Genomic DNA, 121,896 nt, shown 5'->3' on the forward strand with positions numbered 1-121,896 from the left:
ACCAGGCGGGTTTCTTCAGCTTCTCGTACCACGCTGGGATTTCCTTCCTGTTGAGGAACCAGCCCAGGAATCCTCCGACGTGGGGCAGGACGGTGAAGCCCACGGTGTAAGCCCACATCCTCCCTCGGGGGCTTCAAATCGCTTTTTTCCTGCTCTAAGTTAAAAACAAAGTCAAACATCACTTTTAAAGGATTATTTTTCCCTCTAATTCCATGTCCCACTTCAGCCCCTAAGGCAGGAAAGGATTTAATGTGTTCAGCCCTCTCTGAAATGGGAATTATTCCTGTCTCCTGATTTTCCCACTCTTTCACTGCAATATTTCTGTGGGGTGGGAGGACTGTGAGGGCTGTCCCCATCCCTGCTCCTGGGGCTGCTCCCCCTCCTCTGCTGCCCTGAGAATGAAAACCCAAACTCCATTCAGAATTCCCCATGATTTTTCACCGCGGATTTCTATTTTAAATTCTATTTTAAAAGAGAAAAATCCTGCAGGAACCCACAGCAGAGGGGGCTCTCCCCTGTGCAGGTGGAGCTGAGGCACAGGGGGAGATTCTGAATTTGTTCCCGGAATTCCTTTTGTATAAAACCAAGGAAAAATTCCTTTAATAATAAAAATATTCCCACACAATGCAGGGTAAGACCAGGACACATCCAGAATTCAGTGTCTGTCCTGCATCTTCCCCTGCAGAGCTCCGAACCTGCCACTCTTCCATCCTCCCCAAATTCCCGTTTCCCTCTGGATCCATCCAGGAATTAAATCCCGATTAACATTCCTCAGGAATGCCAGGCAGGAGCGCAGCTCTGAGCTGTCAGCACTAGCACAAAATGCACCTGGGAAGGTTTGGGATTTCGGGAGGAAGGAGCAGAGCCAGGGAAATGTCCCCGAGCCAGGGAAATGTCCCCGAGCCCGGAGCGCTGCCCAGGGAAACCGGGAATTGAGGATGGGACTGACCCGAACAGCCTCTGCTCGGGATTTCAGGTCACAATTCACACTCTGCTGCACGCTCAGCAATATATAATATAACATAAATTAATTGTTATTATTGTCAGCACACCACAGCGTGTTTGGGAACACGGTGTGAGCTGATTCCCACCCCGGACACCACCTCAACCAACAGCTCCTTCACCTGGCAATTTATGGCACTGTCAAAGCACCCAGGGAACAACTGAAAACTTAAAAACTGAAAAAAAAAAAAAAAAAAAAAAAAAAAAAAAAAAAAGGTTCTGCTTTAAATGTGACCCAGCCCCACCGAGTTTTGCTTCCCACGCACACCATAGGAACAGAAATGGGAAAAGCGGATTTTCCCCAATTTCTTTGCTGCTACAGAGGTGAAAAAGGGTTGAAAATCTTCTTTAGCCTCGCAGCTGGAGCTGCCCGAGCCTTACCTGGGTCAGTGCCTCGCTAGCCTGGCCGAGGGAAGGGCTGGGACATCCAGGACATCCGATCCCCGAGTGCCGCGGTGGCACCGGGGTTTTACCCAAAAAACCCCGAACTGGGCGGTGCGGTGGGGCTGCATCAGATTAAAGCCAGAGCTCCCGCTGCGGACGAGCGCCCGGAGTTTGGGGTGGCGGAGACCCGGGAAAAACCGTCGGGAATTCGGGGTGGTGGAGCCTGGGGACAATGATCAGGAATTTGGGGTGGCGGAGACCCGGGAAAAACCGTCGGGAATTTGAGATGGTGGAGCCTGGGGACAATGATCAGGAATTTGGGGTGGCGGAGACCCGGGAAAAACCGTCGGGAATTCGGGGTGGTGGAGCCTGGGGACAATGATCAGGAATTTGGGGTGGCGGAGACCCGGGAAAAACCATCGGGAATTTGAGATGGTGGAGCCCTGAGGACAACCATCTGGAATTTGGGGTGGTGGAGACTGGGGACAATGATCAGGAATTTGGGGTGGTGGAGCCCCGGGAAAATTGCTGGCAATTTGGGGTGGTGGAACCCCGGGAAAAACCGTCGGGAATTTGGGGTGGTGGAGCCCCGGGAAAATTGCTGGAATTCAGGATGGTGGAGCCCTGGAACAATCACTGGGAATTCGGGATGGTGGAGCCTGGGGACAATCGCTGGGAATTTGGGGTGGTGGAGCCCTGGGGAAAACCATCGGGAATTTGGGATGGTGAAGCCCCGCGGAAAATCGCTGGGAATTTGGGGTGGTGGAGCCCCGGGGACAATCACCCAGAATTTGTCACCTTCAGGGGAGTGCCTGGCACGTTCTGGGGTGTCCCTGGCACACTTCTGGATGTCCCTGTCACCATGTGTCCCTGCCACACTCCCGGGGTGTCACCACCACAATTACAGGGTGTCCCCTCGCAGGGTGTCCCCTCGCAGGGTGTCCCTGCCACACTCCTGCCTGTCCCACCCTCCCGCGCCCCCAGGCGCTCATTAACACCCCACTAATTAACCAGGTGCTTCCCCTGTGCAGCCCTTTGGCCCAAAGGCCCTGGCAGGTGAACGGAGCTGTTCCACGGGTGTGAAATGGCACGGGGAAAAGCCAGAAATCAATTTCCATTAGGGGGCTGTCTGCCAGGGCTGCCAAAATGAAACACTAATTCCCGGCAGTTCTGGGTCATTACCTGGATTTCGTGGAGGCAGGAGCTGGGCTGGCTCCTCACATGCTGGGATTTTTGCTGCTGCCACAGGAATCAGGAAAAATCTCTTTTACTAGGCTCCAAGGAAATTGTTTTGTTTTTTTTTTTTTTTTTTTTCATGGGAGGAGAAAGAAAGGGGAGAAGAAAATGCTGTAAAAACCAGAATTTCAGAATTTTAAAAAGCCAGCCTGAATCCTGCCCTGGCATGGGCTGGTCCAGTGGAATTCCCACTTCCAGTGACAGATGGAGCTCATTAATCACACCCCAGCCACCTGCATCCCCTCCCTGAGCCTGTTGCTATTTGTGACTGGAAATTTGTGTCATGGAACGATGCAGCTCCTAAAAGAGCCTGAATGGTTTCCATCAGAGTCACCCCTGCTGCCTCCACAGCCCCCAGAGCTCAGGCAAAATGCACAAAATTTGACAATTTTCAGCTGGAGGTTTTTCTCCCCCTGGGCATGAGCCCAGTGCTGTGGTTACTGGGTGTTTGGCAGGAGTGTGCCCAGGCTGGTTTGGAATTTAATGTGCTGGAAAAATGAGGAGCTGAGGGACAAATCCCAAGGATCTGTGATGCTGGGAGTGCTGCTGGTGGTGGGGGAATAGAAAAAATAACAGGGGCAGTTCCAGGCATAGAAATTGTGGTTTTGCTGAGATTTGGGGCAAAGAAAGGAGTCACAGAATGGTTGGGGTGGGAAGGGAGCTCACCCAGTGCCCCCCCTGCCATGGCAGGGACACTTCCACCACCCCAGGCTGCTCCAAACCTCATCCAGCCTGGCCTTGGGCACTCACAGAGATCCAGGGGCAGCCACAGCTGCTCTGGGCACCTGTGCCAGGGAACAATTCCTTCCTGGTTCATTCCCATGGAATGCACAGGAAAATGGGCTGAGATTTGCCCCAGCAGGTTCCCATTCCCCCTGGGCTGGAGCTGGGCAGAGCCTCTGTGCCAGCGGCTGCTGGGCAGGGATGGGGCTGAGATTTGGCAGGAGACAGAGAGAGGGAGGCAGAAAGAGCAGGATCAGCTGTGGGGAGTCTTGGGGGGAGCCAGAGGGGTTTGTGTGCCACCAATCCATGCACAAATCCAAGGGATGAGTTTTGTGTCCTTTGGGTTCCTCCTGCCCTGGAGGGTGGAACAGCCCTGGGAACGCTCTGGAAATGTTTTCTCCTGCCTTTCTCCTGCTCCCCTGGATTTACACCTCAATATTTCTGTGTTGGATCACTTCACAGTGACCCAGCTGAGCTGAGGCTGCTCTGCAGTGGGACCAGCTCCATCCCAGCTCCATCCCAGCTCCATCCCAGCTCCATTCCTGCTCCATTCCTGCTCCCATCCCAGCTCCATCCCTGCTCCCATCCCAGCCCCATCCCTGCTCCATCCCAGCTCCATTCCTGCTCCATCCCAGCTCCATTCCTGCTCCATTCCTGCTCCCATCCCTGCTCCATCCCTGCTCCATCCCTCTGCTCCATCCCAGCTCCATCCCAGCTCCATCCCAGCTCCCATCCCTGCTCCATCCCTGCTCCCATCCCAGCTCCATCCCAGCTCCATCCCACGGCTCCATCCCTGCTCCCATCCCAGCTCCATCCCAGCTCCATCCCAGCTCCATCCCTGCTCCCATCCCAGCTCCATCCCTGCTCCATCCCTGCTCCCATCCCTGCTCCCATCCCTGCTCCATCCCTGCTCTCATCCCTGCTCCATCCCAGCTCCATCCCAGCTCCATCCCAGCTCCATCCCAGCTCCATTCCTGCTCCATCCCAGCTCCATCCCGGCTCCATCCCGGCTCCATCCCGGCTCCATCCCTGCTCCATCCCAGCCCCATTCCTGCTCCATCCCTGCTCCATCCCAGCTCCATCCCAGCTCCATCCCAGCCCCATCCCTGCTCCATCCCAGCTCCCATCCCGGCTCCATCCCAGCTCCCATCCCGGCTCCATCCCAGCTCCATCCCTGTTCCCATCCCAGCTCCATCCCGGCTCCATCCCTGCTCCATCCCGGCTCCACCCCACGGCTCAGGGCTCTCCGGGTTTGGAGCCCCGGCTCTGCCGCCTCCCTGCAGACTGCGGGACTCTGGGCTCGCTTACTCGGCGCTGTTTGTTTTCCTCCTCTTGGCAACCCCCGCACGTTGTCCCCGGCGGTGCTCGCTCCGTGCAAGATTAATTGCTCAAATAGAAAGGCCCTGTTAACCTGAATATATTATTGAAAACCAGCATATTTCAATCCGCCCTAGATTTGAAAATAGAGATGCCGGGTCAGCTCTTGGCATAAATCTGCAGAGCTCCTGGAAGGCGACGGAGCTTCCCTGATTTACAGCGGCAATAAAGGCGGGGACGGGGACGGGGACTCGCCTGGCTGCCACCAAGGACGTGCCAGGGGACAGAGGGGACAGGCAGGACCCTCGTGGCCATCCTTGTGACCTGCCAGCCCCGACACTGCGGCAGGAAAAAAAAAAAAAAAAAAAAAAAAAACAACAACCCAAAGCACCACCCTACTTTTATTTTTTAAGCCTTTTTTTTTTTTCTCTTTAGTGATGCTGACATAAAAATCCTGGATCGTATGAAGGGATACAGGAATTTCCAGCTGGGATTTTTCCATGTGGGCTTGAGCCCCTCAGCCTTTCAGACTGGATGTGGAATGATGCAGCGAGCTGGATTTGCAGCTTCTCCCCGCTAGAGGGAATCTTTAAACGGGTGGGTTTTGGGGATGAAAGTTGGGTTTTGGTGTGTTCTGAAAGCTGGGATTGGAAAGGGCTGGAAAGGGAGGGGAAGGAGGATGGAAAGGGATGGAAAGAGACGGAAAGAGGGGATGGAAAGGGGGAGATGGAAAAGCAGGGAAAGAGGGAGATGGAAAGAAATGGAAAGGGAAGGATGGAAAGAGGGCATGAAACGGGGAAATGGAAAGGGAGAGATGGGAAGAGATGGAAAGGGAGGGATGGAAAGAAATGGAAAGGGGAGGATGGAAAGGGGTTGGAGCTGGCTGGAAGGGGATTCAGGGAACAGAGTGGGGCTGGAAGGGTCTGGAGGGACAGCCAGGGGCTGGCAGGAGCTGCCTGGTGCGATAACAGCGGCCCGGGGCTCGCCCTTATCCGCCCGCGGGAGCCGCCCCGGGGCAGCCGGAGGAGAGAATTCCAAGGGACCCGAGAATTCCACGGGCTCCAGCTCCCCTCCGGACCTCAGCCGGCCCCGCAGTTTCACCATTAGCGCCGTGCGGCTGAACCCCGCTAATTTACGGGACAGGAAATGTCGAGTTTCTGCTCCTCTAACCGGTAACACCTGTTCTAACCGGTTATACCGGTTCTAACCTGTAACACCTGTTCTAACCGGTAACACCTGTTCTAACCGGTAACACCTGTTCTAACCGGTAATACCGGTTCTAATCGGTAACACCTGTTCTAACCGGTAATACCGGTTCTAACCTGTAACACCTGTTCTAACCGGTAATACCGGTTCTAACCGGTAATACCTGTTCTAACCTGTAACACCTGTTCTCACCGGTAATACCTGTTCTCACCTGTAATACCGGTTCTAACCGGTAATACCGGCTCTAACCTGTAAAATCTGCTCGCTGGGAGCCTTGAGAGGAGCCTGGAGCCAGGACAGGGACAGAATCTGCCAGTCCCTTCCAGTCCCCCCCAGTTCCCTCCAGTCCCCCCCAGTCCCTTCCAGCGCCCCCAGGATGGGATCAGCACAAACTCTGGGAATTTCAGCCCCAAAATCCTTGGAATTTTAAGACCTTAACCATGGGAATTACTGCCCCAAACCCCCAGGAATTCTGACCCCAAAACTCTGGAAATTTTGGCCTCAAAATCCTGGAATACTCAGCCATGAACCCTTGGAATTCCAGCTCCAAAAACCAGGAAATTTCAGCCCTGAAAATCTGGGAATTCCAGCCCCAAAATCTGGAGATCCAAGCTCCAAATTCCTTGGAATTCCAGCCCCAAAATCTGGGAATTCCAGCCCCAAAATCTGGGGATTCAAGCCCCAAAAATCCTTGGAATTTCAGCCCCAAAATCCTGGAAATTCCTTCCTGGAGGACAGGGATGGGCAGGGACCCGGCTGGAGCAGAAATGGGGAGTGAAAAAAGTGAGAAAGGGACAGAAGGACGGCAGGGAATTCCTGGCAAAGGGAAATAAAGGTTAAAATCCTGCAGGAAAAAAAAGGGATTTATGAAAGGAAAAGGGGTTTGTGGAGAGGGAATTTGGGATTGGGATGACTCGTGCACGGGTCGGGCTCTTCAGGGAGGAGAAAAGTGAATTTATCGCCTGTGCTGAGTCAGGGCTGGTTTTAATCGCTGAGTTTTTGCCTTTAGGGCTGCAATTCCCGGATCCTCCTCCCAGGGTTTTCTCCTCCTGGATTTGCCCTCTGCGATTCCTGGGGCTGCTCAGGGAAATTTTGGGTGTCAAGGATGGAGGAGCTGGCAGCTGAGAGGATGGAAAAAAACCACTGGCTGAGGGAAGGGCTGCTGGAATCTGCTCTCAGAGGATGCTCCAAAGGTTCTGCTGCTTCCAGAGGGGCTGATCCCAGCCCCAGACTCATCCCAGATCTCGGGGGCAGAAAGAAAACACGGGATGGACAGACAGGAAAAATCCCTGGGGAGGAAGGAGGGATGGAGGATTCCAGGCCAGTGAGGGAAACGTGCCTGGCAGGGAAGGATTCTGCTTTAAAAAAAGAAATGATAAAAGCAGGGGGTGTTCTCCCAGCTCCTGCCCACTTTGTGTCCTGGAAATTACCTCGGAAAAGCTTTATTCCTAAAAAACTTGGCAGGGTTGGGGTTTGAAAAAGCTTTATTCCACAAAATTCGGGTATTTTGGGGTTATTCCCACAAAACTTGGGGGTTTGATAAACCTCTATTCCCACAAAACTGGTGTGGTTTGGTTTGAAAAAAAATCTTTATTCCCACAAAACTCGGGTATTTTGGGGTTTGAAAAATCTTTATTCCCACAAAACTTGGGGGGGTTTAGGGTTTGATAAAGCTTTATTCCCACAAAATTTTGGGGTTTTGGAGTTCAGAAAATCTTAATTCCCACGAAACTTGTGTGGTTTGGTTTGAAAAAAATCTTTATTTCCACAAAACTCGGGTATTTTGGGATTTGAAAAAGTTTTTTTCTCCTAAAATTTGGGTGTTTTAGGATTTGAAAGAGCTTTATTCTCACAAAACTTTGGGGTTTTGGAGTTTGGAAAACCTTTATTTCTACAAAACTTTGGGGGTTTAGGATCTGAAAGAGCTTTATTCCTACAAAATTCGAGGGGATTGGAATTTGAAAACCTTTATTCCCATGAAACTTCTGGGTTTTGGGGTGTGACCCAGTTTTAGAGGCACTGGACTCAAATTCCAGATCCTGGCTCTGCTTTGGGTCAATCCCATCTGAACGGCCAAAGGCAAACACTGCACTGACAGCGTGGCCTTAATTATCTTTGGTGGTTTAATTAGGAGCCGGATCTGGGTTTGGGGCAGGGCACAAAGTGGATCAGGGGAGCAGCTGCCTCTTTAATCAGGGCCATTTCTGCTGCCTTTGTGCTCACAGAGGCAGCTCCAGGCGCTGGGAATCCTCTGGAATCCCAGAGATCCCAAACTGGCAGAGCTGGGGCAGGTTATTTATAGCCCCGGGGCCTGGGGGTAAATATTTATTTGGATTCCAATCCTAAATCTGCTCCTGGCGGATTCTGTGGAAAGCCTGAGCCCCCCACTCCTCCTGCAGAGATTTATATCCAGAGGGACTCTTCTCTCTTCTCTCTTCTCTCTTCTCTCTTCTCTCTTCTCTCTTCTCTCTTCTCTCTTCTCTCTTCTCTCTTCTCTCTTCTCTCTCCTCTCTCCTCTCTCCTCTCTCCTCTCTCCTCTCTCTCTTCTCCTCTCTCTTCTCTCTTCTCTCTTCTCTCTTCTCTCTCCTCTCTCCTCTCTCCTCTCTCCTCTCTTCTCTCTCTTCTCTCTCTTCTCTCTTCTCTCTTCTCTCTCTTCTCTCTCTTCTCTCTTCTCTCTTCTCTCTTCTCTCTCTCTTCTCTCTTCTCTCTTCTCTCTTCTCTCTTCTCTCTTCTCTCTTCTCTCTTCTCTCTTCTCTCTTCTCTCTTCTCTCTTCTCTCTTCTCTCTTCTCTCTTCTCTCTTCTCTCTTCTCTCTTCTCTCTTCTCTCTTCTCTCTTCTCTCTTCTCTCTTCTCTCTTCTCTCTTCTCTCTTCTCTCTTCTCTCTTCTCTCTCCTCTCTCCTCTCTCCTCTCTTCTCTCTCCTCCCAGTGCCCCAAACACATTCCTAGGGATTCAATTCACACTGAATGGACTCAGCATTCCCAGGATTTAATTCTGCACAAAATGTGTTCAGAATTTCCAGGGATTCAGAATGGGTTCAGCATTCCCAGAGATTCATTCTGCACAGAATGGGTTCAGCATTCCCAGGGATTCAATCTGCACGGAACAGGTTCAGCATTCCCAGGGTTTAATTCTGTACAGAATTGGTTCAGCATTCCCAGGGATTCAGAACAGGCTCAGCATTCCCAGGGATTCATTCTGCACAGAACAGGTTCAGAATTTCCAGAAATTCATTCTGCACAAAATGGGTTCAGCGTTCCCAGGGTTTAATTCTGCACAGAAAGGGTTCAACATTCCCAGGGATCCATTCTGGGTTCAACATTCCCAGGGATCCATTCCCGGCTCAGCATTCCCAGGGATTCAGAACAGGTTCAGCATTCCCAGGGATCCATTCCCGGCTCAGCATTCCCAGGGATCCATTCTGGGTTCAACATTCCCAGGGATCCATTCTGGTCTCATCATTCCCAGGGATTCAGAACAGGTTCAGCATTCCCAGGGATCCATTCCCGGCTCAGCATTCCCAGGGATTCAGAACAGGCTCAGCATTCCCAGGGATCCATTCTGGTCTCATCATTCCCAGGGATTCAGAACAGGTTCAGCATTCCCAGGGATCCATTCTGGGTTCAGCATTCCCAGGGATCCATTCTGGGTTCAACATTCCCAGGGATCCATTCCCGGCTCAGCATTCCCAGGGATCCATTCCCGGCTCAGCATTCCCAGGGATTCAGAACAGGCTCAGCATTCCCAGGGATTCAGAACAGGCTCAGCATTCCCAGGGATCCATTCTGGGTTCAACATTCCCAGGGATCCATTCCCGGCTCAGCATTCCCAGGGATCCATTCCCGGCTCAGCATTCCCAGGGATTCAGAACAGGCTCAGCATTCCCAGGGATTCAGAACAGGCTCAGCATTCCCAGGGATCCATTCTGGGTTCAACATTCCCAGGGATTCATTCCCGGCTCAGCATTCCCAGGGATCCATTCTGGTCTCAGCATTCCCAGGGATTCAGAACAGGTTCAGCATTCCCAGGGATTCAGAACAGGTTCAGCATTCCCAGGGATCCATTCTGGGTTCAACATTCCCAGGGATTCATTCCCGGCTCAGCATTCCCAGGGATCCATTCTGGTCTCAGCATTCCCAGGGATTCAGAACAGGTTCAGCATTCCCAGGGACCCATTCTGGGTTCAGCATTCCCAGGGATCCATTCTGGGTTCAGCATTCCCAGGGATCCATTCCCGGCTCAGCATTCCCAGGGATCCATTCTGGGTTCAGCATTCCCAGGGACCCATTCTGGGTTCAGCATTCCCAGGGATCCATTCCCGGCTCAGCATTCCCAGGGATCCATTCTGGGTTCAGCATTCCCAGGGATCCATTCCCGGTTCAGCATTCCCAGGGATTCAGAACAGGTTCAGCATTCCCAGGGATCCATTCTGGGTTCAGCATTCCCAGGGATCCATTCCCGGCTCAGCATTCCCAGGGATCCATTCTGGGTTCAGCATTCCCAGGGATCCATTCCCGGCTCAGCATTCCCAGGGATTCAGAACAGGCTCAGCATTCCCAGGGATCCATTCTGGGTTTAGCATTCCCAGGGATCCATTCTGGTCTCAGCATTCCCAGGGATTCAGAACAGGCTCAGCATTCCCAGGGATCCATTCTGGGTTCAGCATTCCCGGGATCCATTCCCGGCTCATCATTCCCAGGGATCCATTCCCGGCTCAGCATTCCCAGGGCTCCGTTCCCGGCTCAGCCCCCGTGGCTCTGTCCCCCCCAGCCGCAATCCCGCCCCTCTGTGCCCTTGTCCCCTCCCGGGCACCCCGAAACCCGAGCCCGGAGCCCCCGGGGCGCTGCTGGCGCTGCCCTGGGGTGGATGGGGTGGGGACAGCCGGGCTGGGGACAGCTCCTGGCACAGGGACAGGGCAGGTGTCCCCCGATGGTGTCTCACCACGGCCCGGGGCCCCACGGGGGCTCCCAAAACTCCCAAAAAAAGTGGGGCAGCAGCGGGGCAGAGCTGGGGGTGCCAGGGGTCCGTGCCAGGGACAGGTCCCAGCTGTCTCTCTGTGGGTTTTCCTGCCTTTCCTGGAGTGTTTCATGGCAGAGAACCCTGCTGCTCCTGCCCTGGGATGCGTTTTTAATTTGTTGTTTCCTGCTTGGGGAAGGTGTGGACACATCAAAGATTCTCAGTTCTGGGCAGTGGAGCAGCTGCTGGGACTGCAGAGTCCCACAGCCTCCTCTCCATCCCAAAAATCTGCTCTGTCCACCCCAAAAACCTCCCGTGTCCACCCCAAAAACCTTCCCTTTCCATCCTTATAATGTTCCCCTCTCCAACCCAACACTTCCCCTCTCCATCCCAAAAATTTCCCTCTCCATCCCCCCATCCTCCCCTCTTCTTTCCACATTTTCTCTTCTTCATCCCCAAAATCTTCCCTCCCAATTTCTCTTTTTTCCATCCCCACATTCTCTCCTCTCTATCCCCAAAATCTCCTGTCTTCCATCCCCACAATTTCCCTTCTCCATCCCCACATCCTCCCCTTTTCCTTCCCACATTTTCTCTTCTTCATCCCCAAAATCTTCCATCCCAATTTCCCCTTTTCCATCTCCTGGAACAAAACTCCTGGAACAAAACTGGAAGCAAACCCTGCACACACAGCCAGGAGATGAGTTTGCACACTGTGTACCATTTTTATTTTGACATAGATATAGATTTATATATATTACATTATTTAAAAACAGATTATTTGTAAAAACAAACGGTTGTGATTTGGATTAGGTTTTTTTTTTGTTTTTTTTTCAGGTCAAAGCCACAAAGGTCCCTCCTTCCCCACCTCATTCTGGGACAACCCTGTGGATTTCCCCTCTGGAAAAAACAAGGTTTGTGTCCTTGTCCCACCCTTAATGTGTCACTTAATGTCCTGCAGGGCTGGGGAGGGGACACCAGGAAAAGGAGCAGAGGTGACAGTGACAGGGAGGGCTCAGAGCTGCCAGCAGCCCTGGGCACCTGGGCTGGCTTAGGCCTGGCTTAGACCTGGTTTAGACCTGGTTTAAATCTGGTTTAGAGGCTCTGACCCTCAGAGAGCTGGGACTGACTCCTCCATCCACGAGGGAAGAGCTGGGAGAGGGTGGGATTAAAAACCATCCTCAAATGGGCTCAGGTGGAGTAAAAAGAGGCTCAGAAGGTGTGAAAATGGCTCATGAGGAGTAAAAACAGAGACAAGAGGAGGAAATAAAAGTCCTTGGGGCTCTCACCCCTTTTCCATGCACCACCCCATCCTCCTGGGTGAATTCATCCTGGATAAATCCTCCTGGATCAATTTCCCTGGATAAATCCTGGAAAAATCCTCCTGGATGAATTCCTCCTGGATCTATTCCTCCAGGGTGAATTCCTTCTGGAGAAATCCTCCTGGATGAATTCCTCCTGGATCTATTCCTCCAGGGTGAATTCCTTCTGGAGAAATCCTCCTGGATGAATTCATCCTGGGTGAATCCCTCCTGGTGAATTCCTCTTGGATCAATTCCTCCTGGATGAATTCCTTCTGGAGAAATCCTCCTGGATAAATTCTCTAGGGTGAATTCACCCCTGGATGAATTCCTCCTGGAAAAATCCCTCCTGATCAATCCCTCCTGGATCTATGCTCCTGGGTGAATTCCTCCTGGATAAATCCTCCTGGGTGAATTCATCCAGGGTGAATTCCTCCTGGAAAAATCCCTCCTGGAAAAATCCCTCCTGGATGAATTCCTCCTGGATAAATCCTCCTGGGTGAATTCCTCCTGCCAGCCCTCCAGGAATTCCCTGGCTCCCAGGAAATCCCCCCAGGCCCCTTTTCCTTCCCATGCAGGGCTGGGGCACAGTCCCAGTTCAGCCCCACATCCCCAATTTAAGTTTTTTTCCCCCCAGAAACCGCTGCCAGGAAGAGCTGAGAGCAGAGGGAGGAGAGGCACTGACACCCTGAGCTTCCTCCCTCTGCAAATCCCCTGAGAAAAACGGATAAAATGCAATTTTTCCTTTGTGCAGCACCTATTGAAAAGTTCTCTCTGTCCTGAACTTCACTGATCCTTTCCCATAAATCTGGAAATAAAAAAAAAAAAATCCTTTATGGCCTCACAGCTGCAAGGGGAAGCTTTAGCTGGGAAATGAGAATTAATGAGCAGCAAAAGCTCTCCCTGATCCATTGGAGCTCCAGGAGTGTGGCTGAAGAAGTGAATTAAAGCTGATTTTTATTTTTTTTCCAAGGACTCTGAAAAATCCTGCTGGACACACAGCCCAAGCAGAGAACCAACAGTAATTTGTTAATTAAGGGGCTGATTAGCAGAAAAAAGGGAAATAAGGACCAGGGCTGGGGCCCATGGTGGCCAAAAGGCTCCATCTGGTGGTGCTTGCACCCAAAAAGGAGCTGGGGATCGTACTGGTTAAACTGGTTAAACTGGTCACAGCACAGGAAAGGCTTGGAACTGGAAATCCCAAGCTGGGAGAAGAGAAAAGGGAATTTAGTGTGGAGAAATGCACCTGCAGGGGGGAAACCAGTCAGAGGGGCTCAGGTGAGACAGGAGGGCCACAAAACCTGAGTTGTGGCCACAAAACTTGAGTTGTGGCCACAAAAACCTGAGCGTGGCCAAGCTGTGCTGCCCTGCTCAGGGCAAACACATGCAAGCAGGAGTGGGAATAATACAGGAAATATTTTAATGTTTTTCTCTTAAGCAGAGCAATGAGGGAAAAGGGATCCTGCAGGAACAGCCAGGAGTAAAAAATGACAAGCTCAGATGTGGGAACAGGCTGAAAAGTTCATTTTTCTGTTAAAAAAAAGAGGCACAGGACAGGAGAAATGTGAGTATTCAAAAATTCAGGCTGGTCCTGTTAAGCCTGGGCAGCTGCAAGGGCAGGACAGGGAATAATTCCCTGAATTCCCTGGTTGGCAAAAATCAAAGGAAAAAAAAAAAAAATCAAAGGAAGGTTTGGGATGGGAGAGAGGAGGTTGCTCCCCTCCTCACCCCAAAATCACTCAAGCATCAGCCAGGAATGGAACCAGGATAAGTTCCCTGCATGGAGCTGCTCCAGTGCCTCCCAGTAAGGGGCAGGGAGCCCAACTGGTGGTGATTCCCAGCTGGGCCAGGAGGGTTTTTTTGGGATGTCCATGGAAAGGCTGCAGGGTTTGGGACAGGGGGAGCTGGAGCAGCTGCTCTGGGATTTCCCAGGGCTGGGATCAAACACGGGGGATGGAGTGTCAGTGGTGGGAGGGGCTCAGGACCCAGCCCTGGCATTGTCACAGTGCCACTGGGCCAGTGTCACAGCCCTCTGCTCCTCCAGAGGAGCCACAGGGCCCAGAGATGCCTCATCCCAAAAATGTCCCATCCCAGAGGTGTCCTCATCCCAGACACATCCCATCTCAGAGATGCTTCATCCCAAAAATGTCCCATCCCAGAGATGACCCCATGCTAGAGATATCTCATCCCAAAAATGTCCAATCACAGAGTTGCCCCTATCCTAGAGATGCCTCATCCCAAAAACATCCCATCCCAGGGATGTACCCATTCCCAAAAATGACCCATCCCAGGGATATCTCCAACCCAAAAATGTCCTATCCCAGGGATGTGTCCATTCCCAAAAATTACTCATCGGAGATGTCTCCATCCCAAAATTGCCCCATCCCAGGGATGTCCCCATCCCAAAAATGTCCCATCACAGAGATGTCCCCATCCCAAAAATGTCCCATCACAGAGATGTCCCCATCCCAAAAATGACCCATCAGAGATGTCTCCGTCCCCAAAAATGCCCCATCCCAGGGATGTCCCCATCCCAAAAATGTCCCATCCCGGGGATATCTCCTTCCCAAAAATGCCCCATCAGAGATGTCCCCATCCCAAAAATGACCCATCCCAGGGATGTGTCCATTCCCAAAAATTACTCATCAGAGATGTTTCCATCCCCAAAATGCCTCATCCCAGGGATATCTCCGTTCCCCAAAATGTCCCATCCCAGGGATGTCCCCTCCCTTTCTCAGCAGCTTTTTGAGGCACCACAGCAGATCCCCCCCCTCTCCCCATTCTCTCCTGGGGGTGCAGAGACCCCAGAGCTCCGCAGGGGGGTGGCGGCCCCGGGGCAGCGCAGTCCGGGCGGGGGGCGCGGCTCAGGAGGCGAGGAGGCGCCGCGCCGCCAGGTGTGCCAGCAGCAGCGCGGCCGCCACCAGCAGGAACTTGATGTAAACCTCATTGTAGCGGCGCAGCGCGGCCCTCTGCGGGGACACGGCGGGGTCAGCGCCCCGCGCCCCAAACCGCGGCCCCCAGAGCACGGCCCACAAACACTGAGCCCAAAACACCGACCCCCAAATACCGACCCCCAAACCGCGGCCCCCAAACCGCGACCCACAACCACCGAGCCCCAAATACCGACCCTTAAACACTGACCCCCAAACACCGACCCCCAAACACCGACCCCCAAACACCGACCCACAAACACTGACCCCCAAACACCGACCCACAAACCACGACCCACAAACACTGAGCCCCAAATACCTAAAATACCTTAAACACCGACCCCCAAACACCGACCCCCAAATACCTAAAATACCTTAAACACTGACCCACAAACACTGACCCCAAAACACTCAGCCCCAAACACCAACCCTTAAACACTGACCCCCAAACACCGCTGAGCCCCAAATACCTAAAATACCTTAAACACCGACCCACAAACACTGACCCACAAACACTGACCCACAAACACCGACCCCCAAACACCGACCCACAAACCACGACCCACAAACACTGAGCCCCAAATACCTAAAATACCTTAAACACCGACCCCCAAACACCGACCCCAAAACACCGACCCCCAAATACCTAAAATACCTTAAACACTGACTGCCAAACACTGACCCCAAAACACTCAGCCCCAAACACCGACCCTTAAACACTGAGCCCCAAACACTCAGCCCCAAACCGCGACCCCCAAACACTCAGCCCCAAACCCTGAGCCCCAAACCTGCCCTTCTGACCACCAAACCCTGACCCCAAACCTGATCCCAAAGCAGCCCCCAGCCCCAAAGCAGCCCCTCTGACCACCAAACCCTGACCCCAAACCTGATCCCAAACCTGCTCTCCCGATGCCAAACCCCATCCCTTGACCCCAAAGCAGCCCCCAGCCCCAAACCATCCCCCAGCCCAGCCCCGCCTGCCCCGCATTGCTCACCCATCCTCCCTGCAGCGCGATCCAGCGCGCGATGCGGTTCCGCAGCATGAACTGGCCCAGCTGGTGCGCGATGCGCCGCAGGAAGCCGCTCACCCCGCGCTGCCACACGTGCATGGCCAGCCGGTAGCCAAAGGCCAGCAGGGCGATCACCCGGCCCCAGTTGATGCCGCTCTCGAACAGGCTGCAACAAAGCCCAGGCAATCCCTCCATCCCTGCCCGGAGCTCCCAGCCCGGGGAGAGCCAGCAGTGCGGGCAACATTGAGGAAACGGCCCCACAAAGGTTAGGTTGGGTATTATGGAAATATTATTTTCATCTGGAAGTTGTCCAGCCCTGGCACAGCTGCCCAGCCTGGGGGATCTTGAGTGATATGATCAGGATTGAAGAAACGGCCCCAAGTTCTACCAGGAAACATTTAGTTTGGATATTTGGGAAAAATCATTTCACTGCAAAGGTTCTCCAGCCCAGGGGATCTTGAGCAATATGATCAGGATTGAAGAAACGGCCCCAAGTTCTACCAGGAAACATTTAGTTTGGATATTTGGGAAAAATCTTTTCACTGCAAAGGTTCTCCAGCCCAGGGGATCTTGAGCAATATGATCAGGATTGAAGAAACGGCCCCAAGTTCTACCAGGAAACATTTAGTTTGGATATAAAGGAAAATCTTTTCACTCCAAAGGTTCTCCAGCCCAGGGGATCTCAAGCAGTGTGGTCAGGACAAGAGGAAATGGCCCCAAATTCTACCAGAGAACATTTAGTTTGGATGTTTGGGAAAAATTTTTTCACTGCAAATGTTGTCCAGCCCAGGGGAATCTCAAGCAATATGATCAGGATTGAGAAAACAGCCCCCAGTTCTACCAGGAAACATTTAGTTTGGATATTTGGGAAAGTCTTTTCACTGGAAGGGTTCTCCAGCCCAGGGGATCTCAAGCAACACGATCAGGACAAGAAGAAACGGCCCCAAGTTCTATCACAAAACATTCAGTTTGAATATTTCGGAAAATCTTTTCACTGGAAGGGTTCTCCAGTCCAGGGGATCTTGAGCAATATGATCAGGATTGAGGAAACAGCCCCAAGTTTAATTTACCTGAGCAGGACAGTGACAGTGACAGGAGTTAATTTAATTTAATTTAATTTAATTTAATTTAATTTACCTGTGAGCATTGCCGCCTCAGCCAGCGCGGCTTCCCGGACAGGGGAGCAGGAAAAGGACAGAAAGGAAGGAGTTAGAGACAAACACTGGAGAAAAGAAGGAATTAGACACAAACACCAAGCAGAGGGCACAGGGACAGGGCTGTCACCACCAGAGGTGCTTGGAGGAGTGACAGGAGCCCAGAGACAGGAGCCCAGAGACAGGAGCCCAGAGACAGGTTTAACTGACCTCCCCTCCCCTTCTCCTGCAGGGACAGCCCCCAGGCCGTGCTGGGGCTTTACCTGGAGGCGATTTTGGTGAAGGTCTCGTAGGCGTTGTCGCGGGTGGGCTGCAGGCTCTCCAGCATGGTGCGGAACTCGGCGTCGTAGCGCCGGTAGATGTCATCACCGATGATGGCCAAGCGCTGCCCCACCTGGCTGCCGGTGCTGCGGGGGGAGCGGAGCCAGGCCCGGCTCAGCAGAGCCAGGCCCAGATCAGCAGAGTGTGTTGGGTTGATGTGGCCAGAAATGTGAATTCTGTCCCAGTGCCCCTGATCTCCTGGCACACATTATCTGCTCATGGGCCATCTTTAAACCAGCTGGGCAATCATCTTTATCTTCCCACAGCCCATCCTCCCTCCAGGAGATATCTCCTGTTCATGGCCACTGAGTCCCAGGGCATGACTGATAAAATTCCATCATCCCACTGGGAGATGCTCCAGCCAGGGGAGGAGCCAAGCCTTTCCTACCCAGATAAAAACTGACATTTGGAACACCAGAGCAGCCTTTGCCACTGGATCCCAGAGGAAAGCCAGACCTTTCCACATCATCCCTGGAGCTTCAGAGGAAACTGCACCTTCTCCAGGAGCACTGCTCCAGCTGAACCACATCTGCCCCTGCAGGAGGATGCAGCCACCATTGAATGGGACTGTGCCAACACCCTGACTGACTGACGGGTGTCAGCTTGGATTCTGACTCTGGCAGGGCTGGGATTGTTCTGTGTAATACTGCATTTCTATTTGAATTTTCCTAGTAAAGAACTGTTATTCCTAATTCCCATATTTTTGCCTGAGAGCCCCTTAATTTCCAAATGATCATAATTTGGCGGGACGGGGTTTTACATTCTCCATTGGAAAGAGAAGCTCCTGCCTTCATTGGCAGACACCTGTCCTCCAAAGCAGGACAGGAGAGTCAGGCCTGGCTATGCTGACTCACTCTGGTGATTTAGGCCCAGCTCAGGGTGAGGATTTACCTGTCCAGGTCCTGCTGGATTTGCTCCATCTCGGGGTCGGGCGGCAGCTCTGCCCCTCGCTCCCGGCGCTCCTGCTGGTAGCGGTGGAAGGCGTAGCTCCTGAACACCTCCTCGGCCTCCTCCGCCACCCGGCCCTCTGCAGGGCACAGGGACAGTGCTCAGCCTCCCCTGCCTCCACCTCACCCCGGGAGCGGCCCTGCCCTCGCTGCCACCCCGAGTCTGTGCTGCCTGTGGGAACGCCAGCCCTCTGCCGCCATTCCGAAAAACACCCGACGTGAATGAGTCCTCACTGAGCTCATTTTGAATCCAGTCATGCTCGGCATTTCAGGAATTCCAGGTCCAGAGGGGGAATGTGGGGAATGTGAGCTGTCTGTGACAGCTCCAGACCCACACGGATGTCCCTACACCCACAGAACCTTCTCCAGACCCACAGGGGTCCCTGCACTCCTGCACTTCTCCACACCCCACACATTTGTCCTTGTCCCCACAGAACCAGCTCCAGACCCACACATGTCCCTGTGCCCACAGAACCAGCTCCAGACCCCCACAACCTTCTCCAGACCCACACTTGTCCCCACTCATCCTTCTCCAGACCCACACTTGTCCCCCCATAACCTTCTCCAGACCCACACTTGTCCCCCCACAACCTTCTCCAGACCCACAGATATCCCACAGAATTCTCCCCAAACCCACACACATCTCTGCACCCTCACAACCTTCTCTAGACCTCCTATCCCCACACAACCCTCTCCAGACCCCACATGTCCCCATAATTTCCATTTCCAGACCCACACGTGTGTCCTGTCCCCTCACAACCTTCTCCAGACCCACACACGTCCCCACAAATTGCTCTCCAGACCCACACATTTGTCCCTGTCCCCACAGAACCATCTCCAGACCCACACAGATGTCCCTGTCCCCACAGCCTCAGGGACACAGTCAGTGTCCCCCCTGCAGCAGGATTCTGGTTCCAGCTGCTCCAGAAGCACCTGGAGAGGGTCAGTGGCTCCCACAGCCCCACTGAGGGACCCCACAGGGACACTCTTTGTGTGGGGACAGGAGTGGTGGGGCAGGGTCAGAGCTCAGCTTCCACAGGGCACCCAGACACCTCCAGGAACGGGATGTCCAGGAGAGGGGGATCCTGCAGGACTGTGGGTTTGGGGGATCTCCCCATCCTTGGGGGACAGCACACACATAAATCCGGAATCTGCATTTCCAACCTGAGATCTTCCTGCCCAGGGCTGGGAAATGAGGGCACAGCTGTGCTGGCAGTGCTGCCCCATAAACCCCAAAATCCCAAAAATCCCACTAAATCCTCCTCAGGGTTTTCTGGCTGGTCCCACCTCCCTGTCCCGTGCTGCAGAGCTGAAGGGAAAGGACAGCCCCTGTCACTTTTTCCAGGGGTTGTTTTTTGTTTTCAGGCACGGGTTTGTTTGGTGGCAAACAAATCCTTCCCCTTCTGGGAACTGGGAGCTGGTGAGCTCCAGGGAGAGCCAGAAAACGAAACCAACTGAGTCAGAGTTTCAGGGAGAGGAGTGCAAACACTCGGCCAGACAGAAGAGGAAATCTGTGCACAAAAATAATCCCTGGGCTGGGTTACCCCAGGAACTATTTTTAGTAACACCTGGACAGGAGGACACCCCCCACTCACACAGGTGCTACCCCAGCACCCAGTGGGATTGTGCTGGGATCTCTCCCACTCAAGGATCTGGATCAGGGTTTGACTGGTGGTTCCTACATCCATAACAGTGATTCCATGAAGGATCCAAGGGTGATCAGGGTGAGCACTGCCCTGTGCTTCCTGCTGGAGAGCAGAAATTCCAGAAGGGGAAGGACACCTGCCATGCCTGAGGAATCTGCACAGCACAAAACCTTCCCCTCCCTCTGCTCTTGAGGAGCAGCATCCCCAAAGTGCCTCCCTGCAGAGCTGGGCTGTGAGGCAGGAGCTGATCCCTCAGAAAGGGAGATTTTTCTGCTCCAGGTCCTGAACTGCCCCCAGGAAAGCTGCTGTGATTCTGGTGTTGAGTTCCTGTTCCATCACACACTGCCAGGAGGAGGCAGCTCCAGATTCCAGAGGTGGAATTCCTCCTGCCTCTCCATGAGTTTTGGGAAGCAGAGAGATGCTGGGACTGCTGCCAAGTGTGTAAGAAAACAGGAACTGGGACGGTGACCCAGCGTGCTCAGAGCTGATTTCTTACTGGTTTTCACACCAGCATCTCACTGGCCTCTACAGGAAATCAGCAAACAGCTGCTCCTGTTGTGGATCTTTGTACCTCCTGGACTCTGGCATGGCAAGGATGGGATATTTTCCTTCCAGTGCCCCCACAGGGAGAGAGCCCAGAGCAGAAATCCCAGTGTGAGGGCAGAGCCCTGAGCTGGCTGAGCTCCCCCAGCCCCATCCCCACGCTGACAGAGCTGACTCGGCTGATTTACCCTCCCCACCTGCCCAGCAGCTCCAGGAGTCACATTTCATCCTGCTGGGAGCTGAGGGTTTTCCCCAGTTCCTGTGGCCCCGCTCCAGTTTCGCCCATTGAGCAGGGCTGGGCTGGGCTGGGCTCACATGGGACACAGTGACCCTGCCCTGCCGGCACCTGGTGTCACCCCCAGGCCACCCAGACTGCCTGAGATCTGTTTTCCTCTGTCATTTAAACCCCAAACCCCTCCTGTTTTCTTGTTCTCAGGAAGGAAATACACCACAGCAGGCAGCTCCCAGCACTTTGTTCTCCCTGTACTTTCCAATCCCACCTTGCTGCCCACCCTGACACTATCCTTGATTATTTTGGATGGAAAAGAACCTTAAAGCTCCCCCAGTTCCACCTCCCACCAGAGCAGGATGCTCCAGGCCCCTGGGAGCCCCAGAACCACTGAGAACCTCCCAGCTCAATTCATTACCGAGCTGATTTGTTATCCCAGCCCTGCAAAAAGCCCTGGGGACAGGAAATCCCATCTTGCCAAAGCAATGGATAAAAAAAATCCAGGTTTGAAGCTGCTCCCTCCCCGGAGCACCCCAGAACATTTTACCTGAGCTGAGCCTGCGCCTGCGGCTCCCCCGGCGCTCCTCCAGCTGTGGAGGGTCCCCCTCATTCCCCGAGGCCATGGCAGAGATTTGGGAGTGGCAGCTTCACCTGGAAGGGTGATGGAGATGATGGAGATGATGATGTGGTCCCTCACAGCCCCAGGAATCCCCTGTGGCAGAGCCCACTGCTCAATAAAGGTGTTTTTATCTGGCCACGGCAGGCTCCTCCCATGCTGGCTCACTCATTCTGTACCCACAAAATGCTCTGCACCGGGTCCACTCCCACCTCCCTGCATTCCCCCTCTTGGAGGATCTCGTCATTTGCCACAAAAAGAGACCCCACACCCCACACCTCACATGCTGAGATCAACTTCCTTCCTGTTTTTGCTCCATCCTGTTCTGAGAGAGGTGTGGGCTGCACCAGCTCTCATCACCCCGGACCACAGAGCTTCCTAAAAGGCTGAAAAAAAAAATTCCAGCACCTCTGTAACCCCCTGGGTGCAACCACACCAAGCTGCCATGGCAAGACCACCATGAGATGAGTCCTGATTTCCTCCAGGACTCAAATTTCCTCTAATTCCCCTTTGTAATGTAATGTTATGTAATGTAATGTAATGTAATGTAATGTAATGTAATGTAATGTAATTCTTTACATTTTCCCTCTCAGAAAATCAGAAAATTAAATGAGCACTAAACACAAAGCTCATATTTCCCCTGAAGTTCACAGGTATCCTAAACCTGCAGTTCAGGGCTCATCAGGGCTCCTTCACCCCAGGGGTTTGGGAATGAGACCATGAAGTTCCTGCCAGGATTAATGGGATCAGGGCAGCTCCTTGCTGCTGTCTGACATTCCAGCCCCACAGGTCTGAGCTGGGGCTGTCCTGAGCTCAGGGATGAGACACAATTCCTGACATTAAATTGCATGCTGGACAAAAAGAAAGGGATAAATGAACACCCACGGCTATGGGAGAAGTGCACAATGTGGTTCATGCTCATGGCTTCACACTGGAGATTGTTCAGAAGGAAAAACCAATGTGGGGCAGGAAGTACAGCCTGTTTTCCCTGGGATGGGGCCTGGAAGTGAAAAGTGCCTCAGAAAATCAGGTCCTGGCACAGCTGCACTCAGGGCCTGAGGCTGGTGAGCAGGATGGAAATGCTGCTTCTTCCTACATTCTGAAGAGGGAAGGACAGGATTTCCCCCTTCCTGCCCAAACTCAAACATCCCCATCCAAGGCAGAGCTGAGAAGGCAGTGAGATCATCAGCTGGGACCAGGGGTCAATCCCTGGGGAGAGCAGCTGGCCACTCACCCAGAGCTGCTGGCCACTCACCCAGAGCTGCTCCAGAGCTGCCTCTCCTGGCTCTCAGAATCACAGAATTCCCAGCCCTGGTATGGTGTCCATCCCCTGGGATGTGCAGATCCCTGGGATTGTCCATCCCCTGAGATTGTCCATCCCCTGGGATGGTGCAGATCCCCTAGGATGGTGCAGATCTCCCAGATTCCATCCCCTGGGATGGTGTCCGTCCTCTGGGATGTGCAGATCCCTGGGATTGTCCATCCTCTGGGATTGTCCATCCCCTGGTATGGTGTCCATCCTCTGGGATGTGCAGATCCCTGGGATTGTCCATCCTCTGGGATTGTCCATCCCCTGGGACTGTCCATCCCCTGGCAGGGTGTCCATCCCCTCCTCCACTGAGGAGCCTCCTGTGCTTCCCCCTCTGCCACCCCACCCATGGCTGAGCCCACCTGCACTGGGAGCAGCTCCTTGGAGCTGTGGGAACTGGGAGCAGGGGGAGTTTCCTCTGTACCCCACAGTGGCACAGGGTGCTGGGGGGGTGTGGGTGCACCCAGCAAAGAGCTCAAGGAGCCTCTGGAGCTTTTCCAGCTGGCCTGTGGGGCAGCAGGGCTGTGTCCCACGGTGGCCCAGGGCTGACAGGGACTTTTCCTGCCCGGAACGAGCGAGGGCTGTCAGGAGTGAGCACTTCCTGGAGTGAGGGCTGTGCAGCACAGGAACCCAGAGGCAGATGACTCATGACTTTCAACTTGGATTTCATTTTCAGCACTGTAGGAACTTTTGTTTTCGGTTTCCTTTTGGGCCCTGGCACACTCAGGACGCTGCAGCCCTGTCACTGCTGTCCCCAAATGCCCATGTGGGCTCCCAAAAGAGCTCACTGCCCATCTCTGCAGGGCTCAGAGTGCCTCAGACCATCCTGCCCAGGCTCCAGAGCTGCTGTCTGTGCTCCTCCTGCTTCCCTTTGTTATGGGAACACCGTGCTGGAGAACAGGGCAGGGTGGGAAGGAGGAGATGACACCCACAGACAGCCCAGGGCTGCAGAAAATGAAAATCCTCCAAGATTTGAGTCAGGGCTCAAGGGAGGCTGTCAGGGAACTTGCAGGGTCTGATTCACCCTACAAGGGTCTTGTGGGAGGCTGCAAGGGGTTAAAAGCAGCAGCCAGAACTTTGGATGAGATTTAGCTGCACCTCCAAGGTGGAACAGGGCTCTGACCTTTATCAGCAGCACCTGAAATGCCAGAATGAACCTTCCTGGAACCCCCCAGCCCTCCCCAGACAAACAAACACAACTGCTCCTCATTTCCCCCTCTTTCCATCTCCTCCTCTCAGAGGTCTCAGACACATTTCCTGCCTGTCTTTAAGTCACACTCATCACTTCTCCCAATTTTTCTCCAAAGCAAAGTTCCTGAGCCCTGGTTCAGGGAAGATGGTGGGAAGGGAAGCAGATCCATGAGGATCCACAGGAGCAGCTGCAATCCCTAAATCTAGGCCCAGCCAGAGGGCTCTGGAAGGAATGTGCTGTGAGTGCCAGGAAATGGATGGAGCATCCCCTGGGATGAGATTTTGGCAGCTCTGGTGTGTGGCAGTGACTCCACGAGGCCGTGCAGGGCAGAGATCCCTCCTGGGACAGAATCCTGCAGGATTCCTGATCCCATCCCTGCCTGGGACAGAGATCCTGCAGGATTCATTATCCCATCCCTGCCTGATCCCACCCAGGACAGAGATCCTGCAGGATTCATTATCCCATCCCTACCTGGGACAGAGATCCCACAGGATTCCTGATCCCATCCCCACCTGATCCCACCCAGGACAGAGATCCTGCAGGATTCATTATCCCATCCCTGCCTGATCCCACCCAGGACAGAGATCTCACAGGATTCCTGATTCCACCCAGGACAGAGATCCCACAGGATTCCTGATCCCATCCCTGCCTGATCCCAGGACAGAGATCCCACAGGATTCATTATCCCATCCCTATTGGGACAGAGATCCCACAGGATTCCTGATCCCATCCCTGCCCGGCCAGATCGGAGCCAGGGCCGCTCCTCCCCCTGCCCCAGGGCAGGACTTTGCCCAGTTTGGGGTTTGCCCACCCAGCACGGCCCCAGGGTGGGCAAACGACCCCCAGCCTGCCCGTGGCCGGTGTCACCCGCTCCTCTCTGGGGACAGCTGTGCCCGGTGTCCCCTCGGGCCCCGCCGAGTGATGCCGCGGGCAGCTGTCACCGCGCGAAAACGCAACTGGAGAAAGCTCGGTTAAACGCGGGGAAATTCCCTTTTTGGGGCAGCTAAATTCCTTTTTTTTTTTGGCGCGGCGACCCGCCCGGAGCGGGACTCCAGTCTTGACGCGGGGGATTTCCTGCACTTTGAGGACCTTTGTCGTTGTCACCCACCCGGAGAACGGGGATAACCCATCCCAGGGGATTTTGGGGAGGGGGAAACGGGGCCACTCACCGCGTCCCGGCGGGGAGCAGCGGGTCGGAGCTATCGCATCCCTGCCGGGATCCGCTCCATCCCTCGGGCCGCTCCCTTCCTGCGCAAAGGAAACGCGCGGGGCCGCGGAGAGGGAGGGAAAAGAAGAAGAAGGAAAGAAGAAAAAAAAAAAAAAAAAAAAAAAAAAAAAATCAAATAGAAACCCAACCCCGCTGACCATAGATAGACGCGGGCGCGGAGCCGCGCAGGACTCAGCTCCCTCTAGAGGCACCAACCCCGGCGCGGAGCAGCGGGGGATTTTTGGGGGGTTCTGGGGGAGGTGAAGCATCGCCCGGTCGTTGTCACCCCCGCACCCTCCTTGCGGGGCTCTCCCGGAGAGCTCCGGCTCCTCCAGCGGATCGCGGAGCTTTTCCTTACGGCTGCACTTTAAATTCTCCCTCTGCCTGCTTCCCGGCGGAGAGCCGCGTTAAAAAAAAACTATTTGAGAGTTGCTGGTTCCTGGGACGGAACTTGTGTGGATCCAGCAGAAAAAAAAAAAAAAAAAAAAAAAAAAAAAAAAAAAAAAAAAAAATTAAAAAATAAAAAAGTTACGGGTGGTAGAGGGGGCTCCCACCGAGCGCCTTTGGGAATTGGAAATCGCTGAGATTTGGGGAAATCCCAGCAGCTCCAGGAGAGCGCGAGGTAAATTCAGCCCTGGAGGGTTCAGCAATCTGGCCCAGCTGCTTTTCCTCTCCTCGCTCCTTGGGACGCTGCCAGGGGCGCTGCTGGGTCTGGAAAATGCCAGATAAGCAGAGCTTTGGGGCTGGGCAGACGCCTGGCTGCTGATTATCGCATCACTTGTCTGCCCGGTGGCAGGGCCGCGCTCAGGGCCCCAGGGACCTGCCCCGCACCAGGGATTCGGGAATTCGTGGCTTACGGGCTGAGCTTGTCCAGGGAAAAGCGGCCCCGGGCCCCAGAGGGTCCTGCTCTGGAGATTTGGGCTGCTGGGCACGCCCTGCTGAGGGTGGGGCTGCACTGGAGGGGAAAAGCAGCTGCTGGAGGGTGAAAAAAGGGATTTTCACAGTGGCTGTGAGGAGAGGTCAGAGCTGGCTTCAGGGAAGGAAGATCATCATTGTCCTGGTGTGAAGGACAGGTGTCTGCCAATGAAGGCAGGAGCTTCTCTTTGAGATGGAGAATGGAAACCCCCTCCCTCCAAATTATTATCATTTGGAAATTAAGGGGCTCTCAGGCAAAGATATGGGAATTAGGAAGAACAGTTCTTTACTAGGAAAATTCAAATAGAAATGCAGTATTACACAGAACAATCCCAGCCCTGCCAGAGTCAGAATCCAAGCTGACACCCGTCAGTCAGTCAGGGTGTTGGCACAGTCCCATTCAATGGTGGCTGCATCCTCCTGCAGGGGCAGATGTGGTTCAGCTGGAGCAGTGCTCCTGGAGAAGGTGCAGTTTCCTCTGAAGCTCCAGGGATGATGTGGAAAGGTCTGGCTTTCCTCTGGGATCCAGTGGAAAGAAGGTGCCTTGGTGTCCAAAATCTCAGTTTTTATCTGGGTAGGAAAGGCTTGGCTCCTCCCCTGGCTGGAGCATCTCCCAGTGGGATGATGGAATTTTATCAGTCATGCCCTGGGACTCAGTGGCCATGAACAGGAGATATCTCCTGGAGGGAGGATGGGCTGTGGGAAGATAAAGATGATTGCCCAGCTGGTTTAAAGATGGCCCATGAGCAGATAATGTGTGCCAGGAGATCAGGGGCACTGTGACAGAATCCACATTTCTGGTCACATCAACCCAACACAATCATAGAAACAGGAATCAGCTCATGGGGGCTGTGGGAAGGAGCTGCCCTGCTCCCACAGAGAAGTCCTGAGTGGGGGTCGAGGTCCCACACCAGTTTTAATTCCTGGGGTGGGTTTTGGGGGTGAATGGGGCTGACTCTGGTGGTGCACAGGCAGGCTGAGCCTTCACATCCACCTGGGCTCTTCCCGGCTGTCCCTCCCCCCCAGCTCAGATTTGGCATCCCTGGGGAGAGCTGCAATCACAAATCCCATCTCAACCACTTCCCTTCCACCTCGAGTGTCTGCACAGCACCTCCGTGCTCTGGCTGTGGAAAACCAGCTGGGAAAGAGGCACTGAGCAGCCAATTCCTGAGTAATTCCTCGGTGTGAACCACCTCTGCCACAGGCAGCTCTTTTTGTGGTGCATCGATGCAGAAATTTCCAGCTGGAAACCAGAATTCCTCTAAAAACGACTCTGACAGGGCTCCTGCTGCTCCCATCGGGCAGCAAAAGGTGTGGAAAATGAATTGTGTGGGATTGTTGGGCAATTGTGAGTGCAGAGATTGTGGGGACTGAGCTGTGGGGGCTCCCCGTGTCTGCCAGAGGCTGCTGGAGATCCCAGTAAAATGGGAAACTCTTGGAAAGGACCAGCTCTGTATGGGAATGGCCAGTAAAAACATCAAGGGCTGATGGTGGAAATTGTCAGGAAAATGAATCCACAAACTCCAGAGGCTGATGTCCAAAAATGAGGCAGAGGAATCCTTTTTGCTTTATTGGAATAAAGGGAGAGGCCATGGGGCATTCCCCTGGGATCTCTTAAATTTTTGGAGGATGAAGCCTCCCTTTTTATCCTGATTTCCCTCTCTCCTTCCCCATGGGCTGAGGCACTTGAGAGGCACAGACTTCCCAAACACCTGATACCTGAGATTCCCCTCTAATGTACAATCCTCCCTTTTAATGTTTAATTCTTATACAATTCATGTTTTTTTCCCCATTGCTTCATCTTCCAATTTTCCAATATCCATCTTCCAATATCCAATTTCATTTATCAGCAAACCTGCAGTTTGTTTGTAAAGGCGAATCTCTTTTTTTTTCCATTCATCAATCAGTGGAATCCATCCCGTTGTTTCTTTTATCTCTTAGCGCTGGTTTTATCTACCAGCAGATCCACAGCTCGTTTGTAAAGACAAATCCGACATTCCTCTCGGAAGGAAACATCCAGGAGATGCTGGAGGAGCTCTGGGAGTCCTGGGTGCAGCTCCTCCGAGCAGCCAGCCCGAGCTGCTGCAGAGCCCTGGGGGTGTGGAATCAACAATTCCCAGCTGGTTCTGCCTCCCTGGCTTTGTGATCACTGCTGCTGCTGTGCGATGTTCCCAGCTTTCAGCAGCTCCTTAGGCTGAAATAAATAAAATTAAATTTAAAAAAAAAAAAAAAAAAAAAAAAAAAAAAGAATTTATTTGCGGGTGGAAATGTGCGGCAGCTGTGGGGATGGAGCCGCTGGATTCGGGATCCTCGTGGATTCAGAACTCGCTTGGTGGTGCCAAAATCTGTGCTGAGGGGTGGGGAAAGTGCTGGGAAAAGGGATTTGAGCTCAGCTGAGCATCCCCAGCCCTCCCGAGGTGAGAACAGGGCAGGGGATGGGAATGGGGGGGCGCAGCTGCAAGGGGGGAGAATCTCGGGGTTGAGCAGCCAGGGGGACACGGCACTTTTAGATGAGGGGGTTTGAGGGTAAAAAAATCATTCTGCACCCCAGCAGCTCCCGAGGCACGGCTGAGCCTGGGGAAAGTCCTGGGCTCAGCAGAGCTGAGGGGCTGCGGGGTGAGGGAGGGTGACAGAGTCGGGACAGGAACCCAGTGCCACGATGGAGGAGGTTTCATCTGCTCCCTTTGGCTGCTGGAGGAGCTTCCCTGAGCCTTCCTGAGCATCCCTGAGCATCCCTGAGCTTTTCTGAGCCTTCCTGAGCATTCCTGAACATCCCTGAGCCTCCCTGAGCCTCTCTGAGCATCCCTGAACATCCCTGAGCCTCCCTGAGCATCCCTGGGCCTCCCTGAGCCTTCCTGAGCATCCCTGAGCATCCCTGAGCCTCCCTGAGCTTTCCTGAGCATCCCTGAACATCCCTGAGCCTCACTGAGCCTCCCTGAGCATCCCTGAGCATCCCTGAGCCTCACTGAGCCTCCCTGAACATCTCTGAGCCTCTCTGAGCATCCCTGAACATCCCTGAGCCTTCCTGAACATCCCTGAGCATCCCTGAACATCCCTGAGCATCCCTGAGCCTTCCTGAACATCCCTGAGCCTCCCTGAGCCTTCCTGAGCATCCCTGAACATCCCTGAGCCTCCCTGAGCATCCCTGAACAACCCTGAGCCTCCCTGAGCCTCCCTGAGCCTTCCTGAGCATCCCTGAGCCTCCCTGAGCCTCCCTGAACATCCCTGAGCCTCCCTGAGCATCCCTGAACATTCCTGAACATTCCTGAGCCTCCTTGAGCCTCCCTGAGCATCCCTGAACATCCCTGAGCCTCCCTGAGCTTGGGGTGCTGCTGCTCAGCAGTGAGCAGCCCTTGGCTTTTGGGGCCAGCTTTTTTTGCCCCAGTTTGCCATCAGTGCCAGGGGACATCTGCTCCTTGCCGCAGAGAATTCCAGCAGCTCTGGGTGATAAAATGGCACAGCCGGGGTGGGGGCAGAGGGAAAGGTTTGGGTTTTTTTTTCCCAGCTCAGCTGCTGGTCTCAGTTACACCAGAACCAAGCTGTTGTACAGAGACACTTTGTCAGCACTGACATCATCCCTTCCCGATTTTTTTTTTTATTCCCACTGCAGGCTCAAGCCCTGGGAAGTGCGATGGGAAGGGAGGGAGGGGGAGTCGCTTCTGAGCGGGGCTGCTGATGGCCCTGCCCGGCCCTGCCGTGTGCTGCCGGCCAGGAGCGAGCCAGGAGACAAGGAAACTGCCGGGGGAGGGCTAGACAGGATTTTAGTAGGAAGAGGGTGGGCAATTCCTGGAACGGGGTGCCCAGAGAAGCTCCTGGATCCCTGGAATTGCCCAAAGCCGGGTTGGAGCAGCCTGGGACAGCGGGAGGCGTCCCTGCCCGTGGCACTGGGTGAGCTTTGACAATCCGAGGGTTCTGAATCCTCTGAACCATTCCGTGGTTCTGAATCTCCTCGGAGCACCAGGTGGCACTGTCCGACTTCCCACCGAGCCGAGCTGAGCCGGGCTGACCCGGCTGGGAGAGGCGACCCCGCGGGGACAGCGGGGACAGCGAGGGAGCGGCTCGGAGGGGTTTTCCGGGGGATTTTGGGTGGCTGGATTCACCTCCTGCACCCGCTGCAAATCGCAAGATCGGAAAAACCCCACCCAGCAAACCCCTGCTGCGGGTCAGGTTTGTCCCCTCTGGGGGTCCCAGGGAGGACAGGACACCTTTGCCGTGGTGCCACCTGTGTCCCCATGCCGGGGCTGTCACCCTGAGGTGTCACCCTGAGCGCAGAACTCGAGGTTTGGGCAAAGCAAAGCTCCTCACACGCAGCAGAGAAACCCCCCAGACCCAGGCCTGGCTCCTGTCACAGCTCCTGGAGCCAGCTGGGCATCCATCACTCTGTGTTTGGTGGCCCAGAGCTGTGTTTGGTGTCTAGAGCTGTGTTTGGTGGTCCAGAGCTGTATTTGGTGGCCCAGAGCAGTGTTTGGTGTCTAGAGCTGTGTTTGGTGGTCCAGAGCCGTGTTTGGGAGTCCAGAGCTGGAGCTGGGGAGGGGGCTCTGTGCCCTCCTGGAGCTGGGGAGGGGGCTCTGTGCCCGGCTGGAGCTGGGGAGGGGGCTCTGTGCCCGGCTGCAGTCGGGCAGGGGTCTCTGTGTCCCTCTCCCCTCATCTCCTCCTGCCCGCACCAGCCGCGCTCTGGTCTCCAGCCGCCGCATCCATTTGGGGAGCCCCCCAAAACCATCGGGAAGCGGAGCCCGGGGGTCTCGGGGGGTTTCACCGAGAGATTCTCCCCCCGTGCCCCGCTCCTGGCTCGGCAGTGCGTGGGCAGGGCAGGCTCGGGGCGCTTTTGGAGAGCGCTCCCGGAGTTCCGGGGGTGTTTCTCGGCGTGACCCCCCCAACCCGCGGCGCACAGAGGCTCCTTTCAGCCGCGGCTGTCTGCGCTGAGCAGATCCCCCTTCGCTGATCAAAGCGGGGACGCGCCTGGCGCGGCTCCCGGAGCCGCTGGGAACCGCTGGGAACCGCTGGGAACCGCTGGGAACCGCTGGTGTCCGGCTTGTCCCGGCAGCAGAACGGGCTGGAGGGCGGCGGGGGGCCAGCACTGGGGATCCCTGGGGTACCGGGGTGCCAAAACTGGGCATCCTTGGGGTATCGGGGTGCCAAAACTGGGCATCCCTGGGGTACCGGGGTGCCAAAACTGGGCATCTCTGGGGTGCCAGCACTGGGCATCCCTGGGGTATCGCGGTGCCGGTACTGGGCATCCCTGGGGTGTCAAAACTTGGCATCCCTGGGGTACCGGGATGCCGGTACTGGGCATCCCTGGGGTACCGGGGTGCCGGTACTGGGCATCCCTGGGGTGCCCATGTGCCCCGTGCCCGCTGTGGGGCTGGGAGCGCTGCCGGGGGTGGCAGTGGCACAGGGACACGGTGCCAGCCGGTGCCAGCCCTGAGGCGCGTCCCTCCCTCCCTCCCTGCCCAGATCCAGCCCCCGGGAGAGGCGGGAGCGGCTCCCGACCTTCCAGCCGCTCCCGGAGCTCGGTGCCGCCGCCTCGCTCCCCGCACCGCCGCCGCCCGCGGTTCGGCTCGGCCCCAGGTGCTGCTCAGGTCCAGCTCTTGTCTCTTCTTTTCCCTCGGCTTAATGAAAATACCGCGTTTTCCTTGTTGCTTTCCCATTCCTGGGGAAGGACCCTTGAGTCTCCCCCCACCTTGACTGCCACAGCCTGGATTTTTTTTTTCTTTTTTTATTTTTTTTTTCTTAGATGAGGCGTTTAGTGTGACTAAAACGTTCTCACGTCTCCCTCTTGATTATTCCCTTTCCCTTATTAAACTGTTCTGTGTTGAATTATTTTTCCTCCTTTCCCAACCCTTCCACCCTCCAGCTTTTTTATTATTTATCCTCTGTGGCTTTTGAGGGCTTTATTCATTAATTTCATGGTGAGAAGAGGCTTCTGTCCCTCCCACACCGCAAAAAGGATCAGTGGGATCAGTGTGGCTGGGGGTGATCTCCATCCCATGGGGTCAAAGCCTTGCAGAGGTTTGGGACAGGGGTTGGCTCCTGTCCCCGTGGGCTGGAGAATCTGTGGCTGCCTCATCCCTGGACGGGTTTGGAGCAACCTGGGATAGGGGAAGGTGTCCCACCCATGGCAGGGGGCAGAACAAGAGTTTAGGGTCCCTCCTGATCCAAACCTTTCTGAGACGCCCGTTCATTTTCTATGAGGTGCAGGAATGTCCCGTCCCCAATTCCCCATCCCGGCCGTGCCCTGCTGGTCACAGCTCTGGTGACCTCGGAGCATTCACGGGCCGGAGGAGCCGCTGGCAGCGCGGCCCCTGCTAATCTGGGAATTGTATGCCAGGAAATGCACACCCAGCCCAGCCGAGCTGCCGGGACAAAGCCGCGCTCAGCGCTCCCCGGGCTTCCCCCCGAGCGCCCCAGGGCGGCTTTGGAGCGCTCCCAGGGCTTTGCCTGGCCCCTCCCCGGGGTTGGGCACCTGCTCCAGGTGCGGGGACAGCGGCTGCTGACGCCGTGAGCTGCTGGGTGCTCTGCCAGCCGCTCCCTGGGGAATGTCACAGAACGGGGATGTAGCGCCCGAACCGCCCCGGGCAGCCTGACACCGGGGCTGGGAGAGAGACGCACGCCCTGGGTGTTTAATCTGGACCCTGACAGTGGCACATTCATCATCGTTTTCCTGCTGGTGTGGTTCAGCAGCAGCCCCTTCCCAGGTACCAAAACTCCCCGTCCTTGACACATCCTCGGGAGCCTTGAGCTCCAAATAGACTCCAGCGCTGTGCAAAGCCGCCCGAGATTTCCCGAAGCCGAGGGCTGGAGAGAGCGTGGGGGTTGTTGTTAGAGCCCAGCCTGTGCCGGGGCAAGTGTCAAACACCACGGAGGTGCCGGGAGGACGGGTCTGACCCTCTGAGTCACTGCAGGGCAGCTCCTTTCGGGGTTCTGGGCACCCCTGAGGGAACAGGCAGTGTTATCTGCCGAGAGAGGAGCCTGGCAGGGATTTTCCGCGGTCCCAGGAGACACCTGGGCTGTGCCCTCCGAGGTCACACTTGTCACCCTGCTCGTGCCACATCCTGCTGGCCGCAGCAGAGCAGGGGGAGCTGCTCAGGGACCGTGGATGGTGGAACAGCCTCCTCCAGCCTCGCTGGCTTTTCCCTGTGCCCATGGAAATCCAGGATGCAGCACTGGAGAGCTCTCCCAGACACGGAGATGGCTCCATCCCTTGCTCTTCCTGCACCTCCAGCAGCTCCACAAATCCCCACTCGTGGCCTCCCCCATGCAGGATGCTGCAGCAGCATGGAGGGATGGAATAATGTCCAGGATGAGATTCATGGGGTCCATGAAGCTGCTGTAAAGTTGAATTACAAATGTGAGCCACTCAGATATTCCAGTGATCCGAGCCAGCAGAGGAGAATATTTTAAATGAAATATTCATGGGGATCCTCAGCCTGTGAGAGCGATAGAGCTCTGCTGCCTTCTGTGGACTCACACTAATTTATTTTTTATTATGACCCATTTGTAGGATGATGGGGCCAGGAGGCTCCAGGCGGTCGCCTCCAGCTTCAGATCCCAGTTTTGGTTGGTTTTTTTTCAGGTGCTCTAAAAGCACAGAACAGCTCCACGATCTGTGCCCCAAATTCCAAACCACTAAGGATGTAGCCTGGTATTTCTGACACACCAAACCTGGGCTCTGACACAGGCAGCAGCTCCTCCCTACCCTGGCAGTTCAGACAGGACTCAGGGTCCCCTCTGTGCCACTGGCACTGTCTTGGGGTCCCCTCTGTGCCACTGGCACTGCCCTGGGGTCACAGGGTCCTCTCAGTGTCACTGGAACTGCCCTGGGGTCACAGGGTCCTCTCTGTGCCACCGGCACCACTCTGGGGTCCCCTCAGTGTCACTGGCACTGCCCTGGGGTCACAGGGTCTCCTCAGTGCCACTGGCACTGCCCTGGGGTCCCCTGAGTGCCACTGGCACTGCCCTGGGGTCACAGGGTCCCCTCTGTGCCACTGGCACCACTCTGGGGTCACAGGGTCCCCTCAGTGCCACTGGCACTGCCCTGGGGTCACAGGGTCCCCTCAGTGCCACTGGCACTGCCCTGGGGTCCCCTCAGTGTCACAGGCACTGCCCTGGGGTCACAGGGTCCCCTCTGTGCCACTGGCACTGCCCTGGCTGAGGAAGGCACCATCACCAAAGCAACAAAGGGCACTCACAGCCCCGGAGCAGATGGGAGAAATATTTGCCAAACAAAGGCTCTATTTTCAAGGAAATCCTCTGACTTTCTGCTGGAGAACAGAAATGATTCAAGCTCTGGCGCAGGGGCCGAGGAGCCGTGGGTAGGAATTCTCCTGTCATGGGCTGAGCGGCTCTGCTGGGAGCTGGGGCTGCTTTTCCAGGCAGATATCATTCCTGCTTCACATTTGGGAGTGACTTGAGCCCCTCTGTGGACTCCAGATGCACCTATTCCATCCCCGGAAGTGTTCCAGGGGAGGCTGGAGCAAGCTGGACTGGTGGAAGGTGTCCTGGCCCATGGCAGAGGATGGAATTGGATTTTAAGGTCTGTCCAACCTCTCCTAGGATATTCCCATGGATGGGCCATCCCCAGCCCTGCTCAGCACAGCAAACAGTGCTGCTGGGATGTGAAATACACTGCAACATAACCTGTAATTCTTAAAATAAAGCGTTTATGCGGTTCCCTTTTTCCTTTCCCAGCTGTAAATCCCGCCCGGCTCTGGCGCTTCCCCCTCCGCCCGTGCCTGTCCTGGTTTATGGCATCGTCACAAGCTCGCGATTGATTCACGGTGTCAACAGAGTCGCTGCCAGCCCGCGCTGTCCCTCGGTCCCCTGTCCCGGCCGCGGTGACTCAGACAAACATGACTAACTCTTCCCTGAGCAGCAAACAGCGATCCCGGGCTTTGTCCGGCGCCTCGCTCCGCGCTGCTGGCGGCTGCCGGAGATCCGCCCTGGCACCGTGACTCACCCCGGGGAGCTGATGTCTGTCTGTCCCGGGGAGATGATGTCTGTCTGTCCCGGGGAGGTGATGTCCATCCCGGGGAGGTGATGTCCATCCCGGGAAAGAGATGTCCATCCCGGGGAGGAGATGTCTGTCTGTCCCGGGGAGGTGATGTCCATCCCGGGGAAGAGATGTCCATCCCGGGGAGGAGATGTCTGTCTGTCCCGGGGAGGTGATGTCCATCCCGGGGAGGAGATGTCTGTCTGTCCCGGGGAGGTGATGTCCATCCCGGGGAAGAGATGTCCATCCCGGGGAGGAGATGTCTGTCTGTCCCGGGGAGGTGATGTCGGTCCCGGGACTCACCCCGGGGAGGTGATGTCCATCCCGGGGAGGAGATGTCTGTCTGTCCCGGGGAGGTGATGTCCCTGCCGGGACTCACCCCGAGGAGGTAATGTCCATCCCAGGGAGGTGATGTCTGCACCGGGACTCACCCCGGGGAGGTGATGTCTGTCTGTCCCGGGGAAGTGATGTCCATCCCGAGGAGGTGATGTCCCTCCCGGGACTCACCCCGGGAAGGTGATGTCTGTCCCGGGGAGGTGATGTCCCTCCCGGGACTCACCCCGGGAAGGTGATGTCCGTCCCGGTGCGGGGTCGGCTCTCCTGCGCTCCCCCATCGCACCCCGCAGGGTGCAGAAGCTGTGCTGGGGCTGCTGAAATCACATCCCGGGCCGGGAACTGCCCGTCCTCCCCGGGCTGCTTGGGTTGTTTCCTCCCCAGAGGGGTTTGGATGTGCTGAGAGGGTTTGTCTGCCTCTGCTGGGGTTTGTACTCGGCTTGTCCTCAAGCTCCAGCACCGTGCTTGGGAATGAGGATTTTCCTCACCTGGGTTTGGGAGTGAGGATTTCCTTCACCTGGATTTGGGAATGAGGATTTTCCTCACCTGGGTTTGGGAGTGAGGATTTCCTTCACCTGGATTTGGGAATGAGGATTTTCCTCACCTGGGTTTGGGAGTGAGGATTTCCTTCACCTGGATTTGGGAATGAGGATTTTCCTCACCTGGGTTTGGGAGTGAGGATTTCCTTCACCTGGATTTGGGAATGAGGATTTTCCTCACCTGGGTTTGGGAGTGAGGATTTTCCTTCACCTGGATTTGGGAATGAGGATTCCCCTCCTCTGGATTTGGGAATGAGGATTCCGCTCACCTGGAAGGGACAGCCATCCTCCAGGATTTCCCTCACCTGGGCTTGGGAGTAGGAATTTCCTTCACCTGGGTTTGGGATTGAGGATTTTCCTCCCCTAGGCTTGGGACTGAGGATTTTCCTCACCTGGCTTTGGGAGTGAGGATTCCTCTCCCCTGGGAGGAACAGCCACCCCCTGAGGGTGGAAACGTGTCTGACGAGGCTTTGTTGTGCCCAATTTGAGGTGATGGAAGATGTTCATAGAAACAATAATATGGAAGGAATTCCTGCTCTGAGGGGAGGCTGTGGCACAGGTGCCCAGAGCAGCTGTGGTGGATCCCTGGCAGTGCCCAAGGCCCGGCTGGATGGGGCTTGGAGCACCTGGGACAGCGGAAGGTGTCCCTGCCGTGGCAGGGTGTGGAATGGGATGGGCTTTAAGATCCTCCCAGCCCAGCCCAGCCCTGATCCTGTAGCAGCAGGATGTGCAGGGTGCCCAGGGCACTGCTGGCCGTGCTGGGATGGGTCCAGCAGGGCACAGGGTCCAGCAGGGCACAGGGTCCCGTCCAGCTTTGCCCTGAGCATCTCTGGTGCCATCCCAGCTGTGCTCCACCCTGGCCCTTTGCTGGCACTGTCACCTGCAGCAGCCCAGGCAGGGTGTGCTGCAAGGGGAGCAGCCTCTGCCTGTCCCCCCACACCTTGGGGACATCCCAGAGTGACAGAGCTGGTGGCTGGCCCTGCCAAGGAGGCAGCAGGCCCTGGGCCACTCTCTCCCCAGGCTGACACTCAGCAGGAAGGAAGGCATGTGGTTTGCTCAGTGAGGGCTGTAATTAGGCTGATTGGCACTGACTTGCCTCAAAACTCCAGGGAGGAGGGGAAAAACTGCAGCTCAGCCATTTTGTGTGGGATTTTACTGGGAGAAACGGAGCCAGGGCAGGGCTGGCTGTGTCCCTCCTCTCGGTGACATTCCTGTGAGCAGAGCAGGCACTCCTTTCAGAGCAGACCACCCCCAAGATGAGCTTCACTCTTGTACCCCCTGCTCCAAATCTGCCTGGCACAGCATCCCCAAAGCCCAGCTGGGGCTGGGATGGAGCTGAGCTGCCCTGGTGCTGGCAGGGCAGCGTGGGCTGCGTGCCAGGCTGGAGCTGGAGCACATTTCCTGCCCAGCTCTGATAAGATGTGCTTTCATTCACGGCTGTGTGCTGACCACAGGCCACATAAGAGGGCTGGCATGGCCCACTTGGGAGCAGAGGAAACGTGGCTTGGCCTGGCAGTGCCTCTGCAAGGAGCTGCTGCTGCAGGGGCTGTGCTGGAGCATTTTGGGTTTCTCCAGGGCTTGGGCACGCTGTGGGATTGAATTCCAGCTCTGCTTGGAAAATCTGGAATCCCAGATTGGTTTGGGTAGGGAGGGACCTCAAAGTTCATCCCACGCCATGGGAAACCTTCCACTCTTCCAGGCTGCTCCAAGCCCTGCCCAGCACTGGTGGGACCAGTCTGGGTCCTGCCCTGATGTGCAGGAGAAGGGTGATAAAGGAGATTATTCCTGGGAGTGAAGTTGTGTGGGGTTGAGCAGCCGTCAGTGCTGCTCCCACCCAGGCAAAAAAGCAGCAGGCTTGGGGCACAGCTGTGGAGGATTTGGGGATTTTGGAGGTGGCTGCACGCAGGTGACACCAGCCAGGAGGGCTGGGCAGTGCAAAAACCTCGTGGGGAATGAGGGAAGGGATGGGGAATTAGGGAGGGGATGGGAAATGAGGGAAAGAATGGGGGATGAGGGAAAGGATGGGAAACAAGGGAAGGGATGGGTGGGATGGGGAATGAGGGGAGGGATGGGCAATGAGGGGAGGGATGGGGAATGAGGGAAGGGAAATGAGGGAAGGGATGGGGAATGAGGGGATGGGGTATGAGGAGAGGGATGGGAAATGAGGGAAAGGATGGGCAATAAGGAGAAAGACGGGAAACGAGGAAAGGATGGGAGGGATGGTGGATGAGGGGAGGGATGGGAATGAGGGGAAGGATGGGGAATGAGGGAAGGGATGGGGAATGAGGATCACGGCTCTTCCCTCGCCCATCCTGCCCTCCTGGCCCGGCCTGAGGGTACAGCTGGCAGCCCCATCCCCTGCTCCACCCCCCAATTAACCCATGTTTGCTTATTAGGGAAGTCACAAGCCTGTGCAAACACTTCCATTTGCTCCCGATAAAGCCCAGGGATAAGAACCCCTGCCCGTGGGGTGTGGCCGAGCCCCGCAGGCTCCTCCCCGGGGGCTGTGGCGAGCGGGGGGCTCCCGAGGGCCACCTGCCGAGACCCGAGCATCCCTGGTGTCACAGCCAGCGCCGTGTCACCCGCTGGCTGTCCCCAACCCCCGCCGTTTGTCCCAAACTTGGCCCGGTGTCGCTAACGGCAACTGCTAATTGTTCTCGCGCTCTGTACTATATTTAATCCCCCACTATTATTTTTTCCCCTTTTAATCATAAAAAGCCTAAATTTCCCTCAGGGAAGGTTATTGGCTCGAGTGTGGAAATATACCTGTGCCTTGCATGGCGCTGGGCCACCGGGGCTTTGGCTGTATTTTTAAATCCAAGTACAAAGTGTCTTCGTTTAACCCTTCCCAGGAGGGAGAGTGGGAGGAAAGGAGTGTGTGTGGGGGGTGAGCTATTTCCTTTTTCTCAGCTCCTGCTCGGAGCAGGATGGGTTTGGATGGATGAACAGCAAGAAATGTGGGATTTGAGGGATTTACCCCCAATTCCTCCGGCAGTTCCTTCGGTTTTCCCTCTCCCAGAGTCACGCCAAGCTTTGCCTCTTTCCCAAATTTCCTCCTGGGAGTGCGGGGGGGGCTCAGGTGCCCCGAGGTAACCCCACCTTTGAGGATGTGGGCCAAAGTCACTCAGTGCGAGCTATTTCGGGGAGCGCTGGCAGCGCCGCCGCCGGAGCCGCCCGGGCACAGCTGGGACGGCCAGGAGGGAGCTGCCCCCGTCTCCTCCGCTAATGAAACCGCCCCGGGGGGCTCAGCCCTTCCCCCGCAGACCTTGGGGCGCCTTTCAAGCGGCTGCCGCAAGGGGAGGTTTGGGTTTGCGGCTCGGAGAGGGCTTGGGGGCTCATCCTCATCCCCGTGCCGAGATTTTGTTCGGTGCTCTGAAATCCTCACTCAGAAGGAGAAATGGGATTGAAACAAGCCTTTTTTTTTTTTTTTTTTTTTTTTTTTTTTCGGCCTGGGGTCAGCCCTGCTTTCATCCATCCCAGCCCTGACGTTGTTTTCTCGGCTGGGAGGACGAGCAGCAGCGTGAAAAGCTCCGCACGGGCTTTGTGCTGGGTCTGGGGGCAGCAGCGGGGTCAGGCAGGCCCAGAGCCAGCAGGGTGAGGGGACAATTCCCCTGCTGGCCCCAGAACCCCCACCCTGTGCCTGACCCTCCGCTGAGCCCCCTCTCCCTGTGCCCAGCACAAGGGACCGAGTGTCTCCCTCCCTCCTCCTCCAACAAAGACAGACACAGTTATTTTTCTCCTTCTTCCAAGTGGTTTCACCCTTGAGTTGCCGGCCTTGATTTGGGATTCCTGAGGGGACCAGAAGCCCCAGGGGGGGTCCTGGCAGCGTGCTGGAATTTGGGCACCACCTGCCCTCCCCATCCAGCACACCTGCTCCATCCCCTCGGTTTGCTCCCAAGGCTTCTGGAAAATCTCGAGGGAGCTTTGGGGGTGAAGATACAGCCGGTTCTGGGATCCAACCCCATCCCAGCGCCGGGAACGAGCCCTGCCAGGCTCCCCGTGCCGAGGATGGGCAGGTGAGGGGAGCTTTGCCAAGGGAGCATCCCGCGGGCAGGGCGGGGGCCCGGGGCAGGGAGGGGACCCTGCAGCTCCTTCAAAGCAGCAATTTCAGCATGAGAAAGGAATGTGGCTCCCGGGCCTGCCAGGGATGGGATGGGATGGGATGGAGGCTGTGCCGCAGGAGCAGCCATGGTTTCTGCTGGCCTGACTCCTCGCAGCCGCTTCCTCTCCGGGAGGCAGAAACTCCCAGTTTTTATTTATCACACGGCTTAAAGTAGGGGCGAAGGAAGGAAATGTTCTTAATTTAAACTCCTCTGTCTCCCCGGGGCCCGGGCCAGCGCTGGCCCGGCGAGGTGGCCACCAGGAGCATCCCCGTGGCCAGGGCTCCTCCTCACCTGTGCACTGCTGGCAGCTCCCCACGGGCTCTGAGCCCACGCGCGGAGTGTCCCCGCACCCGGGAGCACCCGAGGGACAGAGTGGGGACACGCAGGGTGGGCAGGGGGTGGCTCATTGTGGGCACAGCCACGCCCAGGGCACCTGAGAGCCACTGAGCCCCAGGGAAAATCCGGGTTTTCTGCCTTGAGGCCACCTGCTCGTGCTCTGCTGGTGTGGGACAAACCTTGGTGGGGGTCCCTGTTTGTGTCCCCCACAAGGACAGAGCTGTCACCATTCCCGGGGTCCCTGTTTGTGTCCCCACAAGGACAGAGCTGTCACCATTCCCGGGGTCCCTGTTTGTGCCCCCACAAGGACAGAGCTGTCACCAATCCCGGGGTCTGTGCCCCCACAAGGACAGAGCTGTCACCATTCCCGGGGTCCCTGTTTGTGCCCCCACACGGACAGAGCTGTCACCATTCTCGGGGTCCCTGTCTGTGCCCCCACAAGGACAGAGCTGTCACCATTCCCGGGGTCTGTGCCCCCACAAGGACAGAGCTGTCACCAATCCCGGGGTCTGTGCCCCCACAAGGACAGAGCTGTCACCATTCCGGGGTCCCTGTCTGTGCCCCCCACAAGGACAGAGCTGTCACCAATCCCGGGGTCCCTGTTTGTGCCCCCACAAGGACAGAGCTGTCACCAATCCCGGGGTCCCTGTTTGTGTCCCCACAAGGACAGAGCTGTCACCGATCCCGGGGTCTGTGTCCCCACAAGGACAGCACTCTCCTGTCCTGGCTGGAGGATGGGAAGGGTTTCATCCCTCCCACCTCCCTCCAGCTCTGATCTGGGGATGCTGTGTCACCATTCCCAGGGTTCTCAGTGGGCAGAGCCACACCCCTGGAATATTTTGTGTTCCTCACCCTCAGCTGAGCTGGGACATTCAGCCCTGGGTGCTGTCACCACCCCATGGTGCCATGGGTGGGATGGAGCTCCAGAGGCTCCATCCTGCTCTTCTCCATCCTCATGAGTGGCAGAAGCCAGGCCAGGTTCCTGTTTGTTCAGTGCCACGGTTTTTGCACACAATAAAAGGTATTTTTATTTTGTTTTTTTGCACTCCCAGAGGGTTTTCCTTGCCCAGCCATGCCCAGTGAGGCTGGTGGCACTGGCATGGCACAGCCACAGTGCCCCTGAGCTGGGACATCACTCGTGTCTATGCTCAGAGCAGCAGATCTGGGCATGAAGTTTTGGTCTTTGGTTCCTTGGGGCTTTCCTTGAGCTCCTGTTGTGAAACATTCATTTGCTTCTAAAAGCAGTTAGTTGTTTTTGGGTTTTTTTTTTTCCCTCATGATCTTCTCTTTCCCCCCTCTGTTGCCCTGAGATAAAGGCTGCTAAATTTGTCCTGTGCTGAAAACGCAGCTAATCCTGATGGACCTGAATTCGCATCTCCCCCCCAGAGGAATTGCACTAATTTTTTTTCCCTTTGTTCTGCCAGGGGACCTGTCCGTTTCCTAGTGGAGAGAAAAAAAAAACATCACTATTTAGGGCAAGGTTTATATTCCTGAAACCTGTGTTTGTTTGCAAGAAAAGAGGACAGGAGGGAAATAAATGAAAAAAGCATCATGCTGCTTTTTTTTTTTTTTTCCTCCCGATATTGCTTTTACAGCAGGAGAGTTTTAATTAAAGTGAAGAACTGGGTCGCTTGTGCTGTCCAGAAGATGCTCTGAGGACGTGGTCCTTTCCCACCAGTGTTCATTTGGGAGCCCAGAGCAGCTGGGCCAGCCTGGAGGTGTGAAAAGCTCCTTCAAGGAGCGCAGGGTGGGCTCTGGAGGAGCGGGTGGGGGTCTCTCCTTCCTGCCCACAGCTGCTGGCGGTGATGGAGGGGTTGGATGTGACATTTTGTGCCGCTCCCAGGGCCAGGCAGGGTTTGGCTCCGGGACAGGAGGGGACGGCGCTGGTGAGAGGCAAAGCAGGTGCGGGCTGGGAGCGGCAGGAGCCACCTGGGCTTCAGGAAGCCGCAAGCGCTCGCCTGGGGCAGAAAAATCCACCCAGAGGCGCCTTGGCCTCGGCTGGGGCCGAGGGGACACGGACAGGGACGGGGAGCTGTCACCTGAGGAGGGGGACAGGGAAGGAGTCCCGGCAGTGCCCGATGGCTGCGGGCCGTGGGTGGGGGGCTCCCCGCGACCCCCCGAGCTCTGAGTGCCGCTCCAAGCGGTGCGCGACCCCCGGGCTGGGGGCTCCGAGAGGGGCTGGGGGGCTTCGTGCCGGGGGCCGGGGGTCTCGGAGCCGAGTCGGGGAGCGGAGCCGGGGCTGCCCGCGGGTACCGGGGCCCCCCCCGGCGGGAGGCGGTGCTGGGGTGGGGCCTCTCGCCGTCCCCCCCCGTCCCGGGCGGCCCCGGGTCCCCTCCCCGCACGCTGCTGCCGGCGCGACTTCCTGATCCCTCTGCATTGGCCGCAGGTAGCGCGGCGGTGCGGGACGGGGCACGGACAGACGGACAGAGCCCATGCGGACCCTTCGCTGAGCTTCATCCCCCGCCCCCTCCCTCCTCCTCCTCCTCCTCTTCTTCCTCCTCCCTCCCTGCCCGGCTCCCTTCCTGCCCCGCACATGTAAAACTTGTGCGCGCTCCGCTCCCGTCCCGCTGCCGGTGCTGCCGGCGGCAGGAGCCGGGCTGGGACCGTCCCCCCGCGGGGCAGAGACCCCCCTCCGGCCCCCCGGAGCAGCGACCCCCCGGCTCCGCTGGCCCATGCTGGATTTCGGCCCGGGAAGGTGACTGACTGCAGGAGGAAGCGGCGCCGCGCCGGGTCAGGGTAACCATGAATGAGATGTCGAGTTTCCTGCACATCGGGGACATCGTCTCCCTGTACGCCGAGGGCTCCGTCAATGGCTTCATCAGCACCTTGGGGTGAGCCAGGGGGGCTCCCGGCGGTGATTCTGGGATGGACGGGACGGGACGGGGGCGCTGAGCCGGAGTGCGGTGGGAAAAGGAGCAGGGAAGCTCCGGGTGCTGCGGCGGGGATGGAGAGAGGTGCTGGACATGGGGACAGGGTGTCCCCAGGTGTGTCCCCAGCTGTGTCCCCGAGCTCGCCCCCGGCTCCAGCCGCTGTCAAGGGCGGGATGTGGCCCTGGAGGGACCCTCAGCTCTCCTTCCCCTGGCCAGAAGCTGCTTCGCCCCAGTGAGGGGCTGGGGGTGAAACGGGTTTGGGCAGCGTGCGGGCTCGGTGGGATGAGGACGGGGACACGCGAGGGTGACAGCTCGGGGCCCCCCGGTCAGTCGGTGCTGCCAGCCCAGGCTGCAGGCTGCTGGCCCTGCACACGCAGTGCTGGCTCCCGCTGTCCCCTCAGTGTCCCACACACCCGATGGCCAGCGGGAATCTCTGCAAGGTCACCAAGCCGCGGCTACCAAGGGCTGTCAGGGGCTGGGGGACAGGGCAGTGCCAGCTCCGGGCAGCTCCCTGGGCAGGGGGATCTCTGCCTGACCTGGGCGACCTGTCCCGTGTCACTCCTGTGTCCGTGCAAGCCAACGGTGGCACTGCCAGGCCAGCGCTGCCCTCTGCATCCTCCAGCCTGCTCCCACCGGCAATGCCTGCCCGCTGGCACGGGGACAGGTGGGTGACAGGGAGGTGACAGCCTCCCTGGGGCACGGGTGGGTTTTTCCTTACCCTGCCTCAGGACCCCAAAGCGCGCCCGCAGCCCCGGGCAGGGGGGATGTGGGGCCGTGCCAGCGCTCCTGCCCCACGCTGCTGCGTGTAGGAGAGGCTGAGCTCAGGCAGGAATGCTGACTTGGATGGGATTCCTGGGGCAGGAGCTGCCGCTCTATAATCTGCGCTGAATGCACTTGCTCCCACATGCCTGTGCCCGAGCCGAGCCGCACAGAGCTGCGCCCACACGCGTTCCTCACCCGCCGTGGGCACGTGTGGCCGCTGGGCTGCTGCCCACCGGGGCTCCCTCCACCTGGCTGCCCAGAAATGGGGTGCAGAGGGGTGCCTGAAGTGCCCGTGAGTACAGCCACAGCAGCTCCTGCAGGTGCAGCCTGTCTGTGCCATCCCCGCGGGTGGTTTTGCAGAGGTCTCCTTGCAGCTGTCCCAGTGCAGGGGATGCTGAGCACTCCTGCAGCCTCCTGGAAACGGGGTCTGCAGGAGGCTCTGCAGGTCCCCAGTGCTGGTTGTTGTCCCCAGAACACATCCCAGTGGCTCAATTAGAAACGTGTGCCTTTTTCAGAGCTCTGATCTCTTTGCAGATCATCCCCCTTTTTGCCAGGTGTTTTTCCAGACTTCCTCAGAAGCCCCCGAAGAGCAGGAGCCGCTTCTCCTGGCCCAGCACATCCTCTGCTGGGCAGCCCCACTTTCCCAGGCTTCTGCTCGCTGCAGGTTCTTTCCCCCCCTCCCTCCTAAAATTGTTTTCCCTGGTGCCTTGCGACCTGGGAGACCCAACCACACCTTAAATCACTCCTGTGATAAGCGACCAGGTGACTCACCGAGAGTGCTCTCCTGCCACAGGGACCTTCCTCAGCTCATTTGCAAGGCAAACAGCTCTGCCGGCCCACGCGGGCTCCCTGCGGAAGAGTTCCTGACATCCTTCCTTGTGCAGGGCGCTGTGGGATCGCCTGGGGTCTGCTTGGGATTCTCCCTTTATGGGGTGACACGGAGTGTTGATCACCAGTGTCGCATTAAGGGTGGCTGCTGTCACATCCCTCTGGAGCATCCCTGGGGGGCTCCGGGGTGTGGGGTGGAGGTGGAGGGAGCCCTGCAGCCCCACCTGCGGCTCCTCTGCTCCCCGGATCAGGGCACGAACCTTCCCTTTCACCCCCTCTCTGCAGCGGGCGTGAGCAGGAAAAACATCCCGGGCCGGGCGTGGAGCTGGGCTCGGTGGGAATGTCGAGCCAAGATACCCAAACCGGCTGAAATGCTCGAGTCAGCCCAAAGCCGTGCCCTGGGAAGGGCTCAGAGCTGGTCACAGCGGCCTGGGAGTGACCCTTGGGGGGCTGGGGCACGGGATGGGCAGGTTGGAATGGTTTTGGGGACACGGGAAGTTGCCCAGGAGGATTTTGTGCTGTTCCATCCCCGCCAGGCTCCTAAAACCCTTCAGGGGCTCAGAAAGGACACTCGCAGAGGGGAAGGGTCGGTGACAAACCCAGCTGGGTGCCGGGCGGCTGTTCCAGGTGAAATAACACCTGTACCTGTGGTTGCAGGTGGATTTCGGGGTGGAGCAGCTCGGGGAGATGCAGTTGGTTAAAGGGTAACTCCAGCTCCGCCGGGTCAGGATGAACCCGGCCCTGCCAGGGGAGGAAGAGGAGGAGGAGTCGGAGTCCGAGCCCTCCTGGCACCGGGACAGCACCAAAAAGCTGCATTTTTGTGGCTGCCCCGCTCACTTTCCCCTCTCCTCCCTGGGGCAGCGCCCACCCTGCGGGTGCCAGAGGGGCTGATCTGAGCTCTCATCACCCTCCTCTTCCTCCTCCTCCTCCCTTTCCTCACCTCGGGGATCGCTGGGCTCTGTGTTGGGGCTCTCCCGGCCCTGGTGGGGTTCCCTTCTCCCAGAGCCCTCCTTGAACCCCGGCGTGCCCCAGCTCCCCTTGGCACCGTCTGTGCCACATCTGGGGGAGGTTTTTGCCCTGCTCAGCCGGCTCCAGCTGGGGCTCATCCCCGGGGAGGGGTCGGGAGGGTCCGACTGCCCCGGATTTTGCAGCTCTGGCAGAGCTCCTGCTGCCCTGACCTCGGGGAAGGCTCTGCCTCGCACGAGTCCGAGCGCGCTGGCCCCGGGCCAGGGAATCACTTTGTGCTCGGCGTTTGGAAGCCCCAGGAAGCCCCGCTGGAAGCTCGGCGAGGACTCCGGGGCTAAGAGCCAGCCAGATGCTCGCCCGCGCCTTGAGGGGCTCATCAGTGCTGGATCCCGCCCCTCCTGCTCCAGAGGAGGGGGGAATTTGGGATGGCAAAATGACATTCCGTGGGTGCATCCCTCTCCTGCCTCGCTCAGGACCCTCCTCCCGGTGCTCGGACACCGCTTTCCCATTAAAAGGTGCCCCCACACATCCCCGCTGCTCTTTAGGGAGCTCCCCTGGCCCATCCCACTGCGGGAATTCCGGTTTTTAGCGGGAGCGTGGCCCGGCCCCAGCAGCCTCCCAGGTGACTCATGTCCACTCTGTCAGAATCCTTATTTTTTTATTATTATTTTCAGCGATTTTTTAACTGAGGAAAGTTCGCCCAGAGTATCAGTTTAATAAAAAGAACGCTTCGCGTTCCTGCCGAGCGTGTAATCCTGGGATTAAAGACGCTGAAAGTGCCCTGAGATCGTTAACTAATTAAGATTTCCAGGCTGCCAGGTCACTGTCTCTAATCCTGCCCTGTGCAGCAGGAGAGGCTCCCGTGCTGTTTTCTTCAGTGCTGAAAATAAACCCCACAGGTCAGGCACTTCCTCCAGCAACAGGAGTGAAGGATTTTGGGGTTTAAAGTGCACAGATGAATGAATGGATGGAGTCCTTCTGCCTCCATGGTGGGAGCTGGGGATGTGCTGAGGGTCGGGGTTTCACTCCTGGTGAAACTTGGTGTCCTCAGCCCTCGGTGGTTTTTGCACCCAGGCACATCCCAAGGGTTTGTTCTGCCCTGACCCCATTAAAATAGCAGAACAGAAACCAAAACTGCCCCCGAGTGACACCAGGGCTGGCCTGGGGCTCTGCATGTCCCCTGTGCTGCTGCAGCCGCTCTGCTTTTCCCCTTTCCCTCTTCCCCTGCCCTCCCAAGGCTTCGTGCCCTGCAGGGATTTGGGAATGTCCCAGGCTACTTTCCTGCTGTCATGACCCAAGGAAAAGGAGTTTGGACAGCCCCAAACCCCCTCCGCTGCTGCCCGCGGGCATTTGGAAATCCAGGGCAGCCCTGCCTGGCCGCAGCTCGCGGCTTTGGGGTTTTTCCAACCTTCCAGGTCTTTGCTAATTATTTCGAAGCTTCTGCTGCCACCAGGCAAATTGCTTTTCTGCCTTGATGTGAAATCTGAGGCTGTTCTTCCCGTGATGAGCACAGGGCTGTCAGAGCCCGCTGCCAGCCCACGCCTCCTCCCCGAGGACACGGCAGCGCCGGGGTCCCGGGGTCCCCATCCATCAGCAGCCAGGCCAAATTCCTCTCTGCCGAGCGAGAGGAATCCTCCCCTCCCTCTCCAGAGGGAAGGAGGCTGGATCTGCTCGCGGGGTGGATCTGCCTGACTTTTATCCCTTTACAGAACAGCGCGTCCATCCCCAGCGATTTTCGGGTCGTTTGGTTTGTTGGGGACACCGAGAGTCGCTCGGGGGTGGCGGGGACAGCGCAGGCTCCGCTTTGGCTTTATCGCACCTCGCTGCTCCCGGCCAGTCCTGTCCCCTGTCCCACGATGCTTCCTCCCTCCGGGAGGCACATTGGCAGATGGGGACACGCTCCCCGCTCGCTCCGAGCTCCTCCTGCCTTCCCGGGGCTGGGAAAGCGGGCGGGCGGGTCCAGCCTGTCCTGCTGGAGCAGCCGGTTCCCCCGGGAGCCTCGCAGGAGCTCCCAGCGCACGGAGCCCCTCGGGCCGTGCGCGCCCCTCTGTGCTCTGGGCAGATCCCCCTGCCGGGCTCTGCTTGGCTGCTCTCGGTAACTCTGAAAAACAACGTCCCGTCCATCCCAAAATCAGCCCCCAGCTGATCAGGTCCCCAGCCCCAAGCCCGAGGGATTTTGCTCAACGCTGGGAAAACAGAGGTGGGCAGGGAGGAGACACGGAGCCTTGATCTGATGGGCAGAGCCTGCAGCTCCGATCAGATAATAATTAATAACTGGGTTGGGGGGCCCTGCCACCTCCATCCTCAGCTCCTGCACCTTCCCTGTCCCTGTGGGAAGAGTTCCCAGCCGGAGGAGAGCTGGGGAATGCAAGCTGAACTCCTCCCGTTTTTGGTGGATTAAGGATGCAATAACAGCTCTGTGTGCCAGGAGGGAGCTGGGCAGGGCAGGGTCCCCTCTGGCACAAGTGACAGAGCAAAGGGCCCGGAGTAATGGCCACAAACCTTCCCTGGTCCTTCACTGCTGCACAAACCCTGGGGAGCAGCGTGGAAAACACCCAGGGAAGCGGTGGGAGCCGAGGGAAGGGGTGCTCAGCTCCTGACAAATATTTACAGGTGGGAAACAGGAGGTGCAGCTGTGGATTTGTCACTCGGGGCGTTCATTCCTGCCGCCATCCCGCTGTTCCTGACCCTGCTTTTTGTCCCCTCAGGCTGGTGGACGATCGGTGCGTGGTGGAGCCGGCGGCTGGAGACCTGGACAACCCCCCCAAGAAATTCCGAGGTGAGATGGGGCAGCTCCGTCACTCTGGGAGCGGCTTTGGGGTCAATCCTGGCCCTGAGCATCCACAGCAGGGATGGGACAGGGGCACAGCTCTGCCCTGGGAAGGGCTGGCGTGTTCCTGACCGCCCAGGATGCTCCACACTCAGGGAAGGGTCGATCCCAGCAGGATTTCAGTGTCTGGATCACACAACCAGGGCGTGGAGAGCTGGGAAATCTCCCCAGACCTGTGGCTGTGCTGTTGGATTTGGGGTTGGTTTAGGGCAGCTGCTCCTTTCATTCCCCCTGTGGTCGTTTTACATCTTCTTTTAAATAAGAGTTTTAAATATCAGTTCCCCACTCTGCCTTGTGCCTCCACCTTTTTCTCAGGGTGATTTTAACAGCACCCATTCCTTCTTTCCCCCCACACCCCAAAATATCTCAAGATATTTCCCACTCTCGGGATCCCACCAAGCACTAACCTGGCTCTCCATGGGACTTACTGCCGTTAATTTATTCATGAGTCTAATTAACGACCCGTCCAGCATCTCCAGCGCTCCCCAGCCCTGCTCAGCTCCATTCCCAGATTTCTGGGATGAGCAGCCTGCCCGGCCGTGTGCGTGTGGCTTCAATCTCTTTTCCAGCCGCAGGTTTTTGGGCTCAGCCCTGCTCGCTGCTCTCGCTATCAGGATATCCAGGCGTTTGTTTTAATGGCCGGAAAGGTAGAGCTCTCCCCGCTCGATAGCCATCGCCTGCAGCGAGGTGGAAACAAGGGCTGGGGCTGCAGGGGATTTTCATGCGCTGTCGCCGTCCCCACATCCTGTGGCCGGACCCTGCCCTATCCTGAGGCGCACACGGGTCGTGCCGGGGCTTCCCGCTGGGAAAACAGGACCCTCCTGCCGAGGTCAGCTCCGAAAAGTTCTTTGGAAATGCCACAACCCACCTGGGAGCTGCTCGGAGAGACGCTCCACACCTCGCAGTTATTTGCTTTTTTTTTTTTTTTTTTCCAGCCCAGTTCAGGCATGTCAGGAAAACCTTCCATCCTGCCAGCAGGACCCACAGCTCTGCCACTGCTGTCCCAAAAAGAGTCACCTGGAGATTTTGCCCCCCAGGCCACTCTGGATGGGAAGTTTTTCCCCCAAAGCCTCTCTAGACAGGAAGTTTTGCCTCCAAAGTCACTTTTTTGGGTTTTGCCTCCCAAAGCCACTTTGGATGGGAATTTTTGCCCCCCCAAAGCCTCTCTGGATAGGAAGGTTTGCCCTCAAAGTCTCAAGGATAGGAAGTTTTGCTCCCAGGCCTCTCTGGATGGGAATTTTTGTCCCCAAAGCCACTCTGAGTCCTGGCAGGTCAGCCCCGAGCTGCTCCCTCTGGGCAGTGCTGGTGCAGGAGCTTCCTTCACCTTCCCTCTTTCCCACCCCAATCCACATTTCACAAATCTGGCAGCTCTTCAGCCCAAATGCCAAAATCTCGGCCTGCCAATCCAAGCTGTGCCGCCAATTTTCTGCACACAAGCCCTGCCATGCCTCAGTTTCCCTCCTTGCAAAGCCAGGCTCAGGGCACGCTCAAAGCCAGGCTTTGCACTCACTGTGGATTTTTATTCTTTTTTTACCTCCCCCTGGTTCCCCCTTCCCACCAGCAGCTTCTGCAGCATTTCCCATTAATTAATATTTAATGGAGAGGTGCTGGGGCAGGGGAGCATGGCTGCTTGGCACGGGCTGTGCCATGGGCAAACTGAGCTGTGCCATGGGCAACCGAGCTGTGCCATGGGCAAACCGGGCTGTGCCATGGGCAAACTGAGCTGTGCCATTGGCAATCCGGGCTGTGCCATGGGCAAACCGGGCTGTGCCATGGGCAAACTGAGCTGTGCCATGGGCAAAAAGGGCAGTGCCATGGGCAACCGAGCTGTGCCATCTCAAACCGGGCTGTGCCATGGGCAAACCAGGCTGTGCCATGGGCAAACTGAGCTGTGCCATGGGCAAACCGGGCTGTGCCATGGGCAAACTGAGCTGTGCCATGGGCAAACCAGGCTGTGCCATGGGCAAACCAGGCTGTGCCATGGGCAAACCGAGCTGTGCCATGGGGAAACTGAGCTGTGCCATGGGGAATCTGAGCTGTGCCATGGGCAAACTGAGCTGTGCCATGGGCAAACCGGGCTGTGCCATGGGCAAACTGAGCTGTGCCATCTCAAACCGGGCTGTGCCATGGGCAAACTGAGCTGTGCCATGGGGAATCTGAGCTGTGCCATGGGCAAACTGAGCTGTGCCATGGGCAAACCGGGCTGTGCCATGGGGAAACCGGGCTGTGCCATCGCAAACCGGGCTGTGAAAGGAGATGTGAAACCTGGCAGTGCCCCAGGGCCCGGCCGGTGAGAACCGCGCTCGGCGCTGCCCCAGCGGCACTCCCAGGTAAATAAATACGAGCTCGCCAGCGCCTCGGGCCCGCGGCCAGCCAGGGAAGGGATTTTTTTTTATTATTTTTTTTTTTTTATTTTCTTTTTTGTGTCTGAACTTTCTGGGCTGCTATTTCAGGCATAATTAGGGCGATTCAGGCTGCAGAGCCCTTCCTGCACGGGAAGGGGGTTGGGAGATGTGAGAGCCTCGTTGTCTGCAGACATCTGCTCTGCTGCTCCGGCTCCCCGAGCCTGGCCGGGGATGTCTGCACTTCCCGCCCACCATCCTGGGGGAAAACAGGCGGGTCAGGCCGAGCTGCAGCGCAGGGGGAGCTCGGAGGAGCTGGGATGCATCTTGTGCATCCTTTAGGATCTCGAAATAGAGCTGCTGACACGGAGATTTCGGGAGCACGCAGGGCTGGTGGTGCAGGTGACGGAGGGAGGGATGTGTGTGTCCCCATGGCACGGCCACCACAGGTCCCTCCCACACCGTCTGCAGGCTCAGGGTGTCCCGTGGGTGACAAGGGACGTGGAGGTGGCTGGTGGTGTCCCAGCCTCCCTCCTGCCGGGATCCTCTCCTCCTGTGGTGCAGCTGGGCTCCATCAGAGCTCTGCTCCCCCCTGGAGCTTCCCTTCCCGAGCAGCACAGCCATTTCCGATGGGAACGCTTCTAGCCACGAGTCCAAGACGTGCAGTCATTCCTGGACTCGTTATTTACCCTGATTTACAGCCATGTGATGTGACCCCACCAGTCCCCGCCGTGTCTCCCTCGCCGATGGGGGACCTGGTCTGTAGGAGAGGGCACGATGGTCAGGACAAACTCAGGCACTCTCTGTACTCTGGTCTTGAAACCTGTGGTTTATTGCACAGAGTAAAAAGGGCCCTGCAGCAGATCAGAGCAGGCAGAGAGAGAGTGAGGGGTAGAAGGAGTTCTGAGAGGGAAGAGAGTGGGAAGAGAGGGAAGAGCACGATTTTCCCATTTACAATACAATAAATCTTCTTCTATATTGAATATTCTAATTTCCACTACCCAATCTAATACCAGATACAAATCTATAGCATTGACATACAGCCTATAAGAATCATTACATTACCATCATGTGTTGTACTTTAAACCCTAAAAATTATTATTTGGACCTCTTCTGCCAAGCTAGCAGGGTCTTCTCTGACCTTTGAGCCATTGTTCTATTGAGAGGGGATTACTTTTGGCCAGCCATCCTATTGTCTTCTAGTTATTTAGTAGCTAAGGTTTGGTACCTCAGAGATGGCTTTCATTTCAATCTCACTCACGGTTTCCATATTCTCTTTTGCTAGGCAATCATATTTCTAAGGTTTTCCTGATTCATCCTTCCCAGCACTGCTCCGTTCCAGGAGTGTCCCTGCCCCGTGGGGACGCTGGGGACACCCTGCAGCCTCAGCAGGCTCTGCTCTGCTCTGTCCCCAGACTGCCTCTTCAAGGTGTGTCCCATGAACCGCTACTCTGCCCAGAAGCAGTACTGGAAGGCCAAGCAAACCAAGCAGGACAAGGACAAGATTGCGGACGTGGTGCTGCTGCAGAAGCTCCAGGTGAGGCCCAGAGCTGGGTGGGTGATGGCATCCAGCCCTCTGGTGACGCTGGTTTGGGATAAAAAGGGATTTCCAGCTGTGCTCTCCCCCTTGTCCCCTGCCCAGCCGTTGCTGTGTCACCCTCCCCGTGCTTCTTGTGCTGAGGTGCTGTGGGCCAGGAGCTCTGGGAGCACAGCCCTGCACACCAGGGCTCCCCAGGACACCCCAGGGCACCCCTCAGCAGCTCAGAACACCCTTCAGCACTTCAGGACACCCCAAAACACCCCAGGACACCCTTCAGCATTTCAGGGCACCCCAGGACATCCTTCAGCACCTCAGGACACCCCAGGACACTGCAAAAAAACACCCCAGGACACCCCTCAGCACCCCAGGGCACCCCTCAGCACCCCTCAGCAGCTCAGGACACCGTTCAGCACTTCAGGACACCCCAGGACACCTTTCAGCATTTCAGGACACCCCAAAACACCCCAGGACATCCTTCAGCATTTCAGGACACCCCAAGACAGCCCTCAGCACGCCGGGATACCCCAGAGCACCCCGGGACACCCCTCATCACCCCGGCACACCCCTCATTACCCCAGGACACCCCAGAGCACCCCGGGACACCCCAGGGCACCCCAGGACACCCCAGAGCACCCCGGGACACCTCTCATCACCCCGGCACACCCCTCATTACCCCAGGACACCCCAGAGCACCCCGGGACACCCCTCATCACCCCAGAGCACCCCAGGACACCCCTCATCACCCCGGCACACCCCTCATTACCCCAGGACACCCCTCAGCACCCCGGGACACCCCTCATCACCCCAGGACACCCCTCATCACCCCGGCACACCCCTCATTACCCCAGGACACCCCTCATCACCCCAGGACACCCCTCAGCACCCCGGGACACCCCTCAGCACCCCAGGACACCCCTCAGCACCCCGGCACACCCCTCATTACCCCGGGACACCCCAGAGCACCCCAGGACACCCCTCATCACCCCAGGACACCCATGCAGGGGCAGCCCTGCTCCCAGGCCGAGCTCCAAAGGGCTGGGGAGGGGAAAGGCTCCCGTTGGCTTCCCCCAGCCTTGGCCAGGGCCCACATCAAACATTGCACAACGGCCTGAGGCAGCTGGCGAGGCCCCGCCGATGATTCACAGCACCGGGGCTGGGGAGAGACTTCACTGAAAATCATCTCATGGGGCCCTGAGCCAGCCCAGCCCCGGCACCCAGCTCTGCTCAGCCAGGACAGGGGCAGTGCCCGCTGCCAGGCCCAGCCCTGTGTGGTCACTGCCACACAGAACCCACATTTCCCATTTTTTCCCCATTTTTTTCCCATTTTTTTTTTCCATTTTCATGCTCCCTTAGCCAGGCTGTAACGTCACAGCTGTGCTGGCCACGAGTGGACCCAGAGCTCATTTCTGAGCCTGATTGATTGCACCTTGGTTTGGGCTTGTCTTAGGGAGATTCTGCCATTTCCTCACTCCTTTCTGCTGCTCCTGCTGTTCCCCTTCACGGCCAGAGCTCAGCCCAGCCCTGCCAGGCTCCAGCCTGAGAGCATCTCCCAGCCCATGGAGTTGATCTCCTGAGGCAGGAGCAGCCAGGTCTGGAGTGGACAAGCCCTGCCCACCGTGGTTGTGTCAGGAAAATGAATCCACAAACTCCAGAGGTTGATGTCCAAAAAGGAGGCAGAGGAGTCGTTTTTGCTTTATTTGAATAAAGGGAGAGGCCATGGGGCATTCCCCTGGGATCTATCAGATTTTTGGAGGATGCAGCCTCCTTTTTATCCTGATTTCCCTCTCTCTTTCCCTATGGGCTGAGGCACTTGAGAGGCACAGACTTCCCAGAACACCTGATACCTGAGATTCCCCTCTAATGTACAACCCTCCATTTTCCTTTTTAATTCTTATAGAATTCATAGTTTTTCCTCATTGTTTCTTCTGATATGCAATTTCATTTATCAGCAAACCTGCAGTTTGTTTATAAAGGCAAATACCTTTTTTTTCCATTCATCAATCAGTGGAATCCATCCTATTGTTTCTTTTATCTCTTAGTGCTGGTTTTATCTACCAGCAGATCTACAGCTTGTTCGTAAAGACAAATCCTTCAGATATGGGAATTAGGAATAACAGTTCTTTACTAGGAAAATTCAAATAGAAATACAGTATTACACAGAACAATCCCAGCCCTGCCAGAGTCAGAATCCAAGCTGACACCCATCAGTCAGTCAGGGTGTTGGCACAGTCCCATTCAATGGTGGCTGCATCCTCCTGCAGGGGCAGATGTGGTTCAGCTGGAGCAGTGCTCCTGGAGAAGGTGCAGTTTCCTCTGAAGCTCCAGGGATGATGTGGAAAGGTCTGGCTTTCCTCTGGGATCCAGTGGCAAAGGCTGCTCTGGTGTTCCAAATCTCAGTTTTTATCTGGGTAGGAAAGGCTTGGCTCCTCCCAATTCCTCTGCCCTCAGGTGAAAGGGGTGAAAGGGATGAAAGGGGTGAAGGGGTGAGAGCAAGATGGGAAAGGGCAGAGGCTCTCCCAGCTCCATCCCTCGCTGTTCCCATCCCGATTTTGGGGGAGCCCTGGGCTGGATCTGCCGGGGCTGTGCCCAGCCTGGCGCTCGCTCGCCGTTCCCAGATGTGCCGTGGGAACAAGTTCCTGCCTCGCTGACATGTGTCAGCATCTCATCACTGCCAGAGCCAGCACATGGAAAATCTCTGTGGTTTTGGAGATGGGCTGCTGGGCTCCACTCCTGGGGACACATCCTGCAGCAGCAGGTCCCTGCCTGCTCCATCTCTGGGCACGGCACTGCTGGCACGCTGCCTTTGGCTCCTTTTGGTGCTGCTGAGAGCCCTCAGCCCCCACAGCCCCTGTTTTGGGTGTTTTACCCCACTCCCAGCCTGAGCCCAGCCCTCATTCAGTGTTACCCCAAATCCTGCTGTCCTGGGGGAATTTTGGTGTGTTTTTTTCCCTGTGGAACTCTTGGGTGCTCGCTGTTGTGGCCCTGGGGGACAGAGGGATGCTGACCCTGACCCCAAACCCTTCCCATCCTTCCCAAAGCCAAGGCTGTGAGTGACCCTGCTGGGATTAGCTCCTGGGGAGGGAGGAGGGTGCTGCTGCACACTCAGCTCTTCTCCTTTTGGAGCAGCACGCGGCCCAGATGGAGCAGAAGCAGAACGAGACCGAGAACAAGAAGGTGCACGGGGACGTGGTGAAGTACGGGAGCGTCATCCAGGTACAGATCCAGCACACCTGGGAAGGGGCTGGTGCTCTCTGGGGGAGCCTTGGGGGCTCAGCTCTCCCACCCTTGGCTCCTCCAGCTGCTGCACATGAAGAGCAACAAGTACCTGACGGTGAACAAGCGGCTGCCGGCGCTGCTGGAGAAAAACGCCATGCGCGTCACGCTGGATGCCACCGGCAACGAGGGCTCCTGGCTCTTCATCCAGCCCTTCTGGAAGCTCAGGAGCAACGGGGATAACGTGAGTGTGGGGCCCAGGAGTCCCTGAAGGGCTCTGTGCCTGGCACTCGGTCTCATCCTCGCTCCTCTTCTCCCGTTTTGCTCCCCAGGTAGTCGTGGGAGACAAAGTGATCCTGAACCCCGTGAACGCCGGGCAGCCGCTGCACGCCAGCAACTACGAGCTGGCTGACAATGCTGGCTGCAAGGAGGTACAGGAGGGCTTGGCTTTCCTCCTCCTTCTTTCCTTTTTTTACCCCTTTGTTCTGGGGTCGTGACCGCGCTCTCTCGCTCTGTAGGTGAACTCGGTCAATTGTAACACCAGCTGGAAAATCAACCTGTTCATGCAGTTCTGCGACCACATGGAGGAAGTGCTGAAGGGGGTAAGGGAGGAGGTTTGGCTGTGCAGGACCCGGGGGGACAGGACGTGTGAGCAGCCACCTGGCTCTGTGACAAGGGCAAACGAGAGGCCCTGCCCTGAGGGCTGCAATTCCTGGGAGAATTCGTCACCTGGAGAACAGCACAGTGAGGCAGAGTGGGATATTTTAGGATCTGCTGGCACAAATTGCCGACCTCAGGGTGTTAAATTAACTTTTGGGGACAATCCCAGGCCCACGCAGTGCCAGCAGTGGCTGCTTGTTTGGGGACAGTTCCACTGCTCAGCCCTGCAGCAGGGTGGCTGCTGCCTGGGAAAGGAACTTTCCCTGCTGAGCTATTGTTCGTGCTCCAGGAAGCAGCTGGATGGATGTGGATTGTTAGGATCTTACAGCCCTTCATCCCCAGGCTCTGTGCTTCTCCCAGCTCCCCACATCCTCCTTCCCGGGGTGTTAATGCCCTAATCCCGTCGGGGAGTTGAGCCTCTGCCTGCTGCAGGGGTGGAAAGGGATGGATTCAGTCCTGGGGGTGGAAGCAGAGGGGTCACTGCATGGATGAGGGCAGTGGTGGCAGTGCAGGGTGCCTGTGCCCTGTTCCCTGGGCTCAGAGCAGTGTTTGTGCTGCCTGGGGCAGGTTTTGGCAGAGCTCAGGGAGGTTGGATGGGAAGAGGTGACAGTTCTTGTCCCACAGTCCTGCCATGCAGCTGGGAGCTGTGTCCAGGAGGAATCCTGTCAACTCTGCAGCATGAGGTGTCACAAAAGGAGATGGATGCATTGCAGGAGAGCCTGGAGAAATTTCTCCACTGACTGAGTGGTTAAACATAGGAACAGGCTCCCCAGGAAAGTCACCATCCCTGGAAGTGTTCAAAAATGAGCAGACAGACTTCAGGACATGCTTTAGCGGGCATAGTGACGAAAGATTGGATTTAACCATCTTGGAGGCCTTTTCCAGCCTGAAAGACTCCAGGATTCTTTGACCTTGCCCCTCACCCCGTGTCCCTGTGGTGCAGGGGGACGTGGTGAGGCTGTTCCACGCCGAGCAGGAGAAGTTCCTCACCTGTGACGAGTACAAGGGCAAGCTGCACGTCTTCCTCCGCACCACCCTGCGCCAGTCGGCCACCTCGGCCACCAGCTCCAACGCCCTGTGGGAGGTGGAGGTGAGCAGGGAGGCTGTGGAGGGGGTGTTTGGGGGCGTTCCTGTGCCGTGGCTGAGCCCTCTCTCCCCTGCCTCCCACAGGTGGTTCACCACGACCCGTGCCGAGGGGGCGCCGGCCACTGGAATGGCTTGTACCGCTTCAAGCACCTCGCCACGGGCAACTACCTGGCAGCCGAGGTGAGGGGGTGGCTCAGGGGTGCAGGGACGTGCCCTGGGGCTGTGGCACCCCTTGCAAAGGCAGTGCCCCCCTCGGGCAGGGAGCGTTTCCTCCGGTCTGCTCTGGGAGCCCCTGCGACTCCTCCTTGTTTGCAAATGACACCTGACCACCGTCATCATTTACCTGGTTTAGGACCAAACTTTCCCCCTGGAGCCCCCCAGTGAAGGGGTTCACCTGCTCAGACGGCTGGTTTGGCTCTTTTTCTGGCCCAGGGGGATGGGAGGGGGTGGCTGGGGCGTTTCTGTGCTCACCCCATGCCCAGGGACTGACTGGTTCAGCCTGGGAGTGGGACGTGACTCATCCTGCTGTCCTCACCGGCAGAGGGTGGGGGAAAACATGGGTCTGGAAGCAGCATCTGCCAGGTTTTTCTTCTCCCTTTTAAGGCCAGATTGAGGCATCCTGATAGAATTGGTGCTCTGGGGTACTGGGGTGTGTTTGGTACTGCCAGGACCTGGGCTGTGCTTGGCTGCCAGGGCAGCAGGGACATCCTGGGGATGCTCCCCAGCTGGAGAAAATACCCAAGGGCAATCCCCAGGGCCCTTCCATCACTGTAGGATGGAAAAACAGCAAACCCTGGGGCTCTGAAATGGGTGCTTTAAACCCAAAGTCGCTTGGTTGACACCTGAACAGGAAAGAAGATCTGGGACTGAGCCCATCCTGGGCTGGTGCTGCTCACTGGGAGCTCAGCCTGGAGCCTCCAGGGGGTTCTTGCTGCCACACAGAGCCCAGGTCTGCTCCCCTGGGCTCCCCCAGGGCTGGGACACCGTGCACTGGGCGCAGGTCACACCCTCCAGCCCCACCTGGGCAGGTTTCCTCTCCATGCTGTGCTCAGGGAAGGCAGGAGTAGGGATCACACACCATCCATCCATCCATCCATGCATCCATCCATCCATCCATCCATCCATCCATCCATCCATCCGTCCATCCATCCCCAGGGCTTTGGAGGGACCGAGCGGGAGGACTGACAGCTGCTTTTCATCTCCCTCTTTAACTTTTCAGGAAAACCCAAGTTATAAAGGAGACGTGGCTGAGCCCAAAGCAGCGCCCACGGTGAGCAGAACCGCTGCTGCCGCTGCCCCAACCACGCCAGCTCTCAGCCTGAAAGCAGGGAAACGCCCCAAACCAGAGCCCCCTGAGGGGTCTGCAGCTCAGTTTGTCCCACTGTGCCAGCACAGCATCCCCCACCCGCACTTAGAGCAGCGTCCCACCTGTGAGAGGACCCTGCCAAAACCATCGGAGGGTCCCAGTGCATGTTGGCTCCCCAGCCACGGGGAAACGCTTGGTAGATGAGAGAGCTGGATGTTCAGGGGGGTTTTTCAGTGCTGTTGGTGAGGTTTGGTCAGGGGGGGTCTCGTAGCTCAGGTGCATCCACGCCGCTTGTGCTCCGCTCAAGCTCAGCCCCGGCAAAGCTTTGCTGTGTCCCCACGCTGGGGACCCCCGAGCCGGGCTCAGAGACCCCTCCCCACCGTGCAGGGGGGCAGCAGCCGTGCCAGCCGCAGGAACACCGGGGAGAAGATCAAGTACCGGCTGGTGGCCGTGCCCCACGGCAACGACATCGCCTCCCTCTTCGAGCTGGACCCCACCACGCTGCAGAAAACAGATTCCTTCGTGCCACGGTACAGCTGGGGCTCAGGGGAGGCTGAGTGCTGCGGGAGGGCGGTGTCCCCATGGGGGTCACTCACCAGGACACCCTGCTGCTGGCAGGAACTCCTACGTGAGGCTGCGCCACCTCTGCACCAACACCTGGATCCAGAGCACCAACGTGCCCATCGACATCGACGAGGAGCGGCCCATCCGCCTCATGGTACAGCTCCCTCCTCTCCCCCTGGGCTTATTGCCTGTTCCCCGAGAGCTCTTTGGGTGCTCCTGACCTCCCAGCACCCTGATGGTGACTGGAACCCTGGTGGTTCAGGGACTGAAACACCCTGGATGATCCAAAGGGGTGGGCAGACACCAGTCAGAGCCCACCCCAGGCACCCAGAGCCCACCCCAGTAATCCAGAGCCCACCCCAGTCACCCAGAGCCCATCCCAGTCACCCAGAGCCCACCCCAGGCACCCAGAGCCCACCCCAGGCACCCAGAGCCCACCCCAGTCACCCAGAGCCCACCCCAGTCACCCAGAGCCCACCCCAGTCACCCAGAGCCCATCCCAGTCACCCAGAGCCCACCCCAGGCACCCAGAGCCCATTCCAGTAATCCAGAGCTCATCCCAGGCACCCAGAGCCCACCCCAGGCACCCAGAGCCCATCCCAGTAATCCAGAGCCCATCCCAGGCACCCAGAGCCCATCCCAGTCAGCCAGAGTTCACCCAGTCAGTCAGAGCCCACCCCAGTCAGTCAGAGCCCACCCCAGTCAGTCAGAGCCCACCCCAGTCACCCAGAGCCCATCCCAGTCACCCAGAGCCCATCCCAGTCACCCAGAGCCCACCCCAGTCACCCAGAGCCCACCCCAGTCACCCAGAGCCCATCCCAGTCACACAGAGCCCACCCCAGTCAGCCAGAGCCCACTCTAGTCACCCAGAGCCCATCCCAGTAATCCAGAGCCCACTCTAGTCACCCAGAGCCCACCCCAGTCAGCCAGAGCCCACTCTAGTCACCCAGAGCCCACCCCAGTCTCCCAGAGCCCACCCCAGTCACCCAGAGCCCATCCCAGTCTCCCAGAGCCCACCCCAGTCTCCCAGAGCCCACCCCAGCCCCTCTGATGGGGACAAACTGGGTCACTGATGTCAGCAGGAGTGGTGGCAGATGTTGGGGACACACCTGGCATGGCCCTGTCTCTGTTGCTTCCCAGCTGGGCACGTGCCCCACCAAAGAGGACAAAGAGGCTTTTGCCATCGTCTCTGTGCCTGTGTCTGAGATCCGGGACCTGGACTTTGCCAACGACGCCAGCTCCATGCTGGCCAACGTGGTGGAGAAGATGAACGAGGGTTTCCTCAGCCAGAACGACCGGAGGTAAAGAAGCCCCTGGGAGATGGGGCCGTGCTGGGCTCCTCCTGGGGCTCCCCAGCAGGATGAGGCCCCTGCCTGGTGCTGGTGCCACCCACAACCCCAATCCACGCCGGCTTCTCCCAGGAGCCTGGCGAGGAAACCAGATAACGGCTCTGGCCCCTCCTAGAAAAATATCCCAGAAAAATATCCTAGAAAAATATCCTAGAAAAATATCCGAGGAGCTGGGAGATGGCCCCACGATAGGGGCAGCTGCCTTAGTCACTGTATTATTTTTAGGTGGGTGGGTTCCTGGTGCTTCCTGAGCAAACACAGATCCCTGCGGGACAGAGCGAGCGGCTGCCGCCCTGCCAGCCTGGCCCACACGGGCCCCACGGGGGTGCCCACAGGGGCAGAGGTGCTAAATGCAGAATCCCTGGTGTAAGCCACATGCAAAGCCCCCCAGATATTCCCCCTGACAGGTATAGGAGCCATAGGGGCTGCAAACCCAGGTATTGATGCCCAGCAGGGAGAGCAGGATCAGCCAGCAGCTCCCCTGGCAGGTTTCTGAGGCTCTTTGCTCCCCAAAACCCACCAGCATCACTGCAGGGACCTGAGTCTGGGCAGGTGAGCAGCCCCCAGTCTGCTCACCCCATGTCCCCTGGCAGGTTTGTGATCCAGCTGCTGGAGGACTTGGTGTTTTTTGTCAGCGACGTCCCCAACAATGGCCAGAACGTGCTGGACATCGTGGTGACCAAACCCAACCGGGAGCGGCAGAAGCTGATGCGGGAGCAGAACATCCTGAAGCAGGTGGGTGGCCCTGGGGCCCTGCATCCCAGCAAGGGATGTGGAGACCTGGAGATGTCCTGTCCTGCTCACTTTAGGGGCAGAGGGATGGAAAACCCCACGGGGGATGGTCTCAAGGTCATGCCATGATGTCCAGCCACGCTCAGGAGGCTGGTGTGGAGCAGGACACAGCCCTGATCTCTTTTTTGGGCAGATCTTTGGGATCCTGAAGGCCCCTTTCAAGGACAAGGGCGGGGAAGGTCCCCTGGTGAGGCTGGAAGAGCTGTCGGACCAGAAGAACGCTCCCTACCAGTACATGTTCCGCCTGTGCTACCGCGTGCTCCGGCACTCCCAGGAGGATTACCGCAAGAACCAGGTGCCGGGGGGCACGTCCCCGTCCCCGAGGAGCCCCGGGGGGACAGGGGGACACCGCTCACAGCCCCTCTGTGCCCGCTGCAGGAGCACATCGCCAAGCAGTTCGGGATGATGCAGTCCCAGATCGGCTACGACATCCTGGCCGAGGACACCATCACGGCCCTGCTGCACAACAACCGCAAGCTGCTGGAGAAGCACATCACCAAGACCGAGGTGGAGACCTTCGTCAGCCTGGTGCGCAAGAACCGCGAGCCACGGTGCGTGTGGGGGCTCGTCCTGCTTTGGAGGACGGGTGTCTGCCAATAAAGGCAGGAGCTTCTCTTTGAAATGGAGAATGTAAACCCCCTCCCTCCAAATTATTATCATTTGGAAATTAAGGGGCTCTCAGGCAGAGATATGGGAATTAGGAATAACAGTTCTTTACTAGGAAAATTCAAATAGAAATGCAGCATTACACAGAACAATCCCAACCCCTGCCAGAGTCAGAATCCAAGCTGACACCCGTCAGTCAGTCAGGGTGTTGGCACAGTCCCATTCAATGGTGGCTGCATCCTCCTGCAGGGGCAGATGTGGTTCAGCTGGAGCAGTGCTCCTGGAGAAGGTGCAGTTTCCTCTGAAGCTCCAGGGGTGATGTGGAAAGGTCTGGCTTTCCTCTGGGATCCAGTGGCAAAGGCTGCTCTGCTGTTCCAAATGTCAGTTTTTCTCTGGGTAGGAAAGGCTTGGCTCCTCCCCTGGCTGGAGCATCTCCCAGTGGGATGATGGAATTTTATCAGTCATGCCCTGGGACTCAATGGCCATTAACAGGAGATATCTCCTGGAGGGAGGATGGGCTGTGGGAAGATAAAGATGATTGCCCAGCTGGTTTAAAGATGGCCCATGAGCAGATAATGTGTGCCAGGAGATCAGGGTCACTGCTCCACCTGGTTTAACAGATGGGGACAGAATTCACATTTCTGGCCACATCAACCCAACACAGGGCTCTGGGGGGCGGGAAGAGAAGGGGGAGCCCTGGGGAACCCCCCTCTCACAGCAGAGCTGCCTCTCCCCGGCAGGTTTCTGGATTATCTCTCGGATCTCTGCGTGTCCAACCACATCGCCATCCCCGTCACCCAGGAGCTGATCTGCAAGTGTGTGCTGGACTCTAAAAACAGCGACATCCTCATCAAAACCGAGTGAGTGGCTGAGGGAGAGGTTTTCCACATATCAGGGTGTCAGGCACCCACCAGAGCTGCTCACTCTGCAGCTGGACAGAGAAAATTTATTGAAGGGTTCATGGGTTGGGATAAGAACCAGGAGAAATTGCTCATCAAATACAATCACAGGTGAAATGGGCTGTAGTTAGGGATATTAATTAAGTTTATTCTTAACTGAATCAGAGCAGGATAATGAGCAGTTAAATTAAACCCTTATAAACACCTCCTCCCCACCCTACAAGAAACCCACTACAGGGTGGGCCTGGTCCCACTGAAGCTCTGTCACTCCTCGAGGTGCAGCCCCTCCACCCATGGAGCATCTCCAGATTTCCCCTTTCCCATCACAGGCTGAGGCCAGTGAAGGAGATGTCCCAGACCCACGAGTACCTGAGCATCGAGTACTCGGAGGAGGAGGTCTGGCTCACCTGGACGGACAAGAACAACGACCACCACGAGAAAAGCATCCGGCAGCTGGCACAGGAGGCCCGGGCTGGCAATGCCCACGACGAGAACGTCCTCAGCTACTACAGGTGATGCTCCTGTGGCAGCTCCTGCCCAGGTGAGGCTGTGAGGGTTGCACGGCCTCACTGCCTTTCCCCCTCACCCCCGGGCAGGTACCAGCTGAAGCTCTTTGCCCGCATGTGCCTGGACCGCCAGTACTTGGCCATCAAGGAGATCTCCCAGCAGCTGGGGGTGGACCTGATCTTCCTGTGCATGGCAGATGAGATGCTGCCCTTCGACCTGCGCGCCTCCTTCTGCCACCTCATGCTGCACGTGCACGTGGACAGGGACCCCCAGGAGCTGGTGATGCCCGTGAAGTTTGCACGGCTCTGGACAGAGATCCCCACAGCCATCACCATCAAAGAGTGAGACACGCCGGGGCTGGGGTGGCTTTTGGGGGACAGGGGGTGGAAGATGCCGTGGCAGGGGAGTGCTTGTGCAGACCTGGGTAGTTCTGAGCCCTCAAAAGAAAATGGGCTCCATCTGCCGCAGCATGTCTTGGTTTGAAGGACAGGGGTCTGCCAATAAAGGCAGGAGCTTCTCTTTGAAATGGAGAATGTAAACCCCCTCCCTCCAAATTATTATCATTTGGAAGTTAAGGGGCTCTTAGGCAAAGATATGGGAATTAGGAATAACAGTTCTTTACTAGGAAAATTCAAATAGAAATGCAGTATTACAAAGAACAATCTCAACCCTGCCAGAGTCAGAATCCAAGCTGACACCCGTCAGTCAGTCAGGGTGTTGGCACAGTCCCATTCAATGGTGGCTGCATCCTCCTGCAGGGGCAGATGTGGTTCAGCTGGAGCAGTGCTCCTGGAGAAGGTGCAGTTTCCTCTGAAGCTCCAGGGATGATGTGGAAAGGTCTGGCTTTCCTCTGGAATCCAGTGGCAAAGGCTGCTCTGCTGTTCCAAATCTCAGTTTTTCTCTGGGTAGGAAAGGCTTGGCTCCTCCCCTGGCTGGAGCATCTCCCAGTGGGATGATGGAATTTTATCAGTCATGCCCTGGGACTCAGTGGCCATGAACAGGAGATATCTCCTGGAGGGAGGATGGGCTGTGGGAAGATAAAGATGATTGCCCAGCTGGTTTAAAGATGGCCCATGAGCAGATAATATGTGCTATGGAGATAAGGATCACTACCCCACCAGTTTTAACAGATGGTGACAGAATACACATTTTCTGGCCACATCAACCCCACACACAGCATCAGTGCTGGTCATGGTGGCTCAGGAGCCGCCTGGACAGCGCTCCTGCCAGCGGGGTGTGAGGACACTCACTGTCCCCAGCTCACCCCGACGTGTCCCCCTGCAGCTACGACTCCAACCTCAACGCCTCACGTGACGACAAGAAGAACAAGTTTGCCAGCACCATGGAGTTCGTGGAGGACTATCTCAACAACGTGGTGAGCGAGGCCGTGCCCTTCGCCAACGAGGAGAAGAACAAGCTCACCTTCGAGGTGCGGGCGCCGCGGTGCCACCGGCACCTTGCGGGGTGTGACACGGCCTGGGTGCTGCTGTCCCCGCAATGTCACTGTCCCCCACCACGGACTCTGCTCAGCCCCCACCACGGCGAGGTCTGGAGCTGCCTTGTCCTCCCCCAGGTCGTCAGCCTGGCCCACAACCTCATCTACTTCGGCTTCTACAGCTTCAGCGAGCTGCTGCGCCTGACACGGACCCTGCTGGGCATCATCGACTGCGTGCAGAACCCGCAGCTGATGATGCAGGCGGTCTACAATGACGAGGTGACAGGTGAGTCCCTGTTCATGGCCAGGGAGGTGCTTTCCATGGCCTGCCCAGGGCTTTCCATGGCCTGCCCAGGGCTTTCCATGGTCTGTCCAGAGCTTTCCATGGCCTGCCCAGTGCTATCCATGGTCTGCCCACTGCTTTCCATGGTCTGTCCAGAGCTTTCAATTGTCTGCCCAGTGCTTTCCATGGTCTGCCCAGTGCTTTCCATGGCTTGCCCAGTGTTTTCCAGTCCTGGTGGCAAGAAAACCAGACACTGGCTTGCTGCTGTGGCTGGGTGTGCTGCAGGACATAGGGTGGTGAGCCCTTGGCCATGCTAGAAGAAATACTTGGTGCCTTCTGCTCATTCTCTGATTAAATCTAGAGCATATTCCTGTCCTAGTGGGTCCTTCCTTGCTCCTCTGCCACCTCCCTCTCTGCCCACACTAACTGTGGTGAATCCACAGGGAAGAACGTGCGGAGGTCGATCCAGGGCGTGGGGCAGATGATGTCCACCATGGTGCTGAGCAGGAAGCAGTCCATCTTCAGCACCCCCAGCCTCAGCACCGGCTCTGCCCCGGAGCAAGTGGACAGAGGGAGGAGCATTGAGAACGAGAACATTGTGGTGATGGAGACCAAGCTGAAGATCCTGGAGATCTTGCAGGTTGGAGCCGATGGAGTGGTGGGATCTGTGGGATGGGGGTGTGTAATGGAATTTTCTCAAGCAGGGCCACAGTTGGTGTGGAGAGGGCACTCAGTCACTTCTGGTTTCTCCTTCCCTGCTGCTCCCAGTTCATCCTGAACGTGCGGCTGGACTACAGGATCTCCTACCTGCTGTCTGTCTTCAAGAAGGAGTTTGTGGAGGTTTACCCCATGCAGGACAGCGCGGCCGACGGGACAGCTCCAGCCTTTGACTCCACAAGTAACTCTCCCACTTTGCTCCTGGTACACCCCCAGCTCAGCAAACCCCAGGGGCCGGGACACAGGTGGCAGAGGTGGCATCTACAGCAGGAGTGACATCTCAGAAGTGACATCTCCAGCAGCTGCTGCTGGCAGGGGGGCAGGGAGGGATGGAGTTTGTGTTTTGGTGGGAACAGGATCAGGGAGCTGGGTTGGTTCCTGTGGGTTCCTGCCAAGACAAAGTGCTGGCATTGTCCACCCTTGTCACTCCCTTCCTCTCCCTGCAGCTGCAGCCATGAACCTGGACCGGATCGGGGAACACGCCGAGGCCATGTTCGGTGTGGGGTGAGTCCCTGCCCCCCATAGCTCCCCTTCCCCTCCTGCCCATCCCACCCAGCCTGGAGCTGCAGGTGATGAGGAGGCTGCGGCTCTAAAGGCTCTAAAGCTGCCCCCATCAGCCCCTGAGCTCCTGCTAATGCCTCCATCCCACCCCAGGAAGTCCAGCAGCATGCTGGAGGTGGATGACGAGGGAGGGAGGATGTTCCTGCGGGTGCTGATCCACCTGACCATGCACGACTACCCCCCGCTCATCTCCGGCTCCCTGCAGCTCCTCTTCAAGCACTTCAGCCAGAGGCAGGAGGTGCTGCACACCTTCAAACAGGTGAGGCCGAGGGCACCTGGAGCACCCCACGCCTGGCTGTGGGTGGGAGGCGTGGGGTGGAGCCTGGACCATTCCATGGGAGGGAGAGCTGGGAGTGGGGTTTGTGCCCCGAACTGGAAACCCCTGGGGATGTCACTGCAGGTCCAGCTCCTGATCTCAGCCCAGGATGTGGAGAACTACAAGGTGATCAAGTCAGAGCTGGACAAACTCCGCACGATGGTGGAGAAATCGGAGCTCTGGGTGGACAAGAAGGGCAGCACCAAAGGGGAGAGCACAGGGGAGGGCAACAAGAAGGAGAAGAAGGAGGTGAGAGCCCTGAGCAAGACGCTGGGATCCAGGGTGGGAAGGGAGTGGGAGGCAGGGGGGCTGCTCACTTTAACCCAACACCTGATGTCTCTCGATGGGGAGGCTCCAGGAGGGTCCTGTGGGGTGTGGCTGGAGGGGCACAGTGTGACCCCAGTGCTGTTGTGTCCCCTGCAGCACGGTGCTGACGAGGAGGTCATTGCTCCTGGAGAGAAGAGCAGCGAGAACTACCAGATAGTGAAGGGGGTGAGTGAGACCAAACCCCAGTGCACCAGCAGGAAGGAAGGGGGTGAAATCCTGGGGGGATTTCCAAGTTCTCCTGTGCTTCAATAAAAACAAATCCAAGCCTGGCTTGCTCCTGCCAGCTCAGCATGGGGAAAAGCTGTTGCATCCTTTACTGGGTGGGTGACAGCTACGAGGGCTCTGCATGGTGCAGCAGGGATGATCCCCAGGGTTTGTGAGCAAAGCAGGAACACCCAGGATTACAGAGGGAACATCAGGAATGCAAACCAGCCCCAGTGCTGGTGACCATCCTGAGTGTCTCCAGGCTCAGCCCCTGCCCGCCCTGGTCCCTCTGTCCCCAGATCCTGGAGCGGCTCAACAAGATGTGCGGGGTGGGGGAGCAGGTGCGCAAGAAGCAGCAGCGCCTGCTGAAGAACATGGACGCCCACAAAGTGATGCTGGACCTGCTGCAGATCCCCTATGAGAAGGTGAATGGACAGAAACCAACTGATCCTGAGCACCCAGGGCAAGGGGGCACATGGGGACAGCCCTGAGTGTGCTCCTGCCACTGCCATCCCGCTCAGCTCCGCGTGTTTCTCCTCTGTCCCCTCCTCAGGGGGATGCCAAGATGATGGAGATCCTCAAGTTCACCCACCAGTTCCTGCAGAAGTTTTGTGCTGGCAACCAGGAGAACCAGGCCCTGCTGCACAAACACCTCAACCTGTTCCTGACCCCGGGGGTGAGGAGAGGAGACGCAGGGGCAGCAGCACAGGGAGGGAATTCAGCACCGCTCCTGGGGCTGAGAGCACGGGATGGAAAAGCCAGGAGGAGACACCAGGAGTTGGGGACAGTTCCTGCAGCCCCCTGAGCTCACTCTGCCCCTTGTCCCCAGCTGCTGGAGGCAGAGACGATGCAGCACATCTTCCTCAACAACTACCAGCTGTGCTCGGAGATCAACGAGACGGTGCCGCAGCACTTCATCCACTGCGTGGCCACCCACGGCCGCCACGTCCAGTACCTCGACTTCCTGCACACCATCATCAAGGCCGAGGGCAAGTACGTCAAGAAGTGCCAGGACATGATCATGACTGAGGTGAGGACATCTCCTGTGGGGCAGGAGTGGGGGGAAGCAGGACAAGGCTCTCGGAACCTGCTTTTGGCTTTTTCCTTGAGAAGAGCCTTCCAGCCGTGCTGGATCCTCCCTGGGACCAGCCAGCCCCAGTGCTGGTGGCCATCTTGAGTGGCCATCAGCCATCTCCAGTGGCTCAATGCAAGGTCCAAGAGCCAGTTTGGGAGTCCCAAAATTTTTGATTGTGCTGCAAATGCCTGATTTTCCCTGTAAACACAAATCCCTGTGCCCCTTCCCTGCCACTGCTCACCCACCACTGCAGAGGGGACACCATTGGCCTTGGAGGTTCTGACCCTCCTTTTTCAGAGTGGTGACCATTGAGCACTGAGCACTGACCCTTCCCTGCAGCTCACCAACGCTGGGGACGACGTGGTGGTTTTCTACAACGACAAGGCTTCGCTGGCCACCCTGCTGGAGATGATGACAGCAGCCAGGGATGGGGTGGAGGAGAACAGCCCCCTGATGTACCACATCTCCCTGGTGGACCTGCTGGCTGCCTGCGCCGAGGGCAAGAACGTCTACACCGAGATCAAGTGCACGTCCCTGCTGCCCCTGGAGGACGTGGTGCGCGTGGTGACACACGAGGACTGCATCACAGAGGTACGGGGTGGCGGCCAGGAGGGCATGGGGCTCTGCAGGGATTGTCCCCTGACGCTGTCCCTGCCTCTTCCCCCCTCCCCGCCAGGTGAAGATGGCCTATGTGAACTTTGTCAACCACTGCTACGTGGACACAGAGGTGGAGATGAAGGAGATTTACACCAGCAACCACATCTGGACCCTCTTTGAGAACTTCACCCTGGACATGGCCCAGGTGCATGGGGAGGGTTGGGTGGGAGAGACACAGGGTGATGTCACCAAGGCTCCCTTGAAGCCTTCTGCAGGGCATGGATACACGTGGGACCCCACACAGCTGCCACACTCAGGGCTGAGGAGTGGCCAGGGCTCTCTGGTGTGACCACAGGAGCTGTGTCACCACCCACGTCCCTCAGCTCAGTGTGGTGCCAGCAGCCTCTGAGCTCAGCCTGGTGCCATCAGCGTCCTCCCTGCCCTCACAGATGTGCAAGAAGCGGGAGAAGCGCCTGCCGGACGCCACGCTGGAGAAGTACGTGCTGACAGTGGTGCTGGACACCATCAACGCCTTCTTCAGCTCGCCCTTCTCGGAGAACAGCACCTCGCTGCAGGTCACAGGGGCTGGGGGAGGACAGCTGCTCAGCCAAAACACGGCTTGGATGCGTGTGCTGACACTGCTGTCCCCTGCAGACCCACCAGACCATCGTGGTGCAGCTGCTCCAGTCCACCATGAGGCTGCTGGAGTGCCCCTGGCTGCAGCAGCAGCACAAGAGCTCGGTGGAGTCCTGCATCCGCACGCTGGCCATGGTCGGTAAGGAGCCACTAACGGGGACAGGGGGAGGGGGACAGAGCCACCCCGGCAGCCAGCAGGACACCCTGTCCCTCCTGAGGGGGCGGCAGGACACCACGGTGAGGGGCTGCCAGCTGGGGATGGGGACATTCAGCTCTGTGCTTCCTTGTGAGCTTCATCTCAGCACACCCAGGATAAGGTGGGGATAACCAGAGCCTGGGCTTGGCTGGGAGCTCCCCGGGGTGTCCCTGCCCGGACACAAAGCCAACAGTGACGGTGGTTTTCCCTGGGCAGGACTTTGCCCTCGGTGTGCCTGACTCAGGCTGTTAGCACTGAGTCACCGTGGAAAGCATTGCTGGTGGCTGGGCTCTGGGTGGGGATTTCCCTTTGGAATTCCAGGCAGGCTGCTTGCAGCTTCCCCAACCCAAAACCAGCACTGGGGCTTGTTTCCACCCTGTGTGGGGCTGTGGCTGCTGGGATGTGTGGGAACACTCCACCCCTACTGGCCTGCAGGAGTTTACTCGTGCATTTACCCCAAATCTCTGCTGCAAATGAGGTGAAGGGTGGTGAAGGGGTGCCCAGGTAGGATGGTGGGACCCAGCTGGATGCTGGCTGTCCCAGCCCTGTGGAGGTTCTTTGGACCTCCAGTGCTCTAGGCACAACTCTGGAGCTCTTAGGCTCCTGCTTCATTGGGTTATCTTAAATAAGCAAAGCAGCTAATAGTTAAAAAGGCTATTTATTACAAAGCACATCTTATTACAAGCACATCAGTCTCAACAGTACACAGACAAGCAATAGCAAAAAGCAATGGCAAAGGCAGTGGCGGTAGCAAAGCAAAAACCTGGCAAAGAGCAAATGGATAAAAGCCCTGGCAAAAGCCAATGGCTAAAAACAACAGCTCTCCCAATACAGGGAGTATATAGTCCTTATATAGGACTTTTCCAACAAGCTGAGATGCAAACTCAGACCACCACTCCTTAAAATATTAGAATTCCAGTTTCTTAGCACACCAGGTTACGTATAGAACTACGCATACAATCTATCTTGTTCTATCTAAGAAATGTAAGCAATATTCTTACTATAGCTCTATCATGTCTAAGTCCTGTCTACAGCTGTGGGCCTGGAGCCTCTATTGAAGATATCAGTGTGTTTCAACCTTCACTAGAACACTCACTGCTACTTGGCATTTGAAACCTTTCACTCTCTAAAAGCATTAGAACTCACTCTAAAATTACTGACTGACTTCTGCTAAAATGTCTACTTTATGTGTGAGTGGCTTAACACACTTCAATCCATCCACAGACTTCAATTCAATCCCTGCACTCTGATTTCTCTCTGAAGAATTCAGAGAGACCCCAGACTCACTGACTCCAACACAACCCCATGCCCATGTTCACAGCCAAGAGCCGCTCCATCGCGCTGCCCATGGACCTGGACGCCCACGTGAGCTCCCTGCTCAACAGCAGCTCCACCAGCACGGTGCAGAGGAACACCTCCAGCTACAAGGCGGCCACACGAACCTTCCCCCGCGTGTCCACCACCCCCAACCAGTGGGACTACAAGAACATCATCGAGAAGCTGCAGGTGCGGGGCAGGGCGTGGCGGGCGGGGGCTGGCGTGGCAGAGTCCCTCTGCCGTGTGTCCCCTGGCTCTGAAGGGGGGTGCTGTGGCTTGCAGGACATCATCAACGCCCTGGAGGATCGCCTGAAGCCGCTGGTGGAGGCGGAGCTGTCTGTGCTGGTGGATGTCCTGCACCGGCCGGAGCTGCTGTTCATGGAGGGGACGGAGGCGTTCCAGCGATGCGAGAGCGGGGGGTTCCTGTCCAAGTGAGCCTGGTTTGGGGGTGCTAGGGAGGGGTTGGGACCCTCATCCCGTGTGCCTGCAGGCTGGCTCCCTCAGGGATCCCTCCCACGTGTGACAATGGCTTTGCTGTGCCAGGCTGGTGCAGCACACCAAGGACCTGATGGAGACGGAGGAGAAGCTCTGCATCAAGGTGCTGAGGACGCTGCAGCAGATGCTGGTGAAGAGGAACAAGTATGGAGAGAGGGTGAGCACTGTGACCTGTGCCCATGTGGGCCCTGCTCCCGGGCTGGCAGAGCCCACCCTGGGCACCCAGGGGTGCTCAGCCAGTTCTGCCCTGGCCCTGGCCTTGGCAGGGGACACTGGTGACATTTGTTTGCCTTGGCAGGGCAACCTGCTGCGGAAAATGCTCATGAACAATTATCTGCAGAACAAGAGGTCCAGCTCCAAGGGGGAGATGGGGGATGCTGCTGGGGGAGGTGAGTGCCCCTCTCCTGCCCCTTCCCCACAAATCCTCCCAAGCAGTGATGGGACCGGGTCTGTGGCTGGTTGCCATGTCCCCACCTCCACGGGAGCAGAGGTTTGGGGAGGTGAAGGGATGGCTCTGAGATGCCCTGGCAGTGGTGGAGCAGTGCTAACACAGCATCATACCCCTGGTGTCCTCACGCAGGCCAGGACCAGGACTGGTCAGCCATTGCAGCTGTCCAGTGCCGGCTGGACCGCGAAGGGGCCACCAAGCTGGTGGCTGACCTCATCATGAACACCAAGAACGAGAAGATCTTCCAGGAGAGCATCCTGCTGGCCATCCGCCTGCTGGACGGTGGCAACACCGAGATCCAGGTGCTGGGGAGGGTTTGGGCTGCCAGGGGTTGCTGTGGGCAGTGTGAGGGTCTGCTTCTCAGCCCTGGGCAGTGGGTTTGGCCAAAATATCTCTTGTTTGTGCTGAAATCTGATGATTTGAGTTTCCCAGCCCCATGGCTGGATGAAGGGCTGGAGGCTGCAGGAGGGGCAGGTAGTTCCAGGTTGTTTCTAGAGTTCTGCTGATGCCCTCTGCCGGGAATTCCTAAAATGGCTCGGGGCTGCAGCTCTTGTGGGGCAGCTCCATCCCAAACCCTTTCTCACTGGGAAGCTGAAAAATGGTGTGTGCAAAAGCCAGGTTATCCTGGGCAGTGTCTGGAGTGCCAAGGCTGCTGCTCGGAGGGACAGGCAGGGACATTTTGGACGCCGTGGTGGTGACCTGAACGAGCGTTTTTTTCCACCAGAAATCCTTTTACAACCTCATGACGAGCGACAAGAAGTCCGAGAAGTTCTTCAAGGTTCTGCATGACCGGATGAAGAAGGCGCAGCAGGAGACCAAGTCCACGGTGTCGGTGAACATGAGCGACATCGGGAACAAGCCCCGCGAGGACAAGGACGAGCCAGACCCTGGCACCAAAGGTAGGGGCAGTGTCCCTTTGTCCCCTCAGCAGGGCTGGGTGACAGCTGAGCTGATGAGGGCACAATTCCCTCCAGGACGAGGGGACACCTTCCTGCTGCCCGGCACCCCCACGCGGTACCCGATGGCCGTGGGGTTCAGGAAGGGCCACGAGCCCGGGGAGCAGGGCCAGAACAACGAGATGGGGGTGACGGTGCTGATCATGGAGCCCATCCTGCGCTTCCTGCAGCTGCTCTGCGAGAACCACAACCGCGACCTGCAGGTCGGTGCTGGGGCTCTGGGGGTCAGCTGTGGGGTAGGGCTTGGGGAAGGGATGGGGTCTGCCCCAGTTTGGCCCCAAAATGCTGTGGTGCCGTCAGCACTGTGCCTCAGTTTCCCCGTGTGCAGTGCATCGTGCCTTGTGGATAACTTATGGGAGGAGTTCATGGCTGTGGGACTGAGGTTACAGAGGCAGTTCCAGCCCAAATGTCCCTCAGACTGCAGCTGGAGGGGTGTGGGGAGAGAGAGATCAGGACCCCATCCCTGGGCTCTGCTCCACAGAACTTCCTGCGGTGCCAGAACAACAAAACCAACTACAACCTGGTGTGTGAGACGCTGCAGTTCCTGGACATCATGTGTGGCAGCACCACAGGCGGGCTGGGGCTGCTCGGCCTCTACATCAACGAGTACAACGTGGCTCTCATCACCCAGACCCTGGAGACCCTGACCGAGTACTGCCAGGGGCCCTGCCACGAGAACCAGGTCTGGCCTCATGCCCCCAACCTCATCACGGACCAGGGGAGGTTTTGGGGGGGATGTAGGGAGAGCAGGGATGGGTTTTGGGTTCAGAGCGTGAGCAGGAGCAGAATGGGGGCAGCAGAGGTCACGGGGCTCCTGCACAGGTCACCAGCTGCTGCAAAATGTGGTGATGCAGATATGGGGTAAATAATTCAGTGGTGTGAATGGGGCCCTTTGCAGGGAGAGGGGAGGTCTGGGGGCCCCTGGAGGCAGGGCAGTGTTTAAGGGTGAAGCTGGGAGCACTGGCAGGATCTGTGGGATAACCCTTTGCCCAACTCCCCCCAGAGCTGCATCGTGACCCACGAGTCCAACGGGATCGACATCATCACAGCCCTGATCCTAAACGACATCAGCCCCCTCTGCAAGTACCGCATGGACCTGGTCCTGCAGCTCAAGGTGCACAGAGGGCTGGGCTGGGGTGGAGGGGACGTGTCTGTGTGTCACTGTGTGTCACTGTGTGTCACTGTGTCACTGCAAGGACTCACTGGCTGGGTCGTGGGGTCTGTGGTCATTGTAGAGGGGACCCTGCCTGTGTGGGCACACAGGGCTGGGTGCAGGAACAAAGGACTTTTGGACAGCAAAATAATATGATTATGTAGAAGTTGATTTATTATTTATTTTAATTTTATTTATACATTTTAAAACTACTGTTTACATGATTACGTATTTTTTGATTGGTTTTTTTATTACGTATTTTGTATTACATATTATGTTTTGATTACGTATTTTTTGATTTGCTTTTATTTTGTTGACGTGCCTTGTATGAGTTTTGCAGGTAAAATGATTGGTTGTAGTTCAGTGCATTAATGCTTACTTTTATTTTGGTTTTTTTTTTTTTATTTTGGTATTGTGTTTTTTAGCTTTTTCTTTTTTTAATTTAGCCCAATTCATGCTTTAGCAACTTTGAAGAGTTTTAGAAAGTTTGATAGACTGCAGAAAAACTCTTAAAAATGGCTCATTCAGTGTACTTGCTATAAACAATAAGTTTAAACTGAGAAATGTAGAAAAAGTTAAATATATAGAAAAACAGCTAAATATATTTTGGCTGGTGCACTTGCTACAGCTGGGGCATCTCCACCACACTCAGATATCTCTGGCACCGGGAGGTTGGTGAGGGCACAGGGTAATTCTGCCCACCCCAAAGCCCTGGGTGCTGGCAGGGCACAGCTCCCCTCACCAAAGGTTTCTCCCCACCAGGACAATGCCTCCAAGCTGCTGCTGGCCCTCATGGAGAGCAGGCACGACAGCGAGAACGCCGAGAGGATCCTCATCAGCCTCCGACCCCAGGAACTGGTGAGGGGACTGGGAATGTCCCACTGAGCCCCCAGCCCATGGCTGAACATCCTCTGCCCTGGCTCGTTGTAATGGTTTTGAAAGCAAAACCAGTGAGAGACTCCAAGTCAGAAATACAATTTAACAGGAAAAAAAGAGAAAATAAAATACATGAGATAGTACAAAAAAAAAAAGCCACTGACAGAGTCAGAATACAACCCTGCTAGTTCAGGGGGTGGCAGCAGTCCAGATGATCTTGTGGTCTTGTTGAAGTATTGATCCTGTAGAAAGGTCTGGTAGCTCTTGTCCTCTGGGATCCAGTGGCAAAGGCTGCTCTGGTGTTCCAAATCTCAGTTTTTGTCTGGGTAGGAAAGGCTTGGCTCCTCCCCTGGCTGGAGCATCTCCCAGTGGGATGATGGAATTTTATCAGTCATGCCCTGGGACTCACTGGCCATTAACAGGAGATATCTCCTGGAGGGAGGATGGGCTGTGGGAAGATAAAGATGATTGCCCAGCTGGTTTTTAAAAGCTGGCCCATTAGCAGGGAATATCTCCCACAGAGATAAGCATCACTGCCCCACAAGGTTCTAGCAGATGGTGACAGAATTTGTACTTTTGGACACATCTTTACATTGTAACCTAGGACACTCTGCTGCAGTTTCTGCTTTGCACCCAAGAACTGCCTCCCTTGCCCCACTGTTGCTCCTTGTGAAAAACGAGGTTCACTTTCTTTAATAAAGGACAATAAGAGACAATAAAGCAGAAGGTTATAATGGCCGGGTGCGTGGCATTCAGCTAAGAGCACACTTTAACTCAGAAAACACTTCTTTAAATGCATATTTATAGACTTTTATGCATTATTCAAAATCACTCCCCTAGCCTGTAAATCAACATTTTTTATTATTTTAAATTTTTTTTCCTTGTGGCTCCTTGTTGGCCCACTCCCCAATAACGGAGATCAATAAATTCCTTCTTTGTAGTTCTGGTGATTGTTACCCCTGTCTTCATCCAGACAGGATAATTCAAGAATGTGAAGAATTTTCTGATTATCTTTTTTCCATTCTCTGAGTTAGTTACATGAACAAAAGCTTTTTACATCACCATGTTATACTCCAAGAAAAAATATATAGTTATTACAATACAATTTCTAAGTTTTGTTAATAGCAGAACTAAAAAAAAACCCTATATTTATACAACACAGTTTTCCAACATTATACATATAGCATTCATTTTAATATTTGTGAAAATCCAATAATATAATATGTACTTATAACATCATCCTGGCTGGAGGAGGGATCAGCTGAGTGCCCTGTGCTGCCTTGCAGGTGGATGTGATTAAGAAAGCCTATCTGCAGGAGGAGGAGTGTGAGAACGCCGAGGTTTCCCCCCGGGAGGTCGGACACAACATTTACATCCTGGCACTGCAGGTATGGAGCTGTAAGAGCATCCTGCCAGGCTGTGCTCACATTCTGCACGTTTTTCTCCTTATTTCCTCCAGCCAGATCGGCCTCCCTGGGGAGCCAAATGTGCCTTTGGCTTGGGGAGCACATCCTGCACCCCCTGTGTCCCCTGTCCCCTCCCGTGTGGCTGGTGGCTCTCTGTGCTCACTGTCACCATCCCTGTTCCCCTGCCAGCTCTCCCGACACAACAAGTCTCTGCAGCAGCTCCTGAAGCCGGTGAAGCGAATCCAGGAGGAGGAGGAGGAGGGAATCTCATCCATGGTATGGAGAGGCCTTGGGGGTGGGGGCACAGCCCCCACAAACTGCCCTGATCTGAGGCTGCAAAGAGCCCTTGCAGAGTCCTCCTAGGATCTGCTGTTCAGGATTTGATGGATTTTGGGGCTCCCCAGGGGATTAAAGAGGGAGAGACACCTAAATGCCCTTGTAGGCAGAGGTAGGAGCCCAAAGGTGTGTGTGCCAGCCCCATTGTGGGGTGACACAGGCTGATGGCCCTGGGAGGTTCTGCCCTCATCCACATCCCCCCCTTCCCTTCAGAAAGGAAGGGCTGAGTCCTTTGCTGCTGTTCCTTGCCTGGGTACCTCAGATCCTGACAAAATTCAGCAGGAATGTGATTTCCCCTGGGGTTTTGTGAGCACTGGTTTGTAATTTGTGGATTAGCAGCACTTGGATGTAATTATTGCAGGGAATCGATTGTCTGTCACTGCGGGGAGCACTCGCACCCCTTATGGAAGCTTTAATTCATTTGCTCTTCCCTGAAAACCTCATCAGCTGTGGGAGATGTTGAGGCATGTTGTGGGAACAGTGGGATCCTCATGCTCTCCCTTTCCCTCTCCCCATCCAGCTCAGCCTCAACAACAAGCAGCTGTCACAGATGCTGAAATCCACGGCCCCGGTGCAGGAGGAAGAGGAGGATCCGCTGGCTTATTATGAGAAACACACGTCCCAAATCGAGGCAAGACCTCTTGGCTTCCAACAGCTCATGGCCCATGAACTCCACCCGGCTCCAGATGCCTCATCTCTGATTATTTTGTCCCCCCTTCCCATCCCCATGCTGGCAGCAGCATTAGCTCCAGGGACTGAGGGATGAGCACCCCCTGGACCGTTCCCTTCTCTCCCAGTGGGATGCAGCTGATCCAGCAGCCTCATCCTTGGCATGGATCCCCCATTCCCACTTACCCCAGCCCGGGCTGCCTCTGCTCAGGGCGGTTTGGAAGCTTTTAAACACATGGCTGAGAATGTTTGGATGCTGTGGAGAGGGAGGGAGGAGGGGAAGGAGGAAAAGCCCCAGCAGGGCAGGACCTGAGGGCTGTGCTTCCCCAGATCGTGCGGCTGGACCGGAGCATGGAGCAGATCATCTTCCCCGTGCCTGGCATCTGCGAGTTCCTCACCAAGGAGACCAAGTACCGGCTCTTCACCACCACGGAGCAGGACGAGCAGGGCAGCAAAGTCAGCGACTTCTTCGACCAGTCCTCCTTCCTGCACAACGAGATGGAGTGGCAGAAAAAGCTGCGCAGTAAGAGCAAGGCACAGCCAAACTGGGCCAAACTGGGCCAAACTGGGGGATGTTCCTGCTGGGAATGGTGTGGCTGAGCTGCCCCTGCTCTGCAGAGCACCCACACCCAGCAGAGTGCAGGGAGTGAGGGCTGAAATCCCAGCTCTGTGCTGTCAGGGCAGTTTCTCCACAGTTTGAGGTGCACCTTGCCGACATTCCCTGGGATTCCAGCTGAGGTGTTTTCCCTGGAAAGCCCTTTCACTAAGGCAGGGTCTTGTAGCTGCACATGGGAAATAAATCCTGTATCTCTGCCCCCTGCAGATCTGCTCAGGGGCTTCCAGGGTGGAAATCCTGGCTGTAAATCCCAGGAACTGATGGGATTTACACTTTGGTCACACTGGGGACACTGGGATGCAGCTGAGGAGCTCTGAGGGAGCTCAGAGCCAACCATTCCAAGAATCAGACTAGATTTCCAGAGGGCTGGGAAGCCAAGGAATGTGAGCAGAGCCACTTAGAAAGTGCACTTCCAGCAGATGAGCAGCAATGTTTTTAAAACACCTCATGAAGGGTTTGAAGGAGCTGGGAGGCTGGGTCAGTCTGGGGCCAGCAGCTGCAGAACCCACGGGGGTCTGGAGGTGACACAGGGGTCCAGAGTGACACAGGGATGACACAGGGAGTTCAGGAGATCACAGGGGGTTCAGGAAGGACACAGGGATGACACAGAGGGTCTGGGCTGACACAGGAGCTCCAGGAGGGCACAGAAGATCTGGGATGATACAGGGGGTCTGGAATGACAGAGGAGCTCCAGGAATAGGGGGTCTGGAATCACACAGGATCTGGGATCACACAGGAGCTCCAGGAGGGCACAGAGGGTCTGGGATGGCACAGGAGCTCCAGGAGGGCACAGAGGGTCTGGGATGACACAGGGGGTTCAGGAAGGACACAGGGATGACACAGAGGGTCTGGGATCACACAGGAGCTCCAGGAGGGCACAGAGGGTCCGGGATGACACAGGAGCTCCAGGAAGGCACAGAGGGTCTGGGATGACACAGGGGCTCCAGGAGGGCACAGGGGCTCCAGGAGGACCCGGTTGGCACGAGGCTGGCTGAGGTTTGTGTGTTGCCTCCTCTCCCCCCAGGCATGCCGCTGATGTACTGGTTCTCCCGCAGAATGACGCTCTGGGGAAGCATTTCCTTCAACCTGGCCGTCTTCATCAACATCATCATTGCTTTCTTCTACCCCTATGTGGAAGCCACTTCCATGGGTAAGTGCCCCAGCAGCTGCTGCTCCTCAGGGTGGAAAGGAAAGGGATTTTCACATGCAGGAAAACTGGCACTGCCTTCATCCTTGGGCTCCTTTGGGCTTCTACAACCCTTTCTGCTGGATAAAGAATTAATCAGGATTTCAGTTGCCAGCCCTGCCACCCCTTCCTTCCCTGGAAAACCTCTCTTCCCCTGTTTGTACAATATGGGAAGCAGTGATGGGATGGATACATTCCTGTTGTCAGGCAAAGCCTCCATCACCTCCTGAGCTCTCAGATAAACGATGTTAGAAAACGTGTCAGTAAAAACCACCAGAACCAATAAAAATCCTCACAGTGCAGTGTCACAGGACACTGAGAGTCATGTGTAATAACGACAATGACTTCTTAAGCATGAGAAGATAAAGAAACACTTTATTAAAAAACTGAACCATATTTATAGAGTGGTTCACAAGTCTCAAACAGGACAGTAATTCATTGGAAAATAGGAGAAAACATCTCCTGTCATGTAAAACACGAAACTGTTTCTCAGTCAACACCAGGTGTTAATCTCTGTTTATTAATTCCTTCCCGTTTACCAGAAAGTTATCATCCTGGGAAAGGCTGAGAAACCACTGAGAAAAAGCCTCCCAGCCTGAGAAAGAGAAAAAGAACTCAGAACCTGAAAAAGGCCTGGCAAACCCTGCCTGGGCCTTCAGTGGTGTCCACATGGGACCAACACAAATCCTCACAGTGCAGCAGCACCATTTCTGATAAAGAGCTCATTAGTGTGGACAGCCTGGGAGCAGCTGTGCCCTGCCTTTAACCCCCACATGTTCCCCTCCCAGGAGTGCTGGACTCCCCACTGATCTCGCTGCTCTTCTGGATCCTGATCTGCTTCTCCATCATGGCCCTGTTCACCAAGCGCTACGGGGTGAGGCCGTTGCTGGTGGCCCTGATCCTGCGCTCCATCTACTACCTGGGCATCGGGCTGACCCTCAACATCCTGGGAGCTCTCAATGTGAGTGTTCCACCCGCTGGGGGAGCAGGGGGCTGTCCTGCGCTCCAAACCCCATTCCCTCCCTTTTCTGGCTGTCCCCAGCTGACCAACAAGATCGTGTTCGTGGTGAGCTTCGTGGGCAACCGAGGCACCTTCATCCGTGGCTACAAGGCCATGATCATGGACGTGGAGTTCCTGTACCACGTCGGCTACATCGTGACCAGTGTGCTGGGGCTCTTCGTGCACGAGCTCTTCTACAGCATCCTGGTAGGATGAAATGCAGCTCTTGGGGGCACAGGCGGCCTGGCTGCTGCTTCAGGAGCTGTGACACCTTCCAGGGGCTGATTGATGGCGGAGAGAACAATTCCCTGTGCTCTAATCTTTGCATGGGCTCAGCTTTCTGCCTCCTGACAGTATCTATTGCTGTCTCTCTGCTGGTCCTGGGCTGTATCTCTCCTTCTAATCTGCTTTATGTGTGCTTTATCTGGGTCAGCTGGGAGGCAACGTGAGCTGGTGAGGGCAGAGCCAGGGTACATGTGGCCTATTCTTGGCTCTCCTGCTGTGCATAAGTCACTCCATTCTTCTCTGCTTCCCTTCAGTGAGCTGGGAAACTTAAAGGCTTTGTGAGAAAAGTTAGTCAAGGTCTGCTGAGCGATCCAAGATCTTGGGATAAAAGGAGATATAGATAGGCCAGGCATTATCAAGAGAAGCACCCTGCAGCATTTCTTTGCTCCTGGGTCCTTTCAGCTGTTTGACTTGATCTACCGTGAGGAGACCTTGTTTAATGTCATCAAAAGCGTGACGCGGAACGGGCGCTCCATCCTGCTGACAGCCCTGCTGGCCCTCATCCTCGTCTACCTCTTCTCCATCGTGGGCTTCCTCTTCCTGAAGGATGACTTCATCCTCGAGGTGGACCGGCTGCCGGACAGCAAAGCCAAAGGTTGGGCATCAAGGGGTGGTGGGGCGCTGGGGGACCCTCCACACACACCTCAGGGTGGGTTTTCCCACTGGGAGCACTGGTTTTGGGGGCACAGAGAGGACAGCACGTAGCAGGGATTGGGGTTAGAAGGGGACACAGAGCTGCAAATGAAGGGTCAGCACTGCAGGGTCTCAACTCTGAGAAAAGGCTTCAGGACCTAGAAAAGTAGAATGTGAGGCAAGTTTTTCCCAAAGAAGGTTGGCATCTTCCTGGGAGCCCATGGTTTGCTGGGGAGAGGTGCTGCCATCACAGGGCTGGGCTCTCCTCCTTGCAGATGATCCCTTGGGGATGCAGAGGAACGTGGAGACCTTCGTGGAGTCGTGCAGCAGTGACAAAATCAGCTGCTCTGCTGCACCCACTGCCTTGGAAGGTAAGAGAGCCCTGTGGAAGTGCCAGCTCTGTGTGGCAGTGTGGATTTGAGGAAAACCCCCAGCTTTTCCAAGGTAGAAACTAAATCTGCTTCCTGGGCAAGAGGCCTGTGAATTTTGCACTGACCCTGGCATAAAAAATATTGGGTGGATTCATTTAATCAGAAAGAAGGTTGGCTGCTGGAGGAGCTGTTGGGACATCACAACAGGCAGCTGCTGCTGTGTCACTGCAGCTGGAAGCCCCCAGTGCCAGGCTCTGAGCCCTTGCTCTGCTCCCCTCCCCAGAAGCTGACCCAGAGCAGTGGGAACGTGCCTGTGACACGCTGCTCATGTGCATTGTCACCGTCCTCAACCACGGCCTGCGCAACGGCGGCGGCGTGGGGGACATCCTGAGGAAACCCTCCAAGGATGTGAGTGGGGACAGCACCTGGCACCTCTTTCTTCTGCTAAACCCTGCTGCTGTCACTGCTGGCCCCCTCCAGCTCCATCCCTCACCTTCTGCTCCTCCCCTGGTGCTGGGGTGGCTGGAGCAGAGCTGTGCCAGACACCCAGTTCTCCCTCTCATCCATTACAGGAGTCTCTGTTCCCTGCTCGAGTTGTCTACGACCTCCTCTTCTTCTTCATTGTCATCATCATCGTCCTCAACCTCATCTTTGGGGTCATTATTGACACCTTTGCTGATTTGAGGAGTGAGAAACAGAAGAAGGAGGAGATCCTGAAGACCACCTGTTTTATTTGTGGTGAGCACTGGGAATACAGGAATTGCCCCAAAGCTCTTCCTCCCTTCCCAGCTTGGGGGAAGGAAAAGAATTTCAGCTGGATTCTGGTTTTTATTTATTACTGCAAAACTTGAATCTATTCAGCCAGGGGTCACTGCACTGGGAGGGGTTTAAACAAGGACACAGCTGGAGGGAAATTCTCAGTGTTGTTCCTCACCCTGCTAATGAGGTGTTAAACTAAAACCACATTGTGGGATTCTTGTCGCTGTGCATCTCACTGCCGAGACCTTCCCTTGGTTCGTGGGGGAAAAAAGCAGCATATCACTGGAGAAATATAATAGAGAAAATGCTCTGAAATCCTTTCAGTCAGCAGTAGGCATTAAAAAAAAAAAATAGAAAACCCCAGTAAATCTTTCTGCTTTTTCCTTTAAAGACCCTCTGGGTTTATTTTACTGGGCAAAGGCAGATCCAGCAGGACATGGGAAGAAATTGTTCCCTGTGAGGGGGGAAGCCAGAGCAGCTGTGGCTGCCCCTGGATCCCTGGAAGTGCCCAAGGCCAGGCTGGACAGGGCTTGGAGCAACCTGGGATGGGGGAGTGTCCCTGCCCATGGCAGGGGGTGGAAGATCCCTTCCAACCCAACCCATTCCATGCTTCTCTGATTCTGTGATTTTAAACAGAAGTCTCCTGAAGCCCCAGCTGTGTTGTTGCCCTCTGGTTTGGATGTTCAGGTGCTAAATGCCAAGTAATTATTGAAAGCACTTGAATGTCACATTCGGGAGGGGATGCACTGAGTTTCTATCCATGTGTTTGCTGCTCACTCACCTCCTCCCCTCCCCATCCCTGTCCTCCTCCATCCTTCCCTGCCTTTCCCAGGGCTGGAAAGGGACAAGTTTGACAACAAGACAGTGTCCTTTGAGGAGCACATCAAATATGAGCACAACATGTGGAACTACCTGTACTTCATCGTGCTGGTGAGGGTGAAGAACAAGACTGACTATACTGGCCCCGAGAGCTACGTGGCACAGATGATCAAGGTACAGGTGCCCTCGGGGCAGCTCCTTGGCCACCCCAACCTGCCTGCCCCAGGGAGATTGGGAACAAGGGGCTGGCAAGGAAAAACAGCTCTGGGAATTCCTTTTGGAAAATATTGCCTAATGGTGCAATGCCTAATTTCGTTCTTTGCTGGTTTTTTTCCACGTGGTCTGTTTGAGGGTTTGTCCTGTGAGCTGGAGGGTGGAAGCAAGCAGGGAGTGGGGATTCAAGGGGGTTTTGAGGCAAGGGAGGGAAAGGAAAGCAAGGAAAGAAAAACTGCTACACCTGAGCCCATGAACCAAACTAGAAATGGACCATGCATGGAAAAATTGGAGATTTTTGCAAACAGAATTTCTTTAATCCCTAAGCACAGGGAGGCTGCCTGTTAAACCCCCTCTTCCCTCCTCCCCTCTGACCCCTCACCCCAACTCCCCTTGTCCATTCTCACGTTCCCAGAACAAGAACCTGGACTGGTTCCCCCGGATGCGAGCCATGTCTCTGGTCAGCAATGAAGGGGAAGGGGAGCAGAACGAGATCCGCAATCTGCAGGACAAACTCAACACCACCATGAAGCTCGTGTCCCACCTCACCTCCCAGCTGAACGAGCTGAAGGAACAGGTATGGGAAATGGGAAATCCCCTGCAGGAACCCTCTGTCCTTCCCAAAATAGCCACTGAGGACAGGGAGCAGGAGGCAGGACACACCAATACAAAGCACAAGGCTCCTGCAGCTCTTTTTTGGGGGGAATTTGGGACACTGGGGACACGTGGGTTTGGGTAGTGCCTCATCAGCTCAGAGTTTGCTGGCAGAGGCTCAAAGCAGCTCAGTCAGACCCTTGGGAAGCACATCCAAGAGCAGGAGGGCCTGGAGTTGCCTGAGCGTGTCCTTGTTGGAATTGCAGATGACGGAGCAGCGGAAGCGCAGGCAGAGGATGGGGTTTGTGGATGTGCAGAACACCATGAACCACTGAGACAGCTCCAGCCACCGAGGGACTGCCCCTGTGCCAGCTGAGGAGGCTGCTCAGCTCCTCCCCGGGCTCCGGGCACGGATTGTCACTGGCTGGGGACAATGGAGCACACGGAATGTGCAGCCCCTCCCTTAGAGCGCTTGTAAGCAATCCCAGGAGCAGGGACTGGCCCCAGCCCTCCCCACACCTGGGCCCAGGTGCTTTTCTAACACCCTCGTAGGAAGATAAACCACGCAGGACTTTCATTCCTCATTGCAATAACTCTTTATTTTGCAACTGTGGAGGGTTGTATCTTTATCTCCATGTGCTCCAGCCCCTCGGCTGTGGGGGAAGTAGCTGTAGGGCCGCACTATTTAACTTATTCCGAGTGCCACTTGTCCCTGTGGCCACCTGCCAAGCAGCCCTCGTTATCTGCTGTGCCTGCTCCACGCTGACCCCTCTCCATTTACACAATTCTCATCATCCCGTGGTGCAGTAAAGAGCAGCTGAACTCAAGGAGGTGGATTTAATTTAATTAACTCTCCAGATGAGGAGCTGAGCTTGTCCTAGTGGGAGCTAAAAGTCTTTTGCCTTCTGTGGACCAAGGATCTTTGGGCAGCAGTAGTAGGAGCCTGCAGGTTTACAGGAGTTCACTGTGAAGGGGTGTCCTGTGTTTTAGTTTCATCTCTGGTGTCATGTTTTACTTTTTTTTTTTTAATTTTTTTTTTTTTTTTTAGTTGTTACCGTTGTTACTTAAGAACTGAAGTGTAAATTGCCTTAACTAAATTAAACACAGAATCATGTTATAATAAAAACTTAAACGTGGTAAAGAAAGTCCCTTTCCTGTGCCCTCTGGTGTGTGATGGGGCTGTGGAACAGAACCCAAAGCAGGGCTTGGTGCTCCCCAGCCCCAGGTGTTGCACATCCCCTGCCAAACTCTGCCATGAAGAGCCACCAGCAGCACCAGCCTTGGTTCCTGGAGCTCTGGACCAGAGCCTGCTGCAGTTTCAAACTCTTTCACTGCCTGCCAGGAAATCACTGCTGAAAGCCATAAAAAAGAGCAGCTGTTGGTGCTGTGGAGCCCTGGCACAGCTCTGCTGCAGACACTCATCCTTCCCAAGCCAGCCCAGCTCCAAGCCCAAGAACAGACACTGCTGAAAGCAGTAAAGCTCTAAAAAGGAGTAAAAAAGCCCATAACAGTGAAGTTGCAGAGCACTTGAAATGTGTTTATGGCCCCATCTAGCAGCATGTCACCCTCAGCTCTGCACTAACCCACACATCCCTCTGCTCAGGCTGGGGGGATCTGCTCAGAGCTGGTTCCTCCAGCAGCAGCAGCCCTGCAGCAGCTGATTAAAACCTCAATTAAACTCGTGCAGTGCTCCACTGTCACCATGGCAAAGTCACCCTCCGTCCTCTCTGTCTCCTCTGAAGGAAAATAAATGTGATGATTAAAGTTCTCCCTCCCTGCACTGCCCTGGTCCCTGGGCTAACACACAAACACAAGCACAGAGAGGTTTTTTCACATCCTCTCTGTTATCTTCACAAGAACATTTAAAGCTGCACCTCCTCCCTCTGGGCAGCTCCAGCTTGTTCCATTTTTTGAGATACAAAAGGCCAGGTCTGACACCACAAAGTTCCCTTCCCTCCATTGCTCCAGCATGGATGTGTTAAGCTCTGCCCCAGATTCTCGACAGGAAAAAAAAAGGAGGCACTAAATATGAAGAATGTAGGGCTGAACAAAAATGCTGTTGCTAAGAGGAATAAGTGGTTTTATTCATCATGGCAACACACAGAGCTTCAGGGATATGTACAGTGGAGAAGCTGAGAGCTGGGCCCTCACTTTGAGTCCTCCTCGGGTTTCTTGGCAGAGAACTTTTCCCGCAGTCTTTTCCACGTCCCTTTTTTCATGTCTTCCATCTGTTTCAGAATGTCTGCAAAAGGAGAAGGGAGAAAGAGATGGGGCCAGAGGAAGACAAGCAGGAAAGCAGAGAAATGAAACCCTCTTAAAACAGCTCTGCCTTCCATCTAATTTTCTTTCCTGACTTTTCATCTTAATGAATTTTCATTCCAGGCCCCAGGCGAGGCTGGTTTGTCTCTTATCACCAACAACTGATACCCAGTTCCCCATGTACTGCAATCAAAGTTAGGAACTGGAGCAGAACAAAACTGCTCTGGCTCCCAGCTCTGCCCTTCATAAAGGATGTGCTGAGACATTTGTGTGGGGCTCCTTCCCAAGGCCTGACACACAAGGAATATGAAGGGAATTGGAAATGGTGAAAGAGCAGCTCAGCTCAGTGTTGGGGTGATGTTCCTTCCACACAGATCCTGCTGAGACCCCTCTGTTGTTCCTGACACTGCAAAATCCAACTGATTCTTCAGCCCAATACACTGAGTTGCTCCTCATTGAATTATTCCTGAGCTTACTCCTCATCCAACACCTTCACAGGATTGCAGGCAGCCCCTCAGTGCCCTCCAGCCCCAGGGGCTGAGGAGGGATGCAAGGGAGCCCCCCAAAAATCAGAATGTCCTCTTTCCCCCACGCAGTACCTGTGGCCAGGATCACCCTGCAATCCTCCAGTGTCACCCCAGTGAAGGTGGTGTCCTTCAGGCGTGGGTACTTCCCAGGAGAGCAGGAAAAGGAGGGAGAGAGACAAAGAAGTCACTTGCAGTGCATGGCAAAGGTCCAAGTGTCACCAGCTGGCAGAGCCTGAGTGTGCTTTCAGCTGGGATTCTGCTCCTCCACACCAAGAACCAGGAGTGGAGCTGCCCTGGGTGAGCACAGGCACTGCTGCATCCACCCCTGAGCTGTCCCTCAGGCATTCCCAGAAATGCTGCCATTCCCAGGAATGCTCAGGGTGGTGGCTCCCCCAAAGAGAGGGGCAGTGGCCAGTGGCACAGCTCTCACCTTGTTCTTGTAGTAGTTGGTGTGGATCCTGACTAAGCTCTCGTACATTTGGTCACAGGCCTCGGGGTCAGAGATCTGCAGGGGACACAAGTGGCACACAAGTGTCATTTTACACTCCACAGCAAAAACTCTGCTTGTTCCAAGGACAATGGCCATGAAGGAACAGCTCAGAATTCCCAGTGCACTGCTGGATAATGTCCATCTGCAGTCCTGCTCCAGGACCCCATCTCCATCTACCATATCCCTGCAGCTTGGCCTGCAGGAACAATAACACTTGGGATTTCCAGGATGGATCTGAAACTCTGCACCAACGAGATCTGACAGTGAATACACAGCTACAGAAAACATCACTGGCTGCTGCTGGGAAATCTGTGGCCCCTCCTGCTGTGAGGCCACTTCTGTCACCTGCCTCATTGGAGGGAATCACACAGGACAAGGTGCCAGGCTGGACCTTAGAAACTCCCTGCAGGGGGCTAAAAATAGCCTGTAATTGATGAGGGAAATCAGCACAAATGACAGGGAACAGCTTGAAGGGTAACTGGATTTCTATTTCAGTTGGAAGATCCGGCTCATCCCCAACCTGTGCCAGGTGTCTCTGCTGGCACAGCCCCTGCTCAGCTGCTTTTCCAGCCTACAATGGTTTTCCTGATTTATTTTTTGTGGTACAGTGAGCTCAGCTCACCCCAGAACTCAATGTGGCTGCTCCATGAGTGGTTAAAACAGGTCAAGAGTAAAAATAACACCAACAGAAAGGTGTCAGGATGAAGTAGGAAGAGTATGGCAAAGCTCCCTTTGTTCAGCAGGGCTGCAGGACAGAGGACACAGGGACAGCCTCCTGCAGGTGATCCCCACCTGTGCTCAACACCCCCTGCCAAGGCTCCAGCAGATCCAGCCATTAAAAGGGTGGCACAAACAGCATCCCTCCCCTGGAAATCCAGCACAATCTCATTCCATCAGATGGCTGAAGAGGCCTTGTGGCTCTGACTCCCCTCTCAGAAGCTCCTCCTGCCTCCTGCCAGCACATTCAGCCTCTCTGCACAGAAACTGCCACTGCTGCTGCAGGCATCAATTCAGATTTCCAGGATCAGTGGCAGCTTTGGGATCTTGGAGCCAACTGGTGCAAGACATTAAGCTGTCCTGAGCATATGGAAAAGCAATAAAACCCTTCCCAAAATGCCTGCTGCAGACTATTCTGGTCACCAGTACAGGATTAGGAGCCTGTAATGGTCCCTTGAGGTCGAAAACACATCTCTGGAACAATGTTTTTATGCTAAGAAAGGGCACATTTGCATTCTGCAGCAACACCTCCACGCCTGGGAAGGTCTGCAGCCAAGTCAGGCATCAGATTCTCTAATTTATTTCAGCAGCAAAGCCTAAACTCCAACAGAATTACAGCTGGAGGCGGAATTCAATTGTACAACTGCTGCATTCCATCAGTGTCAGGCAGTGCTGCAGCATCCCAGCATCCCATCCTGGAGGTGAGGAGATCACAGGAATTACCTGGATTCCACCACAGCTGGAATTCCCAAACCTCCATACCCCACTCCCACAGCCACAGCAATGGGGGTCTCCAAAATACATGGTGTAAAAGGTGCAAGAGCTGGGTATAAACCAGGATAAAACAGCTGTCCTGGGTACAAACCATTTGTCCAGGGCATCAACCAGGTGTTCTGGGTATAAAACCCAGTGTCCTGGGCATGAACCATTTATCCTGGGTACAAACCCGGTCTCCTGGGTACCAATTATTTGTCCCAGGCACAATCCAGGTGTCCCAGGCACCACCAGCAGTTTGTCCCCTGGAAACTCAAGCCCCTGGTCTGTATTCCAAAGGCTTCCCAGGATGTGTGTTCCAGAGTTACCGAGCACTCACACTCCTCGGGAGGAGCTGGGGGCTGCAGGACTCCATCACCCCTGGGGTTCCTGCTCCCTCCCAGCTCAGGATGTCCTAAAATTCCATGAATCCCCAGGGAGCTCTGAGGCAGAGCCGTGTGTGAGCCCCAAACCCCTCCAACCCTGACCCCTCAGACCCCCCTCAGATTCCCCTCAGAGCCACCTCGGAGTCCACTCAGATTCACCTCAGGGTCACCTCAAATTCCTCTCAGAAGCCCCTCACAGACCCCTCATAGCCCCCTCAGAGTCTCCCAGAGCCACCTCAGAGTTCTCTCAGCGCCCTCTCAGATTCCCCTCAGAGTCACCTCAAAATTCCCTCAGAGCCCCCTCAGGGTTACCTCAGAGTCCCCCAGAGCCACCTCAGAATTCCCTCAGCGTCCTCTCAGCTTCCCCTCAGATCCCCCTCAGCTTCCCCTCAGAACTCCCGCAGAGCCACCTCAGAGTCCCTCAGAGTCCCTCAGAGCCACCGCCGGCCGCCCCCCGCGCCCTCCCAGGCCAGCGCCGCCGGGGTGCCGCCCTCCCGTCCCTCACCGGCGTGTTTTCGCCCTCGCGGAAGGCCTGTGCCACCCTCTGCCGCAGCACCGAGCCCAGGTCCCGCTGCCATTTGCTGTTCTCCACCGGCCACTCCTCGCAGAGCCGCAGGAAGCGGCGGTAGCGGCTGGCGGCCATGGCGCCGGGTCACGTGCGCCGCTCACGTGGCGCCGCCGCCGCCGGGTCACGTGGGGCGCGGCAGGGCGGGAGCGCCTGAGGGGAGAGAGCGCTGTGAGGGGCGGCGGGTCCTAAACTGCGCCCGATCCCTGCCATGATGGAATCCCTGAGGGGAGAGAGCGCTGTGAGGGGCGGCGGGTTCTGAACTGCGCCCGATCCCTGCCATGATGTGAATCCCTGAGGGGAGAGAGCGCTGTGAGGGGCGGCGGGTTCTAAACTGCGCCCGATCCCTGCCATGATGGAATCCCTGAGGGGAGAGAGCGCTGTGAGGGGCGGCGAGTACTAAACTGCGCCCGATCCCTGCCATGATGTGAATCCCTGAGGGGAGAGAGTGCTGTGAGGGGCGGCGGGTTCTAAACTGCGCCCGATCCCTGCCATGATGTGAATCCCTGAGGGGAGAGAGCGCTGTGAGGGGCGGCGGGTTCTAAACTGCGCCCGATCCCTGCCATGATGTGAATCCCTGAGGGGAGAGAGCGCTGTGAGGGGCGGCTGGTTCTAAACTGCGCCCGATCCCTGCCATGATGTGAATCCCTGAGGGGAGAGAGCGCTGTGAGGGGCGGCGGGTCCTAAACTGCGCCCGATCCCTGCCATGATGTGAATCCCTGAGGGGAGAGAGCGCTGTGAGGGGCGGCGGGTTCTAAACTGCGCCCGATCCCTGCCATGATGTGAATCCCTGAGGGGAGAGAGCGCTGTGAGGGGCAGCGGGTTCTAAACTGCGCCCGATCCCTGCCATGATGGAATCCCTGAGGGGAGAGAGTGCTGTGAGGGGCTGCGGGTCCCGAACTGTGCCCGATTGAGGGGAGAGAGTGCTGTGAGGGGCTGCGGGTCCCAAACTGTGCCCGATCACAGCCAGGACTGGAATGTCTGAGGGGAGAGAGCCCTGACGGGGGTGGCGGGTCCTAAACTGCGCCCCTTGCAAAGCACTAAGTGTCACACCCCAGGGATGGAGATTCCAACACTGCCCTGGGCAGCTCTTTGCAAAGCCAGACTGCCCTTTCCGTGCGGAAATTCCAACCTCAATCTCCCCCCACTCAGCTTGAGGCCGTTTTCCCTTGTCATGGCCCTTGGGAGCAGAGCCCGACCCGCCACCCCGGCTGTCCCCTCCTGTCAGGGAGTTGTGCAGAGACAGAAATTCCCCCTGAGCCTCTTTTTCTCCAGGCTCAGCCCCTTCCCATTTCCCTCAGAATTCTCCAGACCCTTCCCCAGCTCCCTCAGCCTCCCCTCACAGGATTTAGGATGATTTGATTTGAAGGGACTTTAAATCTCATCTCATCCCACCCCTGCCATGGGCAGGGACACCTCCCACTATCTCAGATTGCTCCGTCCAACCTGGCCTGGGACACTCCCAGGGACGGGGCAGCCACACTGTGCAGGTGTATGAGGGGTAAAAAGGGAGGAAAAATTATGGAAGATAATTTTTCTAATTATTCAACCAACAAGTTGTTTTCTGTGCAGCAGTGAAGAGTGAGGGGCTGCCCAAAGAGGAGCTGTGGCTGTGCTGTCACACCCAGACCCTTCTCATCCACCTTGTGTCCTGCTGTGCATCCTGAGGATGCTCAGGTGGCTCTGCACAAACTCACCTACAAAGCCACAAAGTCTTATCACAGACTTCTGATGCGAACCAGGACAACCCGTGGCTCAATTCCTGCTGAAATTGGGTTTTTGCGGCTTTTTTTTTACAGTTTGTTGTCAAGCAATAACCCAACACTCTGAACAAGAGTCTTCCCAAGTGGACTCGGGGCCAAGCAAAATACACAACTGGGCCAGATGTCTTAAATTTTCCTGCTATAAATCGCAGAAACTCCCCAGCTTTCTGCTGTAAATCCAAGTGAAGCGTCTCCCTTGGGATTTGGTGTTTAAACCTGTGGCAATAACAGCTCTCTTAAAAAATTACAGGCTTAAACAAAGGATAATATACCTCAAGGATGCTGCGGGAGGGAAAAAGAGATGAACAACAGTGGGAGTTACTTCCACAATTTTATTTATATCCCCACTCCCCGGTAGTGGAGTTCTGTAGCTCCATTCCTTGTGCAAGGACTTCTCCTTCAGATTTCCCACACCATGCAGGAAGGAATTATATTTGCTCCATCATAACAATAAAATCAGTCCACAAAAGCTGTAAACATTATTTTTAGAGTCCTTTGTTGCTGTCTCCTTCAAACACACACACGCACACACACACACATACACACACACACAGAATTTGTATCAAAGAATTTCTGGGTGACCTTTGACGTCCAGTCCTTTACTCAATCTCACACTTTTTTCCTTTTTTTTTTTTTTTTTTTTTTTTCATTGCATTTGTTTTTTAAGCAAAAAATCTCTTGATGTGAATGTTCTTTTATGGCTGGTACCTGACGGAGTCATCGCATTCCCATGCTTCCAGCCCAAATGAAGCATCTTTCCTAGAAAATCCATGGAAAATCCCCTGGTATAACCCCACAGGGATGTTAAAGCTTGGAGAGGTGCAGCTCTTGGTCTGAACATGTGCACAGAGAATCCTGACCAGGAGCACTGGGAATGTTGGAGGGCGTTTTTCCCTCCCACCTGAGCAGGAGCAGGAAGGGAAGCTCCAAAGGAAAGCTCCATCTGTTCATTCCTGCCCCAAACCTGCTCGGCTGCGGGGTGAGCAGCTCCTGGTTTATCATTAAGACTCTTCCCAAGTAATGCTTTCTTTGGCTCACAAATAAATCAAGGACAGCAGTAAAACCAGAAAGGAAAATAAATCTTCTGATGGAATGGCAGAGAGAGCAGATTCTTCCAGCTCTCTGCTTTCCACACTTCAGTTCAGCGACGGCACACGGAGAATTTTCAGCACTTCCCGATTTATCCATGCTAATTCCATGCCACATCCAGCAGCCAGAGGGTCTCACACAGCCGACCACAGGCAGGATTTTCAGGGCTATCAGTCACTAGGAAATCCAGGCCGTTTCACAGAAATTCTCACTTCCCTTCTGACAGGCTCTGAAGGATTTTAATCAGGTTCTCCAGGCCAAAAATGTAGCCGTGGTCAGGCCCGTCGTACAGGGTGGAGTTGGGGTTACTCTTAGAGCCTTTGAAGGTGGTGTGGGCAAAGTCAATCATCCTCACATCCACCCTGGAGGGGTTCGTGCCGTGACTTTTGGGGAAGGGGAGGTGATGATCCGCGCTCTCCTTGTGCTCCTGCCCGTCATAAATGATGAGGAGGGAGCTGGAGTAGAACCTGTAGGAGCTTTGCTTCCTGATGACGGCCAGCAGGGCCTTGAGGCGCAGGATGATGGGCTCCAGCAGCTCCGTGCGCAGCCGGTTCCCGCTGCACAGGAACTGCCGCAGCGTCTGCCGGAACCCCTCCGCCGACAGCTTCCTCCCAAAGTACTTGTCTTTGCACAGGAAATGCCCCGTGTCTGCCTGGTAAACCTGCAAGGGAAGGGAGGATGTGACCAAAAGTATGAATTCTGTCACCACCTGCTGAAAACAGCTGGGGCAGTGCCCCTGATCTCCTGGCACACATTATCTGCTCATGGGCCATCTTTAAACCAGCTGGGCAATCATCTTTATCTTCCCACAGCCCATCCTCCCTCCAGGAGATATCTCCTGTTCATGGCCAGTGAGTCCCAGGGCATGACTGATAAAATTCCATCATCCCACTGGGAGATGCTCCAGCCAGGGGAGGAGCCAAGCCTTTCCTACCCAGAGAAAAACTGACATTTGGAACACCAGAGCAGCCTTTGCCACTGGATCCCAGAGGAAAGCCAGACCTTTCCACATCATCCCTGGAGCTTCAGAGGAAACTGCACCTTCTCCAGGAGCACTGCTCCAGCTGAACCACATCTGCCCCTGCAGGAGGATGCAGCCACCATTGAATGGGACTGTGCCAACACCCTGACTGACTGACGGGTGTCAGCTTGGATTCTGACTCTGGCAGGGTTTGGGATTGTTCTGTGTAATACTGTATTTCTATTTGAATTTTCCTAGTAAAGAACTGTTATTCCTAATTCCCATCTCTTTGCCTGAGAGCCCCTTAATTTCAAAATTATAGTAATTTGGAGGGAGGGGGTTTACATTCAGATGGATTGAGGGGTTCCAGCTGCTCACACTGTGGCAGTGGCACAGATAGAGGGTCACCCTAAATGTGCCATATTTGACACCCTCTCTAAGAGGCCACTTTTTACAGTTTGGGAGGAAAAGAGAGTAAAACTCCTTCAATTCACACCAGCCAAGAACCCCTCGAGATTTCAGCTTGGTTGCAAGTGAGAGGAATGAGGGATTTGTCTTTACAAATGAGCTGTGGGTCTGCTGGTAGATAAAACCAGCAATGAGAGATAAAACAATGGGAAGAATTCCATTGACTGATGAATGGGGGAAAAAAAGATATTTTCCTTTACAAACAAACTGCAGGTTTGCTGATAAATGAAACTGGATATTGAAAGAAGCAATGGGGAAAAAACATGAATTCTATAAGAATTAAAAATTAAAAGGGAGGGTTGTATATTAGAGGGGAATCTCAGGTATCAGGTGTTCTGGGAATTCTGTGCCTCTCATGTACCTCAGCCCAAGGGGAAGGAGAGAGGGAAATCAGCATAAAAAGGAGGCTGCATCCTCTAAAAATCTGATAAACCCCAGGGAAATGCCCCATGGCCTCTCCCTTTATTCAAATAAAGCAAAAGGCTCCTCTGTCTCCTTTTTGGACATCAACCTCGGGTGTTTGTGGCTTAATTTTCCTGGCACAGGGGAGGAACCAGCAGAGGAGGGGCGGAGGCTTTACCTGCATGCCACAGATGCGCACGCCCAGCGAGGCCGAGGTGCTCTGCTCACACTTCTTGATGTGCCGAGCTTTCTTCTCCTCCGAGGCGTCGTCCCCGTGCTGCCGAGTGCCCATCTTCAGGTCCAGGATGCAGGGATAGCTGCACTTGGACACCACATTTTCCAGCAGGAGAAACTCTGGAGCCTGACTTAAGGGAAACCCAATACTTTTAAATTCTAATTGAAAGAGGCCTTAAATCAAAGCAACTGCTGACACTCTCCAGAACAGCTCACAACTGTAATGAGACTTTCTGAGCCAATTTCTCCAACGTGTCATTGCTATGGGCCTCTCGCTGCCAATTCCAGTTAATTTACTGTACTACAGCCCTACCAATTAAAGCCCCAACAGCTCCATTCTCCAGTGACACTGTAGCCCTGGGCTGTCACTCCAACACCTTCCCTGGGTGCCGAGCTGGCTCTGGTGGGTGGGGGAAGTTGTTAAACTCTATTACTCACATGACTGGTGGGTAATGAAGTGTAATAGGAAAATAAAAGGCGAGGCAGCTGCTAATTCCTGTATAGTTGTGTTTTTAAATGTATGCCAAGGGGATCTTTGACTTCTGCTGAGAACTCTTTATAGGAAATGTTTTTTTTTTTCTTTTTTTTAGCAGTGAGAGAAGATAACCGAAACATTCCTTTTTTCCCAGGGTCTGTGCAGAGGAGGGGATGCAGTAAACCCTACACTGAATTCCAGCTGTGATCTGCAGCCAGGCCTGTGCTGGAGGGGGGAGAGGAGAAAGGATACGGTGGAGTTTGTTCTCGCTGTGCTTGGAGGACATGCGGTTCAGGTGCTGCCGGTGACAGTGCAGTCCCCAGGGGTTGTAGCTCTTCCTTTCTGGCTGCTTCCCATTTGCATCTTCCAAAAGGGAATCTGTGTGGTACTGAAGGTCTGTCCTCAAAAGCATCTTCCCAGGGCAGCTACAGAAAGCACACAAAGGGACACGTCGGGTTTTTAAGTTCCAGAGGAGAATATTCCCTTCCCTCATTTTTTTTTTTTTTTCCTATAGAGCCTCAAACTTGATAAGGTGGATTTTCAGGGACTCTCAAAGGAACAATATTGATCATGTCCAACCTGCAGAGATCCTTTGTTACTCCACAACAGTAATTTTCAGAAAGCCAGCTACTGCTGCCTGCCAATACTTTTTTTTCATTATAATTTAAAGTGTGCTGGCTCCTTTGAAAAGCCATTCTCAGCCCCAGCTGCCAGAGATCTCTATTTATCCACCTAATGGGCACAGCACAGGCAAATGGTCCAACAATGGGAATGATTCCCAATTTGGAGGGGCTGGCTCCAAGGAGGGGAGGGAGGGAAGGAGTGATGAGGAGATCTGTTCTCCTTGGGGGTCATTCCTTGGTGCCACTCATCCCAATCCACCATTCCCACCACTCCAAAGGCAGCAGTTCCATGGCAGGGACAGTCCACCTTCAGTCCCAGGGCTGCTCTGAACCAGTTTGGGATGAAGGATGTCCTGCAGAAAACCTCTGGGAGCTTTCCTGGGAGAGCTCTGGGATGGGATGGGATGGGATGGGATGGGATGGGATGGGATGGGATGGGATGGGATGGGATGGGATGGGATGGGATGGGATGGGATGGGATGGGATGGGATGGGATGGGATGGGATGGGATGGGACTGAAGTTCCTCTCTTGCCAGCAAAGGGACCTTCCATGCTCAGTGACTCTTCTTCCATGGCCCCTCCTCTCCTGGAGCATGCTGTGCTCCAAGGAATGGGGTTTAGAGCAGAATTTGAGGCACATATTTGAGCAACAACATCCCAGATCCACCCCACTCCATCCCCACACCAGGGAAGAGCAGAACCACACACACAGGGCTTGGCTTTGCTGTTCTTCACCTGGCTGGGCTGCTTTTGCCCTAAACCCACAGCTGGGCCACTAAAACCATCCCAAACCCATCCCAAACCATCCCAAACCATCCCAAACCATCCCAAACTCATCCCAAACCCATCCCAAACCACCCCAACCCCACCCAAGTGCCCGATGCCAGCTGGGGGGATTGCAGGGACTGACAGACCCTCACCTGTCTTTGAAGGTCTTGGTGACCTGGGTGTGGCTCCACTTGCATTTGTGCCACAAGGTGACAGCAGGGTCACCACCAGCGCTGTCTGGCTGGCCCAGGCTGGGGCTGGCAATCAGGGTCAGGTTGCCCAGGCTGTCCTTCTTGAGGTGCACAGACACAATGCCTGGACAGAGGGAAAAACAAACGAGACACATGAGCCCATGAGGTGTCACAGAGGCCTGGCCACCACTTTGCCACCACCTCGTGTTTTGGTGATCCCACTCTGATTTCAAGCCAAATAAAACATCATTAGGCTGAGACTCTGGGAAATACTCTCAGGATTTTCAAGTGTTCCCCCTCTGGAGCTCAGTTTGAAACCTGCCTCCTCTGTCCCCCATCCCTCTGAGCTCTGCTGTGCCCCAGGTGACCCAGAAAAGCCCCCTGCTCCAGATCAGGGGCTCCCAGCTTATTTATCACGAGGGATTTAAGTGCTTTTTAAAGACAGCACGAGGCTGGAAACACTTTTCATTGGCAGGAAGCAAAGGGAGGGTTGGGCACAAGGCATTTTCCAAGGGCGTGCCAAGAGCTTCTTTTATTTGGAGAGCTCCAGGAGCAGGGCAGGGATGTGGCCATGGGCTGGCACTGCTGCCACTCATTGTCATGCTCGTGTCCTTCCCCCAGCACCAAGAACCAGCACCCAGGCACCCCACGGGGGGCTGCAGTGTCACACCCCCGCTGTTTGTGCGTGACAGACACCAGGACTGTGAGCACAGGTTATTTTTTTCCACCCTGAATGCTTAAAACACCATTCTGCATTTGAACATTGCAATTTTCCCTGACTCTGACAGGAATCACAGGGCTCAAATGCCAGCCAGCCCAGCACGGATTTAGCCCAGCCCTGGCACGGGGCTGGGCTGTGTGCGCGTCTCAAGTGACAGCGCAGGAATGTCACCGATGTCACCGCCGCGGGCTCTGACCTTTCTGGGAAAGGCTGATAGCGCCAGCCCGCCCCGTACGGCCGCCTGAGCCTCCCCACGCTCCTTCTTCCAGCACAGCCTTAAGCTGCACCACGGGAAGTTCAGGTTAAATGCCAGGAAAAAAAAAAAAAAAAAAAATTCTTTGCTGGAAGAAATTTGGCACTGGAATCGTCTGCCCAAAAGAGCCAGGACGTGGCATTCAGTGCCAGGGTTTAGTTGATGAGGATGTGTCAGGTCAGAGGTTGGACTTGGTGATCTCAAAGGTTTTTTCCAGTGTGGTTCATTCTGTGATTTGGGGCTGCCAGCCCCCAGAGAGGACAGGGAGCAGGGACAGGGCAGTGGGAGCAGCCACAGCTGGGGATACAGGGAGCTGGTCTGGATCCAGATGTGCCCAGGGGTCTGCAGGGCATTTGGGGAGCTGGGCTGGATCCAGCTGTGCCCAGAGGTCTGCAGGGCATTAAGAAGATGGGTTGGATCCAGCTGTGCCCAGGAGTCTGCAGGGCATGTGGGGGGCTGGGATGGATCCAGCTGTGCCCAGGGCACCCTCCCCAGTCTGGGCATGTGGGAGATGATCTCAGCAGCTCAGCAAACAGTTCTGCTCTCCCAAGCAGAGGTGCCAAAGCAAACAGACGTGCAAAGCCCCTTCTCTGCATTTCAAGCTCAGTTCCAGGCTTTGCCTCCTGTGCCTGCCGGGTTCTGCTGCCTCAGGGGGGTTTCCTCACCTGAACTGCCCCTGCAGCCACCCCCACTGGGGGAGTCATCCCTCCCAATCCCTCCCGGGGTCCTGAACCCCAAAATCTTGGGTTTTTTCCCTCACCACAACCATTGCTGGTCGCTTCTGCTGTTCAATCAGCATTACTGTGACCAGGCTGGGTTAAATGGGCTGACTTTGCACAGAAATGTGGGAAAATCTACCCAGGCTGCTCTGCCAAGGGAGCTGAGGGGCTGCAAACCTTCATTGGGGGAAAAGAAATATTTTTGCAAACCTTCATCAGGGGGAAAGAAATATTTTTGCAAACCTTCATCAGGAGGAAAAGGAATAGTTTTGCAAACCTTCATCGGAGGAAAAGAAATATTTTTGCAAACCTTCATCAGGGGGGAAAGAAATATTTTTGCACACCTTCATCAGGAGGAAAAGGAATATTTTTAGCCCTCCCAGCTCTCTGTGGTGAGCTCAGGGAGTTCCATCTTCCTCAGGCTCCAGCATTGCCTTTTCCCTGAGTCCCATTCTTTAAAAATCCCTATTTCTAAGAGCAAACAAATCTCCTCTCAGCCTGGATGACTGCTTCACATTTTCAGGGGATGTAGGCATAGGGGAAAAAAAAAAAAAAAAGCCATCGTGTCTTTTGCCTAAATCAAAGCCTTTTTCATTTTAAAAAGTCACAGGGAGGCGACCAGAGCCCTCAATTGCAAACACCATAACCTTAAAAACTGTCCCAGTTCCTGCCTGAAATCAGCAGGGCTGTGCTCATTTGCATAGTGCTGACGGGCTGGCCCCCAAAAAAACTTATATATAGCGTGAAAGTAAGAGTTGTTAAATATCAGCCATTAATATGAAAATTAACGGGGAGATTTTCAAAGGCGAGAACGGAGCGTTAAATTGGAAGGGAATGTGATCCTCTCCCTCCTCCCAGCTGGAAATTCAATCTTCAAAAAAACCTACAGCTCAGCCTGAAAAGTGCTTTTTGTTTCCTGGGGGGATTCCACGGGGGTTTGCAGGTGTCCTGCCATGACCTGTGTGTGGCAGACACCCCCAGAGCTGCAGCGAGCAAACACCTCTCCACAGCCTCGGGGGCCTGTCTGTGCTGGATTTTGGGGTCACTGACACCCCAATCCCCCAGCGAGGAGCCAGAGGGTATTTCTGGGTGCTGTCACCATGCTGGTGGCATCTCAGGAGGTTTCACTCTGTAACTCTGCCCTGGTGGGTTTATTTTTGTGTTTACAAGCACATTCATCTCCTGCCGAGGGCACTGGGAACCTGAGCAGAACTGGGCTGGAAAACAAGCCCAGCATCCCCCTGTGAACTCAACTGGGACAAGGCAGGGCCTTCAAAGGGGATAAAAGCTGGTCCCAAGGTCACCAAACTGCCTGATATGGGTGAGGCAAGCAGGAAAACCACGGGCTCAGGGTGAGGCTTGGATGATATTTGATCCCCATTGTGCAGAATGTCACCATTACATAACGGTCCCAGGGCTGTTCCCACAGCCCAGAAATAGAGATCAGGTACATGGATACGTGTGAATGGGGGCTGGAGCCACCAGGATCATCCCCCTGGGTCGCTCATCCCCCTCATCATCCTCACAGGAAATTGTTCCACCCCTGGAATTGCCTGGCACAGCAGAGAGAGGAATAAACCTGTGAGCTCAATGTCAGAATTGCTTTTCAATTACCCCTCATCATAAAACTCTCTGGGGTTTGAAACAAGAGAGGAGAAGACTAAAAGGTTTGAATAACCAGGGCACCCCTGGACTGGTTAAACTGGGACTGTTGAACAGCTTCATCAGCTGCACTGCAGCACCCACCCACTGCCAGAGGAAACCGCTCAGAGGAAACTTTTCTCCCTTAAGCATCTTTTTAATATTGTCCCATAAATCTGCAGAGGCCCCTGACTTTGTGAGAAAGGGAGAATTGGGCTGGAAGAGCATTGGAGCCGTGGCTGGCTGAGCTCTTTGCTGCAATGCTGAAGGACCAGGAGATATTTTAAGTTTTTACGTGACAACCCAGCTTCTCGCCTCCCCCAAAAACCAGGGTCAGGAGCTTTATGAGCAGCACAAGTCTGGCAGTAAAAGCACAAAATACTGAAGGAATAAGAAAGAGAAGGGAGGGAGGATGTCTTAAAAAAAATCCCAGTGCTGCTTTCCAGGGGCTGGCAATGGGGATCAGGGATAGAGCAGCAAGTGCAGGGACAGGCAGGAAAATCCTCTGTGCCTGCAAAGGCCTCACCTGCAGCAGCTGGGTGTTGGGAAGGATGAATCAGGAAAACCTTAGAAATATAATTGCCTAGCAAAAGATTTTGAGAATATGGAAACCATAAGTGAGACTAAAATGAAAGCCATCTTTGAGATACCAAACCTTAGCTACTAAATAACTAGAAGACAATAGGATGGCTGCCAAAAGTAATCCCCTCTTGATGGAACAATGGCTCAAAGGTCAGAGAAGACCCTGCTAGCTTGGCAGAAGGGTCCAAAGAGCAGTTTTTAGGATTTAAAGTACAACACATGATGGTAATGTAATGATTCTTATAGGCTGTATGTCAATGCTATAGGATTTGTACCTTGTATTAGATTGGGTAGTGGAAATTAGAATATTCAATATAGAAGAAGATTTATTGTATTGTAAATGGGAAAATCGTGCTCTTACCTCTCTTCCTTCCCTCTCTTCCCACTCTCTTCCCTCTCAGAACTCCTACTACCCCTCTCTCTCTCTGCCTGCTCTGAGCTGCTGCAGGGCCCTTTTTACCCACACCCTGTGCAATAAACCACAACTTTCAAGACCTGGCTTATAGAGATCTCTCCACCTCTCACAACCATCCTGACCATCACATCGAACACTCCCCTAGAGCAGGGGATGCTTCTGAGGAAGCTGAGAGCTGCCCTTACCTTTGTACTGAGGTGTGAACTGCCTCATGGCCAGGGGCAGGGACTCGTAGAAGCTCAGCTCCTGCAGCACCAGGGGCTTGCAGACGGTGTGCTCGTCGTAGGTCAGCATGCTGCTGTGGCCGCCCACCTGGTGCACGAAGGGCTGCAGGAGCACAGCAGCCCTGCCCTCGCCGGGGCTCTGCCCCACCATGGTGCCAGGCACTCCTTCAGCTGGCAAGCACAGCCTGGGACAGGCAGAGCCACCACACTTTTCACCCACTCTGGTGTTTCCCCCACGCTGGGTTTTCCTCCACGCTGGCTTTTCACCAATGGGATCTGCAAAACAGAGGGAATTAAGGTTTGGAGGTATCTGCCAATAAAGGCAAATGGAGAATGTAAACCCCCTCCCTCCAAATTATTATCATTTGGAAATTAAGGGGCTCTCAGGCAAAAATATGGGAATTAGGAATAACAGTTCTTCACTAGGAAAATTCAAATAGAAATGCAGTATTACACAGAACAATCCCAACCCCTGCCAGAGTCAGAATCCAAGCTGACACCCGTCAGTCAGTCAGGGTGTTGGCACAGTCCCATTCAATGGTGGCTGCATCCTCCTGCAGGGGCAGATGTGGTTCAGCTGGAGCAGTGCTCCTGGAGAAGGTGCAGTTTCCTCTGAAGCTCCAGGGATGATGTGGAAAGGTCTGGCTTTCCTCTGGGATCCAGTGGCAAAGGCTGCTCTGGTGTTCCAAATGTCAGTTTTTATCTGGGTAGGAAAGGCTTGGCTCCTCCCCTGGCTGGAGCATCTCCCAGTGGGATGATGGAATTTTATCAGTCATGCCCTGGGACTCAGTGGCCATGAACAGGAGATATCTCCTGGAGGGAGGATGGGCTGTGGGAAGATAAAGATGATTGCCCAGCTGGTTTAAAGATGGCCCATGAGCAGATAATGTGTGCCAGGAGATCAGGGTCACTGCCCCACCTGGTTTAACAGATGGGGACAGAATCCACATTTCTGGCCACATCCTGTATTGCAAGCCAAGACAAGGAGTTAGAGGAGCAGGGACACCCAGCAGCTGGGGGTGGTGAGATCTGTCAGTGTCCAGGGGCTGGCAGGGAGCCCCAGCCTGACACAGAGTCCAGGAATGCCCCAATTTCATTGTGTGGGGACAAGAGACAGAGATCAAGAAGATTCTGTGAGTTAAAGCAGTGGCATCAGGGATTCCTTGGACAGATTATTAACACACTGCACTGATGCTGTGTTAGGGTGGTCTCAGGGTTCCCTGGGACATTCCCTGTGTTGTTATAAAGACCCTACAAGCCCCCCAGGCACTCCCTTGCCCTACAATACTGTGGGTGGGGTGAGCAGCAATTCCAAAAAACCTGTTTGGGACATTCCCTGTCATTTAATACGAGCAGCAATTTCTGCACCTTCCAAAAAACCTGTTTGGGACATTCCCTGTCATCTAACACCAGAACAGCAGCAGGAGCATTTCCTTCCCAGGCTGTCAGACACACACAGGGGATGTGGATGTGTCACAGCAGGGTTCACACCCAGCTTTCCACCCTGCACCCAGCAATGGATCCAGAAATTCCTGCTCGATTCTGACAGCAACAAGTCTCGGCTCTAAAGCTGCAGTGTAGGAAAATCACAGAGCACATCCGTGGTGCATCCCCAGCAGCACCTGCTCCTTCCCCCATTCCTCTCAGGAAACCCATGGATGGCTCTGGGACAGCAGGAATTGAATCCCACAGGCACCAGGGACAGCAAAAAGGAGCTGATGTTGGTGCTGGAGCAGCAGATGTGGACACTCAGACTCACAGGGATGGGAAAAAATTATTAAAATCGTAATTTGATGGTGGGTCAGTGGCAGCACAGGCTCTTTTCCTGATTGCTCCAGCTTCAGCACAACCTGGGAGCTTTGCACCCAGTTTTTGCCAGGGGTCAGTGATGCCTTTGCAAGACCCAGGAAAGCCTCCAGGTGAGCAGCTCCAGCCCTGGCAGCCCCACGGGACAGATGTGACCCTGTCACCCTCCTGGTGCAGGAGCCAGGACACAGCAGAGGGGTGGTGGCACCTCCTGGAGGCATCTGGAGCTTCCCAGGTGGGCAGGGACCGAGCCAGCACCGACCCGGAGCTGGATCCGCTGGATGGAGCAAATTTCTCATCCTGAAGGTTCCTTCTCCTTCCTCCTCCTTCTCATCCTCGGAAGGATGCAGAGCTCAGGAGTTGGACTCGATGATCCCTCGGGGTCCCTTGAAACTCGGGATATTCTGTGATGCTCAGATCTCCCGTTCCCCTGCTGGGATGAACCCCAAGGCAGAAGCTCCTGGCTCAGGTCCTGCTTTGTTTCCCACCTGGAGCAGTGGGATGGAGTGGGATGGAAGAGCCACTCCCACCTCCGAACGCACCAGCAGCTCCTTCATCTCCCCCGGGGTGGGGTTTTCCCCCCTCTAATTATTCCTCTTTTGACAGGAATTCCTGCTCTACAATTTCCTTCCCTGGAGGAACAAAGCCAGGCCCCCGAGCTGAGCATTTTCCAGCCGGGAAGAAAGCAACTCCTCGGAGCGTTAATAAAAGCATTTTGTTAAGTTGTGGCAATTTTTAAAGAGGATTTTCTGCCTCGGGAGCCGCAGGTTTGTTTTGTGTGGCTTCTCCCCCCCTTCCTGCCATCCTTAAAAAGAAGGAGAAAAGCCAAAAGCAAGCGGATTTGTCATAACACCTCTTAGGAGCAGGGAACAACACAACTTAAATCCTTTCTTGCTTCTGAGACAGTCCAAGGCTGCCACAACCCCCTGACAGCTCTGGCAACCTCAGCACTGCAAAGGGAGCTGGGGAAAAAACATCCACAATTTGAAAAAGCTCCCGAATGTTTTCTCCCAAGCAAAACTCAGAGCAGGATTTGCAGCAGGAGGAGGAGGTTTTTTTTTCTTTCTGGGAGTTTCTGCTGGGAAGCAGCTCATCCATTCGGAGCAGATAAATGTTCCTGAGAACACTGAGCTCCCCTGAAACAAGACACTGGGAATAAATCACTTCCACTGGCTCAAGGTATCGCAAATGGCAGGAGATATTTACGTCACTAAAAATACACAGAATTACAGATAAATCCAGACCCTCCAAGCAAAACCAGGATCCATCAGCGTTCTTCCCCAGCTAAAGGGAAAGCAGCTCAGGTGCTGCAGATGGAGGGAAGGAGGATATGGAGAATTTTCCTCTGCACAGAAGAGAAATATTCCCTTCTGCAGGAAAGGGATGGGGCTTTGGAGAAGCTGTGGAAGTGTCCCTGGAGCTGGATGAGTTCTGCCCCAGAGCTGGGACAGCGCTGCTCCCCTGGCATTGTCACCTCCCACCCTGCTCCCAGGCAGGGCCAAATGTCAAAGGAGTCCCAGCTAAACAGGTTGTGCATCCCCAACTCCAAACCGAGCCAAAAGGAACTGGGCAGGTTCAGTTCTCTAAACTTTGAGTGGCACCTGCCCCATCCCATCCCATCCCATCCCATCCCATCCCATCCCATCCCATCCCATCCCATCCCATCCCATCCCATCCCATCCCAAACAGGGCTGGAGGGAAATGCACAGCCAGGCTGAGCACCCAGTAATATCAAAATGTGAAATCCCTTTAAAAACAAGAGCTCTGTGCTGTCAGTGCCACCCCTCCTGGCCACCTCCCAGAGGTGAGGTGCCACTCCTCAGTGCCACTCCTCAGTGCCACCTCCCTGCTCCAGGGGTGAGTTCTGAGCACTGCAGGGGCTGCAGGTTCTTGGCTTCATTAAAAGGCAAGAGGAGAACGTGGCTGAGATCAGGGTGTGCTCAGTGCTGAAGCTCGCCTGGAGCCACAACCAGCCCTGCATGGAACCCAGAGCAGGCACCTGGTGCCACCATGGTCCCAGTGCCACCACAGACACAGTGGCACCACAGGACCCAGTGCCACCATGAACCCGGTGCCACTACAGAACCCAATGCCACCATGGACCCAGTGCCACCACAGACACAGTGCCACCACAGGACCCAGTGCCACCATGGACACGGTGCCACCATGGATCTGGAACCACTACAGACACAGTGCCACCACAAACCCAGTGCCACCACAGGAGCCAGTGCCACCACAGGAGCCAATGCCACTATGGACACGGTGCCACCATGAATTCAGTGCCACCATGGACACGGTGCCACCACAGAACCCAATGCCACCATGGACCTGGAACCACCACAGACACAGTGCCACCATGAACCCAGTGCCACCACAGGAGCCAGTGCCACCATGAACTCGGTGCCACCACGAACCCAGTGCCATCAAGGACTAGGTGCCAATATGAATTCAGTGCCACCATGAACCTGGTGCCACCATGGACATGGTGCCACCACAGAACCCAATGCCACCATGGACACGGTGCCACCATGGACCCAGTGCCACCACAGACCCAGTGCCACCACCCTGCAGAAGAGGGCACAGGTTCCCTCAGCCCCCTGCCCACTTTCTCCTCCCTCCCCTCCCACCCCAACACTTCCCAGCCATTCCACGAGCACCATGGAGAAACCAGCTCCAGGGTGACTCCAGACACCCTCACCAGCCCCAGGCGCCTCCTGTCCCTTCCCTGCAGCCAGATCCTCCCCGACAGCAGCCCCCAAACCCGTGTCCATCCCCCTGCCCCAGCCTCACCTGCGGCTGCAGGTGCGCTCCGGGTGCCTCGGGGCGCTGCCTCTGCTCGCCGCGGCTCCGGAGGGAGGAATGAGCGAACTCCTGGGCACGGCCGGAGTGCGTCGGCGCTGGCAGCCGCCCGGAATGTCCAGCTGACATTCCAGCGGGGCTGTGCTGGGAGAAACACCCAGGGAGCGTGCGAGGGCTCGGAACAGGACGAGAGGAGCCGGCCGTGGGCTTGGGAAATCGGCTCTCCAGGAAAACAACTGGAGATTTGTCCATGTGTTTGCCACGGAATTCCCCCCCCGGCTCGGCCCCCGCCGGGTTTGTCACCTCCCTGCAGAGTGGGCAGAGGGATGGACCTTCCAAACCACCGGGAAAAACAGCCCAGGGTGTGACAGGGGCTGGGGGACACCAAATCCCCCTCTGTGACAGAGAAAAGCTGTTGGGCAAAGCGGGGAAATGCTGGGCTTTGCCCAAAGCTGGGCAGGAGATGAGTGGATCCAGAGCTGCAGCGCTGCCAAGGGGAAAAGAGACACGTCAGAGCTCGGGAGCCGTGTGGGGAATGGAAAAGTCCCAGGGAGCTCCTGCCAGGGCCATCCTGTCCCCTGCTGTCACCCAAGGACAGCGTGTGCCCCCCCAGCCTGTGCCAAGGGCTCCTGCCAGCCTCCTGCACCCCCAGAAAATGGGATCCACAAAGAACACCCAGCCTGGGCAGCACCCAGGACAAGGAGGGGACGGTGCCCACTCCTCACTCCCAGTTCCCAGCAGGAGCCTGAGGAATTCAGCACAGCCGTGCCCAGGCTGGAAATTTCCTATTTCCATTGTAGAAGAGCCCACCTTTCCCTGGCAGTGCCCACCTTTCCCTGGCAGTGCCCATCATGGGGTGTCAGGCACAGGCAGGATCAGCACAGATCATTCCAGAGCCTCTGCTAATGAGCAGAGCACTGAGGGGAGAGAACATCACCTGGGATTAAAGCTGTGCTAATTAGGAACTAATTACTGGCACTGCAATGTCCCCACCATGGATGGATGGATGGATGGATGGATGGATGGATGGATGGATGGATGGATGGATGGATGGATGGATGGATGGATGGATGGATGGGAGATGGATGGATGAGAGATGGATGGATCCATGGATGGGGCTGTGCTGAAGGAGCAGCTCCAGGCAGGACTCACTCCCTGTCCCTGTCCCATTCCCCCCAGCTCCCCTGGCCCTTTCCAGCACTGGCCCCGTGCCCATCAGTAAGGTGCAGCATCAGCTGTGTGTCAGCAGCACAAACATCCCCTGGGAAGGGCTTTAAATGGAAGCAGGAGAGGAAAAGATAAAGAGCTGCTTTGGCTGGGCCACATTTCCTCCCTGACAGGGAGGGCACACAACAGCTCCACTGGAGAAGCTATTTATAGAAATGTGGTTAATTATAGAAATTTACTTTGCAGGAAATTGGGAAAGGGCCCCCAGCAGCTCTGCTTGGCAGTGGGGGCTGGGAGGGGAGCAGGGCAGGGGGGCAGAACCTGCTTTTCCCAGGAAAAGTGCTGGCACTGCTGGAATTCCCAGTGCAGTCTGGCATGGAATGGGGCTGCTCTGCCCTGGGGGGGAGATGGAACAGGGGACACGTGGGGTGACAGTCACAGCCACCAGCACAGACAGCAGCAGCCCCTGGCACACGGAATGGCTGCAAGCAGCACCATTTCCTAACCTGGAATGCATTCCAGCTGTAACTTAGCAACCTCACCTGGGTAAAAGCATCCCACCAGAAACGTGGGATCTGAGGAGAATCAGCCGTGCACTGATTCCCTTCTGCTCCCAAACCTCAGCAACTGCAGCTGGCCAGAGCCACCCCCTTCCCGTGCCACTGGAAATCCCCTTTGCCACCCACAGCCACAGGAAGAGATGAATTAATCCAATGTGAGTCACCCCTTTCCCCAGCAGTGGGGAAACCACTCCTGCCACTCCCCAGAACCTGAGAGAAGCTGGAACTCAACCTGATCCAAGAAAAAGCACTTGGGGCAGTCTGTGATGTCTGAGCACAAATAAAAGTAGTAAATTATTGGTAATAAATTTATTTTTGATATTGATTTTTTACAGAGCTAAATGGAACATAGAAACAGCACCAAGCCATTGAAGTTTGTTCTACAAAACCAGGTTTAATACAAAAGGATGACAGCAATGCCTGGACGGTTAAAAAAGCTCACCCAAACCCCAGCAAGAGTTTAATAAAGGTTTGAGAACAGAGGCACCAGTGTTTGAGAGAATTTCTCTGGCAGCAGTGATGATCTTGATACATTTAGGAAAAATCAAGGTTGCCTTTATTTATTACAGTGCAAGGGGCTGGTCCTTGCCTCCAAGAGCTGTTGAGTCTTCTGCCCAAACACCCACACCCCAAAATGTGGGGTCAGAGCCACCCCACGCAGGATATTCCCCATTTAATGGGAAGGATCTCCTGGAGAGCTCTGCTCCACCCCTGGTGCCCAGAGCTGCAGACTCTGCCAGGTGAGCAGAGGAACACACCTGGAGTGGCAGCACCTGCCCAGGAGCAATCCCAGCATCCAGGACAACATCCAGGGGCTGCAGGGCTCAAATCACTGCTGGCTTCACTCTGCAAAGGATTTGGGTCCTGCAGCCTCAGGAGCTGCTGCAGAGCCCAGGGGAGAGCAGAGCAGCAGCTCCTGTGTGCTGCCACACACTGGTGCCATTTCCTGGGAAACAAACATTCCTTTGCTGGACAGAAAGAGAAGCTGAAGTAACCAAGTGATTACAGACACGAGATACGATGCAGCAGGGCTGGGATGGACCCAGGCTGCTCCTGGGACCCTCAGGGGGCTGCCGGAACAGCACCAGTCCCAGAGCTGGCACATCCCTGCTCTGACACAAACACAGACACTGCAGCTGCCCAGCTCAAACACCAACAGAGCCCTCCTGCAGCCACAGGAAAGCACCTTTAGAAGCTTCCTATATCCTTTATTTTCCACCCAAATTCCCACCCCCCACGCCCCCAGAAAATAATAAAGCACACAGACTGCAGACTTAAAAGTGTAACAGGGTCACAAACTCTCCTCCACCACCCCCAGCCCAGCCCAAACCACCAAGGCACGTCAGGCTCCCCCTCTCTCCAGGCCCAGCTTCCCCCAATTCCCCCTCTCCCCAATTTTGGATGGATGAAGCCAACACAAAACATTTTTTCCTCGCTGGGAAGCAGCAAGTGCTTCCTCGCTGCCTTTGCACTGATTGAAACAAACACAAACAAAGACACGCCTGCACTGCCACCCTAATGTTTCCATGGGAAATGTTTCTCTTGCAGATGGGCTCTGCCACCAGCTGGCCTTGGCAGAACTGAGGTGAAATGTTGCACCCCCAGCCCTCCAGAGGGGTGTGCAGTTATTCTTTGCAGGTTGTTGTTTGCTTGCCACGGGAGCCAGGTCTCTGTGGAAGGCTCACTTTGGTGCAATTCCAGCTTCCCACCAGCTCAAGCCCATCTTCTTTCCAAGCCAGTATTGCCCTGAACGTTTGTGTGTGGAGAGTTTCAGTGAGAGCAAACAGAGCCGTGCAAATCCAACCCTCAGGCCAGGCCCTGCTCCTCCCACCACCAGCGAGGCCCTGAGCCCTGCACAGGCTCCATGGCCCCAGCCTGACCCATGGCTGCTCCTGCTGCTGCCCTCAGTGCTCTGAGTCTGACAGGTAGGAGGGCTGAGTCCATCTCCACACCAGCATGTCCTCCCCTGCCACCCTGTGGGACTCTGTCTGGATCCTCGACTCGTTGGAGGCCAGGAAATCCACTGCTCTCTCCCACACCCTCTTCATCTTCTTTCTGCAAGGAACAGCAAGAAAAGAAATGAGGATTCCAAGGTGGTTGTGCCTGTGGATCTGGCTGCCTCCTGTTCCCTGTGCAGGCATCAAACAAAAGCTGGTTTAGAGATTTCAGGCCAGGGCATGGCCACATAAATCCTGCCTGGAGGGAAGATGAGAGGCTCAGTCAGTGCCCTGAATTTCTGCCTCAGTTTGTGCTGCAAAGGGACTCGATGAGTAAATTGCCCTCCCCTGTCATGCACACAGAGATCTCAGCCAGGGGGACACCCTGATGTTCACCCCAGCTTTGGATCCAGCAGTTCTGAGCATCTCACACCCAGGGATGGCTCAAAGAGCTGCAGTCATCCCTTGTAGGAAAAGGAATCCTGTGTCTGATACAGAGGGAGGACGTTTCAGACTTCACAGGAGGACAAGGCAGTGCCATTTAACCAAAACACAAGAAATAACCCAGCAGAAATGGAGCAAAGCACCAGGATCCAGCCCTGCAGCCCTTCAGCCCCACCACCCACAGGGCAATGACCTCAAGCACACTTCCTGTCTGAGAAAGAACCAAAACCAACCTGAGGAAACACCAAAACCAACCTGAGGAAACACCAAAACCAACCTGAGGAAACACCAAACCCAACCTGAGGAAACACCAAACCAAAATCATCTCAGTCCAGCTCCCTTCCCAGCTGCACAACTCAACCTGGCCCCTTTCCAGGCACACAATCACTGCAGAAGAGCCCCAACATCCTGTTCAGCTCAAGGGAATTGTTCTGGTCTGGTTGGGAGAGCCAGCTGGGATGGCTGGGAAAGGGCAGAGGACATCTGCTGCTCCAGGTCCAAGCAAAGCAAAGCAAACCAAACCATACCAAACCAAATCCAGGCACTGCTGGACAGAACAAGAACACACCACAAGTGACATCACACCTGTGGCACTGCACAGGTACCAGCCCCAGGGCTGGCACACTGACCTGCAGCCTGAGCTGTGTCCAAGCCTTCCCCAACCCAAAGGCTCCAGCCTCATCCTGCAGAGCAGCTCCAGGGATGCATTTTGGAGCTGTGCTGAAGCCCCTCCTGCTGCTTCCAGCCCAACTGAGTGCCCAGAACCAGCTCACCTGCTCTGAGGGGGGATCAGGCTGTCCCTGACGTGGAAGATGCCGACGTAGGGGTAACGCTCCAAATTCCTCTCCCATTCCTTGTAGTGGTCCTGGACAACAGCTGGGGGACAGGGGGACACAGCAGTGAGGGCTGGGCCTGCAGGGAGCAGAGCAGGGCTCCCTGGGCTCCCTCAGCTCCTACCTATGATCTTCTTCACCATTTCATACATGGCTTGTTCCTCCTCCTCCATCTTCCGCCAGCGGTACCGGAGGTAGAGCAGGATCCCCCAAAGGGTTATCAGACCTGGGGGAATAAAAACAAAGGGAATTCAGGGACTCACAGCTGTCTGCTTGCTGGATGCAGTTTTAGCTCTGACACTGTGACCCTGCTTGGAATTGAATCCCAGTGATTCCTTTTGTCCCCCAGAATCCCCTGGGTGCTGCCCCCCTGCAGCACAGCAGCACCTGTGGCTGTGGGATGAGGTGGAAGCCCCAGCATGGAGCTGCCCTCACAAAAGAAACCTCAGCACAACCACAGAGCCCCAGTTCTGCAAATCCCAGAGGCCTCCCCCACCAGGATCACTCTGGAAAACTGTCAGGTTTCACTGCTTCATGGAGAGCTGCTGGACAAGGAAATAAAGCCTGGGGCTCAGAGGCAGCCCAAAATGCAGGAGATGTGTATGGAAGGTTTAGCACTTCCAGTGCCTCCAGTAGGACTTCAGTGTCTGCAATAAACAGAAGTGTCCCTTGTCACCCCCTCCCTGTCAGGCTGGATTAGAAGCTCCTGCAGTCACACAGCTCTCGTTATCACCTTGCTGGCTAAAACCTCTGTCTCAGCTGAGGCGTGACAGACTATTCCAATAAAACCTCCAACCCTGAAATGCTACAAGTCATCATTAAAGAGGCAGGAGGACTTGGGAGCTTAGAGCAAGAAAAAAAGAAAAACTGACTCCTTAAGGTAAGTTAACACACTTATTCTGCAGCCCATAATAATGGGCACTTGAGGAATGCCCAGAGAGCTCATCAGCTGCCTGATTTAAAGCAACTTTTAAGCACTCACAGCACAAGAGGAAGGCTGTGGGTCTCCCGTGCTGCCAGAACAAAGGTTAATTAGACATTAACTCATCAGCAGATTTATTTCACCTCAGTTAGGTATTTCCTGTGGCTGAGGAATGTGTGATCACAGGGGCAGCTGAGCCCCAGCAGCCACTTACCCCAGAAGAACAGGAAGACGTTGGTGATGGCCGTGAGCACGGCCCGGCGGAAGCGGCAGCCCAGCCCCATCTGGGGGTGAGCAGACTCCAGGCAGAACACTTCCTCCACACTGGAAACTGGCTCTGACATGTCCCTGCCTTTCAACCTGAGGGGAAGAGGCAGAAAATCTCACTGAGGAGAGCAGGCTGCAACTGCAGTCTTTAATCAAGGCAGGGAGAAAACACAGCCTGCGGATGCAGCAGGAAATGTCCCCGCAGCCAGCACAGCCTCCTGCCACATTTGGGGACTGGCTTAGCTGGGACTGGCTTAGCCAGGGATGGCTGTGGCTTCAGGAAGGCAGCAGGGCTGCAGCTCCCACTGGCACACTGAGAATCCCTGCCCTGCCTCTCTGACAGCCCCTCTCAGCGTGCACAAGATTAAACTCAGAATTGGATTCCCAGCTCCCAGCACGGAGATGGAAACGTTCCCTGAGTCAGAGGCACTGCTCAGCCCCAGCACTGGGAGCTGTGGGACCAGGCTGGGAGCAGGAGCAGCTCAAAGGGTGACAGAGCACCAGCACAGAGCCCCCAGCCCCCTCTGCAGCACTGCTGCTCCCAAAGCCAGGCTCACTGCACACTGAGCCATTCCAGAGCTCACAGGCATCAGGGGATCCTCAGATCCAGGGGAGCTGGACCAAAGGGGACTGTAGTTTTTAGGCTCCTGATTATGAAAAACCCATTAGACAAAGAGGTTTGCTTAATTTACAGCTCACAAATTACAGAGAGCTCAGCCCAGTCCTGGGCTCTGCAGGAGTTTCCCACCCCTTTGGCTTATTTACAACCCAAATTCCACGGAAATATATAAAACAAATATAGCAGAATCACCCAGTGCAAAGCTCATTTTCAGTCCTGCCTCTCAGACTAGCAACTAAAAAATAATCTCATAGCTAAAAATACCAGGGGCAGGGTTTTGGGGATGCTGCCACACCAGCTCTGGGGAAGCAGAGCTGTTTGGGGACCAGCCAGCAGAGCTGCTAATTAACAAAATAAAAAGTGGGAGGATATTGTATCCCACGGCTTCTGACTGGAAATGTGCTGGAGTATAAAAATACAAGATTTAAAAACTCTGCATCCCAGCCCACCTACAAATCCAACCCTGCCCCTGAGGAAGCTGTGCCCTGTCCTGGGAATTTGCACACCCCAGGAATCAAAGCAGCAGATGCTGTCTGATCCGGGGATCACAGCAGCAGCTGCAGAAATATTTAAGAGCAAATGGAGCAGTGGGAATTCCTACAAGCCTGGCCCACCAACCCCAGCACCACGACTGCTGCAATTCACTTAATCAGAGACACATTTAGCAACGTGAAAATGCAAACAACTGTTAAGGCTTTAGAGTCTGAGCAGACTGGAGGCAGCCCACGCTTCCCAGAGGAAGGTGATGATGGCTGCTGACTCTGGGTAACACTCTTTCTGTAGGTTGTGGGCTGGGTATCGTGGGTTTGCCCTCAAAACTCAGTATTGCTGTTCTTTCTCAAGGATGGAATCTGAGAAATGCCCCCTCAGTGACCCAGCAGCACCCACATCAGTCAGACCATCCATCCAGGAGGAATTACTCCATGGAAAGGGTGGTCAGCACTGGCAGGGACTGGAAAAGTGGTGGAATTGCCGTCTCTGGAAGTCTGACACTCAGTGCTCTGGTGGGGTTGTCTGGGGGGGGGGGGTCAGCCACAGGTTGGTGACCCCAGAAGGATTTTCCAGCCTCAGTAATTCTGGGATTCACTGTGCTCTGCCAGACACAACCAGCACTGCAGGTATCACTCAACATCCCTTTCCCTCTCCTGCTCCTCAGGACTTGCTCCAGAGGACCCCAAAGTGTGGGTGACAGCGCCCACTGCACACAGGGCTTTGCTGGCCAATAACCCCCTGATCCAAAGACACAGCTCCACAAATAGCACAAGTGCTCTGGAGAGAGGTTATCCTGGGAAAAGTGACCAGGTGGGCAAGTTAAGGAAGAGCTCTAGGCACAGGACTGTGGGCAGGACACCAGGATCACCCCACAGGAGGCACAAACAGCCCTGAGCCCCCACTCCCATCTCACCTGCAACACATCCCTGGGCACAGTGCCACAGCCTGGGCTGGGAATGAGGAGGGAGCTCAGCTCCCCTCCTGCTGCAGGGCTGTGCTTTTCCTTTGGAAGTGTGCCCAGCAAGCTCTGCCACAGACAAACCAGCCTATCTGCTGTAGCTTAACGAGCTTGGGAGCTAAAGGGCACCACTGACCCTGTCAAATTCCACCCAGCCAACACCCAGATCCCCAACTTTGACACAGTGGGCTCCTGCTCAGCCAATTCCCAAATCCTTGTGGCTGCACAGTACCAGTAGATCCCCAACTTTGACACAGGGGTTTCTGCTCACCCAATTCCCAAATCCTTGTGGCTGCTCAATACCAGCAAATCCCTGACTTTGACACAGGGGGTTTCTGCTCACCCAATTCCCAAATCCCTGCTGCTGCTCAGTACCAGCAGATCCCTGACTTTGACACAGAAGGTTTCTGCTCACCGAATTCCCAAGTCCTTGTTGCTGTTCAGTATCCAGTCCAGGGCAGCTTTAAACTTCTGTGTGGAACTGCCAGTTACATTCTGTGCAAAGGAAGCCATAAGAAGATTAGTCCTCCATTCATTTCAAATACTGAACAACATGATTTCATTACAGCAGTGGGAGAATTCACTCCACAGGGGCTGTCCCCAGGTTAATTCTTATCAGGATTCTGCAAACTGGAGGGAGGAGAACTAAGCCTGAAGGTCTGCCTGGCCTAAAGTCTTCTGACTGGGGAGATGATGCATGAAGAACTCTGTGAAATAACACCATCCCAGACTGTTAGGGCTAACCACTAAATACAACATAATCTTACTGACAGGTTACCAGGAAAGAAATGGAATGCTGGATCAGAGCAGTCTGTCTCCTGACACTCTGCAGCAGAGAAAAATCCTTCTGCCCAGCCCTCAATCCAGGGAAATTTCTGGTTGCACAAGACTGATGGCTCCAGTGAAACAACAAACCATTAAGATTTACAGGGGGTGAATCACAGATGGAGGAGAAAATGATTTTCAGAAGAACTGCTGAGAACAGGACTGGCCAAAGGGGAAGCAAGAGACAGGGGAGGGAATCAAAGCAGGATGAGGAAGCAAAATGGATGGTGAATTGTTTTAGTGTCTATTATTTATTGCTTTATAAGAGACTAAGCACTGGGTTATAACAAAGCTGCTCAGAGCCCACTCACCAGCACGTGATCCTTTGCCTCACTAACCCAAATGCATTTGCTTTTTAGGTTCTCAGGGTTTCCACATTCAAAATTACCTGGTAAAAAAAGTCAAATAGAAAAATTATATTTGTAAAAAAGCCCTTGAACAGTTTAGAACCAGGCTCTGAATGTACACCAAGAAATGTTCTCTTTTCCAATCAGCCCCAGCCCTGAGCAAAATGATTCCAGGGTGAGATTTATACTGCAGGCAGATCAGATTATGACTATTAATAAAATGCTCAGCCACTGCACGGAGGTTGGATAAAGGCAATCAAACCTCTCACTTCAGAGCTGCTGCTGCTGGATAAGGGCAATCAAAGCTGACACTTCAGAGCTGCTGAACACACAATGAGGGGGAAAAGTATTGCTCCTGCCCCTTGCAGAGCACAGAACCACAGCTGCCACCAGGTACCAGGTGTGGAGCTAATGATCAGTGCTCAAAATGCCTCCAAGGAGCTGAAATCACAGCTCTGCCTCTAACCCAGGCAGAGAAATGCTGGCAAGGCACTAAATCCTCTAAATCTTGCCTCACCAAGTTGACTAAACAAATGTGCTAAGTAAATCTGGTGGAAATCTGAAGTCAGATTTGAGAAGATTTACAAGTTCTGTGCAGCTTCAGTATCCAAAGGCTTCAGCCTTGTTGTCTGAAATGCAGAAAATGGAACTGAAACCCTTTTACTGATCACCACTGCTGTGAATCTTGCTGAACAAGTCCCTGCTCAGACAGTGGATTTCTAGCAACACAGTCCACCCAAAATACCAGTGTGGGCTGGATTTATTCCTGGAGTAGGGACTGTGCTGGGTCAGCTTCTCATCTCAGAGAACCTGTCCCACTCTGTGGTGAGGAAAAGGAGAGGCACTCACACATCTGCCACCACATTTCAGCAGAAATTACAATTTCTTAGGTCACTTCATGTGTAAGAACAGATTAGTTTACACTCCTGGCTCTATCTTGAAGACAATTTCAAGCTGTTGGTAGAGAAGAATAACAAACCAAACCAATCCTACCTGAAACTCCCAACACTTCAAGTACAAACAAGGCCCACTCACCCAGGTAGGGTGACAGGACTGCATTAGCCAAGCAGCACTCAGAATAAAAATAAACTTATCTTTCCTTGTTTTCCTATTCCCTGGAACTGCCTGTTCCAATAAACCCCTCCAGGGTGGGGCAGAAGGGAGCAGGGGCTGGGGGGTGCTGGCACTCACCTGCCTGCACAGACAGGTAATTGTAGAGCTCGTGCAGCACAGCCATGGTCACGTCCTTGTGCTTGGCCTGGCAGAACTGCAGGGCACAGACAGGGACACACATCAGCATGGGGACAGTGGGAGTGCAGCTCCAGACACCCACAGCACCACCAGCTCCAACCTAATCCCCTGAGCAGAGAACATCTCACACACAAGAGACCCAGAGCATCTTCTGAAGTCACTGCCCAGAGGATCTGGGTGAGTTTTAAGGTCCCTTCCCACCCAAAGCAGTTTGGGATTCTGGGATTCTATAAAGTGCCACCAACCCACAGCCCAGGCTGCAGCACCAGCCTCAGACCCACCACAGATGGATGCATCACCTCCAGAACCTCCCAGCACAGCAGAACCCAGAATCCAACAGGAAACCTGCTCCCTCCTCCTCATGGAATGTTTGGGTTGGAGGGACCTTTAAAGCTCACCCAGCTCCACCCCTGACACCTTCCCCTGTCCCAGGCTGCTCCAAGCCCTGTCCAACCCAGCCCTGGGCAATTCCAGGGATGGGGCAGCCAGTTTCCCTAGGAATTCCATCCCAGCCCCTCCCCACACTCACAGAGAAGGAATTATTCCAAATATCCCATCCAAATGGGGAATGGTTTGGGTTCATCCAATCCCACGGGCAGGGACACCTCCCATTATCCCAGGCTGCATTTTATCCACATCCAGCCCAGCCTTGGGAACTTCCAGGGATGGGGCAGCCCCAGCTTTTCCAAAAATCCATCCTGACAGGGAGCAGGGCTGTGCAGGCACTCCACAGTGGAGCTCAGGGAATTAGCTGGATTACATCTTGTACTGTTAAAGCTGAAAACAGCTTTATTGCAAACCAATACCACTGCTGGTACAACTGTTAAAAAGAAATTGATTCACATAATTGGGAATTTAAATTTTTATCTTTTAGAGTCTCATACACACTCCTAACTTAATCTGGCCCATTAATTCCAACTCATCAAGTCCCAATTTTTCTGTAAAACGATAGAATTAATCATTTTACAGTGATACTGTTATGGGTGGAATTGAATACCTGGAATAATCACTGTTCTGTGAGAGCTCACAAGATTGAGGATAAATAAATAAATGCTTACATCATCCGTGCTTTTGTCACAATCCACAGGCAAGAGATTAACTAGGAAACAGAAGAGGATGAGTTAGCTGGCTGCAAACAAGAGCTCTGATCAAGAAAATAATTATCTTTTTAAAAGCAGGCTCAACTTAAAGCCTCATCTTCCCCTGGCAGCACCATGAGATGCAAACAGCCTCTCCAGGAGCTGCTCTGGGAGCAGCCCTGAGGAAAAACACACCAAGGATGGAGCTGATCAATGTCCTCAGCTAGGGAGTGAAAACTGTTTCAGGAGAAACTTCAGGCTGATCTTTACACTCCAGTGCTGTGTCAGGTCACCTGAAATATCCCAGCACAGCCAGGGAGGGAAATGAACCCTCCTGGAGGGGGGACTGCAGGGCTTGAACAGCTCCTGCAGCACATCCCGGTGCCCTGTGCTGCCCCAGGGCAGCGTTCCTGCCTCCACAGCTCCTGTCACAGCTGAACAGGACAAGCCAGTGACAATGGGCAGCTTTATCCTGGCTCTGGGACTGCAGCAGCTTTCCCAGCCACACCAAGGGCACAGTGTGCCCAGGCTCAGGAGCAGCACCTTCCCAAAACAGCCCCACACCCTTCTCTGTTCAGCTTAAAGCCTGAAATATCCCCATTTCCAACTGTTCCAGCTGCTGGGGAAACCCCTTTTCATTTCTCACTGAAAAAGAAACTGCCACACCTTAAGTGCTGAATTGATCTGCTGCACTTCCCCCTTGGACAGAATAAAGGCTGGGAAGGGCCGTGCTGGCAGAGGAACATCAAAAACACACCCCAGGTACTACACAGACATCGTGTCACACCATAAAATCCATCCTTGGCCTAGCAGGCTCCATAAAATCCATCCTTGGCCCAGCAGGAATGGCACTCCACATAAACCCCAGGGCTCTGAGGGAGTGAAGGCCAAACTCGTTTGGTAAAAGCAAACTTTTGATTTGCTTCCCATGACTTACAAGGTTTCCCACAGGAAAGGGGAGATGGGAAGAGGGACAGAAACAGAGATGTCAGGTAATGGCAGTGAGGATGATAAATGTGAAAGGGAAAGAGGACAACAGGTGAGGAATGAAGTTAAATGAGAATTAAACCAGTGCACGTACATCTCTCCTCTGTCCCGTCCAGCCAGCCTGACCCAACCATCTTCACCACCAGGATGCCCAGAAAAATCAGGAGCAGCACGAGGCTGGCGAGGCACAGGAACTGGGACAGGTAATACTCCAACCCTTTCCTCCTTCCCTCCTGCTGCTGCCTGGGCGCCGAGCGCAGCAGGGCCGAGCGCGGGGTCACTCCGGGCCCCCCCCTCGCTGGCCGCTCGCCACGGGAAGCGCCGGATCAGCCCCCCAGCCCGGCTGCCCGCCTCCTGCTCTGCCTCCCTCCCTATGCTGGTAGCCAGCTCCTCCTTCCCTCTCCTGAAAAAGCTGCTGAACCTCCCTGGCGCTGCTGAGGAGCCCCACTGCGTGCTGGGGGTCACCTCGCTCTCCCGTCTCCACCAGGTGTTGGAGGAGGGTCCCTTCCTCTCTGCCGCTGCACCCCGGGAGCTCTGCACCCCGATCCCCCCTCCTGATGTCCCCCAATGGCTCCTGCATTTCTCCTCGCTGGGAAGGGGTTTGGAGGCTGCCGAGGAGCCCCAGTAGGGTGTGGAGCTCAGCGCCCCCAGCCCATCCAACCCCGAGGCAGCCCGGCTGCCGAGCCCCCCGCTCCTCTCTGCTGAGGGGCTCCACTGCGATGTGGAGTTCGAGCCCCGAAACCTGTCCAGGGTCGGCCTCAGGCCACTGCTGAGCCCCCCGCTCCTCTCTGAGGCGCCCCACTGCAGTGAGGAGCCCCGAAAGCCATCGAGGGTCGCCCCCAGCCCCTGGCTGAGCCCCCGGCCGTGCTCTGGAACATCTCTGGATGTGTCCCACTGAGCAGAGCTCAGCTCCCCGGCCCTGCCCGCCCCCAGGCCGCCGCTCCTCTCTACGGACGTGTCCCACTGCGAGGGGGAACCGAACCCCCCGTGCCCAGCCAGGGACGCCCCCAGCCCACCGCCCCCTCTCTCCACAGTCGTCCCCCACTGCTCCGAAGGGCTCAGCCTCCCGAGGCTGTCCCGGGACAGGCCGCCCTCAGCCCTGAGGCCTCCGCCGCGGCCCGGCGGGGATCCCCGCGGGTCCCCCCAGGCCTGCCCGCCGCTCTCTCCCGGCGGCGCCCAGCGGGACGCGGGCGGCCGCCCCACTTCCTCCTCCTCTTCCTCCTCCTCATCCTCCTCCTCACTCTCACGGGCTGCCCCGCCGGTGAAGCCGGAGCGCTGCCGCGAGGGCGAGGCCTGCGGCAGCCCTGCGGAGGAGCGGCCCGGGCTGGGCGGCGCGGTGCGGCCGCTGCGCCGGGCCGCCGCCACCTCGGCCCGCAGGCAGCCCAGCTTCTTGATGTAGACCTTGCGGGTGGTGGCGGTGATGGGGCCCGGGCGGTAGCCGAGCGCCAGCAGCTCCTTGCGGAGCTCCGCGTCCGTCAGCTCCGCCATGGCCGCGCCAGGCCCCGCCGGAAGCGCCCCGCGGGCGGGAAGCGGCGCCGCCATCTTGGGAGGGGCCCCGCGCGCCCCTGGCGCCGCCATCTTGGGGAGGGCACGAGGTGTGTGGGGAAAGGGCGCGGGTGGGCGCCATGTTGAGAAGGTCAGGGACGGTGTGCGCTCCCGCCGTGCCCTGAGGGAGCGGCAGCTCTGCTCCCTCAGGACCGGGGAAAAGGGGAAAAAATGGGGAAAGCAAAAGGCAGAAGCTGCCTCATCTGCGGCATCTGAGCCGGTCCCGATGATGGGTTGGCCCATCGTTGTGTGGGGATGCTGCTGGAGCAGCTCCCACCTCACTCACCCCCAGTGAGTTCTGGCACTTTTAGGGCCTTTCTCCCAAGAAAAGTCCCTTTCCCACCCACCTGCCACCCCCACACTCATTTCCATCATCGCTGCTCGGTTGCTGAGCTCTGCCAGAACCTCAGGCAGGACCAGGTTCCAGATCCATGAAATATTTCCCGAGAGGGGGGGGTCCCTCCACCCCCCACACCTAAAACAGCAAACCCAAGCAGTGACTTGTAAATTTATTTTGGCACGGCTGTGATGAACAGTAATTGCTTTTTCCTGCCGCCGCCGCTAAAGAAAGCGATGAAAGCGGCTGAAATACGGTGGTGTAATGTCGGAATTTAATTAAAGGAAATGGAACAGCGGTGCTGAAGGTGCTGAGGGCTGGTGTGTGCCGAGGGTTGGGTGATGGATGTGTGACATGGGGTGACGGATGTGTGACACTGCAGTGATGGATGTGTGACACTGCAGTGAGGGACACGCCGTGGTCCCTCAGGAATGGCACCTGAGGGAGCCTTCCCGACATAAATCACAAAATCCCAGAGTCAAAGAGGGTGGAAAATCCCTCCAACACCATCGAGTCCAGCCTGTGACCGATGCCCACTTGAGTGCCATGTCCAGTCTTCCTTGGACACCTCAGGGATGGGGACTCCAAACCTCTCTGAGCAGCCCCTTGCAATGTTTAACAATATTTCACAACTCTTTCCATGGAGAAATTCCTCCTGATATATCCTCTTGTCCTGTCACTAATCCTTCTTTCAGGAGCCTTCTTCCTTAGCAAGTCCCCAAAGCTCACCTCACTTTTCCCAATTTATCCAAGGAAGCAGCAACAAGATGCTGAGATTTGTTTGTCAGGTTGGCAACAGCAAATACATCCTCAGCAGAGGCCAGGGAGCCCATTAAAAGAGCAAACTCAGCTGTGCTGGGAAGTGTGAACGTGCTAAGCTGAGCCTCCTCTGTGCTCCACTGCCAGCTCATGATGTGGAGAGGGGTCTAATGTAAATAAAAAATTCCAATTTGCTCCTCTCACACAGATCCTGTGAGCTCACAGCTCTCACTTTGCAGGAGCTCTGCCTGGACATGCAGATACGTGCTGGCTGAGCTGATGCAAGCCTGGGAATTATATGAACACACCTTGTTCTGGAGAAAACAGCAAAAAAAAGCCCAAACTCATCCTTTCAACCTGTGATTCTGTCCATCAGGAGAATTACCCCAGGCCCAGCAGCCTCATTGCACAATCTTTGGAGGGGAGGACATGGGATTGATATTGGACTACTGGAGGATGGGGGAAAAGGAGGAGGTTGGCAGCACCAAAGCTCAGCAGGATCAGGTTATTCTGTTCTTTGTGGAGAGAAATCCACGACCCCTTTCCCATCCTCCCCGTGGGACAATCCCTGCCTTCCCTGGAAGGGAAAGCAGCATGAACAGATGTGTCAGACCCTGTTCCCCCACGGGCAATCTTCGTTCCCATCCCCTGCCCACATGCCAATGCTGAATTCGACAGTGGATTTTCTATTTTTGCA

At 55.4% G+C, this 121,896-nt stretch overlaps 6 protein-coding genes across 10 annotated transcripts in view; 1 reads left to right on the forward strand and 5 right to left on the reverse strand.

Moving 5' to 3' along the window:
- Nucleotides 1–1,742, reverse strand: part of TSPO2 (translocator protein 2) — a 4,444-nt gene extending 2,702 nt beyond the window's left edge. The window contains exons 1-2 of the mRNA XM_056511630.1: nt 1,384–1,742; nt 1–154 (exon numbers count right to left, since the gene is read on the reverse strand). The exon at nt 1–154 is cut by the window's left edge and continues 55 nt beyond it. Of these exons, the coding sequence (XP_056367605.1) occupies nt 1–118 (118 nt within the window). The 5' untranslated portion in view covers nt 119–154; nt 1,384–1,742. The remainder of the gene's footprint in view (nt 155–1,383) is intronic.
- A 9,783-nt stretch (nt 1,743–11,525) lies between these two features.
- On the reverse strand, nt 11,526–25,306 carry BAK1 (BCL2 antagonist/killer 1). 2 transcript variants are annotated; one of them, XR_008842391.1, is made up of 7 exons: nt 25,188–25,306; nt 21,449–21,552; nt 18,428–18,563; nt 17,479–17,622; nt 16,047–16,227; nt 14,288–15,090; nt 13,659–14,189 (listed from the first exon to the last, which is right to left on the reverse strand). XR_008842391.1 is itself a non-coding variant. In XM_056511627.1 (6 exons), the coding sequence occupies exons 2-6, from the start codon at nt 21,522–21,524 to the stop codon at nt 14,986–14,988; spliced, it is 642 nt and encodes a 213-aa protein (XP_056367602.1). In that variant the 5' UTR covers nt 21,525–21,552; nt 25,188–25,306; the 3' UTR covers nt 11,526–14,985. The 2 variants fall into 2 exon arrangements, 1 of the variants encoding a protein (XP_056367602.1); XM_056511627.1 differs by having other exon boundaries at nt 11,526–15,090.
- Nucleotides 25,307–42,810: 17,504 nt separating this feature from the next.
- ITPR3 (inositol 1,4,5-trisphosphate receptor type 3) lies at nt 42,811–86,024 on the forward strand. 3 transcript variants are annotated; one of them, XM_056511336.1, is made up of 58 exons: nt 42,811–43,271; nt 48,575–48,645; nt 52,454–52,575; nt 55,705–55,791; nt 55,877–56,035; nt 56,124–56,222; nt 56,310–56,393; nt 57,395–57,541; nt 57,622–57,717; nt 58,757–58,807; nt 59,231–59,373; nt 59,462–59,561; nt 60,548–60,708; nt 61,350–61,491; nt 61,682–61,843; nt 61,927–62,099; nt 62,895–63,014; nt 63,383–63,565; nt 63,650–63,901; nt 64,845–64,989; nt 65,134–65,281; nt 65,722–65,918; nt 66,047–66,176; nt 66,442–66,499; nt 66,650–66,815; nt 66,957–67,121; nt 67,296–67,364; nt 67,703–67,828; nt 67,957–68,079; nt 68,233–68,433; nt 68,818–69,069; nt 69,155–69,280; nt 69,525–69,650; nt 69,730–69,850; nt 71,229–71,413; nt 71,507–71,655; nt 71,768–71,876; nt 72,018–72,108; nt 72,300–72,469; nt 72,892–73,066; nt 73,142–73,326; nt 73,605–73,805; nt 74,127–74,237; nt 75,039–75,134; nt 76,439–76,540; nt 76,748–76,834; nt 77,415–77,525; nt 77,894–78,086; nt 79,204–79,329; nt 80,154–80,326; nt 80,408–80,572; nt 81,053–81,245; nt 81,559–81,654; nt 81,938–82,062; nt 82,227–82,392; nt 83,246–83,406; nt 83,861–84,022; nt 84,306–86,024. In XM_056511336.1, the coding sequence occupies exons 1-58, from the start codon at nt 43,183–43,185 to the stop codon at nt 84,372–84,374; spliced, it is 7,995 nt and encodes a 2,664-aa protein (XP_056367311.1). In that variant the 5' UTR covers nt 42,811–43,182; the 3' UTR covers nt 84,375–86,024. The 3 variants fall into 3 exon arrangements, with proteins under 3 accessions (XP_056367311.1, XP_056367309.1, XP_056367310.1); XM_056511334.1 differs by having other exon boundaries at nt 72,892–73,326; XM_056511335.1 differs by lacking the exon at nt 58,757–58,807 and having other exon boundaries at nt 72,892–73,326.
- Nucleotides 86,025–86,102: 78 nt separating this feature from the next.
- Nucleotides 86,103–89,862, reverse strand: LOC130263662 (ubiquinol-cytochrome-c reductase complex assembly factor 2). The gene is made up of 4 exons (XM_056511337.1): nt 89,677–89,862; nt 87,256–87,330; nt 86,898–86,967; nt 86,103–86,281 (listed from the first exon to the last, which is right to left on the reverse strand). The coding sequence occupies exons 1-4, from the start codon at nt 89,812–89,814 to the stop codon at nt 86,187–86,189; spliced, it is 378 nt and encodes a 125-aa protein (XP_056367312.1). The 5' UTR covers nt 89,815–89,862; the 3' UTR covers nt 86,103–86,186.
- Nucleotides 89,863–91,813: 1,951 nt separating this feature from the next.
- On the reverse strand, nt 91,814–106,165 carry IP6K3 (inositol hexakisphosphate kinase 3). 2 transcript variants are annotated; one of them, XM_056511280.1, is made up of 6 exons: nt 105,862–106,165; nt 101,227–101,541; nt 96,672–96,834; nt 95,381–95,553; nt 94,598–94,773; nt 91,814–93,249 (listed from the first exon to the last, which is right to left on the reverse strand). In XM_056511280.1, exons 2-6 carry the CDS (start codon nt 101,414–101,416, stop codon nt 92,797–92,799), a joined length of 1,155 nt encoding a protein of 384 aa, XP_056367255.1. In that variant the 5' UTR covers nt 101,417–101,541; nt 105,862–106,165; the 3' UTR covers nt 91,814–92,796. The 2 variants fall into 2 exon arrangements, with proteins under 2 accessions (XP_056367255.1, XP_056367254.1); XM_056511279.1 differs by lacking the exon at nt 105,862–106,165 and adding an exon at nt 101,720–101,906.
- A 1,726-nt stretch (nt 106,166–107,891) lies between these two features.
- On the reverse strand, nt 107,892–120,092 carry LEMD2 (LEM domain nuclear envelope protein 2). Its single transcript, XM_056511483.1, is given in 10 exon segments — nt 107,892–109,652; nt 110,752–110,854; nt 110,936–111,037; nt 111,948–112,093; nt 114,485–114,564; nt 115,206–115,282; nt 116,433–116,508; nt 117,551–117,591; nt 118,653–118,851; nt 118,853–120,092. Coding segments are annotated over 10 exon segments (2,169 nt in total). The 5' UTR covers nt 120,047–120,092; the 3' UTR covers nt 107,892–109,501.
- Nucleotides 120,093–121,896: the final 1,804 nt, after the last annotated feature.

This window comes from Oenanthe melanoleuca, chromosome 26 (assembly GCF_029582105.1).
Source record: "Oenanthe melanoleuca isolate GR-GAL-2019-014 chromosome 26, OMel1.0, whole genome shotgun sequence".
Classification (NCBI taxonomy): domain Eukaryota; kingdom Metazoa; phylum Chordata; class Aves; order Passeriformes; family Muscicapidae; genus Oenanthe; species Oenanthe melanoleuca.

Excerpts from the sequence above, each read along its gene's own strand:
- BAK1 (XM_056511627.1), bottom strand. The coding sequence starts at position 21,524 with ATGGCCTCGGGGAATGAGGGGGACCCTCCACAGCTGGAGGAGCGCCGG. Across the intron at positions 17,623-18,427 it reads ATCCAGCAGGACCTGGACAG|CACCGGCAGCCAGGTGGGGC; the intron begins GTAAATCCTCAC and ends CTCCCCCCGCAG. Across the intron at positions 15,091-16,046 it reads TCGCGCTGCAGGGAGGATGG|AGGGCCGCGCTGCGCCGCTA; the intron begins GTGAGCAATGCG and ends GTGTCCCCGCAG.
- ITPR3 (XM_056511334.1), top strand. The coding sequence starts at position 43,183 with ATGAATGAGATGTCGAGTTTCCTGCACATCGGGGACATCGTCTCCCTG. Across the intron at positions 43,272-48,574 it reads GGCTTCATCAGCACCTTGGG|GCTGGTGGACGATCGGTGCG; the intron begins GTGAGCCAGGGG and ends TTGTCCCCTCAG. Across the intron at positions 60,709-61,349 it reads CTCAGCCAGAACGACCGGAG|GTTTGTGATCCAGCTGCTGG; the intron begins GTAAAGAAGCCC and ends GTCCCCTGGCAG.
- LOC130263662 (XM_056511337.1), bottom strand. The coding sequence starts at position 89,814 with ATGGCCGCCAGCCGCTACCGCCGCTTCCTGCGGCTCTGCGAGGAGTGG. Across the intron at positions 86,968-87,255 it reads CCAACTACTACAAGAACAAG|TACCCACGCCTGAAGGACAC; the intron begins GTGAGAGCTGTG and ends TCTCCTGGGAAG. Across the intron at positions 86,282-86,897 it reads CAGGGTGATCCTGGCCACAG|ACATTCTGAAACAGATGGAA; the intron begins GTACTGCGTGGG and ends CTCCTTTTGCAG.
- IP6K3 (XM_056511280.1), bottom strand. The coding sequence starts at position 101,416 with ATGGTGGGGCAGAGCCCCGGCGAGGGCAGGGCTGCTGTGCTCCTGCAG. Across the intron at positions 95,554-96,671 it reads ACCAAGACCTTCAAAGACAG|CTGCCCTGGGAAGATGCTTT; the intron begins GTGAGGGTCTGT and ends TGCTTTCTGTAG. Across the intron at positions 94,774-95,380 it reads CAGCGAGAACAAACTCCACC|AGTTTCTCCTGCTGGAAAAT; the intron begins GTATCCTTTCTC and ends GTCAGGCTCCAG.